The sequence below is a fragment of the Cydia fagiglandana genome, chromosome 15, assembly GCF_963556715.1.
Source record: "Cydia fagiglandana chromosome 15, ilCydFagi1.1, whole genome shotgun sequence".
In the NCBI taxonomy this organism is placed as follows: domain Eukaryota; kingdom Metazoa; phylum Arthropoda; class Insecta; order Lepidoptera; family Tortricidae; genus Cydia; species Cydia fagiglandana.
In genome coordinates, this window is record NC_085946.1 from 9,616,670 (window position 1) to 9,760,848 (window position 144,179).

A 144,179-nucleotide genomic window follows, 5' to 3' on the forward strand; every position below is an offset into this window, starting at 1 on the left:
GACATTGTTCATTCAATAGTTTTATTATGTTCACATAAAGTGAAAGGTGTTTTTCCGTGTCTTTTTGATTCATTTTTATCTCGAGTAACCAGTTCTGCAACATGGTTACAGTTGTTTAAGTACTTCTGTAATGAATAGTCAATAGTTAATTGTTTATGTATCATTAATTATTTATTTATTACGAGTACTTGTGTTCTTGGTATCATTGATGCGTAGTTTCTTAGATGTATCTCACTTACGTGAAACATCAAGATAATTGTCTTATTACACACATACGTCGTTAAATTCTTGTTTGATTTTGGTAAAATGGACAAAATCTTTTTCACTATAAACGGAGACAAAATAGCTGTATGTAAGTATTAAATATATATGCTTAAATAATAGAGATGGAGTGAGCAGTGCTTGCAAGTTTTAAGATTTTATCCGTTTAACATTATAGTTCTTCAAGTTGTGCTGAAATAAGGTACTTGCACCTAATAAGGCCCAGTTTTAAAGCTTGCTCAATTTCAAAATTTCATACTTTTATAAGTGTAAATGAGTTTAAATTTCTCGCCCATGTTTGGTTAGTACCATAGACAAAATTGCAAGTTCATATCAAAAATGAAAAAAATAATAAATTAAATTAAACGTGGGCCTTATTAGGCGCAAGTACCTTACACCTGATAATATATTTTTTGTTATTTGAAACAAAAAAGTATTTTTTTTATAGCCTGTATTGTGTCTCACTGCTGGGCAAAGACCTCTCCTGTCTTTCGCCACTTGTCACGGCTTTGTGCATGCTCCCACCAGTCTCCACAGAATATATTGTACACATAATTATATTTATACAGATGCATTGTACATTAAATAATTATCTTGTATATTGTAAAAAAAAACATTTTTACACTTATCTGATTTATTATATATATTTACTATAGATATTTAAATTAAAAAATAGTAATTTAATTTCAGCGGGTGCAGAAGTGACACAAGAGACATCACTGAATGATTACATCCGGAACTATCTGAACCTACATGGCACGAAGGCCATGTGTCATGAGGGTGGCTGCGGAGCCTGTGTTGTGTCCGTCTCGCAAACACACCCCACCACTGGGGAGAAACATGTGTTTGCAGTTAACTCGGTAAGTTTTGAATTTTGATTTTATTTAAATAAGCTCGCGTTTATTTATAAGGATTTGCAAAATAAAATGTTTGGGAGAAATAGTTGTAGACTATAATTCTCTGCATATCTTATTATAAATAGTAAATATAAAAAAAGAAATAAGCATAGTATGCTCAAGAAGGCTTGTGTTGTGGGTACTCAGACATTGATGTAATATAATATAAAAATACTTAAATAAATAGAACACCCATGACTCAGGACCAAATGTCTGTGCTCATCACACAAAAATTAATGTCTTTATCGTGACTCAAGCCCAGGACCATTGTTTTCATAGGCAGACAGGGTTGCTACCAACTAGACCAGACTGTCAAAAATTCAATTCGAAAGGGGTCAAGGTCTAATATCATGGACAAAGATCCAAAAATACACAACATTATTGTCTAATAAACTGATATGTAGTGTGTACATATTTTTGGCCCTTTATCAGTATTCATATTTTAGGCCTTGATTCAGATTGTACGAAGCAACCATTTGTAGCAGGTGATGTCTGTTACGTCAGTTCCAAATAATAACATAATGACCATAAATAAATACTTCAACCTTGAGGTTGTTATTCTAAGTGTAGTAGTTAATTTTGTAGGTATGTTTATTCTATTGTTCTACTTTACAACTACTTACATTTTACCTCTTGCAGTAGGTAGTTACATACATTACAATTGTCAATGGAAAGATTTAAGTAACTTTAGTATACCTAAACTCCGATTGACCCTCACCTAAAGCAAAAAGCATAAAAAAAAAAGTATACCTAAACTCAGTTATGCTCGGTCAATTTCAAGCCCAAAGAAAAGCTCAATCAATCGCCTTTGGTTTGAAATTCGAACGCATTATCCGAAAAAACCGGGCAAGTGCGAGTCGAACTCGCGCACGAAGGGTTCCGTACCATAAAGCAAAAAAAAAAGTACTGACCACGCCCGACGTTGCTTAACTTTGGTCAAAAATCACGTTTTCTGTATGGGAGCCCCACTTAAATCTTTATTTTTTTCTGTTTTTAGTATTTGTTGTTATAGCGGCAACAGAAATACATCATCTGTAAAAATTTCAACTGTCTAGCTATCACGGTTCGTGAGATTCAGCCTGGTGGCAGACAGACGGACAGACGGACGGACGGACGGACGGACAGCGAAGTCTTAGTAATAGGGTCCCGTTTTACCCTTTGGGTACGGAACCCTAAAAATACCAGCTTGTTACCAGTGATAACAAATGGGTGGTAAAAGGTAGGGATAACTTCATAAAATAACCAAATGTGATAAATATGTCTTTTTACTTTTCATGGTCGTAAAGTTGGTGTTTAACCCGTGGAGCGCCCTACCAAGACACGTGTGATGCTAACTCAAATTACGTCTATGTCTCGATATAAAATTTGTAATTTAACTTGTCTGTTGACGTAAATAAATGTATTTTCTTTCTTTCTTTCTTTCTTTCAAATTGGGTTATTGTGACTCAGTATCAGACGTGTGTTACTACAAATCAATATGGGTCAAATTGCTTTGCATCAATTTGTTGTATGGAGGGCGTTCGACGTGTTAAGTCACGTGTAAGCAGTATAAAGTTGTTTTTTGGACAAAGTAAAATCATCTATTACGACACTTATTGTCTTGGCAATAAAGTCCAAAACCTGCGCCATGTAAATTGCCACAGCTGCATCTAGCGGCCGGCGCGTACCCCCCTTGAATAATACTTACAGTAAAATAAAATAGCCATTTATTTCGACCTCATACTAATATACTGTATGACTAGTATGAGGTATACATACTAATATACAGTACATACCGTAGGTACCTCATCCTAACATACCTCATACTAATATATAGTAGATAAATAATACAGTAAAATATCTTTAAAAAATTGATATCCCCTAGTGCCTGGTCCACGTGTTATCCTGCCACGACTGGGACATTACCACAGTGGAGGGGGCAGGGAACCGGAAAGATGGCTACCATCCCATCCAGAAACGGCTCGCAGCGTTCAACGGCACGCAGTGCGGGTACTGCACGCCCGGATGGGTCATGAATATGTACAGGTAATAGACGCTTGCTGGATGGACTGGAAGTATCCTGCCTCGACAGGGACATCACCACAGTGGAGGGGGCAGGGAACCGGAAAGATGGCTACTATCCCATCCAGAAACGGCTCGCAGCGTTCAACGGCACGCAGTGCGGGTACTGCACGCCCGGATGGGTCATGAATATGTACAGGTAATAGACGCTTGCTGGATGGACTGGAAGTATGCTGCCACGACTGGGACATCACCACAGTGGAGGGGGCGGGGAACCGGAAAGATGGCTACCATCCCATCCAGAAACGGCTCGCAGCGTTCAACGGCACGCAGTGCGGGTACTGCACGCCCGGATGGGTCATGAATATGTACAGGTAATAGACGCTTGCTGGATGGACTGGAAGTATCCTGCCTCGACTGGGACATCACCACAGTGGAGGGGGCAGGGAACCGGAAAGATGGCTACTATCCCATCCAGAAACGGCTCGCAGCGTTCAACGGCACGCAGTGCGGGTACTGCATACACGGATGGGTCATGAATATGTACAGGTAATAGACGCTTGCTGGATGGACTGGAAGTATGCTGCCACGACTGGGACATCACCACAGTGGAGGGGGCGGGGAACCGGAAAGATGGCTACCATCCCATCCAGAAACGGCTGGCAGCGTTCAACGGCACGCAGTTTGGGTACTGCATACACGGATGGGTCATGAATATGTAAAGGTAATAGACGTTTGCTGGATGGACTGGAGTTCGTTTTTTTTTGTTCTGAGGGCCTACCGCGAACTACGTTCGACGTGTTACCTCCCTGTCACATTTACGTACGAATTTACAAGTGCGACAGAGAGGCAACACGTCGAACGTGGTTCACGGTAGGCCCTCTGCTTAGCGGTTGCAATACGACTTGTGTAGGCAAAATCTTTTAGAGCGTGGAGTACCGATGTTAACAGGTTGACACACCTTTCTGACTTGTGTATTCCTTTATTAATATTTGATCCTCATAAATAACCGGATATAACAACCTATAGAAAATAAATCCGAAGACATTGATCTATCCTATCCTGATCCTATCGTTTTGAGGTCCTTGACTTCGCATCGCTTCTAGCGCCGCGCCGCTTGAAATGAAAAGAAAAGATGTCCCCTTCCCCTTTGCTGAGGCTTACGATTCGGAGTGCGACTTATGCTACATTTAATCAATTGTTCTTTTCTTTTGTATCTTTTTACTGAGGTGTGCCAATAAAGAGTATTCTATCTATAGTTCGTTTTTTTTAGCATTAGAAATAAAGTAAACAATCTTGATGTGTCTTTTAATTGAAAACACATTTTAAAAATATGTAACATTTATGAATCTATTACGATCATTTATATTCTTCTGCTTTCATAAGTAATAGTTATTGACTTTAAAAAAGCATTTTTCAATTAAAAGAGACTTCAAGATCGCTTACCTTCTTCCAAGTTCTTTCTAATGCTAAAAAAACGAACTATATATATCTATGCTTGCGAAAAATCTTCCAAATAAATCTGTTTTAGCCTCTACGAGAGCTCGCATGAGCGACTGACCATGCAACAGGTGGAGACCTCTTTCGGAGGCAACATGTGTCGTTGTACAGGCTACCGGCCTATTCTCGACGCCTTCAAGAGCTTCGCTACTGACGCTGATGATAGGCTGAAGAAGAAAGTACAGGTGGGTGTTGTATACTGTATTTTTTTTTAGTTAAAAATACATATAAAATGTAGACAAAACGCAAAAGTTTTACTGTTAAAATAATATCGGACGTCATGTACAGTTAGCAAAACTACTATTACTGCTGATCGTACAAACAAATCTATAGTCGGGCCACGCTAAGTTTTCATGCCAAGTGCTACGTCAAGTATGGAGCTTATATTAGGGAATTATGTAAATGTACTGCATTTAATGCGATCTTACTGCCAAGTTTGTGCAAATTTAGCGTAGTCAGAGTCTTAACTCTATGAGTCTAAGGATCAGCATTTGTCAAAATTATAATATAATATAATTATTATAATAAAAGTAGGTACCTACTGTGTGGACCCGGGTATGTCCTTAAACCACGTCCAAGACCACCACCACGTGCAGGACGGGCAGCAGCGTCCCTCAAATCCGGTGTACTCGACTGCGATCGCCAACCCGCCTGCCAAGCGTGGCGATTATGGCATTCACCCCCCCCCCCCCCCACCCCCTCCAAGGGGGAGGCCTATGTTCAGCAGTGGACGTCGTATGGCTGAGATGATGATGATGATGACCTACTGTGGCGATCAAAATTAAGAAGCTCGTGCAGAGGGCGCCACTTACGAGTACTGTGTACAAGAGGCATTGAAGTATTATTTTTTATGTTTTTTTGGTCCTTAATGCAGTGGCGACCTCTGGAGCAAGAAATGTATCGTTTTTAATTTAAATCTATCGTTATATTTATATTATATCCTATTAAATTAAGTTGATTTCTTGTAACAGGACATGGAAGACCTAGATAAAATAAAATGCCTTAACAAGTGTGAGAAGAAATGTGACAGTGACGAAGATTGGTGCTTGATAGAGAGCAAACCCGAAGTATTATTACAAGTAGAGATGAAAGTGAATCGGTGGTACAAGGCGTATAATATCAAGGATGTGTTTAAGGTCTGTAGAACAAAAATATACCTATACCTATTTTAATGAAGCGCTGGTAGCCTAGCGGTAAGAGCGTCCGACTTTCAGGCCGGAGGTCGCGGGTTCAAACTCCGGCTCGTACCATTGAGTTTTTCGGAACTTATACTTATGTACGAAATATCAGTCGATGTTTACCAGTCGCTTTTCGGTGAAGGAAAATATCGTGAGGAAACCGGCCTAATCCCAATAAGGCCTAATTTCCCCTCTGGGTTGGAAGGTCAGATGGCTGTCGCTTTCGTAAAAACTTGTCTTGGGATTAGTTGTCAAGCGGACCCCAGGCTCCCAAGAGTCGTGGTAAAATGCCGGGATAACGCGAGTAAAGGCCTGTGCAGACCGGCTTGCGTGTGCGTGACGTGCACGTGCGCGTGCGTTAAAATGTTGGAGCCGCACACGCACACGTCACGCAAGCGGTGTGTCGTCTCTCATACGGATCTGTATACTACAACGCCGCACGTACACGTGCACGTCACGCACACGCAGCCGGTGTGCACAGGCCTTAAGAATAAGAAGTAGAAAGAAACATTACCTATTCATTAAACAATCTAGTTGAATCTAGTGATGGTTAGAAAACTAATGCTATCTTCTTTCTTTCTTGAACGTAATTTAGGATTCCCTATTAATGTTGGCGGACTTTAAATAACTGTCTGTATATTTTTAGGTGCTTAGTAGAGAAGGGACTGATAGTTACCGTCTCATAGCCGGAAACACAGGAAAAGGTAAGTAAATATGTAACATGGCAAACCATATTTCGTCGGGTGACAAGCAAAAGTCACTAAGTACATCAAAAAATTAAAGTAACAATGCACTTTATTATACTTTTTTTTTTTTTTTTTAAATCTGCGTATTTAGAAGGAGCCTTTATCTATGGGACATGTCGGCTCCGTTGGGCCTCTACATTACATTACTCTACATTACATTAGTGTTGCTAGATATCAAAGAAATGGTACACGAACTTCGCATGTTTAGATAGGGGTTCCGCCAATATCGACTGGAAAACCCCAACATCTGTTGCTGTATAGCCCCCAGCTTCAAATAATTGTGCCCTCTTGTCCCTCTTATTATACTTGTAACACGGTTGATTGTCCAATAATTTCAATGTGTTAGTTAGTGACTTTTGCTTGTCACCCGACGATTTGATAACAAATACGGTTTTTAATAAAACAGCTATTCGGATTTTCCTATTTACCTACATTTGTGATGTTTGCCCCACTAGTACCACATGCAAATAAATTGTATTCCTTGCAATAAACGATTGCACTTCTTTTGTAAAGGGCCCCACTGATTAACAGTCCGCCGGACGGTATCGGCCTGTCAGTTAGAACAAAATTTTGACAGTTCCGAACAACTGACAGGCCGATACCGTCCGGCGGACTGTTAATCAGTGGGTCCATTGATGTTTGTAAATTATTTATTTACCTATATAGGGTATGCACGGCAATATCTATATTAAATCACTTCACTTGATTTTCTTCTTACTTCCGCTGATACTTTTTCGCGATTTCGAGGTTGGTCACTTATTAAAAGTTTCTCAGTACAATCTCAAAACCTCCCTGGCAACGGGAATGCACTTATTTTTTAGTCATCCTATATACCTCTATGATTCCTATATCACGTGTTTTCGCGAGTTCTTCCAATCCGACCCCGGAAAAGCTGCAAGAAAGCCGAAAGTCCGGCACGTGATAGCGAGAGCAGTCAAGTTTTTGGGCTCGCGTTTGTATCTAAGGTCCAGTGTGATCCTCAAATCAATATCTTTGATTGACGACCGGTCTGGCCTAGTGAGTAGTGACCCTGCCTGTGAAGCCGATGGTCCTGGGTTCGAATCCCAGTAAGGGCATTTATTTGTGTGATGACACAGATATTTGTTCCTGAGTCATGGTTGTTTTCTATGCATTTAAGTGTTTTTATATTAAATATATCATTGTCTGAGTACCCACAACACAAGCTTCTTGAGCTTACTGTGGGACTTAGTCAATCTATGTAAGAATGTCCTATAATATTTATTTAAGTAAGTATGATGGAGCCATCATTTACTTTAATTTGACTAAATATCACACGCACCTATTTGAAATCGTTAATTTTTTTCTGTTTCTACAGGCGTGTATCCAATAACAGCAGACGCCCGCGACCTCATCGACATATCGTCTATCACCGCTCTAAAGGAGTCCTATAAAGACATGAACCTAGTACTAGGCGCCGGCATGCCGCTGACGGAAGTCATGGCCGCCTGCACACTTCGGTCCAATGAGAGCGACTTCCGGTATCTCAAGTACTTCTATGATCATCTGGATCTTGTAGCCCATGTACCTGTTAGAAATGTAAGTTCTTAATCTGTCTCTAAATATGTCCTGTAAATAAATTATGAACCTATAGGCTCGGGATGGTAAAATCTAGGTTTCTGTAGGTACTTATCAGGTACGAGGAAGGTACACTCAGTACCACTCTATCGCTCTCACCCTCATTATAAATAATAACAATAACAATATTTTTATTCACAAAAGTTTAACAGGCACGTTACAGTGAACCCCGCACTAGGCATGGCCTGTATCGCGGGGGTCTTGATCATCGCGAGATACCAATGATAAAAAACCGGGCAAGTGCGAGTCGGACTCGCGCACGAAGGGTTCCGTACCATAATGCAAAAAAAAAACAAAAAAAAAAGCAAAAAGAAAACGGTCACCCATCCAAGTACTGACCCCTCCCGACGTTGCTTAACTTTGGTCAAAAATCACGTTTGTTGTATGGGAGCCCCATTTAAATCTTTATTTTATTCTGTTTTTAGTATTTGTTGTTATAGCGGCAACAGAAATACATCATCTGTGAACATTTCAACTGTCTAGCTATCACGGTTCGTGAGATACAGCCTGGTGACAGACGGACGGACGGACGGACGGACAGCGAAGTCTTAGTAATAGGGTCCCGTTTTACCCTTTGGGTACGGAACCCTAAAAATTATAATTATATTAAACATAAGAATAGGAATTATATTAAACATAAAAATAGGAATTAGGAAAGAAAGAGGAGTGTGAACTTGTGTGATAAATTAGGTAGGTATAATAACTGGGTACTGAGCTTTGCTTGGAAAACAGAAAAAACTCAAAAACGCGCTTTCCCAGAGATAAGACCTAGCTAGATCGATAAGTTCGCCTTTGTACAGTCAACAACACTCCCAGCTGTACATCGGAGGACCTTATTACAAAAGGCATAAGGTCCACCGATGTACAGCTGGGAGTGTTGTTGACTGTACTACACATTTATGTTTTATCTGATGTAACCAATATTCCTTTCTTTTCGTACAATAAAGTGTTTCCTTACTTATTAAAAGCTAGGAGGCCGTTAATTGTTGTTGTTTTTTAAATTCGTCAGGCGGTTTTAAAAAATTGACGATATTTGCTAATTTCTAGATTGGCACTATTGGTGGCAACTTGGCATTGAAGGCGGCACATCACGCGTTCCCTTCAGATGTGTTCCTGCTTCTCGAGACCGTGGAGGCTAGCGTCACTATAAGTATGCCTTCTAGTAATCCTTAGTGCCGCCATACACGGACTGCTTTGAGCAGTCAGTGCCAACAGCTTCAAGCGGTCGCCCTTCGCACGATGTACAAAATCGTCATTCGCAATACGCGAACCGCTCAAGCAGTTGCAACTGCTTCGGGCGGTTGGCTGCGCGGTGAAATTTCATCATGCTGTCAAGCTGCAAAAGCAGTCCGTGTATGTTGATCACTGGGTTACTGCTCGAGTAATCCGTGTATGGCGGCTCTTAAACTGAAAGATTAACAAAAATATAAATATAAAAGTAAACTAAAATATCCACTAGCAAAAATTACTAAAAAAATAAAATAAACAAATATCAACCTTACTGTTTACCTGTTTTGATACTAGTATCTACGGTTTACCTACGAGTATGGCTTTGAACTTGGGGTAGTAATTAGTGACTTTTGGTTGCCACCCGATGATTTATACACCTATCTGAAGAGAATTACATGGCAGAGGATTTTTACTATACGCACTTACTAGGGGTAGGTACTAAAAGGGGTAGAAATGTTTAGTTTTTGAAATCTTAGTAAGAGATATAAATATTTAAGTATAGTAATTTGTATATTTACCTATTATGAGTTTCACACATTTTTCCCCAGTTAACAGCAAGTTAGAAAAAACCATTTATAAAATGCAAGATTTCCTTAACTTGGATCTGAATGACAAGATGATTTTGAATGTGAAACTGCCGCCGCTTTCAGAGAACAACCACATCAGAACTTATAAGGTAATTAATTAATTACATATGCTGACCTTTATGTATGTTATTCTGAATAAAAATGAAATTGGAGTAACAAAATCATCGTATAAATAATGTGGTTCATTCGGCACTTTTACGGCACAGAGACGCGAGATATTGGTGTAGCAAACCATATACCCTTATTCATAAACGCGCTACCACAGACAAAACATCCTCTAGACTGAGCATAGTCGCTCTACCCCCGCTGCCACGCATACGGTAATTTTACTCCATGTTCGAGTCGAACGTGCCTTTGTGTGACGTCCGTGAACTCGTTCGTCGTTTGAACGGACCAATCACGGCACGGGACTTCGCTCACCTCGTCCCGCGCACCCCCGCATTTTTGGCAGCATCGGTTGCATGAAATAATTGCTCTAAACTACGTCTAGAGGATTCCTAGTTTATGCGCGCTACAAACCTCAATTAGCTAATAATCGTTTGTCCTTATCTGTCAGACTTATGTATTTGTAAGAAAGGGAAACATAATTTAACTAAATGAGGGCCCGTAACCAGAGATGGGCAAAATGTAATCGACTAACGATTAACGATTAAGACTAAAATAATTAATTGCGACTGACGATTGAAAACGACGACTGATCAATCGTAGTTGTATAGAGTGCAACTAATTTAGTTGCAACTAAATTAGTTGCCGATTGATTACGGACAACTAATTTTTGTAATCGACTAATTAGTTAGACTATTTTTTTTCCGCGACTAATGTTAGAAGCAAATTAAATGGAAAACCTCGGTATGGCTATGTTGACAGCCAGCAGATTAGGACATCTTAACGCATGTATAAAAATGAAGCACATGTGTTACTTGCGATATTTTGACCATTTTTATGGAGTGTATCATTTCTCTTATCTAAGGGTAAATAAAAATTGGGTACTTTGTGCATTGACACTTAAAACACAATTTTATAAATAAAACTTTGTATTTTGTTGTTAATCAATGTCAATCGTAAAAATAATAATTAAAAAAAATCAAATCAAACGTTCTATATACGATAAAATGTTCATATCGTATGTTATATGTAATATAAAACATTAAAAAACACAGTTATAATAAATCAACTTTTGTATATGAAACATTCAAAGCAAAAAGTATCAAAAAATCAAAAAAGCTTATATAAAATCAAAATGTTTGTATATACATCATAACATTATGCATGCTCAGAAATTAAAATTTGCGAAGTATGTTTTGCATTTGTGACATTTACTCATTATTTAATCAGTGAGTAATATAAAAAAATGTTTATAATTAATAAAACAGACACATTTCCAATATTGTGATAGGTTTAAAAACAAGGACATATTCATTGGTAAATATTTTTTTACTATGTACTTTCTTTACCCATTATTTATAAAGTATAACATTCAATATCAATGGCTCTACATAACAACATAATCAAAATTCGCTAATAAATATAACAATATAAATGTACTTAAAAGTTAAAGTACTTACAACAAATACAACACGAGTAAAATAATCTATAGAATATTTTTACTTTTTTAAGTTCGTTTTCAATACTACTCTCTCTTCAAATAGATGATCTGAGAGCCTATTTGATTTAGGGAGATTCATCATTGCGGCATATGAAAAACTCTCTCAACAGATGCTTAAGATGGCAAGGGTAGTGACATAGTTTTAATATAGATTTAACCGTGAAATTTAGTCGATTGAAACTAAAACTAATTTAGTTGTTAGTTGTACATTCTCACAACTAATTTAATCGCAACTAAATTAATCGCGATTAAAAAATGACGATTGACATTTTTAATCGATTGATTAGTTAACTAAAAAATTAATCGATTAATGCCCATCTCTGCCCGTAACGTTATATGAATAAGGGGGTTAGATGATACATTCTTTAATCCCTGGATTACCAGGCAGTCAAAATTTTATACAGTGTGTAAAGATAATGTCGGGCTCTGGAGGGAAACTACCTTAAATCCTTAAGCTGGCTTATTTTACTTAAAGGAAACATTCCTTTAATTATAAAAAGAAACAAAACTGCATTGAAACATTTTTTTAAATTCGCTTGTCTCGACCGGGAATAGAACCGAGTAAAACTTCCAAAAAATAAACACTCGCTATTTTTTTCTACTAGTCGATACAGTTAATGTTAATGATAACATTTCTCCAAGAAACATTAGGTCTTACACTCGTCTGTCGTACAAAATATCCATATAATCGAATATTTAGTACTTAAGAATATTTTTAGACAAGCAAAATTTATGAAAAAAATAAAAGTCTTGGAATGCAGTTTTAATCTTTTTAAAAATAGAAGAATGTCTCCTTTAAGTAAAATGAGGCAACTTAAGGATTTAAGGTAGTTTCCCTCCAGGGCCCGACTTATTTTTCCACCCTGTATATCCTTCTCTATTACCATCAATGGAATTATCATCCCCTTACAGATAATGCCTCGCGCCCAAAACGCGCACGCCATCGTTAACGCCGGCTTCCTATTCAAACTAACCTCCAACGCCATCACCAAATGTAACCTGGTCTTTGGCAACATAGCCCCCGACTTCATAAGGGCGAGTAAGACGGAGAAGGCACTTATTGGGGTCAATTTGGAAGATGCTCTGAGGAAGGGAGTGCCGATGTTGGTTGAAGAGTTGGTACCAGTAGAGGATCCTCCTGAACCGTCGGCGGAATGTAGGAAGAGTATCGCCTTGGGACTGTTCTATCAGGTCGGTATGTAAATAGAATGCAAATGCAGCAAGATCTGTGGTCTTTGGCAACATAGCTCCTGACTTCATAAGGGCGAGTAAGACGGAGAAGGCACTTATCGGGGTCAATTTGGAAGATGCTCTGAGGAAGGGAGTGCCGATGTTGGTTGAAGAGTTGGTACCAGTAGAGGATCCTCCTGAACCGTCGGCGGAATGTAGGAAGAGTATCGCCTTGGGACTGTTCTATCAGGTCGGTATGTAAATAGAATGCAAATGCAGCAAGATCTGTGGTCTTTGGCAACATAGCTCCTGACTTCATAAGGGCGAGTAAGACGGAGAAGGCACTTATCGGGGTCAATTTGGAAGATGCTCTGAGGAAGGGAGTGCCGATGTTGGTTGAAGAGTTGGTACCAGTAGAGGATCCTCCTGAACCGTCGGCGGAATGTAGGAAGAGTATCGCCTTGGGACTATTCTATAAGGTTAGTATATTTAATGTAAGTATATATAATATAGACTTTTATTTTTTTCATAAATTTTGCTTGTCTAAAAATATTCTTAAGTACTAAATATTCGATTATATGGCGTTCTCACGTGCCCTCAATGTGCGCGGGGGTTCACCTCAAAGATCGGCTACGTCAGCCATATTCGGGCGCACGAGCGCCGAACTAACTAGGAGTCGTAGTGGTCGCCTTGGTCGAAACCGGCCGGAAGGATCATCATCATCATCATATAATGCTGATGCAGCAAGATCTGTGGTCTTTGGCAACATAGCCCCCGACTTCATAAGGGCTAGTAAGACGGAGAAGGCACTTATTGGGGTCAATTTAGAAGATGCTTTGAAGAAGGGAGTGCCGCTGTTGGTTGAGGAGTTGGTGCCCGTGGAAGATCCCCCAGAACCGTCGGTGGAATGTAGGAAGAGTATCGCCTTGGGACTGTTCTATAAGGTCGGTAATCGGTATGTTTAATGTAAATAATGCAAATGCAGCAAGATCTGTGGTCTTTGGCAACATATAGCTCCTGACTTCATAAGGGCTAGTAAGACGGAAAAGGCACTTATTGGGGTCAATTTAGAAGATGCTCTGATGAAGGGAGAGCCAATGTTGGTTGAAGAGTTGGTGCCGGTGGAAGATCCCCCTGAACCGTTGGCGGAATGTAGGAAGAGTATCGCCTTGGGACTGTTCTATAAGGTCAGTTGTAAAGTAAGGCCAACGAAACGAGAAAATTTATGTAAATAAAATTTTCAGGGATGCAAAACATATTTATTTATGGAAATTATTAATCGTCACTGATATTTAATACATCAAGTGTTAAACAGGAATGGGGAAGACAAAGTGGGGGCCCAAATGTTGATATCATCTGTATCTGTATTGATAGCTTTCTTTATCCCACGAAACACTCAACAATTTATATTTATACCACTAAATAGCCTTCGACACTGACGAAAGTATTCCGTACGAGAGATAAGGGTAGTGATAATTATCGCACGTCGTCTGTCTAAATTAAATGGCTGTCGAATTAGCTACCATAAAATGGGGTGAGTAGGGATTACGAAAGTAGTTGGGTTATGAATGGGGTGAGGAGGGATGGTAGGGAGGTGAGATGGTATTTTTAGACCAGAGTTATCACATTGTTACGTAAATACTTCATTCTCTTGACAAGTCAAGCTATTGTAATATTGTGCCAATTCTAGAAACTGTACCATCTCACTCAATTCCTTTCCCCCCTAACCCCGACTACGGGGTGAGCTGGGATTTCCTACTATTTAGTGTTTATCGTTTAATCTATGAAATAGATTATCATTGAAAAACTAAAGTTCATAGTACCGGGACACATTTAAAAATAAAATTTTATTGAAGTTTGAACTTCGGATTTGTCCCAACTCCCCCATTTTACGGTATTACCTACTTATGAAATAAAAATATTGTGTTTTATTATAAGTTACATTTTCGTTCTAGGCTCTCCTCTCAATAGCACCAGAAGCATCAGTGAACCCTCGATACGCCAGCGGCGGCCAACCTTTACCACGTCCAGTATCTCGTGGAACCCAGACCTTTGATACGGACAAGTCGCTCTGGCCACTCAACCAGCCCGTGCCCAAGCTGGAGGCCCTCGCACAGGTCTCACTCACACACTATATCTGTCTCTCTCCTCAATAGTACCAGCATCAGTGAACCCTCGATACGCCAGCGGTGGGAAACCTTTACCACGTCCAGTATCGCGCGGAACCCAGACCTTTGATACGGACAAGTCGCTCTGGCCATTCAACCAGCCCGTGCCCAAGCTGGAGGCCCTCGCACAGGTCTCACTCACACACTATATCTGTCTCTCTTCTCATTAGTACCAGGACCAGTAAACTTTCGATACGCCAGCGGTGGTAAATCTTTACCACGTCCAGTATCTCGCGGAACCCAGACCTTTGATACGGACAAGTCGCTCTGGCCACTTAACCAGCCCGTGCCCAAGCTGGAGGCCCTTTCACAGGTCTCACTCACACACTATATCTGTCTCTCTCCTCAATAGTACCAGGATCAGTGAACCCTCGAAATGCCAGCGGCGGCCAACCTTTACCACGACCGGTATCTCGCGGAACCCAGACCTTTGATACGGACAAGTCGCTCTGGCCACTCAACCAGCCTGTACCCAAGCTGGAGACCCTCGCACAGGTCTCACTCGCACAGTATACCTGTCTCTCTTCTCAATAGCACCAGACACACTATATCTGTCTCTCTTCTCAATAGTCCAGTATCTTGCGGAACCTGGATCTTTGGCACGGATTTTTTCACACTTACCTAATTTTTAGGGCTCCGTACCCAAAGGGTAAAAGCAGGACCCTATTACTAAGACTCCGCTGTCCGTCTGTCACCAGGCTGTTTACAGCAAACGTGACGTGCCGTTTTTTGCGTAATGGTACGGAACCCTTCGTGTGCGAGTCCGACTAAGTGCTCGCACTTAGTTGGTTTTTTTTTTTCAAATATGCATAGGAAAGTCGATTACTTTTCGACGTTAGAATTTTCCTAGCGAACATTTTGTATGGTGACCGTAACGAGACGTAGTTAACTGTTGCTTACGCTCCACAGTGTTCAGGGGAAGCGAAATACGCATGTGACGTGAACACATCCCCAAGAGAAGTGCATGTAGCTTTCGTCCTCTCCACTATCTGCGTGGGAGATATTGATAAAATCGACGCTAGCGAAGCCCTGGTAAGTAGTCAGTTGAGTCAGTTGCAGCAACAAGAATAGATAGTATAGAGGGGTCCTGTCATTGTAAATTTTGTAGTCACAGTAAATTTACTGCCATCTATCGATACACGACTAAAGCTCAAAATGAAAAAGTATAAAATTAAAAAAAAAGATGTATATTATACGGATAAATGATTTTATTATTTTTATATCATTTTGATCCATGTTCATTCACTGATATCTATGTGTTAAAATTGTTAAATATAAAACGGTGTCGTCACGCCATCTAGCCGAGCATAGGCTAAAGGTGTGTGCGGCATCTATCCGAGAATGACTTTTTCTTGATTTCCGAGGCACGTTTTTTCCTCAGACTTTATTCATCTTATACGAAGTTACATATGTCTTTGCTTGCAGTGGTTGCAGTGATAACTGGCCCCCTGCATATAAACTTGTTTGCAGGAGGGTGAACTATCTCTGCAGCTGACTGTACATAAATAAGAAATATGATATAATTCCTTGAATCTTTAGCCCCCTTTTACAATGCGCGTTAAGAAAGCGTTTGAATGACACAAATGGATACATGTGCATTCACACGACAGCGGTGGCGCTTTTTATCAAGCGTTGTTGGATTTTCGACTTTAAGCCTTGGCCGTTAAATCGAATTAAGAGTGCGGACAGATTCCAGCGCTTTTTTAACGCGCGTTGAAAAAGGTCTCATGCGAATGGGGGCTACAAGACAAGCCGTTTAGACCATAATTTATTGTCAATTCTTCCAGAACCTTTCAGGCGTCGTATCATTCTTCACCGCAAAAGACATCCCCGGAAAGAATTCCTTCACGCCATCCGACGTTCCGTGGCAAGAATCCGACGAGGAAATCCTGGCGAGTTCTAAAGTGTCCTACTACGGGCAGCCCATAGGCCTCATTGTGGCGGTCAGCCATAAGCTGGCTTTGAAAGCTGCGGATTTAGTTAGGGTTCAGTACAAAAATGAAAAGGCCCCGGTGCTTAGCATTGAAGACGCTTTGAAGGCTCAAGATAAGGATAGACGGGTAAGAACAATAGACAACTCTTAAGTTCCATTACGGGTCGAATCCTAAATTACTCTTTATTGCACACCTTATTACAGAAAACAATGCTAATAATACAGAAAGAAGAGGTTAAACAACAGGCGGTCTTATCGCTAAAAAGCGATTTCTTCCAGACCACCTTTAGGTAGCGTAAATTAATAAATTTATCCTACATCATCATCTTCCTTGCGTTGTCCCGGCATTTTGCCACGGCTTATGGGAGCCTGGGGTCCGCTTGGCAACTAATCCCGAGAATTGGCGTAGGTACTAGTTTTTACGAAAGCTACTGCCATCTGACCTTAGAACCCAGAGGGGAACTAGGGGTCTATATTGTTTCCCAAATAGTTTTAAGTCATAATGTATTGTTTGTCCGAATTTTCGTTAGTCATTATTGGTTTTTCTCAGAAACGCGTAACTTTTCAGGATTGCCATAAAACAAACCTAACCTAACCTTACCTATCTATAGAATAACCTTACGAAAATCCTGAAAAGTTAACGGTTTCAGTTTTATGATTAACGATAATATGACAAACAATACATTATGACTTAAAATTTTATGGGAAACAAAGGGACCCCGGGGAACTAGACCTTATTGGGATTAGTCCGGTTTCCTCACGATGTTTTCCTTCACCGGAAAGCGACATGGTAAATATCAAATGATATTTCGTACATAAGTTCCCAAAAACTCATTAGTACGAGCCGGGATTTGAACCCGCAACCTCCGGATTGAAAGTCGCACGCTCTTACCGCCAGGCTACCAGCGCATGTCGCATTGGTAAGAATCCTATATCATCATCTCAGCCATAAGACGTCCACTGCTGAACATAGGCCTTCCCCTTGGACCTCCATACGTGCCGGTTGGAAGCGACCCGCATCCAGCGTCCTCCGGCGACCTTAACAAGGTCGTCGGTCCATCTTGTGGGTGGACGTCCTACGCTGCGCTTGCTAGTCCGTGGTCTCCACTCGAGCACTTTTAGAATCCTATATATCATACAATTAATTTTTACTAAGTAGATACCACCGGCACCGCAATACTTTCTTTACAGGTCAGAGAAGACATATCAGTCAAACCGACCAACAAAGGAGTGGATACCACCCAAGTGATCAAAGGCAGCTTTTCCGTCCCGTCCCAGTACCACTACACTATGGAGACGCAGTGTTGCACCGTCACTAATACCGAAAGCGGCTTAGTGGTGCGATCGTCCACGCAATGGATGGATTTGGTTCAAGTTGCTGTCAGCCAGGCGCTTAACATGCAGGAAAACCAGTTAGTGCTCTTAAATAATAAATATAAACTCCGTTATGTAACATAACAGTCAGCAGCAAAAGTTGCTAAGCGAACGAGGTGTTCAAAATGATCTTGACGTGACATTATTAAGAGAATAGGGTATTTGACTACTAGTCAAATCAGTTTCCTTTTTCGAACTGTCAAAACGATTTGCTATGGAATTTATATGAAACACTAGCATGTGACGTCATGATCAAATTATCTACTCGTTATACGGGTTTTAAAATATAAATTGTGTCTAAAAATAACTGCTGTCGACGTTTCTCATTCGCGATAATTTATTTTAAATATAGTCAAATACCCGTATAAGAGTGTGTCAAGCTCAAGGTAATTTTGAATTGAACACCTCGTCCGCTTAGCAACTTTTGCTGCTGACTGTACAACTTAGCAAACCTCTGTTCTTTTCGTGATCAAAAGCAGCTTTTCCGTCCCATCCCAGTAGTTCGCTTGTCACAAACATTTTTTTTTACCGATGTACCTAAATATTGTGTACCTAAAGTTACATTTTTTATACAGGGTGGAAGTGCAAGTGTCCCGGGTGGGCGGAGCTTACGGAGGCAAAGCGTCTCGCTCGGCGATGTTCGCGTGCGCGTGCGCGGTAGTGGCTCGCTCGCTGAGCAGGACGGCGACACTCGTCGTCCCGCTCATCGATAACATGCAGATTGTGGGGAAGAGGCAGCCGTGTAGGACGGATTATGAGGTTAGTCGTGAGGTTAAATGTGATGTATTAAGCGTCAACTTAACAGTTAATCATCGGTCGTGTCGACGTTTAGAACACCTAACTTTGGTTCTATATATCATGTGTACACATCGGTAACTCGTGGCATTTAGGTAGCACTTAACACATTCAGTGCCCCCAACGCACATATGCATTCACCGTCATCAGTGTTGGGCAAAAAGTAATTGAATTACTAATTAACAATTGCAATTACAAAATGTAATTCCAACAAATAATTTCCATTACATGTGGAAAGTAATTAAAATTTTAATTACTAATTACAATTGCAAAATGTAATTAGTAATTCAATTATTAATTACATTTTGTAATTAAAATTTGTAATTTAAATACTTTTATGAATTACAATTACTTTTATAGAATGCAAGTTTTTGATCATCTTTATTTCCAAAATCAGATGAACATTTAGACATACCGTTATCAAACCCTAGCTGTGGGCTTCTCTGACATATTCGGAGTAGAGGCTGCAGTTATGCTGCGCGCTTGGGCTGGAGTACGCAGTAGGGAAGGCGGCGGATGAACTCTACTGAGATGAGTCAACGGCGGCACCCACGTCTTAAGAATAGAAGACGAAGGCCTTGGCGTCAGGTGACAACCGGCCGTAAAACTACAGTCAAAACTTTTTCTCCTTGTGCAATATGACAGTAAAACGAAATGAAAAAACGATAACGGCTAGGGCGTCCCCCGTAAGCGACGAAAAGAGCCTGGATGCGAATGCGAATAGAAGAAACCTGAGAAAATGCGAGTACAATGCTAGGGCGTTCCCCCAAAGCGACGATTCTGACAAGAACAAACATTTGCAAACTAAAAGTACTAATAAGCTACGACTAGGCACATGGAACCTCGGATCCATGACTGGACGCAGTGCCGAACTCAGTGACATACTTTACCATAGGAATATAAATATTTGCTGTATTCAGGAGACGAGATGGAAAGGGTCTAAATCCCGTGACATTGGCCATGGGTATCAACTCATCTACCACGGAGTAGACACTAAACGTAATGGAGTGGCAATAGCACTGGATAAGGTCCTTAAACAGAGAATTATAAATATCGAGAGGAAGAGCGATAGGTTAATCTCAGTAAAAATAGCACTAGAACCGCGGTCCTGAACATCATCTCAGCATATGCGCCGCAAGTAGGATGCTCTTCACTCGAAAAAGAAGTTTTCTGGGAGGACTTTGATGAATTGCTGCAAAACATACCATGCGAGGAACTCATCCACATAGGGGCAGATTTAAATGGGCACGTTGGGGCAAGCAAGGAGGCATATCCAGAGGTGCACGGAGGCTATGGATATGGCACACGAAACCAGGAGGGACTGGACATCTTAAATTTTGCTGTAAAATACAAGTTCAAAATAATCAACACATTTTTTCGAAAAAAGGAAGAACATACCATTACATACAAAAGCGCTAAATACAGTACACAAATAGACTACATTATCTCGACAGGCTCATTGGTGAAGAACTACAAGGACTGTAAAGTCATACCGGGAGAGGCCATAACATCACAGCATAGACTACTGTTGGCTACATTACAACTACCGAAGCCAATTAAAATGCACATTGATCGAACTGAGCTAATAAAATGGAAGGAACTTCACAGTAGTAAAGGCTCCCAACTCCTAGATACTATCAAAGCGTACCTAAACAAGGATGACATTAGTGACAAACCAGTGGACAAAATGTGGCTCGAATTCGAAAACTTTTGTCAAATCCAGGCAAGGGCAGTTTTGGGAGTCTCTAGAGGCGGAGTATCGACACCAAAAGACACCACCTGGTGGAACGATGATGTCAAACAAATAATATCAGCAAAACGCCAAGCATTTAAGACCTGGCAGAAATCTGGCCTTGAGGAAGACCGCGATAAATACAAATCAATGAAGGCAATAGTTAAGTCAGTTGTAGCGCAAGCAAGAGCACATTCCAGAAACAAATTTTATGAACAGTTAGAAAACGCACCATCCGAAAACGCAATATTTAAAATAGCCAAACAGAGGCACAAGGCAACACTCGACATAAAATCCAGTAAATATATCAGAGATGAGCAGGGTCGATTATTAACATCGGATAATGATATAAAAAGGAGGTGGAAATCGTATTTTGATAACCTGCTTAACGAAGAATTCCCTAGCGAGGATCTTCCAGAAATATCGGCTACGGAGGGGCCTATCCAACCGGTAAATCCGCAAGAAATAAAAAATGCGCTCCGTAAAATGGAGTTTCACAAAGCTATTGGCCCTGATAACATACCCGCTGATATCTGGAAGCTCCTGCAGGATGACGCATTGCCTTGGCTTACAGAACTATTTAATAAAATCCTTCTCGAAACCAAAATACCTAACTCATGGCGAAGAAGCTTCCTATGCCCGCTGTTCAAAAACAAGGGGGACGTAGCAGACTGCAACAACTACAGAGGAATCAAGCTAACGTCACACACTCTCAAACTCTGGGAGCGAATTATGGGAGCTCGTCTCAGTTTTTTAGCCAGTATCACTGAAAACCAGTTTGGTTTCACAGCTGGGAGGTCTACGACGGAAGCCATACAAACCATTAGAATCCTGATGGAGAAATGCCGGACTAACAGAGAGAACCTATACCTCACTTTCATAGACCTGGAAAAGGCATTTGACAGAGTCCCTCGGAAACTGGTGTGGCAAGCTATGCGAGCTCAAAACATACCTGAAACCTATGTCTCGCTAGTACGAGACATGTACCACAGCGTAACCACACAGATTAAGAGTCCAGCTGGTATAACCGACCCATTCCAGGTTAAAGTTGGCGTCCATCAGGGTTCGGCATTGAGTCCTCTGCTATTCAATTTGAGCATGGATTACATCACCAGAAGCCTTCAAGCACAAATACCTTGGTGTATGCTGTATGCGGACGATATCGTGCTTATAGCGAAAACGGCGGCTGAACTACAGAAAACCTTGGATATTTGGCTCAGGGAACTGGAGAGGCACGGGTTGCGAATCAGCCGTACAAAAACCGAATATATGGAGTGTGACCTGGGTGGAACAGAACAGCTTTGCTGCAACATAAACATTGAAAATACCGCAATACCCAGAGTCACTCGCTTCAAGTATCTCGGGTCGGTCCTGACAACGGATGCACGAGTCGATGAAGATGTAAGCCATAGGATCAACACAGCCTGGATGAAATGGCGATCATTATCTGGAGTACTTTGCGATACCAGAATGCCCATTAAAACAAAAGGCAAAATCTATAAGACTGCCGTAAGACCGGTCATGTTGTATGGTTCGGAGTGCTGGACTGCACTTAAGAAGCACGAACAACAAGTGCATACGGCAGAGATGAAGATGCTGAGATGGGCAGGTGGGGTAACACGCTTGGATAAAATCCGAAATGAATACGTCAGAGGATCCTTTAAGGTAGCCCCAATAATCGACAAGCTGAAAGAAGGGAGACTCCGCTGGTATGGCCACGTAATGAGAAGGGAGGAGAGCTACTCTGTAAAGACTGTGCTCAACATCAAAACACAGCCCAGGGGAAGAGGCAGGCCACCAGCCACGTGGTGGTCAACTGTCGAGAGGGATCTAAAGGCCCAAGACATTTCGCCAATGACAACCCGGGACAGAAGGTCCTGGCGCCGCTGCACAAGGAGGCCCGACCCCAGATGAACTGGGAATATGGGCAAGGACAAGAAGAGAGAGATGAACATTTAGAATGGTTTTAAATTTGACTGAGCAACATTGTCAATGTTAACTTTGGTTGATTTGGTTGGACTGTAGCAAAGGGAGGGCTAGGACTTAGAATTTTTGTCTGATTAAGTGGTGTCATTGTGATACTATTTTTAAATGATTGTAATGTGTAGATCACGTCAAAATAAGCATCTTTTACTGAAAAAACTTTTCTCTAAAATAAAAAATGGCTGAGTTAGACGCCTCCAAAGATTGATGTTTTTAAAGGGAGCTGGGACTTAGAAAAATTTCATCGCGAGTGGTGTCATTATGACTTATATTTTAAATGATTGTAACGTATAGAACACGTTAAAATAGGCTACTTTTACTTGAAAAACTTTTTACTTGAAAAAGTCCCAGCTCTCTTTAAAAACATCAATCTTTGGAGGCGTCTAACTCAGCCATTTTTTTATTTTAGAGAAAAGTTTTTACAGTAAAAGATGCTTATTTTGACGTGATCTACACATTACAATCATTTAAAAATAGTGTCATAATGACACCACTTTGTAAAAAAAAAATCTAAGTCCCAGCCCCCCCTTTGCTACAGTCCAACCCGAAAGGCACCTTAGGTCGGCGCTTACGTCATTATTAGTGGCGTCCCAATACTAATGCGGTGCTACGGGACGTAAGCGCCGACCGCCATATTCAACGTGGTGTGTCACATAGTACCCTGTAAAGGTATGATTCCCGGGATAAAAAATATGTTATAACGTTATCCAGCGTATAATGGAATTCATAAAAGTTTTTCTTTATAATTACTCCAAGTAAATTTGTTCATATTTGCATATTATTAAAAAGGTGAATGAAAAGTAATTGAGTAAGTTAATTACTAATTAATGTAATTACAATTGCAAATTACACAGATAATTTAATTACATGTAATTAAATTTTATGTAATTCAATTACATTGTAATTTAATTACATGTTATTAAATTAGTAATTAAATTACACGAGTAATTAATTATGCCCAACACTGACCGTCATACAAGTTTGTTCCTAGGCCACGCCCCCTGGCAGTGAATGCGTTAAAAGATTAGTTTAATTAATTCCTTTTTTTAGTGGTTTCTTTTTCTCGACTCGTATAGGAATTAGTGTTGTTTATAAATTTTTAACTTTGTTTCATATTATTAACTAATTAACCCAAATAATAATTAAGAATAAATCTTTAAGTGCTACCTAAATGCCACGAGTTACCGATGTGTAATCATGTGATAAAGCAAAGGGTCGGCAAATCGCAAGTCGTGGGCTTTGGACCTGTAATAGCGGATCTTAAAGACATCCAAATGATTAACACTTAGAGGATTTTGCCCAGACAAATAAAAAAAATCCTAAAACTGATGATAGTAGAATGAATGACTCTTTTCTTCAACAGTTTACCGACCCCTGTGATAAAGGCCCAAATAAAGCAGTTTTCCAAAGCTGTGTTAAAACGAGACGATGATTGGTTCTTACTCATCTTAACCGTAATACGTACTTGTCTTACAGATAGGCATAAACGACGAAGGCGTAATCCAGTACTTGAATATGAAGTATTACTCCGAATGCGGATACTCATTCAACGACAGTTCAGGCGGCGAGATAGTCGGCGTGCTGACCAACTTGTATGAGACCAGTCGCTGGGGCATCACCGGGCACAGCGTGCTGACCGACAAGCACTCCAACACCTGGTGTCGCGCGCCCGGTTAGTATACTATACCATAGTTTATAGATATAGTCGGCGTGCTGACCAACTTGTACGAGACCAGCCGCTGGGGCATCACCGGGCACAGCGTGCTGACCGACAAACACTCCAACACGTGGTGTCGCGCGCCCGGTTAGTATACTATACCATAGTTTATAGATATAGTCGGCGTGCTGACCAACTTGTACGAGACCAGCCGCTGGGGCATCACCGGGCACAGCGTGCTGACCGACAAGCACTCCAACACGTGGTGTCGCGCTCCCGGTTAGGATACTATACCATAGTTTATAGATATAGTCGGCGTGCTAACCAACTTGTTGAGACCAGCCGCTGGGGCATCACCGGGCACAGCGTGCTGACCGACAAACACTCCAACACGTGGTGTCGCGCGCCCGGTTAGTATACTATACCATAGTTTATAGATATAGTCGGCGTGCTGACCAACTTGTACGAGACCAGCCGCTGGGGCATCACCGGGCACAGCGTGCTGACCGACAAGCACTCCAACACGTGGTGTCGCGCTCCCGGTTAGGATACTATACCATAGTTTATAGATATAGTCGGCGTGCTAACCAACTTGTTGAGACCAGCCGCTGGGGCATCACCGGGCACAGCGTGCTGACCGACAAGCACTCCAACACGTGGTGTCGCGCTCCCGGTTAGGATACTATACCATAGTTTATAGATATAGTCGGCGTGCTAACCAACTTGTTGAGACCAGCCGCTGGGGCATCACCGGGCACAGCGTGCTGACCGACAAGCACTCCAACACGTGGTGTCGCGCTCCCGGTTAGGATACTATACCATAGTTTATAGATATAGTCGGCGTGCTAACCAACTTGTTGAGACCAGCCGCTGGGGCATCACCGGGCACAGCGTGCTGACCGACAAGCACTCCAACACGTGGTGTCGCGCTCCCGGTTAGGATACTATACCATAGTTTATAGATATAGTCGGCGTGCTAACCAACTTGTTGAGACCAGCCGCTGGGGCATCACCGGGCACAGCGTGCTGACCGACAAGCACTCCAACACCTGGTGTCGCGCGCCCGGTTAGGATACTGACAATGTGCAGTCAACTGTAAAAATATGGGTGCACAAGTCATGTCAAAAACATGTCCCATAGCTCTTATGTCAACGAATTAAGAACTATGGGACATATTTTTGAAGATGTTGGCTACACCCATATTTTTACAATTGACTGTACTACCTATATTATATAGACAAAAATACTATGACCTATAATGCAGTACAAATTGAAGGTAGTAGTCACAGAAGTAGATGGCGCTTCGGCTTCGCCATGCTTGTAATGGCGGACCGGGTCGTAACGAAAGTGCTTGTTGCTTGAATAAAGAATGTTTTGAATCTTGACTAGATTGTAACACACACAATATGTACATTTTCAACCAGTTTCTTTTCCAATATCATGTACTCGTATTGGTAATCATCTATGGAATGAGGCCTGTGCCTAGTTGTGTGACTTGTATCATCAATATCTCCCGGAAGGACTTAGGGTATTATAAATATAATTGAAGGGATGTTTACAAAAACAACATAACTGCTTAGAGCGGTTGACATTTTTTTAAGAACATTGTTAATCGTTTCAGGTGTCAACCAGTGTAGTCAGTTATGTTGTTTTTGTAAACATCCCTTCAATTTCATACACACTATATTACATTTGTCTTTAAACCATCTATAATTTAGCTTTAATTTTAACGCTTTATATCTTTCAGGGACAACCGAAGGCATAGCAATACTCGAGCACATAATGCACAGAATCGCGTTCGCCACGAAAAAGGACCCTACCGCCATAAAAATACAGCACTTATTGCCCAAACACGAATCCGTCAAAGACTTACTCCTGTCATTCAAAACCGACATTAAATACGATGAACGGAAAGCAGAAATAGATAAATTTAATGCTGAAAACGCTTGGAAAAAGCGAGCGTTAGATATATCTATCATGTCGTATCCTATTGGATATTCGTGGAACTTTCCCGTGACTATTTCGGTGTACCATGCGGATGGGACGGTGGTGATATCGCACGGTGGGATTGAGATGGGACAGGGGATCAACACTAAAGTGGCGCAAGTGTGCGCGTACACTTTGAAGGTGCCGCTTGATAAGGTTTGTAGTATGCTTCAATGTTCATGAATCCGTGTAACACACTACTATCTATATATAAATTGAAACACATATCAACTAAAGACCGGCCAAGTGCGAGTCAAACTCGCGATCCAAGGGTTCCGTATATTAAATCCGACTCACGCTTGCACATTTTTAGTAGGTTTTTCTTCTCATTTATAGGTAAAGAACTATTTTGTGTATTTCTTTCAAAATTTGAGATAGTACCTAGTTTCTATTTAGGCTATTTTCTTAAATAACTTCTAACCTATGTATTTTAAAATTCTCATTTACCTACCCCCCAAAAGTGGCCCCCATTTTTAAAATGCATTTGTTTAGTTACAAGTCCATCTTAGGGTCACTAATTTACATAATATGTGTACCAAATTTTAACTTAATTGGTCCAGTAGTTTCCGACAAAATAGGCTGTGACAGACACACAGACAGACGCACGAGTGGTGATCCTATAAGGTTTCCGTTTTTTCCTATTGAGGTACGGAACCTTAAAAAAGTATCTACCGTATGATGTAGACGATTAAGATATTATAAAAAATTTAATTCACCCAATAATCCTTTATTTTTTGTAGATATCAGTCCGTGGAAGCGACACTTTCTCCTCCCCCAACGCCATGGCCAGCAACGGCAGCATAACGAGCGAGTGCGTCGCCTTCGCTACAATAAAGGCTTGCAATGATCTGACGGCTCGGATGGAGCCCGCACGGGCAGAGCTAGCCGAGCCCACGTGGGAGGAAGTGGTCAAGCGAGCCTACAAGAAAGGTAAGAGACAGTGAGAGTGAGAGAGACAGTAGATGCTTGCAATGATCTGACGGCTCGGATGGAGCCCGCACGGGCAGGGCTAGCCGAGCCCACGTGGGAGGAAGTAGTCAAGCGAGCTTATAAGAAAGGTAAGGGACAGTGAGAGTGAGAGAGACAGTAAAAGCTTGCAATGATCTGACGGCTCGGATGGAGCCCGCAAGTGCAGAGCTAGCTGAGCCGACGTGGGAGGAGGTAGTCAAGCGAGCCTACAAGAAAGGTGAGAGACGGTGAGAGTGAGAGAGACAGTAGATACTTGCAATGATCTGACGGCTCGGATGGAGCCCGCAAGGGCAGAGCTAGCTGAGCCCACGTGGGAGGAAGTAGTCAAGCGAGCTTATAAGAAAGGTAGGGGACAGTGAAAGTGAGAGAGACAGTAAAAGCTTGCAATGATCTGACGGCTCGGATGGAGCCCGCAAGGGCAGAGCTAGCCGAGCCCACGTGGGAGGAAGTAGTCAAGCGAGCTTATAAGAAAGGTAAGGGACAGTGAGAGTGAGAGAGACAGTAAAAGCTTGCAATGATCTGACGGCTCGGATGGAGCCCGCAAGGGCAGAGCTAGCTGAGCCCACGTGGGAGGAAGTAGTCAAGCGAGCTTATAAGAAAGGTAAGGGACAGTGAGAGTGAGAGAGACAGTTAAATGCTTGCAATGATCTGACGGCTCGGATGGAGCCCGTACGGGCAGAGCTATCTGAGCCCACGTGGGAGGAAGTAGTCAAGCGAGCTTATAAGAAAGGTAAGGGACAGTGAGAGTGAGAGAGACAGTTAAATCCTTGCAATGATCTGACGGCACGGGCTTGGACCCGCGTGGGTGGAACTAGCGGAACCAACGTGGGAGGAGGTAGTCAAGCGAGCTTATAAGAAAGGTAAGGGACAGTGAGAGTGAGAGAGACAGTAAAAGCTTGCAATGATCTGACGGCTCGGATGGAGCCCGCAAGGACAGAGCTATCTGAGCCCACGCAGTGGCGTGCCTAGAGTTTCGGAGTAAGGCAAGCCGAAAGATATGTTTTCGTAATAAATGTCCAATCTCACTCTTTGGACTCTAATGAATTTGCTAGCGTATCGCGGCGAGCTATCATAGCGCACAGCACAGGGTATACTAGGTACCACCATAACTACTAGATAGAATTTTACAAACATATCAGAGGGCCTACCGCGTACACTGAAATTTGCAAATTGCATGCTTCTTTCTCTGTCACTCTAATTACGCCTTAATTGGAGTAAACCAACAATCCTTGTGTTTTGTAAACGGCCGTACAAAATTTTCTCTTAATGCGACTGACTTATCTGAGAATACACAAGTCGGGTGTTGGTTTTGGCGCGGAAATTATATATATCCCGTTTTTCTACAAAGTTTAAGGATTTTACCTTGCTTTCGTTGAGTAATACGTGGACGCATCTCATACCGTCACAAGGAACAACTTCATCCATTGTTAACACATAAACGTCACAACAAATGAACGAATCCACATTCACTACTTAATTCAAATTCACTTAAATAAACCCTGACCTTTCGTTACTTTCAACTCGACTAAATAATAATACACTTGAAGTAAACGCGTGCCCGTATGAACTTATGCAGCTAACTTCACACCAAAAGCTCGGCTTAAATCGCCTTATAAAATTGCTATACATACCAACAAATAGTTACATCGTTCTATGGCGTTTGTAGGCTTAGACGGCCTAGAGCGGGACGAAAAAGCAAGCTCGCACTCGTCGGCTTGCAACCGCAAGCCGACGAGTGCGAGCAGGATAGCTGAATTCTCAGCAGATATTCATCCTACGCCTGATTTCTTTCGCGCGGAGGAGGCGCCACGGCAAAATTTTGCAACACGCTGGCGCCGCGGTCCGCGCGCTGTGGCTTGAATTTAATAATACGGGTTCATTTGGCGCGCGGTTTAAAAATAATCTATATTGATTATTGATCTTATCACTACGTAATTTCGGTAAGGCAACTAAGGCAAGCCCGGCTTTTGGGCTTGTATGGAAGTACCGCCACTGAGCCCACGTGGGAGGAAGTAGTCAAGCGAGCTTATAAGAAAGGTGAGAGACAGTGAGAGTGAGAGAGACAGTAGATGCTTGCAATGATCTGACGGCTCGGATGGAGCCCGCAAGGGCAGAGCTAGCCGAGCCCACGTGGGAGAAAGTAGTCAAGCGAGCCTACAAGAAAGGTGAGGCATGACTAGTGAGAGTGAGAGAGACAGTAGATGCTTGCAATGATCTGACGAGTCGGATGGAGCGCGCAAGGGCAGAGCTATCTGAGCCCACGTGGGAGGAAGTAGTCAAGCGAGCTTATAAGAAAGGTAGGGAAAGGTAGTCAAGCGAGCCTACACGAATGTTGAGGCATGACTAGTGAGAGTGAGAGACAGTAGAACTTGCTGAGCCCACGTGGTAGGAAGTAGTCAAGCGAGCTTACAGGAAAGGTGAGATAGAACCTAACTGACTAGGGACCAGCAACCTTTCTCCAGCCCTTTAGCCATCACGTTCGCTCGGATGCAATTACTGTTCGTTCCCATAAATGTATCTAAGCATACCCACCAGTGAAATCTAGGCCAGTGGCAATGCATGTCTCTTCTCACCATTCTGCCCTGCGACAAATAAAGTGGTCTGTACATTGGATATGGATCGCCCGCCGTGTCATCAATAATTATTACCTCGATAATTAGTTATCGAGTTGTTTTAAGAGCGTAAAATTACTGTCATTATATAATGCAAAATTATACAAAGACAGTAATTTTACAAAATTATACAAATACATAACAAAAACTGTTTCAAACAAAAGTAGTTTCTAAAGATTTGAATATGTTTATTCCTCAGGTATAAGCCTCCAAGCGAGCGCCATGACGTCGGACAACGACGCGCTCGTCGGCTACAGCGTGTACGGCACGTGCGCTGTAGAGATAGAACTCGACGTGCTGACGGGAAATCACGTCATCGCACGGTCTGACTTGCTGGAGGATACGGGAGTTAGCATGAGCCCGGAGATTGACGTGGGACAGGTAAGCGACGGAACATCACGTCTGACGGGAAATGACGTCGTCGGGCGGAGTAACTTGCTGGAGGATACGGGAGTTAGCATGAGCCCGGAGATTGACGTGGGGCAGGTAAGGGACGGAAAATCACGTCTGACGGGAAATTGCGTTTTCGGGCGAAATGACTTGCTGGAGGATACGGGAGTTAGCATGAGCCCGGAGATTGACGTGGGACAGGTAAGGGACGGAAAATCACGCCTGACGGGAAATTACGTCGTCACGCAGATTGACTTGCTGGAGGGAGGATAAAGTCAAAGTCAAAGTCAAAAATACTTTATTCATGTAGGCCTAGTAACAAGCACTTATGAACGTTTTACATAATAATATATTATCTTAAGATACCTACGGGAGTTAGAATGATCGATGTGGGTTAGGTAAGAGAGGAAAGTGATGCCGATTTTATAAAGGATACATAGCCTAACTGCTGAATAACAAGTGTGTATTTAGTATATATTTGCTTGAGGATACAGGAGTTAACAAATAACCAAACAGTTGTACATTATTGTCCACAATCATTTTGTTCGTTGTGATTTTAAGAGATTTATTGCTTTCACAGATCGAAGGAGCCTTCATAATGGGCCTCGGGCTATGGACGAGTGAGCACCTAATATACGCGGCGTCGGGCCGACTGCTCACGGCGCGCACGTGGACGTACAAGCCTCCCGGCGCGCGCGACGTGCCCGCCGACTGCCGCGTCAGCTTCAAGAGGAACGCCGCCAACAACGCCGGCGTGCTGCGCTCTAAAGGTAAGTACATTACCGCGCGTGAACTTTACGGCTGTTATAGTCTGTCGATTTGTAACTGGCCCCGAACTGCTACCTAATCCTTTGTCTATTGTTAAGTAAAACTGCACATGCTACTTACCTGCAAAAAAGCGGCCAAGTCCACTTTGGAAGTGTCTCTCGCACAAATTATTCGGTTTAGAAAAAAAATGATATTAGAAACCTCAATATCATTTTTGAAAACCTATCTATAGACACACCACACGTATTTGATGAAAAAAAAAATTGAGTTTCAGTTCTAAGTATGGGGAACCCCCAAAATGTATTGGTTTTTTTTCTTCTTTTGTGTGAAATCTTAATGCGGTTTTCAGAATACATCTACTTACCAAGTTTCAACAGTATACTGTTGACTATAGTTCTCATAGTTTCGGAAAAAAGTGGCTGTGACATACGGACGGACAGACAGACATGACGAATCCATAAGGGTTCCATTTTTTGCCATTTGGCTACGGAACCCTAAAAATGACCGCTGGAGCAGAAAGGTTTATGAGTATCAACCGCGAATCGGAGGACGCGGCTAACGAAGGCCCAAACAAGATTGACCAATTAGGGCACCGTACGACCAGTCGATAAACGACCTAGAGGGAACCTTAGTTCAAGTGGACGACTTTGATGTCCAGTAATGAAAGTCTTTCCGCCTTTTTGATAAAGACTGTTAACTCCTTACTGCATGTTATAATAATATTTGTTTAAATTTGACCTTTAACATCTGTCAATAAGAGTTGAATATTCGTATGCGGTATTACGGTTAAAACTTTGAACCGTTGTTACAGCAACGGGCGAGCCAGCGCTGACGCTAGCCGTGGTCGTCACGCACGCCCTGCGCAGCGCCATTGCCGAGGCCAGGAAGGAGTACGGCTACGTTGACACCAAGTGGATCGATGTTGGTATGTTTCTGAACACCATTTATAATGCAAGAGTCACGTTATCGGAGTGAAAGGAATTTCAACCTTGTGTACATCTATTACATTTCATATTTAAAAAACAGCGCCTATGATCAACAATACCTACTTACATTGCAATGGAATGTAACTAAGCGTTTGGTAAGCCAAAGCTGAACTTACAGAAAGGTTATACCTCTGATTCTAGTAAGTCGCGTCCGAAATTTATCGGTTGGTTTTCAATCTTAAAAAAAATACAACGACGAGCTTTTGCAATCGGATATTTGTGACTGTCATCGTAGAAAATATTTGTTTACGTAAAAAACCGGACAAGTGCGAGTCGGACTCGCCCACCGAGGGTTCCGTACTTTTTAGTATTTGTTGTTATAGCGGCAACACTATCTACAACTATCACGGTTCATGAGATACTGCCTGGTGACAGACACACAGACAGACGGACAGAGGAGTCTTAGTAAAAGGGTCCCATTTTTCCCCTTTGGGTACGGAACCCTAAAAAGGAACAATATGACATATGAATTATATGATTTGCGCCAAGATTAATAGTAATTTGTTTTTTTTTTCAGATACGCCGTTTAGCGTGGAGAATATACTCAAGGCAATTTCTCCTAAACCTGAAATGTACAAGCTGAAATAATGGAATCTCACCTCGATACTTCCATAGACAAGACTCAAACATCACAGGGAGGAGAATTACAATAGCATACTTGTGTCGCTTAACTTCAAACTCGGGTAAATCCATACTTTTATAACTAAGACGGGACTTAATCGAGTAAATCTTACGTTTATTTATGTCCTGACGAGGTCGCATGGCGAGTATCGGGTAAATCTATTCGACAATCTCAGCTAATATCTACCCTATTACCTCTTAATACTAAAATAGCATAACCTGACATATGGATATACCAGAGTTAGAAGTTAAGCGACTCACTTATACACAGAGATGGGCATTAATCGATTAACTTTTTAATCGACTAATCAATCGATTAAAAAAGTTAATCGTCAAAATTAGTCGGCGATTAATTTAATCGCGATTAATTTAGTCGACCTAACATACGATTGAAATTGAATTAATCTTAATATTAATCGATTAAATTTCTCGATTAACTCTCGATTGAAAGTAGACAGGTGGTCATTTTTGTATGTAACTAAAAATCAAAACTTCTTGCGTACACATTAAAAACCATTCCAGTGTTATAAATGTGCTTCAATAATATAAGATGGTTACATTGGTTACTATAATAATGCGGATAACTTAGCGCGGCATCTCTATAGTTCGTTTTTTTAGCATTAGAAAGAACTTGCAAGAAGGTAAGCGATCTTGAAATGTCTTTTAATTGAAAAACGCTTTTTAAAAATCAGTAACTATTACTTACGAAAGCAGAAGAATATAGATGATCGTATTAGATTCATAATTGTTTCATATTTGCCGTAACTTATTTTTAAAATGTGTTTTTCAATTAAAAGACACATCAAGATTGTTTACCTAATTTCTAATGCTAAAAAAAACGAACTATAGGTAAGGGTTTAGGGCTTGTAGCGCAGGTATAAAAATTAGAAAGAGAACGACGTATGTGTATGAAAGAGCAAACACATTACTTACCTCTTATCAGTTGTTTTCTATAAGGTTTCAACTTGTCAATGCAGTAATTACTTACAATGTGATTTTGGGCACATTTTTCGGGGTTTGTAATAATTTTATATTTCAAGAATTTATCATAGGAATATCACAAATAGTATACCTTTCTGATGGCAGTAAGATTTTTCCTATATCTCTTACTAGTATGTAATTATATATTTACATAAAATATGATTTAGCCTATGCAACTTCCAACACTGATTTCGCAGTAAAAATCGATGCTATATTTTTTTTACCATTTTTCCTAGAATCAGGAAACAATTATGTGATACATATATTAATTTCCGGCAAAAAGACAAAATCATGCATTTAAGGGTTAAACACCTGGGTAAGTTGAGAAACTAATAACACGTGGCATATAATACAGTGACATAAAATATTAAGCATACGTACTCTTTGTCGGTTTGTTTTATTGTTTACACAGGACTAGAAATTGCAAAATAGATAACAATCCGTTTATCCATAATTTGCCATTGTTATACGACCTTAAGAACTGTCAACATAACCCGAGATAAGAACAACCTTTAACAAAAAAAATTGCCTACAGAGCTTAAAATGCCATTATTATATTTTCGTCAGCCGGTCTATATAATTCGCACAATAGTAAGTACCTTTCGAGAGCAAATGCACGTGTTTGTTTTAAAAAATGATAATTTTGCTTTAGGTATGCCTATAGCGATTTCAGTATTTTATTGATAACAAAATGGGACGAACTCTAAAACATCCCTTTTCAAACAAAAACAAAATTCGAAGACGGTCGAAATTAATAGTCTCCAAGTGAACACACATAAAAATTCGTCTGTTACTTATATTATTTATAAATGTTTCAGACGAATTAGGCACTTCGTTCTTTTTTTAAAGTCGGTTAAAAAGACCATATTTATTGCTAAAATTAATCGAGAGAAAATTAATCGAACTAATTAATCGATTAAAAAAATTAATCGCCGGTAATTAGTCGACGATTAATTTAATCGTGACAATATTAGTCGGAGCTTTTCGACTAAAATTAATTAATCGTCACTTTTAATCGTTGCTCGCGATTAAGTCGGTTAATTTTAATCGTTAATCGTCAGTCGATTACATTTTGCCCAACTCTGCTTATACATATGTACCTGCTTAAACTTAAACTACGGATAGCCTCTACATGTGATATGGTGCTATTATAATTGTAAGGAAAGAACCAGCGAAGTTAAAACAAGTATTACTAAGTATTGTGATAATAATAAGCTGAAAATGTTTCCTTTTAGTATAGACTTTTAGTTTTTAGTTTAGTATAAACACAAAAACATTAGAATTTATGAATGCATTAAGATTAAATGAATAACAGTTCATTAAATGCCTTATTATTTATTATTGTGATACATAAACAATTAAACAGATAAGTAAAAATAAAAGACGAATTGCAAAATACATTTTATTTATAAATATTTACAAACAATTATTTATTCCAATTAAGTTTGTAGAAAAACATAATCCTTTACTGAAACATTTAACAATATTAAGGGTCATGAGAAAAAGGGTTTCGTGAGGTTTAAAATTGTAAACCGTTAAACATCTCAGAGCTATTTATCTCGCAAGGGCCCCCTAATGTGCATTACAAATTTACAACGTATACTCCGTTTCAATCTAATGGGGTTGGCAACTGTCAAAGGTTTGCATAGATGGCGCCATCATAGATTGCCCCTTTTTCTATGAGATTTGGCTTAAAGGGCTGGCATCTAGAGTATTAAAAAACAAAATATTGACAATTATAGAGATTGACAGGGCAAGCTATGATGGCGCCATCTGCTAAAAACTTCGACCTGCCAACCCCATTGGAACCTTGCATAAACCAAAATAATCATTCCAAATTCCATACAATCAAAATTCATCCCAATTTACTATACAACAACGTTCAAATTAAAAATAGAAAAACTTTGTATTGCCGCCTTACGTTACATTAAAATACAACGTCCTTAGACTGCGACCAGGCTAAGTTTGCACTGATTTAGCAGTGACAACACCATAGCAACGCCATGTTACCTGTGTGTTATATTGACATGGCACTTGGCTTGAAAACTTAGCGTGGTATACTTTAGCTTGCAGAATCGCGGTTATGTCAAATATAAAGCATTCTAACTAGCGAGTGCGGAGAGGAATGAATGTTTTATGTCATACACAAACTCGATTATGTTACTGGTGTTTATTATAAAAGTCCGCTATATCTTTAGAGAAGGTATAATGTATCCATAGTTTTTTCCCGTAAGAGTTGATGGTAAGTACAAAGAAAACTAGAGTGTAACGCTGAAGTGGTAAATCAAACCTTAAAACTACAGTCTGTGGTCTCATATTCATTTTCCCTCTTATTTATCAAGCTAAAAATTATTGTTTAGTAAAATAGGTGTCTAAGGCGCACTTGCACCATTTTACTGATCCGGGGTTAACCGGTTAAACCTGACGTTACCATGGTTATCAGTACAATTTGACACTGAGTTAACGGTTTAACCGCTTAACCCCGGGTTAATGGGATGGTGCAAATGGACCTAAGGGTCGGTTGCACCAAACCGTTTGTCATCGTTAAAGCGTTCGCAAAATTTTATTGTATGTGAAGTTTCATACTACACTGTTGATTGACGTTAATCAGTCCGTTAAATGTGGTTGGTGCAACTTGCCCTTAGGCCTGAGTTACACTTGTAAGTTTTACTTACGTAAGTAGGGACACGGCTATACTACAGAATGAGAGATGAATATCGTTATCTCATTCTAACAAATAGCTTTGTCCCTACTTACGTAAGTAAAACTTACAAGTGTAACTCAGGCCTTATTCTGACAAACACAATGACAAAATGATTGATGAAAACAAACGAATATTAACGGATTTTAACAATTACTAAATTTGCCAGAACTATATGTTTAACGACGGCAGCAGTTCATATTATAAACGAGCCCAGGGGTCACCCACAAATTACGCAGGTCACTTAAGAAATGCTACATATTTAGAATACTGAAAAAAAAAACTTGTCTGTGTATATTGTGACTATATTATTTATGCAAGACACAAACGTTTACTATTAGTATCACGGCGCCCGCACCTTTCCATATTAGGTTCAAAGATAAATATGTCCGGCCCGAGTGCTCGTCATAGTCCTAGTACATTTCATTTTGGAATTGGCATGGCGAGCATAGGGTGAACTACCTACCCAATGGCCCTTTTGGCCCCGATTTGTTTTAGGAAAATCACCACTGCTGCCTTGAATTAAGGGCCATAATAGTATAATTAGTTTAGCTATCGAATCATCCAACAAAATTCCATATGGTAATATTTATGTATGGATTTTGACTTTAGAGCATCTATATACATGTTGCACTGACAGTGTCGCTAGTCGAGGGGCGGGGTCATTCCATCCCGGGGGGGAGCGGTTCCAGGGGATTTCCCAGCGGGTTTCCCAGTGGGTTTACTAGAGGGTTTACGAGAGGATTTCCTGGTGGAGGCACTGGCGGGTACTGTTGTTCCTGCAGGGAAAATTAAAACTTTAATTAAAAATAAACTAACGACGACGGGTCTTGGGATCTGTATTCTTCTCAACCTTAATTGTAATTCTCAAGTGTTTTGTTTTATAAGATAGATTATTTTCTTTCAATTAAAATTCAATACAAAATATCTGAATGTTTCATATTATTACGAAATAGGCAGCTTGGTTTTACTAATTCAGTAAGTACTTACTTCTACGCTGAAAAGTGAGTAAACAAGTTCTGTTATTATTATTTTCAATTTTAATATTGATTTCAATTTCTTCGCCATGATAGCAATTTTGTGTATAGTTTTCAATTCAATTTCTTTAATGTTAAAATGACACATGTCAAACAAAATCACAATAAAATAACATAATATACAACTAATACTAAACACTAAACTAAAAACACTAATAGTTTACTAAGTTCTCCCAGAAAGAATAGAGGTTAGTTGTGATTGCAGTTATCGTTCTACTTTGTTCCATCAAACTGTTGATAGGTGTGCCCAGGTTTAGATTTGACTCGGCTGGATTAGTCGATCTAATTGCGTCGTAGTGAATTTTGACACAATGCGCAAAGGTTATTGATATTAGGCCTGCAGACGTCAGGGCGGTCAAGGGATTAATAAAAAGGTAATTGTCTGTGCCTGTTTTACAGCATTTAGTAACTGGAGACGCTTTGTCTGTCATTTTCAGTACAAAACAGTGTGCCGATTTTTTCGGGGGAGGGGCACGTTAAATATATGTCAGATAAACGTCGGTCCATACAAAATTTTGTACATCTGTACAAGGTTTTCGGCAGAGGGGTAAGCTCTTAACATAGACTAGGAATCCTCTAGACCGAGTTTAGAGTAATTATTTCATGCAACCGATGATGCCAAAAATGCGGGGGTGCGCGGGACGAGGTGAGCGAAGTCCCGTGCCGTGATTGGTCCGTTCAAAGACACGGACGTCACACAAGACACTTTCGACTCGAACATGGAGTAAAATTACCGTATACGGGGCAGAGGGGGTAGCGCGGCTATGCTCAGTCTGAAGGATGTTTTGTCTGTGGCTCTTAAAGACGACTCCGGTTATTAAATGCCTATGCGGTTATTAGCAGAGCTCGGATAGGGTGAGCTATTTGCCTTATATATGACATAAGACATGTCAAATTATAAGGCAAATAGCTCACCCTATCCGAGCTCTGGTTATTAGGTACCTGTGGATCGAGGTTACTACTGGTTGTGGTACGCACCTGCAGCACGGCCCTCAGCGCCGGCACCTGCGCGGCGAGCGCGGCGGGCGGCGCGGGCAGCGCGCGCAGCACGGCGGCCGAGCCCGGCAGCGTGCGCTCGCAGCACTTCACCCAGCCCTCCCACGCTACCTTGTTGTTCCACACCTACAAGAAAAAAATACTATTAGATTGCTAGACAACATACTTAAGACACTTTAAACTCTCGCGTTTTGTACACATATTGAATTACACAAACGGGTCTACCGCGATATAATTTCATTGTTTTTACCTTTAATTCCGACGTTTCAGCTGAGTTGCACCAGCTGTGGTCACGGAAAGCAACCCGTTTGTGTAATTAAATAAACATACTTATGGCCAGTTGCACCAACCACAGTTGACGAACTGATCGACGTCAGTCACCAGTGAATAATGAAACTTTCCATACAAAAAAAATTTAGTGAACGCTTTAACGGTGACAAACAGTTTGGTGCAATTGACCCTTAAACTATTTGTTCTAAACTTCCAAAATGAATCCACTGTATTAGATGTTTGCTGTCAGTGAGTCCACGAAAAGTTGACTCGACAATGGCGAGTTGGGCGGCTCAAACCTATACATGAAACAAGTAATCTGTCCGATGAATGTATATAACGCATTCACTGCCAGGGGGTGTGGCCTAGGAACAAACTTGTATGACGGTGAACGCACATGTGCGTCGGGGGCAGTGAATGTGTTAAGGCGATATGATTCGACTCATCAACGAATCTGAGGGGGTGAGGTGCGCGGCAAACCGTGAAGCCCCGCCCGCGCGTCCCGAACCGCTCGACGAGCACGTGAGCGCGCGCTGTGCGCGGCGGCGATAGCAAACGGGTCACAGTATAAGGATCTTATGATGGCAGTATTTTAACCATACCGTGCAAGGGTCACGTTTTTATAGTTTTTATTGTATTTGTATATATTTTTTGCATTACGTGTTTCTGATCATTATATTTAGAATTATTATTTTTACAGAGCCATGTGTACTTATTATTTACTGATCGGTAACAACGTTTTAATTTAATGGCAGCGTAGTAGAATTAAAGTACCGAAAGGAAATAAACATTTTAAGGTGACGGTCAATTAAGGTAAGGTATTGTTCATATAAAGGTAAGGTATAGGTAGGTAGGTAGGTAAGGTAGGTAGGTAGGAAGGTAGATAGATAGGTAAGGTAGGTAGGTAGGTAGGTGGGTAGGTAGGTAGGTAGGTAGGTAGGTAGGTAGGTAGGTAGGTAGGTAGGTAGGTAGGTAGGTAGGTAGGTAGGTAGGTAGGTATGGTAGGTAGGTAGGTAGGTAGGTAGGTAGGTAGGTAGGTAGGTAGGTAGGTAGGTAGGTAGGTAGGTAGGTAGGTAGGTAGGTAGGTAGGTAAGGTAGGTAGGTAGGTAGAACCTTAATCAATCGGGGTGAGAGATTAGCATTTTACTCTTAAATACGACAACCTGATAAGAAAACGCAAACATAATCGAAGAGTTTGTATACTACATTGTAAAACACCGGTTGAGTAGAGAGTAATTTTTTTTTATATGACAAACGGTATTCGGTTTTTGAGTATCAAGGCATACCTAAATAAAGAACACTATTCAATAAATTTCAGCAAATCGCTTGAATACATCCCGAAAAACAATACCACAGATTATATAATAGTTCTTACGAACAGATACTTATCTCTCAAACAAAACGCAAATACCTACCGTTTTGATACCTACACAAAAATACAATGGAGTGACCTTCAATGCTCCGCTCCCCGCACCGCGCGCACCGGCACAACACTAGGGTTGCTGACGCTTAGAAATGATAAATAAATACCTACTTAAACAGCGGAGTGAAATAAAAGGAAAGCTAAATCTTAAATTATACCTAATATTCCAATTATGACGTGTTTGCGAAATAGTCATTTTAAAAGGTCATATGTCCCTGCAGTAAGCGCAGTGTTTACGCCGTTTTATAAACCGCGCAATAATCCCAGCAAGAATTAGTTTAATGTTACACATTAAAGAAAAATAATAGGAACCCCATGAATGAATACAGGTAATTAATTATAAGTTAACCAGAGCAAAAATGAGTAGGCACTTTCCGGTGTAAAGTTAACTTACTGTCGTTAAAATAAACATTTACCAAAATAAATTAAAAATTTGCTACCTATTTCAAATAGATAGATATCTAAAACTATACATTTGTCATACATAATAAACATTACATGTTTAATTAAAGAAAATCAATAGTAGGTAGGTACGTAGCTTGTAACTATCGTAAAAATTGACAGTGCGGCGGTGACGTGCGTACGTGAGCGCGTGTGGCAACCAACTGGCTTGCTTTTCTACCGTGAACGGGAGCAGATTCGTAGGTATAAATCCGAGCTCGGGCGGAGAGTTCCATAGGCCTGACAATACATTAAAGAAAAATAATAATAAAATCATAAGTCAAAAACTGTCACTAGTAGGATGTTGATACTCAGCAAAAATATCCTTCATTATAAGAGGTACTCACAAAAAAAAAAATTTAATTTTTTTTTTATCGGGTTTAGGGAAAACTCAGTTAAAGGTCAGATGGAGGAGCGGATGATGGAATTGAATTGATTGGCAGACCTAGACAAAGATAAGTCTGCAACGATTTTGATTTGGTCTAACTTTTAACTTTTTTCATATTATGAGAAAGCCACATAGTGCTTTCGGTGGGGGGTGTTTAGTATTAATCCTTAATACCTACTGCTATACTGATTTACTTGAGGTAGCGAGGCTACTGGCCGGCGACACACAAGCAATGGTCTAAAAAGTAAAACTAACGGTGTCAGTGTCACCGGTGTCAGTGCCACAGTTTTGACAGAATACCGCGTAGATTAGTATGGCAAGCTATGAGGGCACAAGAAATACCAGAATGCTACATCTGTCTGGTAAAAGATATGTACGACCGCATCAGTACACAAGTGAGAAGTATGGCTGGAGTTAGTAAGCCATTTGAGGTCAAAGTTGGAGTGCATCAAGGCTCGGCACTAAGTCCACTCCTATTCAACCTGTCAATGGACTACCTCACCAAGCACGTCCAATCAGCTCTCCCATGGTGTTTATTATATGCTGACGATATAGTTATAGCCGATAAATGCGGAAAGAACCTGCAGAACACCTTGCAGGACTGGAAACAAGCGCTAGAGAATAATGGCCTCCGCATTAGCAGAAACAAAACAGAGTACCTGCATTGCAAATTCCAAGATGGACCATCATCTGATATAGCCATTTCAATTGGCGGACAGCCATTACCGAAAGTACATCAATTTAAGTACCTGGGATCGATGCTAAGCTCTAATGCCAACATCGATGCGGACGCTACCCATAGAACAAATGCAGCCTGGCTAAAATGGAGAACCCTTACAGGTGTGTTGTGTGATGCCAAAATGCCGATTCGGCTGAAGGGCAAAGTCTACAAAACGGCAGTAAGACCAGCCATGATGTATGGTAGCGAGTGTTGGGCCGTCAAAAAGCAGCATGAACAAAAGATGCACACGACTGAAATGAGAATGCTAAGGTGGGCAGCCGGAGTAACAAGATTGGACAGAGTGCGGAATGAATATATCCGAGGTTCTTTTAAAGTTGCTCCCATAGTGGATAAGATGGTGGAAAGTCGTATGCGATGGTACGGCCATGTAATGCGACGGGACGAAAACAACGCTGTAAAGAAGGCCCTGGCTATCCCGGATAAAAAGAGAGGTAGAGGGCGACCGCCCGCCACGTGGTGGACAACCGTTGCTAACGATTTAGAACGAGCTCAACTGGACAAGCAGACAACCCAAGACCGACTGTCTTGGCGCCGTAAAACGAGGAGGGCCGACCCCAAATAAAGGGATAAGGCACGGCAGAAGAAGAAGAAGAACGGTGTCAGTGTCACCATAACATCGCGACAGAAAGGATATCTGAATTCGCAAAATATACCATAAAACAGTGCCTTGAAATAACGAGGAAGCCAGCAGCGAGCAATCCACCCGCCGAGGCCTCTGCCAGCTGCAGACCACAAAATCCCGGTAAGCCCTTCTACAATCTGGTAAAGCAGTATAGTGTAGCGAAGGAACTAACTTAAAAAACTACAGTCCACTGGCTTTACGCCACACGTACATACCGTAATGTAACAAATTATTTTCAATATTATGTTTTGTTTCTTCCAAATATCTATTAAATAATTAACTGATTGTTGTTGAAAACCTGTTCAAGGACGCTGAATTAATATCTACTATTCCACGTCCTTGAACAGGTTTAAAACATCAATCATTTTCTTTTTCTACCAGATATGGTTCAGTCAAATTAATTTCTTCTACCTTTCTTAGCTAAACTCTAGTTCTACCTAAATTAGCCAGACTCTAAAACCAGTACAGGCAGCAGCAGATATAGATAAGCAGAATAACATGTTCAAAATGATCGACACAGACCTTATTATCTTGACATTCCCGTGTCATCATTTTGATTACTAGGCCCCGTAGCTATTTCTGCTGCTGACTGTACAATCCAGTAAATTTTAGTGAAACTTTTATATTTTTATTCAGTCTAGCGTATGCTTTATGTTTATTTATTACTATCGACCCGCCCCGGCCTCGCGCGGGTTAACAAATCGCTTAATAATCCTATAAACTTTTGTATAGGATTTTGCTTTGTTCGTCATTCCCGCAGCTCGACTTTCGGCCTCGCCCAAAATTACTGGGGGTGGAGCATGCTTGGACATTCGAGATAAAGCTCCGGGCCTGACGACCCTCCGCGGGGTCGGCCTTCAGCCTCCTTCGGGCTCGCCTAACCTACTTGGAAATTTGAATTTGGCCTGTGTCCGCCGCCATTTTGGATTTTTCCAATTTTTTTTTTCACATAGTAATCTTGGGCCTCCAAGCTCGCCGCATGCCAAATCTCAGCGCACTCGGACCAACATGAAAAAAATTAAAAAAAAAAGTCGCCCTGTGTGAATTTTTTTTAAATGCAGTTTGTTTTGTCTTGGGGCCCTCTATGACATTTGGTCGAGCACCCCCCACCCATCTCGCACCGTTTAAAAGTTGCCATACAAAATTAAAATGACCATTATTTCCGCCATCTTGGATTTTTTCCAAAAAATTTTTTTCATAGGAATTTAGGGGCCTCTATCTTCCGCCATGCCAAATCTCAGCGCGCTCGGACCAACTTGAAAAAAAATAAAAAAAGTCGGCCATTTTGAAAAAAATTAAATGTATTTTGTTTTGTCTTGGGGCCCTCTATGACATTTGGTCGAGCACCCCCCACCCATCTCGCACCGTAATATGAATACTTTTTGAGATATTGGGGAAATTAAAGATCTCTACTTTTCCCCCTTTTTTTTGCTTATAACTTTTGATATTTTGTGTGTGCTACTACACGCTTCGAATACATTTTTCTAGGCATTATGACGAATCTAATGAGGTATCACACGTATTTTTAGGAGTATTATCTCTATTTTTCACCGTGTTCAGTTTCTCGAACAAGACTAATACAACCAAGCACAAGATGAACTGCCTGTAGGCACTTGGAACTCTCAATTATATTTAATTCATGTCGACCGTGGTCAAATATTAAAATTAGTGATATGTATTTAGTTCTTAAATAATTGTATTGCGATATGCCTATTATGGTATTTTTTTCAATTAATTCAATTTGACATTTTATATTTATATAAATTTATGATTATGATGATGAATTTGCACGTTTGACGGGCCTGGCACGTTGCATGCGATCCAAAGCCGGGCGCCTTCGGCATCCTCATACTAAAAGCGTAACACTATACATATATTGTAACATCCCCATACTGTGTCAATCCAAATAAATAATTTCTGATTTTCAAAGGAGTCAAAGAGCACGAAGGAATATAATCATTTTGCAGATCGGACGTAGGTATATCAGTAAAGGTGAAATACTGTAAATATATCATACTTACATACTCACAATTATATTATCTAGGAATATAATATTATTTACCTACATTGAAATTGGTTGCTGACCTAGTGAAAATACTGAAATATTTTAACTGTTGATGTAGTAAAGCTAGGCGCTTTCAACCACCTCGTAAAGTATTAGATGCTTCTGTTATCAGAAAGTGTGTTTTTATAGCACTTAGTGACTTTTTCTTACGTTTCATATGCTTTGTTTCCCATTGTTTGTAAATGGTAAAATCACGTGACCGCGCGGAACACACTGACACAGGTCCGTCCTCTACAAGCGCTGCCGCGCGACTGAAGAGGGCGTAAGTGCGTTCGCGAGTGATTGCGCTTGCGGATTTAGTAGGTATTGAAACATATAAATTATTTTAATGATGTTACCGAGACAAAGTGATCCAAAACGTCTAGATTATCTTATTACCTATACATTTGTGTAAAAAACAAGTCAAAAAAGTTTGTATTGTAGATATGGTTTGGATTTATTGTTAAAAAAAGGCGTAACTTTGGAATTTTTTTCTATCGAGCAAAGTTTATCTAATCATGTTTTTGAGATCCAAAACGTATCTGCCAGATCCTTAAGTATAAGATATATTTTTTTCACGATTTTAAAACATTGTTTCTTATATTTCTAATGGATTCAAAAAACTGGTTCGCTTAGCTCCTACGGAAAAAGCACGCCTTAAACAAAACGAAGGGTCGAAATAAGTTTTGATGACTTGCGGAAAAAACTGGGTGTCTCATTGACGCGTGACTCATGAATTCGAGCCAATCTTGCAGTCTAATGTAACTAGTTGCGACCAATCGCGCGCGTGATGCGAACTCATCAACCAATCGCGTTCTGACGTAAGACTGGCTATTGGCTCGAATTCGTATGTGGCACACCGCTGTCCTGGCTCCATTCTTAGGGGTCATCCATTAATTACGTCACACGTTTAGGGGGAGGGAGGGGGTCAAGAAAATGTGACATATTGTGACATGGGGGAGGGGGGAGACACAAACTTTGTGATGTCACTTTAACTTCATCAGTAACCGAAAATTGATTTAAATTATTTAGTTCGCTGTACATTTAAATAACAAGTTTTTAAAACGAAAATAGTTTTTAATCGTTTAATTTTCTTTCCTAAGCAGTTTTGGGTTATAAAATTACTAATATGTATATCGTCAAAAATATTTTGATAAAATATTAATAATACTTAGGTACTTACTTAATTCGATTTGGCGATTTCGTAGAAAAAATGTGACGTCACACTAGGAGGGGAGGGGTTCACCAAATGTGACCAAGTGTGACAAGGGGGGGGGGGGGGAGGGGTCAAAAAACCTAGAAATTGGTGTGACGTAATTAATGGATGACCCCTTATTGCCCGTAAGGCCCGTCCTTAAATATATCGCTGGCCCAATATTACAGGGTTCTATGTTTCCCTTTTATTGACCTGAAATTTGAACATTTTCATAGTGATATGTGAATGGGGTGTGTCTTCTGTTACCTCCTTCTCAATCAGCAGTTGCAGTATGTTGAGCACTAGCGGCTGCAGCGAAGGTTGCAGTGTAAGCGCCTGCAGCACTGTCCGCATGAGCAGCACCGGTATGTCGGGCTCTTCGATCAGCTGCTGCAGCACTATTGCTAGCACCTGCCCGTAAGGCCCGTCCTTAGATATATGTTAATAGGGTGTCTTTTGTTACCTCCTTCTCAATCAGCAGTTGCAGTATGTTGAGCACGAGCGGCTGCAGCGAAGGGTGCAGTGTGAGCGCCTGCAGCACTGTCCGCATGAGCAGCACCGGTATGTCGGGCTCTTCGATTAGTTGCTGTAGTACTATTGCTAGCACCTGAAACAATTTGAGATTATTATTTTTATACCACGTCGGGGGCAAACTAATCCTTGTTTTTATATCCGAGTTAGTATTAACATGACAGTGCAAATAATTCAATTACTGCGGTTTGTCGAACCGATCTGTCATATTAGTACAAAATTGGTACAAAAGTAATATATGTATATTGTATATGCCAATCTAACAGTTAGGGTCGGTTGCACCAAACTGAAAGAGTTCGCTAAATTTTTATGTATGGAAAGTTTCATAGTAAAGCGCCGGGGCGTGCCGGCTGACGTTGATCAGTCTGTCAAATGTGGTTGGTGCAACTGGCCCTTAGTCTTGACAGGGCATTAGCGAAGGTCTCCGTTTTAGCTTGGCCAAAAAAGTCTTCGTATATCCAGATGTTCTCCTCTCTACAGGCCGATTCTCGTAAAATTTTGTTAGCAGGTTCAGGTAGAATTGCAGGTTCATCAAAATAGTTTATTTTTGTCAATTCAGTTTTAGGAATGGCGGAGCCAAGTGGATTCGCGAGGTCTACAGCTCACAGAGCCACTATAGTACCTAGTATCTGGGATAAGAAATATATATTAAAAAACCGGGCAAGTGCGAGTCGGACTCGGGCACGAAGGGTTCCGTACCATAATGCAAAAAAAACAAAAAAAAAACGGTCACCCATCCAAGTACTGACCACTCCCGACGTTGCTTAACTTTGGTCAAAAATCACGTTTGTTGTATGGGAGCCCCATTTAAATCTTTATTTTATTCTGTTTTTAGTATTTGTTGTTATAGCGGCAACAGAAATATATCATCTGTGAAAATTTCAACTGTCTAGCTATCACGGTTCGTGAGATACAGCCTGGTGACAGACGGACGGACGGACGGACAGCGAAGTCTTAGTAATAGGGTCCCGTTTTGCCCTTTGGGTACGGAACCCTAAAAATGAGCTTAGCTACATGCATTGCGTGCGTGCGTGCGTTATGCTAGATGAGATGACATTACCTCCTGTGTGAACACTTGCTTCTCCGCGAAGCACAGCGCGGTGGCTTTGATGATGTACTTGAGGTCCACCACCCCGGGGTCGATCAGGTGTAGAGCTATCAGCAACTCCGCGGGTGAGACTGTAACAATACCTATTTCGTTAGTATTTTCCGTAAAATTCAACTTAATATTTCGTCGGGTGACAAGCAAAAGTCACTAAGTACTATCAAAAAATTAAAGTAACAATGCACTTTATTACACTTGTGAAACGGTTTATTGTCCAATAATTTCAATGATGTTAGTTAGTGACTTTTGCTTGGCACCCGACGATTTTTTTTATAGAATCTGCCGGTAGAGGAATATAATTTTTTTGTGTCTTCGTTCGGCTTGTAAAAAATATGTTTAGGGTAATATAACACAATACGACGTGTAGAGTACAGGTGATTAATCTGCAACCTGTATTCTTCCATTTTAGTGTATTTAACGCTAAGTTTAAACTCTTTCTGATTAATATGAAATCGCAGTAAAATATTATTTTATGAAAATTTCGCTGGTAAACCGTAACACTTTTACTTACAAATATAATAAGCTGAAAACAACAGTATTCAATATCAAACCGTGTATTTTTTAACAATTTTTAAATATTTAAAATATCTCAAATAAATATTTGTACTGTACTATGTATAGTCGGCTAGGGTCAAAAATATCGATGTGGCCTAAGTGTCACAAAATATGTAGGTGTCGCAAAACAGATCGTTAACTGACCGAGCGTTAGGTCTCCGTTTCAGCCTAGACAAAAATGCTTTCGTATGTCTGGATTTTGTGAGCACGTTCGATCATTAAATAGAATTTAATTGTTGATTCAGCTTTCGGATCTTTGTCAAAATGGCGGAGCCATACATTTATACAGTTTTAAGTTATGCTCGCGAGGTCTACAGCTCACAGAGTCAGTTTAAATAGCTCTCTTTTGACTGACATTAATACCTGGATTTACCCAGTAAAATAAAGAAACTCACATACATACAAACATGAACGCTGAAAACAATACACTCTTTTTGTTTGGGCAGTCGTGTAGTAAGATTCAATTACCTGGTAAAACTTCCTCGTTAGGGTTCTGCAGTCCCAGCAACTTGTTAAACACCTCTTTCACAACCATCGGATTCAGCTTTATTAACTTTGGCAACGCAGCTATAATCTATGGACAAACATAAAATATGTGTAGTGCATTGACATAGATATCTAGGGACTGGCTTTACGGGCAATAATAATGAGGCATGACAGGGGCCTACAGCGGTGTGAAACCGCTACAATGCGATTGGTTGATGAGTTTGCATCACGCGCGCGATTGGTTGACGAGTTCGAACTACGCGCGCTATTGGTCGCAACTAGTTGCGTTAGAATGCACAATTGGCTGGCATTCGTGAGTAACACCGCTGAACTAGTACCTTTTTTAGTGCCCCATTAGCCCGTCCTTAGATATTATTTGGTATGCTATTTGAAGTCTTTGGAGGAATGTGAAACTATGATTTGCTAGCAAAAAAGAAGTTGTGCTCCCAGCGTAATTTGCGAAAAACTAATAATTTCGGTCATTTTTCAGTTTTTTTAAATAACTACAAGGGAGTATGTCATATTAACTTGCTTTGAAATGTTTGCAAGTGCATTAAATTTGGAACAATTTAAGCCTACCTGCAGTGCCGTATGTCAATCAGTTCTTGAGATATGACGCTTCAAAATGTTTTTTTTTACTAATGACATTTTGAGTTTTGCTCATGTTTTTTTGTGTTGCTCATCCAACTATGGGCACACAGTTATGCCATATGTCATAAGATAAATTGTAATAAATAATGTTATAGCAAATTTAATTAACTTTCATTTAAGTGCAACAAAGGGTCAGTACGTAAGTCCTATAGTTCTCTTATTATCGTAAAAAAAATTGCTATAACGGGGAAGGCAACAATTGCCAGCTGTCTTTATTTTACATCGTGCGTTGTCGTCGTTTGTATTATCTCAAACCAAACTTCTCAGTAAATAAGAACAAAAAACTATACTCATTCTTATCTTTTAGGTGCTAGTAGGTAGGTAGGTAGTGGGTTTGGGTTCAGTGTAAGACAAAACTATGATCCTTTCTGTCTATGTTTGAAATGAGACAGTCGTTTGTAATTGTAGCCAACACTAACCTCCTTCTTGGAGAGCCCGTTGAGCACTGGTATGAGGAAACGCACGTCGGACACGCGCGTCGCGTACAGCGCGCGCACGCGCGATACCAGCTCCTGTGTGGGCGGGCCTGCGAATAAATACATCGTTATAGTATGAAATTATGAATCACCTGAGATGATTTTTTGGCCTCAAATCACAGACAAAACATCCTCCAGACTGAGCATAGTCGCGCTACCCCCTCTGCCACGGATACGGTAATTTTACTCCATGTTCGAATCGAAAGTGTTTTTGTGTGACGTCCGTGTCTTTGAACAGATCAATCACGGCACGGGACTTCGCTCACCTCGTCCCGCGAACCCCCGCATTTTTGGCATCGGTTGCATGAAATAATTGCTTTAATCTCGGTCTAGAGGATTCCTAGTCTATGCTCCAAATTTTAATAGCTCGTCTACACTATCGGCGATGATGACTGGCGGTTACGAATTACGATAGTGTAGAGGGCATATTCGGCAGTCTCTCATCTCCGCCAGTCATCGTCTATCATCGCCTGCGACTCGTGACTTGTCGGTTTTTTGGGCATCAAAGGGAATCGCCGGGTGGTTGCGTCGTACAGGCGATCATGTGGATGCTTACACGATGATCTTGGCGATGATAGATGATAATACTACGAACGATAATCGCGGATAATGTAGAGGAGGCATAAGCTGGTTAAAAGCCGGCGGCTCCAAGGAAAACGTCACGGCTGACGGCGGTGATGTGTATCGTATATTAGTGCAACATGTAGGCGGCGAACTTACATTTCTCAGTGAATATATGCAGCAGCCTGGTGAGCAGCGTGTCGGCGCCGCGCGGGCAGTCGTCGAGCAGCGCGAGGAAGGCGCGGCGGCGCGCGGAGGCGGCGGCGGCGCGCGCGGGCGCCTCTGCTGGGCGTGCTATAGGTCGTCAACTTACATTTCTCAGTGAATATATGCAGCAGCCTGGTGAGCAGCGTGTCGGCGCCGCGCGGGCAGTCGTCGAGCAGCGCGAGGAAGGCGCGGCGGCGCGCGGAGGCGGCGGCGGCGCGCGCGGGCGCCTCTGCTGGGCGTGCTATAGGTCGTCAACTTACATTTCTCAGTGAATATATGCAGCAGCCTGGTGAGCAGCGTGTCGGCGCCGCGCGGGCAGTCGTCGAGCAGCGCGAGGAAGGCGCGGCGGCGCGCGGAGGCGGCGGCGGCGCGCGCGGGCGCCTCTGCTGGGCGTGCTATAGGTCGTCAACTTACATTTCTCAGTGAATATATGCAGCAGCCTGGTGAGCAGCGTGTCGGCGCCGCGCGGGCAGTCGTCGAGCAGCGCGAGGAAGGCGCGGCGGCGCGCGGAGGCGGCGGCGGCGCGCGCGGGCGCCTCTGCTGGGCGTGCTATAGGTCGTCAACTTACATTTCTCAGTGAATATATGCAGCAGCCTGGTGAGCAGCGTGTCGGCGCCGCGCGGGCAGTCGTCGAGCAGCGCGAGGAAGGCGCGGCGGCGCGCGGAGGCGGCGGCGGCGCGCGCGGGCGCCTCTGCTGGGCGTGCTATAGGTCGTCAACTTACATTTCTCAGTGAATATATGCAGCAGCCTGGTGAGCAGCGTGTCGGCGCCGCGCGGGCAGTCGTCGAGCAGCGCGAGGAAGGCGCGGCGGCGCGCGGAGGCGGCGGCGGCGCGCGCGGGCGCCTCTGCTGGGCGTGCTATAGGTCGTCAACTTACATTTCTCAGTGAATATATGCAGCAGCCTGGTGAGCAGCGTGTCGGCGCCGCGCGGGCAGTCGTCGAGCAGCGCGAGGAAGGCGCGGCGGCGCGCGGAGGCGGCGGCGGCGCGCGCGGGCGCCTCTGCTGGGCGTGCTATAGGTCGTGAACTTACATTTCTCAGTGAATATATGCAGCAGCCTGGTGAGCAGCGTGTCGGCGCCGCGCGGGCAGTCGTCGAGCAGCGCGAGGAAGGCGCGGCGGCGCGCGGAGGCGGCGGCGGCGCGCGCGGGCGCCTCTGCTGGGCGTGCTATAGGTCGTCAACTTACATTTCTCAGTGAATATATGCAGCAGCCTGGTGAGCAGCGTGTCGGCGCCGCGCGGGCAGTCGTCGAGCAGCGCGAGGAAGGCGCGGCGGCGCGCGGAGGCGGCGGCGGCGCGCGCGGGCGCCTCTGCTGGGCGTGCTATAGGTCGTCAACTTACATTTCTCAGTGAATATATGCAGCAGCCTGGTGAGCAGCGTGTCGGCGCCGCGCGGGCAGTCGTCGAGCAGCGCGAGGAAGGCGCGGCGGCGCGCGGAGGCGGCGGCGGCGCGCGCGGGCGCCTCTGCTGGGCGTGCTATAGGTCGTCAACTTACATTTCTCAGTGAATATATGCAGCAGCCTGGTGAGCAGCGTGTCGGCGCCGCGCGGGCAGTCGTCGAGCAGCGCGAGGAAGGCGCGGCGGCGCGCGGAGGCGGCGGCGGCGCGCGCGGGCGCCTCTGCTGGGCGTGCTATAGGTCGTGAACTTACATTTCTCAGTGAATATATGCAGCAGCCTGGTGAGCAGCGTGTCGGCGCCGCGCGGGCAGTCGTCGAGCAGCGCGAGGAAGGCGCGGCGGCGCGCGGAGGCGGCGGCGGCGCGCGCGGGCGCCTCTGCTGGGCGTGCTATAGGTCGTCAACTTACATTTCTCAGTGAATATATGCAGCAGCCTGGTGAGCAGCGTGTCGGCGCCGCGCGGGCAGTCGTCGAGCAGCGCGAGGAAGGCGCGGCGGCGCGCGGAGGCGGCGGCGGCGCGCGCGGGCGCCTCTGCTGGGCGTGCTATAGGTCGTCAACTTACATTTCTCAGTGAATATATGCAGCAGCCTGGTGAGCAGCGTGTCGGCGCCGCGCGGGCAGTCGTCGAGCAGCGCGAGGAAGGCGCGGCGGCGCGCGGAGGCGGCGGCGGCGCGCGCGGGCGCCTCGGCGGCGCGCAGCACGGCGCGCTTGCCCTCCGCCGGCGCGCCGCCGTACACGCGCCCCACCTCGATCATCAGCTCTGCGGACCGAACACACAGTTAACACCGTGTGACGTTTATCTATGGATCGAGTATTCAATCAAATGGAACGGATGAGACGTCTCGCGATCACTGACAATTTGCGCTTTCGTAATTAAATTGTCTAACCTCTAGCCACCCATACGTCAAACCTTGCCAAGCAATAGCAGATTGTTAACCAAGGGTGGAAAGTAAACCATTTCACCCGAGATATTTTCGAGGGTGAGATGGTTACTTTTACCCGAGTTAAACACTCTACTTTTCATTTCGACTATGAGGAAAGTCAAACACGAGAAATGTAGGTTTATTATTAGTAAGTAACTTTCTTTATTAACAGACCACATAACTATAAGTCACTCGAATCACTTGAAAATGTAAACGGCGCCAATTTCAGTCATGCGGAAGCTTTTAACTGAATAATATGGCATAATAATATATGGCTGTTAGCCGTTGCTCGAAGTAAAAATTAAAAAAGAAAATACTTTCCACCCGGTTATCAGCCTATGAAAGGTGAACTTTCCGAACAGGAGAGATGAAAAATTAAATTTTATTTTGTCAACACGAAGTTCAAATTAGAATGGAACAGGAGACCTTTATATAGGTCTCTGGGCGGCTAAAGGTTAAATTGGATCTCGCACACCGAGAGCGGCGAGCACTATATACACGTGCAAAGTGCTGTTTCGCTCAATCGCACCTCCAAGCGACCCGCTCATCCGCACCGCAGGGTGATAACCACTTAATTTGGAAAGAAAGCTCACAACACAAGCTTTCTAAGTGACGACATCAATCGAGTTAAATTTTTTTCTCTAAAATGTCCGACAAAATAGACTTTCTTATTTACCTGCACCACATTTGATTCATCTGCTAACATCATATTAATATAAACATACTCTCAAACTTATCCACTTAAATATTACGTAATCAGCAAATACCTCCTTTCCCGCTTTCATACTAAAGTACTAATTCCGATCCCTGATCTACCCCATCAAACTTCAAAACTCAAGGTCACGCCTAATGCATAAAATTGCTCTTAACACTCACCCTCATTATCCATAAACAGCGCCATAGCCAAGTTAAGGCACATCTTGTACAGGTCGTCTGTCCACGTGGGTCGTACCCCGTGTCGGGCCTGATCGCCCGCGAACTCGCTAGGCGGGTGCGGCATCGCGATGAACCCGAGATACAGACGCGCGTGTTTTTCGACCACTTTTTTAACCGCTTCCGTGCTGCTGGAGTAGATTTTGAGGGTAGCATTGAGTGCTTGGTCACGGATTTCTTCGTTTTGACTCACTGGGAAAGACAGTGCAACTATTAGTAAGTCGCCGGTACAAAAAAATAAGGTTAACTGTATGGAGTGGCATAAGATAAGATCAGCTCAATGATACTCTAACATTTATCTGAAATTACTTAAGTATATATGTAAATCTTAGCAAAATTTAAATAAAAAAAAGCAGTGTATGTAATACTATTGATTGAAAACTACTACGTACTTTAAAAGTCAAATTAGTAGATGAAAACAAATGTATCGCTTAACTTTAAACTCGGGTAAATCCAATCGACCCTTTCAGCAAATATCTACCCTATTACCTTTTCTTAATGCCAAAATCGCATAATCTGACAGATGGATTTAACCAGAGTTTGAAGTTAAGCGACTCAAATACCTAACATTACTTACTGACATTACAGACGAGGGCAGCCACGTATTTATGCGCCCAGGGCGCCCTGTACAAACACAGCTCCTCCAAGATCTCCAGCGCCAGCACAGGCACGGTGTTCTCCGCCACCAGGTGCTTCAGGTAGTCCACCGACTCCTCGGTCACCAGCGGGGCCTCCAAGTATATCTTCCTCAGCAACATATCTTTCGCGCCTTCAACGACCGGCTCGACGCGCTCACAAACCTGCGTTATCAACGCACACAGCAACTGATTGTAATTCTGATCGTGTTTCTCGTGCATCTTCGGCTGTAATGTCACAGGGTGCCGGCTAAATCCCTGCATGAAGGCGTATTCCTCGTACAACCATGACAGAGCTAAGTCGATACGGTTGGATGGGTCTTCTAGAATGTAATTGAGCACTAGATCGCGTATTTCTGGAGTGTAGCTGGAAGCGAAGATTGTTATTAACTTTCCGCGTATAGTCGACGCTCCGCCTATCGCGGCTTCCTTCTCTGCGTTGAGGATCCTGGTGACCGCTTGTAGAATTAACCTCTCCTTAATTTCCTTTGGTATCGGCCGAGTGATCTCTTGCAGTTTAAGTAGCTTCACCTTCTGTTTTAGCTTAGGAACTGTGGGCGTCTGCGGAGGTATCGCCTTTTCTTTTTCCTTGTTCTTCCGTTCTTCTTCTTTGAGGAAATCTTGCCTAGTTTCTTCCATGATCTTCTCTGCTTCTCTGTCGGCGTTAGTAGACTGTTGTAGTTTGGCTACTGCTTGCTTGAGTGTGATCTTTTCTTCATCATCTCTTAATAAGGGGATTTTAATGGTTTCAGAGACAGGTGGTACGGGCGCCGGGACGGGGACGGGGACTGGGGCGGGTGCAGGTGCAGATTCGTCCTTGATCAGACTATGTATCATTTTAGCGAGAGATCTCTTCTGAACTTTGCTGCCTGCATTTGGTATGGGCTTGTACAAAGTTACAAAACTACTAGGCATTTCACTTGGTAGATTATTAAGTAGCGTAGCCGTCACAAGTTTGACTACATTATCTGCATTATCGAGCCCTTCAAATAACGTGTCTTCAGTAACGGTTGGTTGTTTAGATAAACTAGTTTGGCTGTCATCGTCATAATTGAATTCACTTCGGCTGTTACTGTCGCTGCCTTGACTGTTGCTCTGAGGCGAATCAATTCTTATTCTCTTGGTAGGGATGTCCGCGGTTTTAATTTCTCCCAATCGCTTGTTCCTTCTCTCTTTAGGAACCGCTTTGTTAATCTCTTGCTGGGTCATTCCGATGTCTATTAAAAGCTGGGTTAACTGAGGTAACATATCATTTGACGATGGATGTTTTATTAGATTAACTAGCAGCATCTTGAGATGTTTCCTAACAGAGTTGACTTGCGACTGCGACAGGGTCGGAGGCAGCGTCGTGTGCAGGTCACCGAGAGCTTGCACGACTCGCGGCATGTATTTTGGTCGGAACTTGGATATGAGACACAGAGTCGTCATGCAAGCCATTAGGTTGACGCTAGAGATGTGTTGGGAATTGTGGAACTTTAACAACAGTGTGAAGATATGTCTGAAATAGAAACATATGTATTACTTATATGAATAATGAATATGTACCATCTTGTTGTGTCAATACATCAAAATAAATCGAAACGTAAAAGTGGAATTGTCCGACCTTAATCACAGGCACAAAAGCATAACATAGGAATTTTAGGTACGTATATTAAAGTACAACACCATCTATAGTTTGTATCTTTAGGTATTTAAATAAAAGTGAACAAACAATTTTTACATTTTCGGGTAGTTATAATATTAATTGGTTAACCAAACAAATACAAAACAGGCCAGATCTGCTATTGAACGATATGACTTTAACATTTGAGGGTAGATTTTGTTTCATCATCTCAGCCATAAGACGTCCACTACTGAACATAGGCCTCCCCCTTATGGGGGGTGAATGCCATAATCGCCACGCTTGGCAGGCGGGTTGGCGATCGCAGTCGATTACACCGAATTTGAGGGACGCTGCTGCCCGTCCACCGGTGGTCTTGTACGTAGTTTAAGGACATACCCGGGTCCGGGTCGGGAGATTTTGTTTACTTTCATTTAAATACCTAAAGATTAAACATGTGTAAGTAATGTTCATAATATCACCAATGAAATATCTCTCGAGCGCGTGAATATGGCATAACGTATCACTCCAAAAAATCAACCATTACTTCAAACATCATTCATTACGCGAGCACGAACGAACGACTCGTAATAGACTCAATTGTGGAATCGAGTCTATTACGCGCGCTATGGACATAGACTGATGCGCCGATATGAATGGTCAGTTCAACTATATACACAGTGCGCATAATGTATAATGCCACTTGTGATATATTATATTATTATTATATGTAAATGCACAGGCAGCTTAAAGCTGATACGTGCACATCAATGTCCACTTGTGTTTTGTAGTCTACGAAAGTGTTCATCAAGTTTGTTTTTAAAAGATATATGGTTTGTTTTTAGGCGATAGACGCATGTTTGCTCGCCTACTAAAGATACAGAGTATATGTTAAAAGTACTCACTCTGACTCCTCTTCCAAAGCCCTCCTCTTGATAAAAGTCAGGCTGTCGGGCAGGCTGTCCAGACTGAACTCCCCTTCAGCAGGCTCTCCAGCCGTTTGCAGCAGAACCACCTCCTCCAGGAACTTGATGGAGTGGGTACGGATACCCTCGTTGTCACTGTCTATCATGTTTAGGACTAGGAGCTGGAGCAACAATACACAATATTACCTATTATTACCTATTTTATTTATAATTATGTAGGTACAAAGTATACATATAAATTCAAGTTCTCTTAGCACATTCAATGCCGAAAACCCGACTAGTGGGTATTTTATGATTTCGTTCCCAGGCTAAACGACCCGATAGTCGGGATCGTGGTACTGTGGCCTGGCGCGGACATCTTGTTTGGCTGGGTGGCAATGAATGTGTTAACAGACTCTCTTAATCTCATCATTATTACAGAAAGTGAAAATTTATTAGTGGCGGCGCATCCAAAATTTATATTCGTAGTCAAAGTTAATATTGCGTTCCTACCTTAACAAGGTTTAGGAAAAGTTCTTGGAAGTGTGAAAAATAGTGTCAGTGGCAATCGAGTTTTATGGGTGTTCCGCTATTCAAATCTATCCACAATTTTCAGTATATCCAACTTCCATATCATTACAGATCTTAATAAATAAATAAAAATTTTGATGAAAAGATAACCACAATGGCTATTTCTTGGTATAACTGCTACCCATACTACCAATGGACACTTTTATGGACGCGCCGCCACTGATACCTGTTGCCCTTATGAAAATGCCTCACCTTGAGAGCAGAAAGCTGTTCCCACACATGCTCCTTATCAGTATATGGCGCGTCACTCTCACAGAGCCACATCAAAGAGTTCCGGTACACAATACTGGCTGCCTGGATGGCTCGCTTCTGCACTGCAATTACTGTGTCTATGATTGATATTCGCAGCTTCCCTACTATGGTGGGGAGGTGTTCAGGTTGGATCTTGCTAGAAAAAAAAAATACTTTGTTGAGCTAGTCAGATTTTTTTTCTACTGAGTTGTTTAAATTTAAGATTCATATGGAATAGGCCAGGGAGTGTCACTCTCACAGAGCCACATCAAAAAGTTCCGGTACACAATACTGGCCGCCTGGATAGCTCGCTTCTGTACTGCGATTACTGTGTCAATGATTGATATTCGCAGCTTCCCTACTATGGTGGGGAGGTGTTCAGGTTGGATCTTGCTAGAAAAAAAAATACTTTGTTGAGCTAGCTAGTCAGATTTTTTTTTCTACGGAGTTGTTTAAATTTTAAGATTCATATGGAATAGTCTCACAACCGGTCTGGCCTGGTGGGTAGTGCCCCTGCCTGTGAAGCCAATGGTCCTGGGTTCGAATCCCAGTAAGGAATGCAATGTAGCCCGAGGCATTATACATAAACTCTGAACTACAATACAAGCAGATACTTACCTCATTTTTGCATCGTTATCTATCTGTCTATTCTATGAAATACTTTTAATTAACACGAAGAGCCTAATAGGGTATTTGACTCAGTCAGTTTGAGTCAATCAGTTTCTCTTTATTTTGCTACTATGGAATTTATATGAAAGTAGGGATTGCAATCCGGTCCGGCGGATCCGGTAATCCGGCCGGATCCGGCACTTATTAGAAGCTACCGGATCCGGTTAAAATCACCGGATCCGGACCGGATCCGGGAAAATAGAAAAAAAGACCGCACGCAGCACCCACTGCGCGTTTTAGGTGACATAAAGGCGACGGATAGAAGAAAGAAGTTAAACAGAATAAAGAACGAATGAAAAAATCTAAATTTAGTAAAATAAGAAGATATTTAATATGACGATGATTGAGAACAGAAGAGGATTTCCTCCTCTTTCATGTTGGTGGCATGACTCAGCACGATACGACGGTTACTTAAATAATTAGAAGTAAAAATTAAAGGATAGAGATGTCATGGAAGGCATTTGGAACGACCGGTCTGGCCTAGTGGGTAGTGACCCTGCCTATGAAGCCGATGGTCCTGGGTTTGAATACCGGTAAGGGCATTTATTTGTGTGATGAACACAGATATTTGTTCCTGAGTTATGGGTGTTTTTTATGTATATTTATAAGCATATATTTATCAATATACTATACGTATATATATCGTCGCCTAGTAGTACTACCTAAAGCTAGCTAGTACCCATATTACAAGCTTTACTTGGTTTGGGGCTACGAGTAGGTCGATCTGTATAAGATTGTCCCTAAATATTTATTCATGAATTATTTATGTATTTATTTGTGATTTAGGCTATAAAACTATTTTCACTGATAAAAAATGAAAGCAAGATAATATTGGAGCGCATTTCATACAATTTTGGTTAAAAGTAAAATAGCTTGTTACTAGAATGGATGTCAGCGTTACAAATACATAATTCCATCAAAGAACAGTTACGAAAACTTGTCCTTTCAAGGAGTTCCATTTGCCATCCCATAAATATCCCATTAACAGGAATCTAATAATTTTAGGCTGCTATTTAACTGATCACCAGATTTAATAAAATTTAATACCAAAAAAATCTATTTTACCACCCTAAAATAATGAATGATCACCAAAATTATAACACCATTTTAATGTGAAATGATTACCAATTTTATTACATTTTACTATCCTTTTAAAGGAAATGACACCAAACTAATCATTATTAACCCAAAAATAGTAAATGATTACCAAATTACAAACCCCATTTTAATGTGAAATGATAACCAAATTTTTACATCTTGCTATCCTATTAAAGAAAATGACAGCAAAATAATCATTGTAAACCCAAAAATAGTAAATGACCACCAAAATTTGAACTCCATTTTAATGTAAAATGATAACCAAATTTTTAAATCTTGCTATCCTATTAAAGCAAATGACTCCAAAATAATCACTGTAAACCCAAAAATAGTAAATGACCACCATAATTGTAACCACATTTTAATTAAAAATATTTAATATATCGTTATCCTATTAAATTAATTAATCCACTTCGTCACCTTTTTCTAGTAGCATTTTATTTCTGTAACATTCGCAGTTCTAACCTAACCTAACCCACTTTTCTAGTAGCATTTCGTTTCTGTAAGGGCCGCAGTTCAAAAAGAGGGGAAATGCGTTACGCATACCACCCGGACCGGGGACGGGCCGGGATGGTTATGTGGGACTCCCTGTTGTGGGCTAATGAGACCCCAGGTTTACCCACTAAAACCCCTCTGTTTGCCGCCTCAAGGCTATAAGGCGGGGCACGGGAAACGACCGAGACCATGCTTCCGAAACCCCGCCAGCGGCTGTCCGATCTTTGGACTCGACTTCGGAGGAAGTATTCCTCTGTCACTTTAAAAGTGCACCATTAAGTCGGCGTACTGGCCATCCCAGGGACCCTCGTGTAGGCGACAGGCGTCCCCGAGCCTGCCGCCCACGGGTACCCTTAAGGGGGAAGTCGACGGTCGTACGCCAAACGCCTCCGTCCTACGCGCTTGCGACGCATCGGTTGGGAGGCTGGATCTTCTTCCCTTTCTCTTTCCGCGGTCTCTTTCCTAGATATTACATCTTCGCAGAAAGAGACCACCGCTTTCCATGATCTCTCGCTGTCTGCCATAGTTTTCACCACGGCAGGCAGGGAGAGGTCGCGCCCTACTACAGCCACGAGTGTGGCCCGCTGTTCTGTCCAAGCTGGGCATACAGCCAGCGTATGTTGTGCCGTGTCTTCGGCAGCACCGCACTCGTGGCATATCGGCGTCGGTTCTCGGCCCAATCTGTTGCACAGATATCGTCCGAAACATCCGTGTCCTGAGAGGACCTGCGTCACTCGGAATGTTATAGGGCCATGGTCCCGGTCAAGCCATTGTTTTAGGACCGGACGTATTGCCTCTATAGTTAGGTGACCAGCAATCGGATGCGCCAGTCTCTCCTCCCAAATGTCCACCATTTCCAGCCGAATTGCTTCGCGCCGTCCATCAATTTCTCTTGGTGCTGGTGCCTCATCCCTCTCATGCATATCCTCGCGCCAGCGGTAAACAGCTGCGAGGGCTCTTGCATCGAGGTCCCAGGGCAAGGATCCCGCTAAAGCACACGCAGCATCCGTAGATATGGTACGGTATCCCCGGATTACCCGCAGCGCCATTGCTCTTTGCGCTTTTCTCAGCTGGGTAGCGTTTTGCCTTCCAATGGCGTCAGCCCAGACGGGTGCGCCATATAACGCCATGGAGCGAACGACTCCCGTGTACAAACGGCGGCATGAAGCCTTGGGCCCTCCCAAGTTCGGGAGTATACGCCCCAGGGCCGCCGCTGTACTGAGCAGTTTTGGAGCCAAGTGTTCGAAATGGGCCCGAAAGTTCCATTTGCTGTCAAGTATGACGCCCAGGTAGCGCAAGGTCGGCTTGACAGCAATCGGGACCCCGCCTACTATGATTTGGGCTCCTACCGGAGGACCTCTACGGTGGCCATAAAAACAAATGGCCTCGGATTTCTGTAGGCCGACTTCCAGGCCCAACCGCCTTATTCGGTTGACAACGTGGGCTACACCCGCAGTTGCCAGAATGGCCGCATCTCGGAAACTGGGCCCGCGGGCCGTCACCAACGTATCATCGGCATAACAAAATACGTCAACTCCAGGAAGGTTTGCCCCCCGCAGGACACAGTCGTAGCCGACATTCCAAAGTAGCGGGCCCAAAACCGATCCTTGAGGGACACCGCACTCCATCCTTTTCTGTCCCCAATTTCGCTGCCCAGGCCAGGTCACAAATCGCTCACTTAAATAGGCCCTGATGATATGGGCCAGGTGAGGAGGAGCCCTGTGGTAGCGCAAAGCTTCATTTACAGTTTCCCAGGGCATGGTGTTGAAGGCGTTGGCTATGTCTAAAGACACAGCCAAGACGACCTCGCCCCGAGAAATCGACTCCTGTGCAAGCCTTTTCACTTGCAGAATCGCGTCCACTGTAGAACGGCCGCTCCTGAAGCCGTATTGATTTTCGGCCAGGTCTGGACCAACCTCTCTTAGATGCTTGATGAGGCGGGATGCTATGATGCGCTCGAATAGCTTCCCCACCTCATCAAGCAAAACAATCGGCCGGTACGCTGAAGGCGAATCAGACGGACGACCCTCTTTCTTTAGCAGGACCAGTTTTCCCGATTTCCATGCTACTGGGAAGCGGCCCTGCTCCAGGCATGCCGTGAAGAGACGGATAAGACGCGGCTCCAGTTCTTTCAACGCGAGAGCCCAAGCGCGGCCAGGGACTCCATCTGGGCCGGGGGCAGTGTTCTTGGCTCGCATCTTAATCACTGCTACGCCAAACTCAACCGTTGTTACAGGTGGCACTTCAGCTTCCTCCACTTCGTCTGCTCGTAGTGGTGCCATTGCTGGCGGCCTGTTATTTCTTCCCCTAGGGAACAATGCCGAGACAACGTCGCTGACAAACTCTGGTTCTAGCGTTTGGGTGAGCGGGGGGCCCCAGGAGCGCAATTTGTTCCTTATGAGCTTGTATGGCCGGCCCCACGGGTCCACATTCAAGGTGTCCAGGAATGCTTCTCTCGCAGCGTCCATGGCATTTCCTATGGCGGCTCTTAGGGACTTCTTTGCCTCCTTATACAAGGCGTAAAGGTTCCTTTCTGCGTCTTCGTCTGTTCGTCGGCGCCTCTGCCTTGTGTACCGACGCCGCGCGGCTGTACAGTCCTTGCGCATTTGTGCAAGCTCTGCAGTCCACCAGTACACCTTTCGTTTTTGTGGTGGAGGCTTGGCTCTGGGCATCGCCGTATCGCATATTAGTGTCATGGCATCCCGGAACCAGGAAGCTTCCGTCTCCACCACTACTTCACCTTCCGGTGAAGGAAGCCACGCCTGCACAATAGCCGCCTCTAAAAGAAGGTCTCGATCCATTTTACCGAGAGAGAGCCCATCTTGGACCTCCGCCGCCAATCGGTAGCCTGCAATTTTGGCCAGTTTGAACTGATGGCGATGTGGAGACGTCGTAACGAATGTACAGGTGATCGGACAACGTCTCCACATCTTCCAGTACCCTCCAATCATGGACACAGCGTGCCAGGGCGGCATTAGTGAAAGACAGATCCACTATTGATCCGCCTTGTTGCCGCACGCACGTGTTAGCGACTCCCTGGTTGGCTAGAGTCAGCCCTGACGCAAGTGCCCACTCTCCAACGACCTCACCGCGCACGTCCGTCGCCGGCGAACCCCACGCAGTGGACTTCGCGTTAAAATCTCCAGCGACGACCACTGACCCCCGGCCATAAAGCTGGCTGACTCGGGCGCCTACCTCCGCCAGGAACCGTTCGAATTCAGCCAAACAGCGATTCGGAGAGAAGTAGATGCCGACAAAAGTGACACGTTCATAATTTGCCGACACATAACCTTTCCCCCGGACAACGTTTTCGAATGTGCCTCCTCTTGCCATCAATGCGACAACTCCGTCTATGTCAGACACCCAATCGCTTCGCGGTGGGACTGAGTACGGCTCAGCCACAACTGCCACATTAATACTCCACCGAGCCAGGGATTGTAAAAGCAGATCTTGAGCCCTGGCGCAGTGATTAAGGTTAGTTTGCAACACCTTAATTGTCATTAATTGTCGGTCGTTACAATGTCCATCTCAGCTTCTTCCACCGCACCGGTGGAAGGGATAACAGCCTGGGAGGGGGCCCGGGGGCCATCGCCAGCGCGTTTTGCAGTTCAAACCTAACCTAACCCACTTTTCTAGTAGCATTTCTTTTCTGCAAGGGTCGCAGTTCAAACCTAACCTAACCCACTTTTCTAGTAGCATTTCGTTTCTGTAAAGGTCACAGTTCAAACCTAACCTAACCCACTTTTCTAGTAACATTTCTTTTCTGTAAGGGTTGCAGTTCAAACCTAACCTAACCCACTTTTCTAGTAGCATTTCTTTTCTGCAAGGGTCGCAGTTCAAACCTAACCTAACCCACTTTTCTAGTAGCATTTCGTTTCTGTAAAGGTCGCAGTTCAAACCTAACCTAACCCACTTTTCTAGTAGCATTTCGTATCTGTATGGGTAGCAGTTGAAACTTAACCTAACCTACCTTTCTAGTATCATTTCGTTTCTGTAAGGGTCGCAGTGCTAACCTAACCTAACCCACTTAACTGATAGCAATTTAACTTACTTTTTTAGCAGCATAACGAAATGCTACTAGAAAAGTAGATTAGGATCAGGTATGCGGTGCGGGCTACGGGGGGTTGAGCGGGAGGGGCTAGTAATTTTGGCATCAGTTTACTTTATTTGGTAATATGTATACATTTTTTGGTAATCATAGTGGTTTATTTAGGTGAAAATATCGCATTAATTTGGTCTTCAAGATTTGGTGATCATTAATGATTTTTGGTGATCATTCAATATATTTGGTATTTGAATACAATTTGAAGTGCAGTCGTAATTAAAATGGTGGTACTTTTGTATTTTTAGGGCTTATTTTTTTGGTGTTCAGTATTTTTTTTTGGTAAGCATGATTTTTTTATTTAGGGTACCAAAGTATTTTTTGGTGGTCATTATATTTGTAGCCATAATTTTATTGTAAACGTAAGCAGAATGTGCATGATTGAATATAATAAAAATAATAAATGACTTCGATTTCAAATTTTTATTTTGAGATTGACTATGTGACACTTTTTAATACATAGTTTTATTGATTAAAAGTTATTTCTTATTAACTTCAAATTGTTCTTTTATGAATAAATTTGTAAAAATACCCTTTATTTCTCATATAACGCATAAAACTTGAAAAATATGTCATTTAATTAACTTTAATATCCTTATACCTAACCGGCTCCGGTCCGGCCGGATCCGGCCGGATTGAGCCCAAAATCCGGCCGGATCCGGCCGGATTGAAAATCAATCCGGTTTGCAATCCCTATATGAAAGGGAGGTATTCCATCTGTCCAATATCTTTGTCCTATTTGTATTGCTTTTCAAATTTTGCTTAATGAGAGAGTGAGACGCAATGACATTGAACAGGTGGAATACCACCCAAACACTAGCATGTGAGGTCACAAACAAATTACCTACCTACTCTTTATAGTTTTATACGGGTTTTAAATTAGAAATTGTCTAAAAATAACTGCTGTCTACGTTTCCCTATTAATCTTCTGGTACATTATTACATGCACGATGTAAAACAATTTATTTCACGGTCAAATACCCAATTGAATTGAGCTGATAAGAATGCTAGTCTCCCTCACCTTACTTCCTCTATGAAAGTTACAACTTGCTTTTTTACTTCAGTGTTTTTGTCATTGATGTAGCTTAGAATGTTTTCCATGTACACGGGAATCATTTCAGGTAGCTGGTGCACTAGAACCTCTATAATCTTCCTTAAGAGATCCGTTTTCTTCTTGCCATCTGACATGCCAGCATCGTTTATCCATTGTATAAGCTGAAAAAGGAACGGGGAATAATAAAACATGGTATATTAAACAATTTGTGTATTCGCAACAAACAATTCCACACAAAAACAATGGAATACAAGTGAAAAGTGAGAAGCGAGGTCTTGAACCGGTGAAAACGAACCTGGTTTTGTGCGGTTAATTTTGCGTTTTGATTAAATTTAGACATTTTGGCTGTGTTTGCGCCTTCTATGTTTAGGAAAACAATTTCATTGCATAAATGCAAGCATATTTTTGCAATAATTATACAATTTTAAGTACGAGGTACGCTAGCGGTGTAACAACGTTTCATTTATAACTTTACAATTAAGTGAAGAAACTTGGAGTGAGAAAAAGTACTGACGTTTCCCATAAGTTACTGTAAGAGAAAAAGAGATAAAACATATTAGTTGATCCACTTCTAATTTAGTCGGGTAATAAGATCATTTTTGACGTACAGTGTTGCAGTGTTGCTACTACAAAATTTTGCATGGGTGCGTTTAAGAAAACAAAATGCCGTATAAAGGCCAGTCCAGACAGGTCGATTCAATCAGAAAAGAAATTGGAATCAATCTCCAATTTTAGATTCATCATCATCATCATCATCTCAGCCTATATACGTCCCACTGCTGGGCACAGGCCTCCTCTCGAGCGCGAGAGGGCTTGGGCTATAGTCCCCACGCTAGCCCAATGCGGATTGGGGACTTCACATACACCTTTGAATTTCTTCGCAGATGTATGCAGGTTTCCTCACGATGTTTTCCTTCACCGAAAAGCGACTGGTAAATATCAAATGATATTTCGTACATAAGTTCCGAAAAACTCATTGGTACGAGCCGGGGTTTGAACCCGCGACCTCCGGATTGCAAGTCGCACGCTCTTACCGCTAGGCCACCAGCGCTCTCAATTTTAGATTGATGGTGATATTTACTCATTCTGACTACTTATCATTTTTGGAAAAGTATAGATTATTTCGTAATTGGAAAGTTCATAACGGTGGTAAAACGGTGGTGGTGGTGGTTTAAATATGCGAAAAATTGTCACAACCCTCATAGGTCTCCCCTACCTTATAAAAATAGATTACCCAGGAAAAAAATAAAAAAGAAGCACATAAAACAATTTATTTTATAATTGTATGTATGTATGTTTACCTGTACGTTAAAATTATGGTTTACTCTCTCAAGCCACCTTTGTCAGTAGAAAAGGGCGGCAAATTTTTAAAAATCTAAGCGCGAAGGATGGATTTCCCATACAAATTAGAAATTCCATTTTCTGTCTCATTGACAAAGTTGGCTTGCCAGACTTACTTATACGAGTAAGCTGCAGTACATGCAGGTACTTAAAGCAACCTGATAAATAAAGATGCTGACGTGCTGACAATCCCCCACAATCCACACGATAGTACCTACATATCTAAATTAAGGAATTTTATCTTAAAAAAACTGAAAAACTTTATCTTATCTTATCTAGGGTCACGGACTCACTGAATAAATTCAGTTCAGATGCTTATAAAGAACTCATAGCCATGGCACCTCGTTTTTTGTACAGAAAAACCAGATGAATAGAGAAAAACCCAGATGCCAGAAACAGTATCAGTACAAATCGTGTTTTATCTGTCAGAATTGCCCGCAATTGACGATTTTCGGTTTTGGCGGTAGGGCTACTGAATTGGAATAAACGCCTAAAGCTTAACGCAGATGGCGCTGCAATCTGCTGCTTTAAAATACATATTTTTAGATATACCAAATCCAAAGAAACGTAATACATACACTAAATTTCTGGTTCCAAGACAGTTGTGTGGGTTTTTAACCTCATACACTCCGTAATAGACTCTGGTAATAAATGCCCCCTCCACACTCGCGTTCACGGCTTCGCGCCGCAATTCGCGTTTGAGTGTGGAGCGGGCTTAATACCTATCAGACCATGCGGAATACGCCATAGAGTCGGCTGAAATACAATCTTTTCCCATGACTAACTCTAACTAACTTTAACTCCCATGAGCTACGCCATAAGCGGTGCTTGTTGAGTAGTCATGGTATGCATTTCATACACTTTCGGTCGGTTCTGTTCCACCATCTCAAGATACGCGCTTCGGACCACTAGGAGGAAGTAGAACACGATTACTGAAAACAAATACATATGTATATAAAATTAAAATGGTTTAACCCGATTAACATAAGTACGAGTATACATTTAATTTACCGGGTGTGGCCTGTTATACTAGCAAAAAATTTAACTGTAGGCTGTAGGTACTCCTCATACTTACTGACCAACATTTGTTCAGCAACTTTTAACTTGTGGTTTGATTTTTAATACACTTTATAGTTTATTCTAAGACGAAATGTATTGCGAATTTTGTTATTTTTAAGGCATGACAAGCAACGTCAATCAGAAATGATATGGCATGGCGATGGCGTCCATTGAAGATAATATTAATTTTGTATGAAAAATAGTAAGTCTAAATACTTCATAATTTTTCAAAGTTGTTGTACAAAAGTGTCACTGTTTGAGGAGTACAATTTATGTTTAAATTATTTGCTCGTGTTACAGGCCACACCCGGTATACACTCGGAGTAATTAACAATGGAGCCGCCATTAATAGGCGTTCCCCTCTGTCGAAAATAGGCGGCCAATGGTCAACCATATGTATGGACTGACGTTTATCTGACATGACGTACCTATACATTTGATGTGCCCCTCCCCCGCAAAAAACGGCAGACTATTTTGTACCGAAAATTTTAGACATGGCGTCTCCGTTGGTTATATCCTCTAAGGGTATACATATGAGATGATCATATATTATGTAAGTTCGAAAGTGGAAAGAGTCTGGGTTAAACTTCATTTGTTTTTCAATACCTACAACGCGAGTCTTTTGTCAGTCATGGATTTAGTCACAAATAGTTATTTGTACAACAAGAGATCAAAGTTTGATATTTCTTCGAGTGCTTATTTTGAGTCCCGTGCAAGCGAAAGATTCTATAATAGATAGATAGATTCTAAATCTAATTTAGAATCTTGAGCGTAGTAAGGGATTCAAAAGCGCACGAGATGTAAATAACTTTGATCTCGTGTAGTACACAAAAATTTTCACCCTAAGCAGTGAGAACATACCTAGAGGGACAGAGATAATAGAACCCAAGTATATCGAACTTGTATTAGACCCCGCATGTTGAAATGACATTTGACTATAAAGGTCACTTGAATGACATTTTGTCTCACTCAGTGAGCAAAATGCGATTTTGCTCACTCATTTTGTCTCACTCAGTGAGCAAAATCGCATTTTGCTCACTGTTTTTAAGAAGCAAAGTACCCTTGTTCGAGCTGCTGGGGTGAAAAAGTAATTTCAATCGTTTTGCATGTTTCAGAGTTGCACAGTTGAAGCGTGCCGGGCCCATAACCTGCTGAATGGAAAGACAAAAACTTGCTACGACAGAGGCAGCACATCATTGAAACCAACCATTTTATATTGTCGAATATATATACGATATATATCGAGTAATACGATGCCACGGTTGATGCTGTCTGAAGCTAAAATATCGATCGTTGTTCTATGAATAGGTACAATATACTGTTTTCTATTTTTTCGAGTTCCATGCGTGCATTGGTAGTGAATCGGTCGATTGGACTTGAGATAAAACTTTGCAATATATTGTTTTCTTACCACTAGAGAAGAGTAACGGTATCGCAGCGATGACGCCCATGAACACGACAGTTACGACAATGAGCGCGGCCACCACGGCCAACATGAATAATACTGTGTTCACGTAGTACGTCATCAGATGGGGCTTATTCTGAAAAAAAAAAAACAAATGAGTCTTCAAAAAACAAGTACACTGAACCTGAACAAGTCCTTGTTGATGTTGTTGCTCCGCAGTTTATTACACTTTCGTGCGAGAGGTGAGGTGAATTACATACTTTAAATACTACTAGTAGTAGTAGTAGCATCGCCCACACTGTTAACTTTATTACACAGGGCATAAGGTCCATCGATGGACAGTTAATAAGTATTGCAATTCACCTCATAGTACAAATACTAACTATGAGGTGAATTGCAAACCCGAGCGATTGTTCGCAGAAGAAACAGTTAGCTTGAGACACAGATTATATAATAGTTCTTACCTTGAGATACCTACGCTTGTCACGAATGTGTCACTTTGTTATATTCATAATACTGAGAGTACTGAGACCAGATCATAGGTCCACATGCCGAATCGAAGCGCCCGCTCGGCGGGTTCGGTAAATTATACTAACCCTATGCACGCCGACGATGACCAGTAAGCTGATGACGAAGTAATACAAGTACAAGACCAGGTAGATCCCACAGGTGATGTAGGCACCCAAGGCCTCTGCCGCCAGCTGTTCCGGGGGGTGCTGAGGGTTGGGATTGTGCTTCTCTGACTGTACAAACTTGGCGAGCATTGCGATGCTAGTGGCGACCGCGGCAATTGACATTAAGGAGTTGAACTGAAAAAATAAGAATAAGAACGACTGTTCTTAATACTCCAGTACTTAACAGTCCAGCCGACTAGCTGGACTGATAGTTGGCCCCCCTGCAAACGAAGTACGCGGCTCTGATTTCATAATGTCAGTTTACTCAAATTCCGGTTTCTGGGCTATAACCGCTGTTTACGCCAAGTGCAAGCACCTTTCACATGTGCCGTGTGCAATAATCGTAGGCCAATTTCCTAGAGGCTCAAGCGTAACTTAAATGGTATGTCACTACATTCATTATGGTAAAACTTCATATCGATGGATTCTATTTCCGGACCAGGACGATTCGGAGCGTTGTAGCGAACGCACGTAGGTTGCATTCCTGCCGGGTTTGAAGCTAGACTTGGCCGCAGCCATTGACCACGCCGCGTGTGTTTTCAGTATAGTTATTTTCTAAGAATAGTAGTTGTCGTGTCACGATTGTCACGCATCAGGCGTCAGTGTACGAACGAATAAGTGTAGATTAACGTAAAATATACGTGCATGTGAAACATTGAGTTTCTTTTCATCGCCACACCTACCCGAACCACCCAGGCCGGAGCGGCCAGGGTCCTCAGCGGCATCACAGCAGGCTTTGGAAGGCCTAGCTCCTACCGGACCACGCGAGGCGTCACACCGGAGCGGTGGAGGCGCTCCTCACCAGCAACGAGCACCAAAGGAAAGAGAAGTATCGGAACGCGACCACGGGAGTCCGGGCTAACCGCCTCGTGACGTAGACATTTTTGGTGTTCCCATCAGAGGGGAGGAATTACAGCACGATATTATTGAAAGCCATCGTCATCAACGCGAGCACCGCAGCGGTACATCGCATTGGTAGCGTAATCATCGCTTCAAGTACTCATCGTGTCAGCATTATTCATTTTTGCCGTTAAATTCAGTGGAAACGGAGCCCGGTGCGGTTGGGCATAGTGCGAAAAAATCAAATCAAATCGTAATAAAAGGGAAGGCGTCGGCCGCCATTTTCTTGCGTAGGCAACGGACGGGGACCGTACAGTGCGGAGTGCGGCCATCTTTAGCATAAGGACATTTCCGGTTCGCGGCAAACGTCAGTTTGGGACATTTAGGTTAGAATTATCTGTCAACGTCAAGTGTCGCCAATAGATTAATTAGGTTATCGTCAATATAAAATCCAACTTTAAGGTAAAGCCAAAGCCACCTAACTTGTAAACTGTTAGTCGAATAGTGTCACAAATTAGTGTCTTTCATTAATCGTAAAGTAAATTCACGTCATGTCGTTAAAGTCAATCAAGGTGCAGCTGCGCACCAAGTACCAAATGTTGACCGACTATGCTGGCACGGTCACATCACGACCTGACAGCATGGCCGCGTCGGTGGCGAAGCGGCACTTTGATCTTATTTATACTGAGTACGTCAAGGCCCACGAGTCACTGCTGGCCTACGAAGGTGAGCTCGAGGAGGAGGAACGACTTCAATACCAGGAGTGCTTCAGCGAGGTTAACCGGCTGCTGATCCAGCTAGACGAGGCGTCGGCTGGAGAGGCTGGCCAGTCACACACACCCCGTGGACAGGCAGGTAAAGTCAAATTGCCCTCTGTGCAGCTGCCCACCTTCAGTGGCAACCTGCCAGAGTGGCTCTCCTTCTATGATCTCTTTATGTCGTTAGTCAATAGTAGGGACATCTCCGACGCGGAGAAACATTACTATCTTCGGTCGTCGTTGCAAGGGGAGGCGCTGTCCATTATACAGCACCTTCCGATGGACGGACCCAACTACGCGGTAGCTTTACAGTTATTGCGGGCTCGGTATCAGAATAACAGGCTGCTGTTGGATACATTCATTAGCCGAATCATGAACCTGCCTTCAGTGGCGCACTGGAGTGCAGGGTCACGCTCAGCTTTCTATGACCCGCTCCGGGAGTCAGTCCAGGCGCTTGAGAAGCTCAAGCAGCCAATCACGGAGTGGTCATACTTATTGGTTTTTATAATTTTGCAGAAACTACCGAACAGAATCAAGACCTTATACGAGGAGAGGTACGGTGGCAATCCGGAGGTGTTGCCCACTCTCACGCAGCTACTGGCGCTGTTGGAGGAGCAGTGCCGGGTTCAGCAAGCGGTCTCGCCAGCAGCGGTGGAGCAACCAACTGCGCAGCGTGGTTCCGCACCTGCACGAGGAAGAGCGGGGCCGTCGGGTCAAGCTACCAGGAAACCGGGACCGCCAGCGAGGGTCTTCGCCATCGAACAAGAGACCAATCAGGTGAATTCACCCCCTGTTCTTTGCTCATACTGCTCGAGTGACCAGCACAGCTTGTACAAATGCCCGAAGTTCCTTAACCTGGCGATTTCGGAGCGGAAGACCTGGGCTAGGAAGTCAGGCGCATGCTTCAGATGCCTGCGCAGTCACTATGCACGCGAGTGCATGCAGCGCAACTGGTGCGCACAGTGTGAGTCGTCCGCACACAACTCACTGCTGTGCGATGGTGGTGCAGCGGGGAGAGCCCCACCCATGGCAGTTGAAGCAGCTGTCCATCGGGTAAGGGTCATGCCGCTTGCCACGCCAAGCACGTCGAGAGCAGTCACGCTGCCGGAGCGGTGGCCGTCTCCCCAGCGACGGACTACATCTCCGCCGAGGGCTGCGAAGCCGCAGTCTCCCAAGCCGTCAGTACCAGACCAACCCCAAAGGAGGGAGACAGGGTCACCTCATAGTGCGCTTCAGCCGGCTCAGCTGATTCCCACCGGTCATATACCGAGGGCTAAGGTAGGCGCGCGTGTTCAAGCGGCGCAGCAGTCATTCCACTCATTGCGCTTCGGGACTCGGAGCAGTCCTGAGCCTGAACAATGAGATCAGGCCACTGTTGGTGCACCGGAGGAAAGACTACGAATGGCGCCAATTCGTGTCTCTCCTACAGCTGTGATCATGGTCAGATCAGGCAATGGGTCTTATGTTAAAGCTAGGGCTTTGCTTGACTCGGGAGCGGGGTGCTCCGTAGTGAAGAAATCATTTGTAGAAAGATTCAAAGTACACCAACAGTTTACTGGGAATAATATTTTTGGAGTAGGTGACATAAAGGTAAATGTGCCAGGCACGATTGCTAAGCTTGTATTCAAACCACGCGGGAAAACAGTGCCTATCATCAGTGTAGTAGCTACAGTCATGTACAGGGTTACGGGAAACATACCTTATTATGATACTGAGATCAGGACTCATTTGGATTCATCAAAACTTGAATTAGCTGACCCTGCCTTGGATAAATCGCAGGATGTGGACATCATTCTAGGAACGGATGTGCTCAATTATATATACACTGGTTCAAAGATACTCACTAACATTCCAGGTGTTGAGGCGTACGGCACCTGCTTCGGTCACGTGCTGATGGGGGCAACTTGGAATTACCCATCATCATTAACAACACCGACCGCCGGGACATCAGTAGAGGACTACGGCATCCATGCTACTCGGCTCGAGGACGTCCTAGAAAGGTTTTGGAGAGTGGAGCAGCCCCCCGAGGAGCGGCCGCAACACCCAGAACACCTCGAATGTGAAAGGTTGTATACCTCCACTACTCAACGTTTAGATAATGGCCAATTCATGGTGCGGTTGCCGCTGCGGGCAGACCGACCCAAGCTGGGCGAGTCTAGGGCTCTAGCCATGCGTAGACTGATTTCGTTGGAGGCCAGGCTGGCCAAAAATCCAGTATTTGCTGAAAAATATAAGGAATTCATGAGGGACTATGAGGCACTTGGTCATATGTCCAAATCAGACTTTAATTTCGAGAGCGAACACTATGTAATACCCCACCACGGAATTTTCAAAAAGGGATCCGAAAAGATCCGCGTCGTATATAACGCTGCAGCTAACTCAAGCACCGGAGTATCGCTCAATCAATGCCTTCACTCAGGCAAACCGCTTCAAAATGATATCACTCAAATATTGTTAAATTTCAGACGTCATCAAGTTGTCTTCACGACCGACATCAGAATGATGTTCCGGCAAACGTGGATACACCCCAGCGATAGGCGCTATCAGCTGATTCTGTGGCGCGAGGATCCGTCGCAGGATGTACAGGTATATGAGTTAAATACCAATACATACGGACTACGCTCCAGTCCTTTCATCGCGATAAGGACCTTACTTCGATTAGCTGATGACTGGGAAGCCCAGCATCCAGACTCACCGGCTGCTCATATCATGCGCAGAGATGTATATGTTGACGACATCCTCACTGGGGCTGATTCACTCACCGAGGCCCAAGAACTCAAATCAGAACTCATAGAACTCATGCGGAGCGCTGGATATGAGTTACGCAAATGGTCGTCTAACCGCAGAGAATTATTACAGGATCTTCCGCAGGAGCATTGTGAGATGCCTCGTCAGTTTGACACTGACGACAAGAGTTTCATAAAGGTATTAGGGATACAGTGGAACCCCATGTCAGATTCCATGTCGTATCAACTCAACATACCGTTGGGCCAACCAACGACGAAACGTAGCATATTGAGTACCATAGCTAGACTGTATGACCCGTGTGGCTATTGCGCACCAATCATATTTAGATTCAAACTGTTTTTACAATCACTGTTCACAGATGGATTACAGTGGGATGAGCCACTGTCCCATACTCAAGACCTTCAATGGAATGAACTCATTCAAGATCTACATCACTTGAGTCAGCTACAGATTCCGCGGTGCGTCACTCTGCCCGGTGCGGTGTCACACTCCCTCCACGGCTTTGGAGATGCGTCGGAGCTCGGCTACGGAGCCTGCGTGTACCTCCGGACTGAGGACGCGTCAGGGAATGTACTAGTACGGTTAGTGATAGCTAAGACTCGCGTAGCGTCAAGGAGAGTCAAACAAACCATTCCGAAGAGCGAGTTAAATGCAGCTCACCTGGTTTATAAGTTATTAAACCACGTCGCAGCGGCATACGAGGAATCAGTTCAGATTGACAGCATAAATGCTTGGTCAGATTCCAGAATTGTGCTATGTTGGTTGAACACAAAGCCTCATGTGCTACAGACTTTTGAAGGTAACCGTGTTCAAGATATTCAACAGTCAACCCGACCTATGACATGGAGGTATGTCAGATCGGAGTCGAACCCTGCCGATGTCGCATCGCGGGGGGCTACGGCGAAGGACCTCATCGGGTTTCATCTTTGGTGGAACCCAGAATGGTTAATGACGAATGAGTCACAGTGGCCGACGATGCCGGTCACCATGTCACCAGATTTACCCGGATTCAAACAGTTACATCACATTACGCCGGCCGAGAAGTCATGGGAGGAGTTTCTGTTATCACGAGTCAGTTCGTTCAACAAGCTTATCAATGTGACGTCATACGTATTGCGATTTTGTAAGAACGTTCGTTTGCCGAAAGCGCAACGGAACGTTCGCCCTACGCTAACGATCGACGAAAATCGTGAGGCAATGAACCACTGGATTAAGTACGTTCAACTGGATGCTTACAGAGATGAAATCGTGTTATTGAAAGGAGGCAAGATTGTTTGCAAGTCACTTCAAAAACTCAGCGTTTTCGTAGATGAGAATCACTTCATTCGCGTCGGAGGGCGACTGCGGCATTCATGCTTACGTTACGATGCTAAGCACCCATACCTTCTACCTAAAGACCATAAATGGACTCAAATGTTGATGCAGCATTATCACCGTACCTATTGTCACGCTTCAACGAGCGCACTCATCAATATACTCCGACAACGTTACTGGATCCCGTCGGCGCGACGTGTGGTATCCCGCGTAATCAATAGCTGTATGTCGTGTTTCAGATTCAACGCTTCAACGCAGGCCCCGTTTATGGCAGATTTGCCAGCGGACCGAGTCACGGCGGCTCGTGCCTTTTCAGGAGTAGCAACCGATTTTGCCGGTCCCTACTGGGTCAAAAGTAGTCACCTCAGAAATGCTAAATCACTCAAAGCTTATCTGTGTGTTTTCGTATGTTTAGGAACGAAAGCCGTACATCTTGAACTCGTCTCGTCGCTGAGCACCGAGGCCTTCATTGCGGCGTTCACACGGTTTGTCAGTCGACGAGGGCTGCCCGCCTTAGTCAGGAGCGATCAAGGTACAAATTTCAAAGGTGCTAGCTCATACCTCAAGGAGGTTAGTCAGTTCTTACTTGACAACGAAATTGTCCTCCAGGAGGAATTTCGTCGCCAAGGTGTCCGCTGGGAGTTCAATCCTCCTGGTGCCCCTCACATGTCAGGCTTGGTAGAAGCCGCAGTCAAGAGTAGTAAGAACCTACTCAAGCGTGAGTTAGGGGACCGCATACTGACCTTCGAGGGTCTTTCAACCGTATTTACCAAAGTAGAATCGGTGCTTAACTCACGGCCTCTGGTTCCTTTATCCGAGGACCCATGTGACTTGGAAGTACTCACTCCGGGCCACTTTCTTATAGGGCAACCATTGCTATCGGTACCTGAGTACCCGTGGAAAGACACTAATGTAGCATGTTTATCACATTTCCAGTCTTTACAAAAGATTTCACAAAACTTTTGGGCTAAATGGCATATTACTTACCTTAATAATTTGCAAACCAGACTCAAATGGTACAATCATGTTCCTAACATGGCTTTAAATGATTTAGTATTAATCAAGGATGAAACTGCACCCCCTCTCCACTGGCGTAGAGGTAGAGTGATTCAATTATTTAAAGGTGCAGATGATATTGTACGATCAGTTAAATTAAAAACTCAGGGCGGCGACTTAATCCGGCCCGTTGTCAAATTGTGTAAATTACCAGTAGAGTGTACTTAACTGTATTAATTTATAAGTTATGTTTTGGTATTGTCACATGTTAACAACTTATGGTACCTACTGTTTAAATTGAATTTATTTATATCAAGATGACTCACTGATTTCTAATTGCAACTGTACTAGGTACTGTTTCTTTATAAGTATTTAGTTGGTTACTTGTTCTTTCATGTCACCACTTTGCTGTGGTCAATGTTTGATAGTGCTGTAAGTTAGACTAGCTAATCCATTGTGCTTCAAGGTATCAGCTCAACTCTGGCCTCCCCCCCGCAGGAATGTTTACGCCAAGTGCAAGCACCTTTCACATGTGCCGTGTGCAATAATCGTAGGCCAATTTCCTAGAGGCTCAAGCGTAACTTAAATGGTATGTCACTACATTCATTATGGTAAAACTTCATATCGATGGATTCTATTTCCGGACCAGGACGATTCGGAGCGTTGTAGCGAACGCACGTAGGTTGCATTCCTGCCGGGTTTGAAGCTAGACTTGGCCGCAGCCATTGACCACGCCGCGTGTGTTTTCAGTATAGTTATTTTCTAAGAATAGTAGTTGTCGTGTCACGATTGTCACGCATCAGGCGTCAGTGTACGAACGAATAAGTGTAGATTAACGTAAAATATACGTGCATGTGAAACATTGAGTTTCTTTTCATCGCCACACCTACCCGAACCACCCAGGCCGGAGCGGCCAGGGTCCTCAGCGGCATCACAGCAGGCTTTGGAAGGCCTAGCTCCTACCGGACCACGCGAGGCGTCACACCGGAGCGGTGGAGGCGCTCCTCACCAGCAACGAGCACCAAAGGAAAGAGAAGTATCGGAACGCGACCACGGGAGTCCGGGCTAACCGCCTCGTGACGTAGACAACCGCAAAAAACGAAGTTCGCAAATTGCGGGCATCTTTCACTGTCACTCTAATTACGCCTTCATTGGAGTAAAAGAGAAAGATCCCCGCAATTTGCGACTATCGGTTTTCGCGGTAGCCCCTCTGATCGAGATTAGTACTTAAGTTAGGGGGAGAAAATTATGTATTCGCTCTATCAGCTCTATGAGACATGATATTGATCCAATCTTAAAACGACGACAGGGGCTTTTATCAGATTTTGATAGAGGTATCTATGGGATGTGACAAAAAAGGCTTAAAAATAACTAAATAGTTAGAAAAGCGAAAAGGCTTAAAAATAAGTAAGGTAAACGTACTGGTGCTCGACGCGGTCCCAGTACATGTCATCTTGAAACTTAAGTCATTGTCAATAGAGGTGACAGCAAGGTGTCATCTATTGGGCATTAGCATGTCGAGCACTAGTACGTTTACCTTAAGTATAAGAGGGCTAGACGCATCAAAATATTACTGAGGAGTAAACAATGGCTTGAGGCTTGACTCTCACCATAGACAAATAGCCGATGAGTAGAGCACCGACTCTTAGACTAAAACAACAACAACATTTCTCCAACACAGGCAGAGTATAACCCATTTTGATCACACAAACACACAATCGACAAAGTTGAATATAAATAAGAGACTAGACCGAAAAATATTAGTTTTGCTCGTTTGTGAGGCGTGATTGCATCGCGTTCTTATGTTTGGCCGTTGCGGCAACTAGCTAAGCTTATCTCTTATCAGCGATAAAAATGGCGGGTGATAGTGACCGACCAATGATCTGACTAATTCGGTATCTCTTTTCTCATATAAATGAAGTGTAACCAAACCTAATCCTTGTGAGTTATCGAGTTAAATCGATAATAAACCAGTGACTAATGTCAAATCATATACCTAGAGTTGGCATAGGTAGTATTTGGCATTATATAAAAACAATTTTATCATTTCAAATACCTATGCTCAAATTTCTGTTTATACTTTTATTACGTGTTGTTGTACCTATCTGTAGCTTCTACCTACGGTTCTACACTCTTAGTTTACGTAATTAATGTAAGGTACCTGCACCAAAAAAGGCCTATCGTTATTTTTATTTTTCTTATGTTTGATAAGCACTAGCATGTCTATGAGACTAGCGAACAAGGACGCAACACATATACACTTATAAAAGTATGAAATGGTGGAAGTAGAAGAACCGAGTTTTCTTTGGTGTTGGTACAGTCGCCATCAGATACATGATATATCAGAGCGGCCAAGGTGCTCACAAATATGAGAACACGCCTCTATTGTCAGGGCGTTAGAGTGCGTGTTCAGATATTGACAATATCTGAACACGCACTCTGTGTTCTCATATTTGTGAGCACCTTGGCCGCTCTGATATATCTGATGGCGACTGTACCTCATTCATACCTTTATATACGAAGAAAGCATACTGGCAAAATATTGTGAAGTAACACCTCGTCCTGATTGCATGAAACTAAAAATAAGTTGGATTATCACTGCCCAATGATACCGCTTTATTGATAACCAATCAATTGCAATTATCTAACGTTGTTTGGCATATTAGTAGGTACTTGTAAAAGCTTTTAAAGCTTGATTGATCGCAGGGTAAGTTTACCTGTGAACGACGTATGCCTACTTTATTTACTTTATAAACGATGTGTTTAAAATATAGGAAAGTACCTAGAAAGCAAAATCCTCTATAACCGAGGGAGGTTGAAAATTCATTTAAAGCATCTATAGGGCATACCCATATAAATATTATAAGTAAGTACTACGTTACCCTTATAATATGCCTGTGTCGGTGACCGCCCCGCCTGTAGTATATGCCAATTTAAGACACCACATGACTTATTAAAGTCATAATGTCAGGTGGGTACCTACCTACTTGTCGCTACGCTAATATATAAAGTCTTCTAATTACTTAAATTGGTTACTTGAACTTATGTATAAGGGACATATGTCGGGTTGAAGAATTTTCACAATAAAGTCATTTTTCTGAAATTTCTGTACTTAAGTAATGTTAAGGGTCACCTTTGCCGCCGCCATACAATCGATGTTAGCATGTCGTTTTAAAATAAAAGCTTACTATTCTAATTTCTCACTTTCCCTCATTGTCTTATTTAGATAAAATCCCGTAGGTATATCCCCAGTTAAAATAATAATCATAATATAAAAGGTGTTACATTTCACCAAAAAAGAAAGAAAGTAATTTATAAAGTGGTGCCTAATAGGTACATATATACTTTAGTCCAGAAATTCAAATATTTTTTAATAATAATTTATGTAAGTCCCACTAATATGCATTTACCCTAAGATTGGTGCGATGAAAGAATTAGTAAGCAAACAATAGTATCAGAATCAGATTGTAGTGAAAGGGTGTAGCAGGATAAGCCTTCAAAAATTGCCCCCAAAGCTTTGAGTTCAAAACTACTACCAGTTGATGCCCCGTCAAATGAAAATAATCCACACCAATTTTTAACCCTCTACTGCCGCCTGGAACCCCGTGACATTCATTTAACCCTAAAAAGTTTTTATTTTTTTTCTCAAAAAGTATAAAACGGACAATTATGAAATTTTTCATAAATGTTGATGTCATCTATACAAACTATCAAAAAAAAAACTAACTCTCTACTTACTTATTTTCCTAGAAAAAAACCTAAATAAAAAAATAAAACACCCTGTATATCAGTTCAAGCTCGTCGTACTATCACCATTTTTGTACTAATTATTAACCAACTACCTATCTACATGAAAAAAAAAATGAAAAATGAAAATGAAAAAGATTTAATGAGGCAAAAAAACATTACATCATAACAAATTGACAGTGGTCCCCAAACTAGGCCGAGCCTGTATCTTGGGAACCATAGAGAGTTCCTAAGTATATAAATTTTTGATACACTTCTGTCTTATATTATGTCTATGGTTTATGAGTTTACCTAGTACTTAAGGAATTTTAATTGTAATACTAAATACAAACATCTTTAAAATTACTAAAAAAGGCATGCAGTAAGTATATAGTTAACTATATTTACAAAATAAAGATGGTGGTAGTGAAGGGTGTATTGTAGTATAATTGATTAAGTGTGTGGATGAGTGTGTGTGTTTGTGTATGTATGTTTGTATGTATGATCCTACTTGCTCGAGGAGAATAGGGTCTCTGTCTTACAGTATGACAAAGTCAACAGCCATTTCCCCAGGACCACCTTCAACTTGGGAAACACACTGTTTTGTATGTTTATGTGTTTGCATATGACATTATAGATAAAAGGGTGTATGCAGTAAGGAGCTCGCTTAGCAAAAGCTGAGCTGCTCTTTGGAAGGGGAACCCGGTAAATTCTTCTTTTTAATAATTCATCATGCAACGATGTTTTAAATATTAGTCCATGGGTGCGAGTAACCGCTTTCATTATGTACAGTTGCCTAACCGTTAGAAGTTTACTTTCTCTGTAAAGATTTTCAGTCGGGTATCGGAAAGGTTTCCTGAGCATGACTTTTATAACAGCCCTTTGGGCTCGCTCGAGGTCTAGCAGTGTTGTCTTACAGGCACTACCCCATACTGCAATACAGTATTGTATTACGGATTGACATAAGGCATAATACACCATTTGTATAATGTTTAATGGAGTGCAGTCGCGGAGGCGTTTAACAATAAAAATTATCTTTCTTACTCTCTTTGACAGGACTTGAATGTGATTTTTAAAGGACAGGTGTTGGTCGATGAGGAGACCCAAATACTTAACCGTTGAGCATCTAGTGATGCGGTTGCAGGAGCAAGGCGGGTGCGTGTTACCACAGTTATGAAGGGTTAAGTGTTTGGATGTCGGTGGAGTGGTTAAAATTGTTTTGCTAAAAGGGATGTAGTACGTTTTTTCTACATTTAGGGTAAGGAGGTTGCCATCAAGCCAAGAAACTATTTTTGCTAGTCCCTGATTGGCTGCTGAGAACGTTTCTTCCCAGGTCTTACCACAAAACGTTACCACAGTATCATCTGCATAACAAATCATGTTTGAGTTGGGGATATCTAGCTGTAAAAGGTCATTAATATATATTGTGAAAAGGGTTGGCCCGAGAATGCTCCCCTGCGGAACACCAAAGTTAACAGGAAGTTGACTGCTAAGGAATTCATCAATTTTTACCGATTGCCGCCTATTTGTTAAATAGCTTCCAAACCACTGCAAGGAGACACCTCTCACTCCTGCTGCCTCCAGTTTTTTTAAGAGTATGGGGATTGAGACGGTGTCGAACGCTTTAGCAAGGTCTAGAAATACTCCTATGCTTCTTTGGCCACTGTCTAGATGTTGTGAGATGATATTAGTGAGGAGGACTGCGGCGTCTTCAGTGGACCTGCCTGAACGGAATCCAAACTGATTATCCGATATAAACGAGTTTTTCTCCAGGAACTTAACAAGGCGTTTATTCACAATTTTTTCTAATAATAATAATAATAACCCCGCGGGGGCAGCTTGTGGCGAGCTGACGGTGAGTGGCGACACCGCGGACCCCTATTCCAGAGGGCCCTGTCATCTGGCCCTCGCCTCTGTGCTTGCCTTGATTGGCCGGCCAGAGTGGAGTCGCAAGAGCGGGACCTATGCTCCAGGTTGGAAGTGTAAAATGTCATAACGCCGGCGGCCCTTGAACGGATTACCGGGATCTGGCTACCGCAGACTCACCTCTCGACAACCTCACAGCCGCTCCAAAGTGTTGCCCTGTTGTCGCACTGTGCGTGCGGCCATTGCGGGGCCCACTCAATGAGTTGGCGAGTCACCACCTGTCTTATACAATTTTGAGACTGATTGTCACGGCAGGTGTCCGCTAGTCTCTCCCATAGCCCATTATCCAGTCCATCCAACTTTCAAATATATAGCCCATGACCTTAGTTCCCATCGCAGCACAAGAGTGCTGCACTGCAATAGTCTTTGCACCTGGCGGGGACCATCTCCGGATGTATCATATTGTGCGCTCGGGGATGGTATCCGCCATGTGTATCCCTTGCTTTTAGAGTAAACTGTCTTAAAGGGCCTCTGCGCTGTTGGCTTCGGCCCCACGCACGCCTCCCAAAGGTCCGGGACCCCATGGTCCCGAGATATGGAAAGGACAAACAAATAATAATAATAATAATAAATCATTTATTCCAGACAACATCGATCCATAGGTATACATTTAAGATAAAATTAAAATATATTTAAAAAATTAGGTATAGGTATAACATAAAGATTCTTGACTAGACATTACAATTAAATTAAACTTAGCATTTGATAATAAATAATAAAATTCATTGATTATTAAAAGATTAAAATGTAATACTATAAAAAACACTGTAAATATATGCGCAGTCCAATTTAATTAAAATGTCAAAACTTAAAACTAAAATCAATAAAAATAGGTATATAATTTATAGATCCATGACTAGACATTAAAAATAAATTAACCGAGCATTTGATAATTGATAAAAATAAAATAAAATTAAAAATAAAATTGATAAGCAATAATAAAATATAATAAAATAATAAAATTTATATCTGAGATTTCATTTAAATATTAAAATTATGCGCAGTCAATTTCAATTAAAATGTCATGACATAAAAAAAAAAAAAACTATTCTTAAGTTAGGATAAAGTGGGAACATGGAGACTATCCCAGTGCCTTGCTATAGGACAATCTAGCCTATTAGCCACCAGACTTAGGATGCTGTTGGAGCTCTCACGTACGCGGCGCATAAGGGAGGCGGTTCGTTTTCGTATTATGGCATGAAAACCATCTACTCGCGTATCCGCAAACATACCCGAAGCGCTACAGAACTTAGGAAGACCCAACAGCATCCTAAATATGTTATTATACTGAACGCGCAAGGCGCTGACTGCCCTCTGGGTATAGTTGACCCACAGGCTGCAAGTGTAAAAGGATTGGCAATATGCCTTAAACAGAGTTATCTTAACTTCCTTTGTACACCGAGCAAACCTGCGAACCACCATGTTACCCCGGACAGCCAACGCCCTGCGCTCCCTCTCAACGTCTAGATCATCCGAGAGGTATTCCGCGACCCAATGACCCAGGTACTTGAAATTCTTGGTCCTATTCAGAGGTATTCCGTACAGCGCGATTTCCGGTACCCTGTCCACCTTATGCTCACGCGGCTGGAAAACAACAACCTCACTTTTAGCCACATTGTACCTAAGTCCGTGAGTCACAGCATACTCCTCGCACTTACTCAAAAGTTTTCTGATTGCACATACAGAGGGCCCCAGCAGCACCATGTCATCCGCGTAACTAATATTGTTGACCATTTCCCCGGCAATCGCACATCCAACTCTGGTACTGCTGAGATCCTCTATGAGCGCATTGATGTACAAGTTGAAGAGACGCGGCGAGGTTAATAATTCTAATAGGTCTAATAATTTGGAGAAAACACTTAAAAGAGAAATAGGTCTATAATTAATTACAGCATTTTTATCTCCTTTTTTATAAATAGGTGAGACAACTGCCAGTTTCCAACAGTCAGGGAATTTTCCAGTCTCCAAACTGAGGTTAAATATGTGAGTTAGAGGCTCTATTATAACCTTTCCTACTGCTTTGATTAGCGACGGCCCGCAACCATCAAAACCTGGAGCACTTTCTGGCTTCAGTTTCTTAATTAGTTCTTCCACCTCATGTGCATCCGTTGGTTCCATGAAAAATGATTTTGAATTACTAGAATGTAGGTTAAATTTTTCAGCCAAAGAGTCCTGCGTTTCTGAAAGTCTTGATAGGATCTCATCGGCCAATTGCTTCCCCATTGTTGAGAAATGTAGGTTACACTTGTTTAGAGACTCTTGAATAGAGCAATCGGACTGTAGGAGTTGACTCGATTCAGAGCTTTTCTTAGTAACATCGTATAGTGACTTTAATGTTTTCCAAATTTTTTTACTGTTGCCTTTGCTCTCAATAAGTTGATTTCTATGGTATTCGGACTTAGCATCGTGCAGTATGTTGTCACACAAATTTCTGTAACGCGTGTAAGTTTTCTTTAAAACGAGATCATCGGGCGAGGCTCTAGCTAACAGGTGCAGCTTATCCCGGTGTTTTATGCATTTTATGAGACCGGGAGTTATCCACGGTTTCAGGTTGAATTTTGAACGACTAAGTTTGATCTTTGCTGTATGTTTTTGTATGGCTGATGCTATAATGTCATGAAAGTTATTAGTAGATATATTTAAGTCAGAAGTACAAGTGACCGACGACCAGTCTGCTCCCCCAAGTTCAAGTGCTACTTTGGTAAAGTCTGTTTTAAGGACCTTTCTGTTTTTATTAGTGCTTTTGATTTTGGGAACGGCTATGCCAACCATAGCTATGTCGTGATCGCTGACTGAACACTTGCACACCGCTCCAAAAGAGACAGAGTTTGATTTGACAAAAATATGATCTATGCAAGACTCTAACCGAGTTGGCTTTGTGATAGCAGGAATGAAGCCATGTCCGGACATCAAGCACATGTACTCTGTTAGATAGGTACTGTTTCGGCTACCCATCAAGTCAAGGTTAATATCGCCAGCGACTACTGTTTCTTTTGATGTGACTTCGTTTAGCGTTGAGTCTAAAGAGTTTAAGAAGTTATCAAGGTTAGTCACCGATGGCGAGCGGTATATCCCTATAACAGTCAACTCTTTGTTTATTTTTATTACAAGACAGTTAGCGTCATTAAAAGTGGGTTCGACAGATGAGGCTCTAAGGGACTTTTTAGTGTAGGCCACCACACCACTGCTTTTGTTTATAAATTTTGATGTGTAAAAAGAGTCGTAGCCTGGTAACTGGTCAATTACTGAACCATCGGAAAGCCAGCACTCTGTTAGAATAATTACATCATAATCAATATGTGTGCGTGATAGAGTCACTACAAAGGAGTCAAAATTTCGTTGTAAACTTCTGATATTTAATGTTAGTAATTTGAACTTAAGGTCAGGGGTCAATATGTCTTTGCAGAGTTCTAAGGATTCCAGTGCATGGCATTCAAAGGCTATGCTACTATCTAGATCGTCACCTATTTCGCGAGCTATTGTGCTTACTTGAAGAATATAAATTAAAATATTGGTTTTCAGAACGTAGCCTAGAATGCACTAAACGCGCCGGAAGCCAGATACGACGGGCTAAGTAGTAGGGATCACAAAGCGAATGGTAAATATGTGTGGTTGTTTGTGTGAAATGTGTGTGTGAATGTATATACAACAGAAAAGCGCTATAATATTCTAACTCTAACAGTAGTCTACAATAAGAATGAGTATGTAAAGAACTTAAACTATTAGTTAAGAATACTCTCGGTGTTGTCCAGGGATTGGCCGGAACAGACTGTTTCTGTGTTGTTATCTTCCACAGAGGTAGCGACGAGTTCCCGACTAGAGCAATCCTCTCCATCTCCGAAGCACCTCCTGAGATCATCGTGATTTCGTATGGTGATAGCCGGGCTACCTTCACGCTTTCGGACAAGAATAGTTCCATTGTGTGTCCAACAGTACTTGTAACCAGCGTTGTTTTTGCGCAGTCTGGCCTCACGAAATAACATTCGGTTTTCTCTCGTTAGTCGTTCATTAAAGAAGAGCTTAGAAGTGTGCCCCGCAATTTCAATATCAGTTGTTGTGAGATTTCGCCGAGTTTTAGCTGCTTTCATAAACTCGTTGCGCGTCTTCTGGCGTACAAACTTTACAACTAAGGCTCGCGGCTTCGAGGCTTTGTGGCCGACCGTGCTGGCATGTTGGCGCGGGCCGACGCGGGCTGCAAAGTCTATGTCTTCATCTTTGAGGCTTATGCCAATTTTAGCGGCAGTTGTTAGGACTATATGGTGCGTGCTTTCGTTTGCCATTTCGTTCAAACCGTGGATTTCAATCTGGTTACACAGCGCAGTCTGCGCCTGGGCGTTCAGCGCATCCTCTAACTGGCTGACTTGCTGCCGGAGGAGCTCTTTCTCCAGCTCCCGGTCCTCCAAGTCTTTTATCCTAGCGTTTGCTTCGTTTAACTGGACCTCTAGGTTATCAATACGTGAGCAGCATGCCGAGAACGAATCTGAGAGTTTTCTTAGATTTAACTTAACTTCGCTCATATCGCCACGCAGCAAACGAATTTCGTTGGTAAGCGCGCTTATTGGATCCATCTCAGAACTGTCAACCTGCGGCGAGGACGAGATTCGAGCTGGGTCGGTAACGGGGGCAAGAGCTGGGATCTGAATCGATACCTGAGCTGTAGTCAGAGCCGGCGCCGGGGTCGGAACCGGGGCCGGAGCCGGTGCTAGTGCTGGGGCCGGAGTTTGGGCCGGAGCTGGAGTCGGGGCCGGGGCCGGAGCTTGGGCCGGGGCCGGAGCCGGAGCTTGGGCCGGAGCCGGAGCCGGGGTCGGGGCTGGAGCCGGAGCCGAGGCCGCGACTGTAGTCTGTAGCGCAGGCTTGCGCTGTCGTTTTGTGACATTAGCATCATCGACGGCGGATGTCAGTCTAACCGGCGTGTTTGTGTTCCCTTTTTTAGGTTCTTTGCTCTTACATGCCGGGCAGGTCCAAGTTTGTTTTGTTTTCTCAGTCACTTTCTTGAAGTCAGGTATATTTATGCAGTCCGGATGATATTTGTCGCTGCATTTCGAGCATACAAAGTATTGTGAATCGCTGATAAGTTTTGGGCAGGCCGCACATCTGTTTGTCATTTTGATTGTAATTGTTTTTTTAATGAAGAACGGAAAGCAAAACAAGTTGGCCGTCAATAGCGTTTAGCAGCGCGTCGTTTGCTGGAAGGTCGTAAGCGCCGTGCAAACCCTGTCGCTTACGGTTTTACGTCGCGACACTTTTAACTGATTGAGTTGACGGTGACTTTAAATTCACTGCAAAGTGTTATTTGTTGTTTTATGATTATTATAGCACTTTAAAACTGTAACCAGGAATAAGATTACATAACTAGGACACTTCACTATTTAATGTTCAAAAAAGTTACTAGAAGCAAGTAGTTTATTCACTTCTTTTGATTTAATTATTACGGAGCACAAAGAATAGAACGTGTACATCACGGCGGTACAATCCCCCCTCTGTCACATAATATATAAGTTTCATGTAAATAACAAAGGTGGAACAGTGTGAAAATATAAGTATTGTTCAGTACGTACCATGTATGTAACACGCTTACCAAACGTTGACGACACTAGTAAAAGATATCGGCCCGCCAACCGGGAAGCCATCCGTAATCATTTTTTTTTTGTTAATTTGAAATGGAGGACAAATGAAACTCATTAATACTTATTCGAACAAGTGTTTCTGTTTATTTTACTTTATTGTTTTGTAAAAAGGTACTACGTAATTGAGTTACTTAGCATTTTATGTAAGTTCTTGAGTCCTGCAAGCGAAATAAATTAAAAAAAATGTCCCTCGGCCGTGATGCTGGCCGTGTTCGATTTTCAAATATTTTTTTCGTAATTCGGTCTTTGGCGTGAAGCATTGCTGCTGTTTTAAAAGAAAAAAATGTCTACAAACTGCGATTTAAACTTAAAGAAAAGAAAATTAATTGCTAATATTTTCAAAAAACGAGTTAAGTCCTTATATGAGCTGGCATTTCAAGTTGTTATTACGCCACTACAAGAAAAAGCAAGAACTTATTTAGAGAATGAATGGAGACTGTCCTTGGACGAGCGAGTGGGTACCGATGAATTTATTTAATATATCTTATTAACTGTAGAGTATAGTATGTTATTAGTTAGATCCTTCATGCGGCTACGCTCCTGTGGCAAGAGTATTTTGGATATATATTCGGAACTGTTTATTTTTCCGAGATAAGTTGATACAAGCTATTCCTATGCGTATATGACATGACATGACGCTAATTCAGTGGCGTGTTAATTTCACTCGTATGTAGATATATTTATTTGTTTAAAGTTTAAACCAATGTTACGGTTTTATTAGCATGTTACAAAGGAAAACTATATATTGATGATTTTCTGATATTTAATTAATAATGTCGATTATGTTTACGGGTTACAATCATACTTGTAATATAAGATTGATAAAACATAGTCAATAGGAAGCTTGTATATTTTCATTTACAATTTATTTCGTATTTGTTATACAGATAAAAAGTATTCAGCGATCATTTTCAAGAAATTGGATCGGAATGCTGATTCCAAGAACAATAGAAAATCAGTTATTTTTGAATTGTCTTCCATGTGAGGATATTTCGCCGTGGCTTGAGGATGAAGGCATCATAACAAGCGATTTCTGTGGCAACTGTGGATATCGTAAACAAATCACGTGTTTCAACTTACGCCGCCAATTTACTTACGCCGATTTATATTGTCCTCGATGTTATCATACATTGTATTCAATAGAAAATAACGAATATTGATATCCATGTCCGAGTTCATTAGATAGTTTGTGTAACTACTTTAGATAATTGATTACGATGATAATTAATGATAACAAATAAGATAGGCGTGTAGATGTTGCATTTGTAATCACTTTTATTTATAAGTAAGCACTTGTAGGTACAGGTACGAGTATGTCTTTAAAGTGTGTAAAATGTGAGAGATTCATTCGAAAAGTTAAAGGACAATTTAAAACTCTGACTGAAAATGATGACCTAGTGTATATATCTGCTACTTTTGAGATAACTGTTGAAGAGGGTGATGTGCTATGCAACTATTGTCGTTTACAAATATACAAAAGGAAGTCACAGTCTATTGAAAATCCGGACATAGATACTAGTAATGACGACGTGGATGCGACTTTCATGCTATGCACATCTACATGCCCGAAAGCTGAAGAATATGTAGAACTTCCTTTTCAACGCCTTATTGCAACACATAAATACTGCTGTATATGTGGCTCTAGCAAAAATCTAACAGTTGTACCATTTGAGGCAAGATTACAGTGCTATTCAGTAAAACGTATTTATGTACCCTTAAATAATAGATGTTGCAAGAGCCACTTAATGAAGAAAAAGTTTTTCGAAAATGATATATCGCACCTTAGGCCGTATTCCAACTACAGCTCAGTACCTTTGTCAGACATTAGTCATATTTTTAATTTGAGTCATGGCTGCACACCATTTAATGCATTATCAAATCATTGCATTACAGACCAACAACTGATAGCCTTTACAGGATTGACATGGCCTGATATTTACGAATTAGATGAGATATTAGGCTTACGAAAGTCTATTAATAGAACATCAATACAGGCTATAATAGTATTTTTAATGAAACTTAGGACGGGAAATAGTGACGAACTATTGGCCTCCATTCTTGGATTAGAGTATCATCAATTAGTCTCTGAGTATGTGACTTCAGTTAAAACAGCCTTTGAAAAAAAAGTTCTTCCATCATATTTCGGAATATATTCAACCACCAGAGAAATAATACAGTCTCGAACTAGTGAGGTAGCAAAAAAAATACTTGATGCTAGTAATGAGCAGCTTATTATTATATGTGATGGCACGTACATTAGACATCAGAAAAGTTCTAATAATATATATCAGAAAAAATCTTATTCCGGACAAAAAAAAACTCCTCTGTGTAAACCCTTTACAATATGCACAACTGATGGGTATGTGATAGATATGGTTGGACCATTCAACGCTAACTTGAACGATGCATCGATAATGAAAAAAATAATGTCTGATAAAAACGGTTTATCCAAGCTATTGAAACCCGGTGATATAGTAGTAGTTGACCGCGGTTTCCGAGATATAGTAAATGATTTGGAGGGTAAGGGACTGAACGTGTTAATGCCTGCCTTAAAAGGAAACAGAGCACAGCTTGACACTACTGAAGCTAACAAATCGCGGGTTGTAACTAAAGTAAGTAAGATGGGTAGTGGAATCTGTTCACGGGATAATAAAACAAAAATATCGTTTACTCGATCATAAAGTCGACAGTAAAATATTACCAAATATCGGCTCATTATGTAGAATTGCTTGTTTTTTAAATAATAAATACGGAAGGAGATTGCTTAGTGACACAAATAACACTGATGCAATAATAACACATTTAAAAACTAAATCTGACATGACAGTTAATAACATGGCACAGTTAGTTGAGGAAAATGGATGGATAAGAAAGAAAACTATCTTTAAAAACATATCAAGCAATGACCTATTGGACTTTCCAGAGCTGACACAGGATGATTTGCATATATTCTTCGGAGGTTCATATCAATTAAAACAATCAATATGCTACTTAGCGGAACTACAGAATCCGGACGGGTCAATTAACATAGAGTATTTAAAGGAAAATGAAATTCTAAGAATTCATATCAAATCGCGACATATAAATAAAAAGACTTATCATATTTTCATTCGTTACATTCCCAATCAAAACAATTACGCAAGCATCACCGACCATTACTGCACTTGCCCGAATGGAAACCGAACTGCAGGCTGTTGCTCACATATTGCTGCAGTGATTTACTATCTAACGAATGCTAGATATATATCTAGAATTATAAAGCCAGCAGAAATTCTCACAAATATATTTGATTGTTTTGTAGATAATCTGACTGTAATAAATGAAAACAGCGATGAAGACTAAATACAGGCTGTATTTTATGTTAGTAGTTAGCATCTTATAGTTAGTTTGTTGTCATGGAGTAACACTTATGTTACGTTACTAAAAATATATAAATAAAAATACTTGCACGAATAAGTATTAATGAGTTTCATTCATCCTCCTTTGCAAATTAAAAAAATCAATAACGAATGGCGTCCCGTTAGGCGGGCCGATATTTTTTTTTAAATATCGTCATCGTAAGTTAGGTAAGCGTGTTACATGCCTACATGCGTACCATGTAGGCATGAACAATACTTATATTTTCACACTGTTCCACCTTTGTTATTTACATGAAACTTATATATTATGTAGATAGGTAGTTGGTTAATAATTAGTACAAAAATGGTGATAGTACGACGAGCTTGAACTGATATACAGGGTGTTTTATTTTTTTATTTAGGTTTTTTTCTAGGAAAATAAGTAAGTAGAGAGTTAGTTTTTTTTTTGATAGTTTGTATAGATGACATCAACATTTATGAAAAATTTCATAATTGTCCGTTTTATACTTTTTGAGAAAAAAAATAAAAACTTTTTAGGGTTAAATGAATGTCACGGGGTTCCAGGCGGCAGTAGAGGGTTAAAAATTGGTGTGGATTATTTTCATTTGACGGGGCATCAACTGGTAGTAGTTTTGAACTCAAAGCTTTGGGGGCAATTTTTGAAGGCTTATCCTGCTACACCCTTTGTGCGCTTGAAGCAGATTTTGTGACAGAAGTTTGGAAAAAAATGGGAATTCTAAACAAATTGCCTGTGTTTCAGAAGTGTTGTTTTTGCATTCCTCTCAGGATCGGAGTGGCTATTGTTGGCTATTGGTCGATCGTAAGTTTAGTGCTAATTTATTTGTATGTATAATGTATATTATTAAATTGTTTTAAAATAATAAACAAGTACGATTATGACCGTGTCTGTTCCTTATATCCAATTTGTTTACTCTGAAATCAAGCAATGTTACTATCCGGTATCCGGCCGGATAGAAAAATAAGGACCGGATAGTCCGGATACCGGATAGTAACCGGATATCCGGTGCATCTCTAGTATTATCCCATAAGTACTTGGGCAATACAAAGTATAACTACTTAGATATTTATTACCTACTTCTAAAGGGACAGCAACATTTTAAAATAGATCTAGATTTACAGCGACTGCAATTTTGATGATTTTCAAAATAAACCGATTTACAAAGGCGAAAGTGATCTAGGGATCATTCTGGAAATATACTCGTAAGTAGGTAATCGTTTTCTCGGGTTTTCTTATATGCACTATATTATGTAAGGTAGAAGTACTAGTGCTCGACGCTGCACTAGTATTCGACATGGGTACTTTATGTCAAAGTAGTAATATAGGTTAAAATTGAACGGCGAAGATTTTTCTGTATTCAAATTTAATCCTTATCACTTTGACATAAAGTGCCCATCGAATACTAGTGCAGCGTCGAGCACTAGTACTTCTACCTTACCTAATGAACGCCAACATTTTACCACGAGCAAAATTTAAGTACCTATTTGGAATTATTAAAAAATTAAGAACTGTTATTAGGGCGAATACCTACCACCACTTTTATTGGTTTAATTTTTTTCAGTTCGTATTTCTGATGACTATATGCTATAACATCAACATCATGGCTAGCATGGCTATAGAAAGCAGTCCTAACATCATCGTTGCTCGGACCTACATGGTTATTACTCTAAACATCATCATTAACGTGGTTTACGTCGTGTTAAGTGTCATGTTATTGATTGGTGCTCATAAGGTAAATACTATACCGGTAAGTTTATAACTTTTAAGCAGAGGGGCTACCGCGAGAACCGAAATTGCGGGGATCTTTCTCTTTCACTCCAATGAAGGCACGAATTATAGTGACAGTGAAAAATGCCCGCAATTTGCGAACTTCGATTTTCGCGGTTATCGCCCAGAACAGCAGTATCACCTCCGCGTGTTACCGCCGATACCCGATGTATCTTTCTAAAATCCGAAGTTCATTCTGAGAGTTAACGGACTGTAATATTATTCCATTATTATAGGGGTACAGATAAGATTTTTAAGCCCCATCTTAGCATGTCGCTTTCCCGGTCTTCAGGAGACCTGTTTAGGTAATTAAGAGTAGGTATTTGGGAAGACCTGAACACTCTAAAGCAGAGACGCTTTCCATATAGATTTTCGTACATTGACCCGCCTCTTGCTATTTCTGTTGCACGCGTATAATTATTCACTAAGTATTTGCTGTCCCGCCCATGATGCCGGTTGTAAATGTCACTCTGCGAGCTTGACCCCCGCCGTCATCGATCCAACGACATTTCAAAGTCAGAAACCATTTTTGTTATCAACTAGATTCTCATGACTTATTGAAGTGAAGGAAGCCAATTCTCAATACATGACCTACCTAATAATGTTGATGTTTTCAGAGGAAGCCAGACTACCTGCGCCACTTCTTCGTGTGGAGCCTGGTGATGATCAAGGTGCACGTCATCTGTCTGGTCTTCGGCTTCATCTACCAGCGCCATTGGCTGCAGTCCATCTATCTGCACCTCTAGCACATCTTGCATCCGCGACTTAGACCGCGACTCGAGTCGCCATTCCCGCGGCTGTCAAATCTGTCGATTTCCGTAGCATAACTTGTACCCGCGACTGCAACAGCCGCGTAGAAAACTCAAAGTCGCGGCGCGACTCGTCAGTGTTACCCGGCGAAATCAAAGTCTAAACAAATCGATATTTGCAAGTGGCAACACTGAATCGGAAACCAGGGATGCGCTAAATCATTCGTTCTTTGGTGGTAAAAAATCTAGTTTTTTGTCGATGGTTAAGTTTTTCCTGTCAAAGTCAAGGAACTTTCAAATTTTGTCAACATTTAATTACGGGAAAAAATATGAAAAAATGTAAGTAATAGAGCCTTATATACTTAATATTCCTTAAAATATATATTGTTTAAAAATTTCTGTTTAATAAACCTTTTAAATAAAATATTTTTGTAAGTAACTATAATAATTGAATTGCTATTATTGGTTTTGTTCTCATATTCCTGTTGTAAATAGTGTTTTTTTTTTTCAGAATAAGTTCAGCATTATCCTAGACACGATTGATATCCCAGCACCCAAAGGAAAATATTATTAACAGGAACGTGCCAACGGGACCCGAAGTGGAGATTCAGGAAAAGAAACACACTAGGCAAGCTTGTAGGTTTCAAACGCGGAGCTGTCCCCTTTTCTAAATTAACTAAGATGTGAGAAGCGCTTTAGCTTTAAGAACACCACCAAGGAAGTGAACTATTAATAATAACCCTAATGGTTATGGAGTACCTATCTAAGCTGCCACAGTAACTCTCAAATAAGTTTCATATAGTTTTTCTTGTGCCAATAATGGATGGCATGTGTGTGTAATGTGTACCTAACTGTTTATGATTTGACAAATTGATATGAAAAGCTTATTTTATAGTCCTCGATGAAGTCATGACCATATTTTATTGTCTTGTTTACAAACCAATTTTCTTTCCAGGGTGATATTTAATTGTCCTACGCCGCATGTCGAAGAAAAAGGAAGAGAGAAAATACTTTTCAAGGGTAATAAATAAGATTCTTACAATTTCTCTATAGTGGTTCTAGATGTTAATATATATTAGGTTTAATAATAAGAAATATATAAGGCAAAGCAATATACTATTAATTTAAATATTGTTTTTTTTCTCCTGTATTTTTACCTGAAAAGAAACAAAAATAAAGTAGGTAGGTAAGTACTTAGAACTCCTAGAAGCCATTATTAATTAGCTCCCCAAGGCCCACTTCATACCTAATGTTGACAGCAACGTATCATAGCATGATCGTATCAGGCCCTGTCAAACATGAAGTGAAACATCTAGAACACGGGTATGATCTAGAGGAGTTTCAATATGGTAGACCATATGATAACCGTACCTATGCTACCTACGCAGACTGACATGAGCGTAACGACTCCTTCAAAATATTATTGGTCGGCTCGGTCCAGTCACGTCACGGTATGGTGTTGGCAGGGGACGGAATGGTTTAGTGGGTGTTGACTGATAATATTTCATACAAAGCATGATTTTGAGCCGGACATGATCCTGTTATAGCCACGTATTACATCATTTTGTTACAGTACGATGCAGCGGGCACAGGCCACATGTAGGTATGTTTTGTTGAAGTCGAGGAAGGTTCCAAACGGTACCTAAATAGTAAGAGATTGTTGAAATTAGACATCTAACCGTGATCCTAAATATTACTACTAAGACTATGGCTTACTTAATAAGTTGGATAGTTTGTTTTGAACATTTGTATCTACCCACCTCATCGGCTTCATTTATGTACAAGCAAGCGGGCTCCGTTGTTAGGTTGATGAAAGTTTTGTGTAAGGAAGTCTTAGGATTACTTTTACAAACTTACGAACCTGAATTGAAATTTAAAAATCCTACATATGTACCTAATTACTTAATTGAGTACCTACAAGCTAGCTGTTTGAAATTAAAGTTGTAAACATGATGGGTGTGTTGTGGTACTTGTAGGTATCACCGTGCATAATCGATATAAGAGTGCGTAAAGCGCATTTAGTGATTGTTCCATACTTCCTTATTCCTCAGGGCAATAAGTAATTATACAAATTATATTATTACGTAATATATGAAAGTTGTTTTTAAGTTATAATTATCATGAGTTTAGTTAAAAAAGTACAAGCAAACCACCCGCGAGAGCGATTCGCGTTATAAAGTCGCGTAGACTTGGACTCGCGGATTGACATAAAGACGCGAGAATATTTTGTCTCAAAATAGGCAGTTGTGCTACGGATTTTAGTTCAAAGTCGCGATCGTTGTCATTTTCTGACAGTGACATCTGATCGCGAGTTTGTCGCGGCTCTCGCGCGTGAGTTGTGCTGCCAACACGCGACAAGCCGCCAAGTCGCGCCGATCTGTCACTTCTCACGCCTGTCGCGGCCAGTTGTGCTAGAGGTGCTGCTGTGGATAGGTAAAAAACTAAATTATATATATAAAGCTCATTTATTTACATACAAGATATATACAGAGGTACTACTAAAAGAAATTAATAAGTAGCTTAAGTCTAAAATAAAATAGGCCCTTGAGGAAGTCTAAAATAGGCCCTTGAGGCATTGTACCAAGGATGCTGGCGGCATTTCTTCGCTGTATCGCAATGCTGATACGCTGTGCGTGGTATTGCCAGCTCTTCGGTCACCCGTTACGTCAACCAACTACATATATATTCCAATTATATATTAATTGCTAACAAAACAGGAAAAAAACTTAGTTTTGTAGGTAAGGTGTATTCGGGTAATTCTGAAAGTCGATAGCTGTCGGATAATCCCGGGGGTAATAAAGGGAGAGTCCTATCATGATGAAATTTTGGTTGATTTTCGGAATTATCCGACCTACGAAATTACCTGAATACACTCTACAACCATTTTTTAGGGTTCCGTACCCAAAGGGTAAAACGGGACCCTATTACTAATTAAACATTAGTATGTAAACAAAATATAATCAGTTGTAGATCTATCTAATAAATATTTCCCTAGCAGGGAATGTCACGCCTACATATCATACTCGTACCTCGTACTCGTATTGTACTATCGTCCATACTGTTAACCAACCTTATTACAAATACTTAAGGTCTACCGATGGTCATTTAAGTATTTCTGTTAGTACGGTCGAGGAAAATGATTCTTTAGCAGTTTAAGGTTCACTTTACATTGGACAGCTCTTAGCATAAGTGTGTAGAACCAAATATACTTGAACCTCAAATTGCTAAATAGTCAATCTCCTCGACCGTAGGTACAGTCATCAGCAATAGTATCTTACACAACTAGGGCCGCAAAAATATGTGACACGTTCTTATTTGGAGCGCAATAAGAGCGCGTCATATATTTTTGCGGCCCTAGTTGTGTAAGATACTATTGCTGATGACTGTACCTACACTACAGTCATAGAGTGATGGACGAGTTTGGTTCCCTATGCCCATTCCACACTGCCCTTACCCCCACTAACGAAATGTAACTATTTTTATCAAACGCACCTAATCGTTTATAAATGGATGTACATTAGCTATAGTTTCCAAATTAGTTTGTGTTTAGAATCTTTCGAGTGCAGTTCTGTCGGTTTTTGCCATTCCGGAAAACAAAATATTCTAAAAGTAGAGATTGTATGTAGTAGGTATAGCTCAAGAAAAGAAATAGTTTTTTTAACTGTTATGGATTATGAGCCTCGTCTTTTGAAATAGTACTTGAAGTAGCCATCATACCTCCTAATCAAACCGGGGTCCCTCTAACGTCTTCTAACTCTATAATGCAGTCCTTGCAATACTTAGCCGCTACTAAAATTATTAAGACATTAGTAGGGGCAGGAGTTCCCAGGCATCTGCTTATACTCCAGAAGACCACGGAAGCAATACTTGGACTCCAATCAAACTTTCCCACAACTATTAGAAGCGGTCTCATTAAACATCTCCTCGAATATTTAAGAAAGTTGGAAGAGAAATACCATCTTCTCGACGACTGTGTGTGCGTGGAGGTTCGCCATGAGAATTGTCCGACGAAACCAGGTGTGCTGGGGGAGCTGTGGGTGTTGCCATACTTTGAAGAGTGGATTTGTGAGAAGTGGGATTGTCAGATGCCTTATTATGTGATCGTTCCGAATGCTGGCGACTGTTTTTAGGTGAGTTTAATGTGGTAATAGATCAGTGGCGTAGCGTGAAATAATTTAGCCGTGGGCGACGCCGCATCTGCGAGGCCCTTTCCTTTCATTATTCCCGAAGGTGCTTCGCGTGAGGCTCCTTTTGCGGCGCGAGGCCGCACATTGGTTCAAGAGCGGAATAAAGTCCAAATTTAACAGGTCAGCTTTAAGGATGGCTCACGTTAGACCGGGCCGTGTCCGGGCCAGAGCTTCCGGCGCTTGCTTTTCTATGACATGACAGACGATCACGTGACTTTTTCCATAGAAAACGATGTGCCGGCAGCTCCGGCCCGGACACGGCCAGGTCTAACGTGAGTCTTCCTTTAGTCATTCGTATGTCTTAAATCTAAAAGTAGAATACTTGTGTAGCTCTATAGTGAAAAAAAAAGATTTTCATTTTGGTGTATTATTTATTATAGTAAATTAAATGTTCCGTCAAAAAACTATATTTCTGACCAGCGCTAAAGTATACAAAATATTTATTTTAGTTACAGGAGCATAATTATACTAAACTATTTATATGTTATATAATATTAGTGACTTTGTGGTTTAATTTGAGTATGGCTTGGGCGAAAACAACATAGTCATTATTTTGCCAATTTTCATTATTCAAAAGAGTAGGTATTACTTCCAAGCGCAATCGAACGCCCCATCAAAAAATAGCACAAATGATACCTTAAGTATCTGAGATAATTACTTAATTGATTTCAACTGCCGGGGCCTTACCTGCAAACATTTTAAAATGACGATATAACTAATGAACGTACTTAATTGAAGGAATCACCTTAATGAGGTTAACATCTTAATGAGGGTGATAAATAAATAAATATCTTGGTTTTGGGTCTAAAATGCATATATTACTTTCTTCTTCTTCATTTACGCTCGAGTTCAGGAGAAAGACGTTGATCCATCCGTTAGTGGTTCGGCGGTGTGAGAGCGGGTAAGGCTGGCGGTGCCGGCTCGGAGCGCTCGGGACGGCTCGGGGCAGAGGGGCTACCGCGAAAACCGAAATTCGCAAATTGCGGGGATCTTTCCCTTTTACTCCAATGAAGGCGTAATAAGACTGACAGAGAAAAATGCCCGCAATTTGCGAATTTCGATTTTCGCGGTTATAGCCCAGGCTGTAGCGCCGTGTCGCCGCTGTTAGCGCGCAGCGTGGCGCGTACTCGCCACATTGACAACGCGCCGACACTTGAAATCTCAATGAAATCAAATTGACTTCGCGCTCAGCTCCTGTTTCGTCTTAATGACATGGTCCAGCACCTCCCGGAGGTCAACGTATTCGCTGAAGTATAGGGACGTTTGTGAGGCTTACACATGTTTTATAATCCCACATCCCACCTATTCTTAAAAACAATTAATTCCGCGCGGGCCTTACAACCCGAACCACTGTGGGCTGTGGGCGAGGGCCCACTACGCCCACGCCTATTTACGGCACTGTAATGGATTGAGCTCTAGGCGATATATTATTTAGGTCCAATTGTTTACGGTGTTAATTACTTTGTACTTAAATCATCTGACGAGTTCCGAGTTTCTATGTCGGCTTAAACAAAATAACAGTACCTATACTTCCGAGTAGCAATGCACCGAGGAGAAGTTTCTTAAGTTGCGAAGCTTCTATGAAGAATATTCTCTGGAACTTAAATTTAATAAACAATCTAATCGTGTCAAGACCGACGTAGACACATGCCGTTTTAAATATTTTGCCTGCCCGCTTTACTGTTATGTGGCGTGTAATATTATACATTACACAAAACGTTAAAGTTCTCATATGAACATTCTCACAGAGAACTTTCTAAGTTTCTTTCATGTAATTTCTCTGAAATTTCCGAGAACATTTCTGCAATTTCTGCAATTTGTACATTGCTACTTCCGAGTATATTTAAAATAAACCAGTGTTATTGTTTGTTTCAGCAACTAACGTGTACTCGCTTCTGATAGTGCGGAGCTCGTACCTGGCGATGGAGGAGAAAGAACGAGGCCCGCGGCCTCGCGAGCCTGACGACGAGGTCTGCTGGGACACCATGCAGCTGGCTCATGTCGTGTGACGTCACATTAACGCTAGGGCCATGGCCTGGAGCGGCGGGCTGCGCGTGGCCTATTTAGGGCGGAATACTATTATGGGCCTAGGGCGCAATACTAGTTTTTTTAATACCACATTGGTGGCAAACAAGCATACGGCCCGCCTGATGGTAAGCAGTCACCCTGGACACCTGCAACTCCAGACTCTCCAGAGGTATTGCATGCGCGTTGCCGACCTTTTAAAAAATTATTAAATGATGTATTTTAAAGTGACGTCAAATAAGTTATTGGTTATTAGGAGGGCTGCAAGGTGTGCTAAAAGCTCCTCAGGCGAGGGCCTAGCCAAGATGCCAATCGTTTGCGCTACGAGTTACGACAACTTAACGATTTCTTATCACTCTTACATATTACATACATACATATTATTCTTACATATTAAGTGCGATAGAGAGACAGAAAGCGTTATGTTGTCTTAGCGCAAACGATTGGCATTTCGGCTAGGCACCTTGTTCTCCATTCTGCAGTAAAACATTAATAGGTACGAGTATTCCATTGAAATAAGGGCTCATTTAGACGATGCGAGAACTCGCATGCGAGTTTCATTACATTGCTGGTTTTGATCGGTCGGTTGAATTGCACGTAACCAACAGTCCACAATGTAGCTAAAATCGCATGCGAGTTCGCGCGCAGTCTAAATGAGCCTTAAGGATCGTGCTACGACTACGATCTACTCGTACTTAGGCTGCTATAAATATTGTATATAATGTATAATTGTACAGTTCGGCTAATTTTCAAGAAGAGTCAATCACACCGGAAGCCACTAGTTTCAGCCAGCTGTATTATGTTTTGTGACATTAATATTGCCGCAATCTTACCTCGAATCAGAGCAGCTACCGCGAAAACCGAAATTCGCAAATTGCGGGGATCTTTCTCTTTTACTCCAACGAAGGCGTAATTAGAGTGACAGAGAAAAATCCCCGCAAATTGCGAACTTCGATTTTCGCGGTTATAGCCCAGCAGCGTGCTGTAGCTATTAGTTAAGTTTGTTTTAATATTGGGCGGGTTTTTAGTATCCCAATTGGAGGAGTTCAATAAGACTGTAGATTATTCTGTATTGGTGATTTTCGGTGTAAAATAAATAATGTCAAAAGTTAGTTTAGGATTAGGATAACGTTTAATGTACATATAAAGATAGTACCCAAAAATTACCATAAGTATAAAATATAAGGATATACATACTTATACATTTTTGTTATCTGTGTTTTTCTTTAACCTGCGTTTCCGTTCATAGACAAAATACAATTTCAGGATTTAGGTCAGAGGGTGACAACTTTGGGCATTAGCACGTTGAGCACTGATGGGCCATTAGGCCATTAGGGTTGATAAAGTCAAATAAAAGTATAGGTACCTTCAAAATACTCTTCAAAAACTCCGCCAACGTAAGTAGAAACGTTTTTAGGTTATAGCTACGTCACCTACTGTCACCAGTAAAATATGGGTACCTGGTTGGGGTTAAACGCTATGACACATTGGACAAAGTCGCTCACGAGATAACATCGTTATTTACATAAAAATCCGTTTCGTTGTCGTTTCCAACTACGATAATTTCGCAAATGGGATAAACAAAACATGTTTACACAAATACAACTGATATTCCCCGCCCAGAAAGCAGTCCCTGATAACTCAGTAATGTGTAACTTAAAGTAAAATGTATGAATTAACTAATAGAGATCAGTTTGGGTCGCGTTCATAAGTTTATCACCATTGTGTTCATGAGATAAAGCTTTAGCAGGGACCAGTATCTTAATAGAGACTGTTAATCTTCGTACGAAACGGTGTTCCTTATCATTGTGATAGATGGCGCCACATTAAGCCCTCTAAATTAGAGCATTTATAAAAAAGTAAAAAAAAAGTTGTAGGTAATGAAATTGACGAAGATGCCGCGACGACTTTGACGCCATCCTAAACAACTGGCCGGAAGAAGCACAAAATCAGGAATTATGGAGAACTCGAAGAGAGGCCTTTCCCCAGTAGTGGGGCACAAAAAGAGGCAAAAAAAATTAAATTGACTAATAAGTAAAATATTTTGGAGTCGCGGTCTTACTCGTATTTACCTACTGCATGCATCCGAATAGGTATGTCGATGCCAGTAGAAGGCGTTGGTGGGGCAGGCCCAGACGGAGATGGCGGAATGACCTGGACACGCTCCTTAACAACTGGGTTGAGGAAGTACTGGAGTCGTGAAATCAATTTACCCAGCAGTGGGACAATAAAAAAATTTAAAATGTCTGTAACTTTAATAGCTACAAGAAAATGGCGCTCTTGTCGGTGGTTCCTTTTTGTGGCGAATGGAACAATGCCAGCGCGTACGAAAATTAAGATGTGAGATCAATTCTTCTGTAATTTAATAGAGGTAAGTGGATGGGGTTATACCTAAGTTTGAGAAACACTACCGTTTTCCATAGCAAGTGCAGTTTTCTCCCAGTTGCAGGCACAATCTCAGAATCTCACGCACGAAACGTCAAAGTTAATTTTCAATATAATTTGATGAAAATTTAATTTATTTAATATGACACGTTACAGGATTTTACAGATGTGGTAATAAAAATTGTCAGATACGATGATTAGGTTTCAAGATATTTTCAAATCAATAAACCGTGTGTTTTGCATCCTATCATTATTTTTATTCGTCTCTACTTTAGATATATAAAGGCTGGTGTCTACGGAAGTGTGCAATCTGCAGCCAGCGTCCGAGCACATTAGATAAGTGCCCATTGACAGTCGCCTCCATCCGCACGTCGCGTTCGGACCGTTCTGTGATCTGTATATTTATACTTAGTATACTCTGTATACTTACACGATGTATTGTGACTTCCCTGAGTTGGGCCGGTGCTGCTTCTGCATGCCACTGAGGAGGGGGGTGTTGACGTTTGGATACCTCAATTTTGTGAGTACCTTTTATGTATTGTTAATATTTTTATATCATATCATATAGGTAGGTATGTAAACTATTCTTAAGCCATTGGTAAGCGTCTGAATAAGCATCAGAAATTTGCTATTTTTAGGGTCAGGCTCTACTCGGTTAGAGCTCTACTTCTCTTAGTGGAGCTCTACCATTTTCCTCGGATTTTAGAGCCTGAACCTAAGAAAAACTTTTTCGAAATTTAACCCTTTAGGGGTGAAAAGGGGGATGAAAGTTTTTAACGACTTAAAGAATGCCACAGATGATGTATTTAGGCATTTTTATAGGTACTGTGAAAGTGGGTCCAACCCCGAAATCGCGATCAAAAGATCCTGTTGTAGAAATATTATTATGTAGGCTTCTACAAGTAATGTGGGTGTTACTAGTAACTAACGTCAAGTAAAGAACACTAAAATATTAGTCAGAGGTCAAACCATTTCGTCAAATATAACAAAGTGTCGGATGAACTTGCAATTTACAAGTATTGTAGCAAATTTGAGCAAAATTGGTAAGTACAGTGAATAATTCAAGGTCCAACTGGACATTATGATGAACAGTGCCAACATCCCGTCTGTTTATCACGTTATCAGCGGAAACTGCATTGAACTTGCTCGTTTACAAACACGACTGGGTAGATTAGCGAGTCTGTGGTTAATATAGGTAGTGATACTAGTGATTTATTGTGGACACAGAGACAGTAAATTCTGTTTAATTATAGTTATAAATAACTGATGTTGGCCCACACCACATCTTACTGAAACCATTTAACCTTTGGTATACATACATTAGCACTGATTAGTGGTCAGTTCTTCAACAAGCATGCTAACATTAATTTTAGATATGTTTTGAACAGCCAAAATTTTACAGCAGCATACGAAAGGTTAAAAATCTTTTGAAGGAGTTACTGACTTCAACAATTTGAGTAATTTCCTCATCTCAATCATTTGAAACGTGAAAACCATACGTTTAGGTATTTAAAAAAAATTATAAGCAGAAACGTTTGACAATGTTTTAAAGTTGAAAAAATCATTGCCTCGGGCGAGAGTCGAAGTCGCTACGCCCGCTGTTCTACCAACTGAGGTTCGAATAGCAATAAATATCTGCCACCGAAATCAACCAATCTTCTATACATATAATAAAGCTGTAGAGGGTAGAAAGTCTGTACATGGAAGATATTTGAAAAACAGTTGACTGGGGATACTTAGAATCGATAACAGAACACGTTCCAACAGTTTTTAGAATTTTTGTCTGTTTGTCTGTTTGTCTGTTTATCTGTTTATCTGTTTGTCTGTTTATTTGAACGCGCATCACGTGAAAACGGCTGAACGGATTTTGACGCAAACTTTACTAATCTGTCGAGAAAATCTCCGGCCAGGTTATAGGCTATAAAAATTCAACCCTTAAAAGGGGGGGTAGCCACAACACTCGCTTGATTTAAGTTTGCCCCTGAATCTTATGGCGCTACTTAGGAAGGAGGGGCAAACTTTTTTCAAATATGTGCTACCACTATTGAGTACCCTGGTAAACTAATAACAGATGGCGCTGAATTTAATACGTACTGACATGAATAGCCACCGAGGAAGGTTTATGCCAAATTAGATTTAGATGAGGGGGTACGGACATCAACAAATTAAATTGAATAATTATGTCGATTTAATAATATAGGTACAACAAAATTAAACGACAGTAAATTAATTACCCCTCATTGTACAGTGACATCTTTTGCACGACTACCCAAAAAAGAGAGAGAGAGAGAGAGTGTATTGTGTTTTCAGCGTTCGTGTTTGTATGTAGGTATATATTTATTTATCTGGGTTTCACTCTCTCTCACTCTTTTGCGGTTCGACGTTAGGTCTTATGCGAGGCCTTCTGCCTTACGGCAAAGTTGATCTTCTGCCTTAATTACACTTGGGCGTGGATCCAAGCTTTCCTCTTTCGCAGCTGGGCCTACTTACTGCCTTGCTCACACTTCGCCAATTCAATTCTCTTGGTCAATTCCAAGCTCTGCTTTCTTGCATCTTTTATGCATGAAAACAACCTCGCTGAAACCCTTAAATATCGAGCCCTATGCGAAGCTAGGCTGATAGAAAACTGTCCCATCCCTTCTTTGTATGAAATGCTGGATTCGCGCCTGGTTGGGACTAAAAGTAAAATTGCGTTTTTTATATCGAAAAATTTTCGCGCTCGCTTCGCTCGCGTTTTTAATTACTTTCTAAGGTATGATACAGGTGGCATTCGGGTGGCGACTACAGCAGCATTACTCTGTTGCAACGTTACTGTCAATTTTCGTCATAACATGATGTGACCGAGTTCCATACTAAAAGTAAAAATGTACAACTGTCTATCATATTGCGTTTTTATATCGAAAAATTTTCGCGCTCGCTTCGCTCGCGTTTTCAATCACTTACTAAAATATGATAAAGGTGACGTTCGGGTGGCGACTGCAGCAGCATTACTCTGTTACAACGTTACTGCTGCAGCACTGTCAATTTTCGTGATAAAATGATGTGACTGATTTCCATACTAAAAGTAAAAATGTACAACCGTCTATCAAATTGCTTTTTTATATCCAAAAAATTTCGCGCTCGCTTCGCTCGCGTTTTCAATTACATTCTGACCTAAGATATCATAAAGGTGACATTCGGGTGGCGACTGCAGCAGCATTAGGTACTCTGTTGCAACATAACTGCTGCGGCACTGTCAATTTTCGAGATAAAATTATGTAACTGATTTCCATTCTCAGCTGTAATGCGGCAATGAACTTCACTCAATTTACCAAAAAAAAAATGTAATCTTAATGACCCTAGGGAGAGGGGGCACCATGGTCTAGAAATGCTTAGGGCATCAAAATATCTTAATCCGGCACTGCTTCGGACTTAACCCGACGTACGTACTGTACGCGTTCCAAAGCCTTCGGCGCCCTCATACTAAAAGAATCTGGCGTAGCCCGACAACGTGGCGCGCTGCACGCGGTCCAAAGCCAGGCGACTTCGACTTTGTCATACTAAAAGAGACGTACGTGACACGCTGTATGGTTACCAAAGCCGGCGCCCTCATACTCAAAGAGTCGGGCGTAGACCGACGTACGTGACACACTGTGCGTGTTCTAAAGCCGGGCGCCTTCGGCGCCCTCATACTCAAAGCGTCGGAAGTAGACCGACGTACGTGACACGCTGTATGCGTTCCAAAGAACCATGGTCTAGAAATGCTTAGGGCATCAAAATATCTTAATCCGGCACTGCTCCGGACTTAACCCGACGTACGTGTCGCGCTGTACGCGTTACCAAGCCGGGCGCCTTCGGCTCCCTCATACTAAAAAAATCTGGCGTAGCCCGACAACGTGGCGCGCTGCACGCGGTCCAAAGCCAGGCGACTTCGACTTTGTCGTACTAAAAGAGACGTACGTGACACGCTGTATGGTTACCAAAGCCGGGCGCCTTCGGCGCCCTCATACTAAAAGTCAGGCGTAGACAGACGTACGTGACACGCTGTACGCATTCCAAAAACGGACGCCTCCGGCCCCCTCATACTCAGAGCGTCGGGCGTAACGTACACGTTTCAAAGCTGGGCGTCTTCGGCGCCCTCATACTAAAAGAGTCGGGCGTAGACCAACGTACGTGACACGCTGTACGCTTGCCAAAGTTGGGCGCCGAAGGCACCCTCATACTCAAAGCGTCGGGCTACGTAGCACGCTGTACGCGTTCCAAAGCCGGGCGCCTTTGGCGCCCTCATACTAAAAATGTCGGGCGTAGCCCGACGAACGCTTTCCAAAGCCGGGCGCCTCCCTCATACTCAAAGCGTCGGGCGTAACCCGACGTACGTGACACGCTGTACGCTTGCCAAAGTTGGGAGCCGAAGGCACCCTCATACTCAAAGCATCGGGCTAAGCGCGACGCACGTGGCGCGCTGAATGCGGTCCAAAGCTAGGCGACTTCGACTTTCTCATACTAAAAGAGTCGGGCGTAGTCGGACTACTACAAATCGCGCTCTAAAACGTATGAAACAATAAGATAGAATTATTTTAAGAAATTATCATGCAGGAAATTATAAATGTTATAATTTTTTCAATAAAAAAATACAGCGTAATGTAATTTACTATTTTTTATATATTTAGCAGCTTACTGACACAAACCGAATTCCACGCGGGCGGAGCCGCGGGCACAGCTAGTAACTTATAAAGACCAATGATGACATCTAACTGATCGGATGATGGAGACCGAAGGTGGCTATATGCACTAGTTTATAAGTGATTGATAAAACAACAAACCTCGTTAAATTTTGGCTGTTAGATTCGCCTCGATTAGTAAGTAAGTAGGTATACTTTAAGATGACTTAAAATAAAAGTACTGTGTGCGACAAAAACTTGTATCAAAAACATTTTTTGTAGAAAAAAAAACTTACCCTCTTTTTTTCTTCAGTTTTTCTCGGTGTTCATGCTCGGAGTATACAGCTACTACATCAACGCTGCCTCCGGGAACCTACACCTCATCTACCACGGCTCGTTGTCAATGATCCCTGCCGAGGCATGCCTCTTCATCTACTGCCTCGAAATCGTCTTCAACCTGATTCTGCTGTATGGCACTCATTTGGTAAGATCCCGTCTTAAAAATAAAGAAATATGGCAATATTCAGCATTCAGGATTAGTAGTAACTTTGCCCATTACCTAGAGGTTGCTTTACGCTGCTATAATAGAAGACCAAGGTTATGGTATGTATAATATGAACCTACATGCATTCTAATATAGTTTAAAGAGATTACCGATCTAAAAATCTGCTATAGTCGTCCAATAAAAAGGGTTTTTCACATATCAAAATTGCATTTGTTTTCGTGAACCCAGTTCCCTTTATAATTCGTCCAACTGCGTCCAACAGATCAGCATTTTAGCTCAAAATGTAGACTAGATGGCGTAATCGAACCGTTATAACTAAGTTAATTTTAAGACCGACACATTGTACTTTTATTTACACTATTTACCCGGATTTTTTATTTACAGTTACACTATACTAATAGCACGGAGTATGACTAATAGCGTTTAGATGATTTTCCTTGAACAATTAAGATGTTTGTATGTTTACTTACTCGTACCAAGATAACAATAGCGTGAAATATTTTATAATTGATTATTTATTGAACTCGATTGCCTAATAGCTCGAGTTGAAAGCAGGTCGGGAAAACATTTTGCAAAATTCTATTCTAATGCCTTCCATTGCCCTTTTTCAAATATTTTAATAAGAGCATAATTCAAACAAGTAGTTTAATTCAAACAACTCAATGTCTTGCTATTAAAAAAAATATCGAAGACTGAATTACCAAAAAAAAACTTTTACAAGGTACCTATCTATCCAACCTAATCTGAAAATAAGTATGAGTTTTAAATAATTGTATAGTCAAAATAATGTTAAGTATTTTTTCCAGAAAAAGCTTCTGTTCGTGAAGATATTCTACTACTTCGCCATCGTTTCGACGGTGGCATCGGTGCTGATCCAGCTGTTGGACGCGTCGGAGATGTGGATGCGGCTGGCCATCGAGACCATCTCGCTCACGTTCGCGGGCTTGTGTGAGTTATCAGTTATAACGTACCTACTTCGACATTGTGACTGTGCCGTCGGTGCTGATCTAGCTGCTGGACGCGTCGGAGATGTGGATGCGGCTGGCTATCGAGACCATCTCGCCCACGTTCGTGGGCTTGTGTGAGTTATCAGTTATATAAGGTACCTACTTCGACATCGTGACTGTGGCGTCGGTGCTGATCCAGTTGCTGGACGCGTCGGAGATGTGGATGCGGCTGGCCATCGAGACCATCTCGCTCACGTTCGCGGGCTTGTGTGAGTTATCAGTTGTAAGGTACCTACTTCGACATCGTGTCGACGGTGGCGTCGGTGCTGATCCAGCTGCTGGACGCGTCGGAGATGTGGATGCGGCTGGCCATCGAGACCATCTCGCTCACGTTCGCGGGCTTGTGTGAGTTATCAGTTATAAGGTACCTACTTCGACATCGTGACTGTGCCGTCGGTGCTGATCTAGCTGCTGGACGCGTCGGAGATGTGGATGCGTCTGGCTATCGAGACCATCTCGCCCACGTTCGCGGGCTTGTGTGAGTTATCAGTTATAAGGTACCTACTTCGACATCGTGACTGTGCCGTCGGTGCTGATCTAGCTGCTGGACGCGTCGGAGATGTGGATGCGGCTGGCTATCGAGACCATCTCGCCCACGTTCGTGGGCTTGTGTGAGTTATCAGTTATATAAGGTACCTACTTCGACATCGTGACTGTGGCGTCGGTGCTGATCCAGTTGCTGGACGCGTCGGAGATGTGGATGCGGCTGGCCATCGAGACCATCTCGCTCACGTTCGCGGGCTTGTGTGAGTTATCAGTTGTAAGGTACCTACTTCGACATCGTGTCGACGGTGGCGTCGGTGCTGATCCAGCTGCTGGACGCGTCGGAGATGTGGATGCGGCTGGCCATCGAGACCATCTCGCTCACGTTCGCGGGCTTGTGTGAGTTATCAGTTATAAGGCACCTGTTTGACATCGTGACGGTGGCGTCGGTGCTGACCCAGTTGCTGGACGCGTCAGAGATGTGGATGCGGCTGGCCATCGAGACCATCTCGCTGACGTTCGCAGGCTTGTGTGAGTTGTGATTCAAAATATGTAATAAGCTTTCCCTTGCAGTATGTACAATAATAAATATCCGAACAATTTCAATTGTAGTTTTTAGATGGATCTCGTAAAAAATACAATTTTCATTCAAAAAATACTTATACGTAATGTAATGATGAGATTAGGTAGGTAGTGGTTTGTTTTTCTTAATAATTAATTAAATGAGATATTTTTATTTCGACTTCATTAATGTTTGTGACAAGTAAAAATAAGCATCATAATGTAGTTATATGATGTAAAATAAATAATTATTTTAGTAAGTACAGAATTTTACATTATAAATGTACCTAAGTCCTGGACGCCCACTTTGCGAGTGATATGTAGCAATAAATAGCCGCATGACACGACATTGTGCGGCCACTAGAGTTGAGGTCATCTCTGATAAAAAACCGTAAGCGGAATAGTGTTCAAAAGGTTATATCAATCTATGCTGTCAATATTTTGTATTTGTTTCATATACAACCCCAAATATCGGTGCTGGTGAAAATACAGCGTCAATTTCTCCAAAATCGCAACAACCTTAGTCAATTCTCACTTCAATCCCCTTTCTGAGGGCCTAATACCCCCAAAATCGGATATATAATTTTCGTTACCTTACTTACCTAACACTCATGCATATTCGAGTGATAGAGAGGTAGATAACTAAATTTCGATTTTCGGTTTCCGCTGTAGACCCTCTGATCAGATCTCACAACACTACAATAGCACAAGCTTATCGGCCTCGAAACAAAATATCCTTCATCTTACAGATAGGTTGAACTCCAATATCTGACTTCGAATAATTGTTCCAGGTCTCCAGTTATACCTCATCATCTTAGTTCGGAGTCTGATCAAAAAGCTGATGGTAGACGGAGACCATGTCTTCGAGAATCAGCTTCACCAGATAGTCACTGGAGAGCGAAAGTTCAACAATGCCAGCAACGGCATTTATGATGCCAACACCGTCGTTCCGAATAATCCGACTGATGTTTAATCTGGGGTCACAAAATAGAATGTAAGAACTTGGCTGTGTTTATGTGAGTGTTGATTATTACAGTGTTAACTGTCAAAATGAATGGGATAACAAGGTGAAATGAAAACATTATTGTGTCTTCTGTATAAGTAAGTATTTATTTTTAAGGCCTCCGAATGTTATAAACAACTCTTTAGTAACATTTGGAAACCTTTGAATATTCTAATTTTACCAAAAGTAATATAATAACTTTCGGTTGAGTGTTTGTTTGCTTTTTTTCTTCTAATTAAGCCATTTTTGACGTAAATTAAAGCACAGCGGCAGCGAGATTTTCTGCCATTTTAGCTAAATAAAACCTCAACATTAGATTTTACGATTTTGTATTTGTCATGTCATTCTATTCTATTCAATAATATAAGTACAAGCGCATTAATTTAGCATTAAACAATGTGCACTAAAAATGTCAAAATCATGAAAATTATTATACCTATTATAAATAGGCATAGGTAAATATTGTTGTAAATATTGTAAAGCTTCAAATGACATTTTAAGATGTAAGTTTAAACCAAAGAGTTAATAATAATTTTTAAATATTTTTTTACGATTATTTCTGTCAAAATGCTCTACATAGTATGGTAAACTATTTATTTTATATCATAGCATGTTTTGCTTGATATGTAAATTAATTAAAAAATACGAGGCTTGTTACTTACTACAAGGCGACTTTTAATTGTTATTAAATTCTATATATTTTCTTTTATTATGTAGAATTCTCAATAATTATTCGGAAACGCTAGGATGTCACTAATATGTAGTACTTTATTTACTATTTATTGTGATGGAGATGTATTTTCTATTAAAAAGAAGATTATAATAACCGAGAGACTTACACGACAATAAAATGAGAAAAATTACCTATTCTTTTTTTTTATATGTTTAGTACCCTCTTCTAAGTTCTTTGTTTATTTTATACACATTATGTACCTTCTACTTCGTTATATTTTAGAATCGCCTAAAGTAATATTGATAAAAATAATCAAAGCAATAATAATGCTTCATTTTCAGTTTAGGCTTCTGTCAGGTGATCTAAATTATCGGTTTAATATTTAACGAACGATGTATGTATATAGTTGTAGAAATATAATTTGCACCGATCTCTTTAAAAAAGAATTACTGAGACTGACTGAAGTAGCATGAAAAATAAGAACCTTTCCGAGAAAATACGATGAGAAAGAATTATTCACTACATCTGAATATTGTACATATATGTACTAAAATAATCCTATTCTAATTACTACATATGGTCACAGATTTATTAAATTAATACTTTTCCAGTTTATTTTTAATATTTTGGGCTTTCCCTCCCAACAGTTTTGGTCAAATCTTTGTACTTAGGCCACTTAGGGTATACTGAAAATTCCTGGACTGGCCACTTAGAAAAAATAAGTCGTCTCATATATCAAAATCCAGAAATTTTCAGTATGGCCCACGTATGAGCGTATATTAATCTTTATATGTTTTGTAAAGTACAGTCGCCATCAGATATATATCGGAGCGGCTAAGGTGTTCACAATATCTGAACAAGCACTCTAACGCCTTGATAATAGAGGCGTGCTCAGATATTTGTGAGCACCGCCACCGTGGCCGCTCCAATATATATCTGATGGCAACTGTACAATAGAGTTTTCGGTTCACAAGGTCAGACCCTGCTATCCCGTAAATAGTGTCATTACTTCAAGTGGCCTGCATTGTTAACTTGTCTGTCCTCTCTCGGGAATACAGACGTGCCAGTGCCTACACAAACGTGAGACCACGATCTTCAGAGAATACTGATAAAAAGCCACAATTTATAATTCTTTAATTACATGTCTATGCCCAGTAATAAAAATAAAAATTGTAATTGTGAAACAATATGTACGTGGAAATTCCAAAGTTTGAAAGATGTTGTTGTTGTGTGCCTCTGCGTTGTGGGATTATAATTTTAGGATATTTAAGTTTGGTAAGTGTTTAACTGCTTCTTACATCTATATTCATGAAAATAATTGTATCAGACAATATGCTTATCTATAATTCTATGTACCTAAACAAAAATATTGAATGTTTTGTAAGTTTTGTGGTATTTAAATTCATTCTGGGTATATTTGATAGAACTTAGCTAAATATACAAACGTAAAGAGTAAATTGTATTTGGTAATTTACTCCCAACGATTGTATTGATAACTATTGCCGTGTTGATTTGTTGAATGCGGTCTATGTTTCAGGGTTTCGCTCTATTTGTCCTCAGCGTGGACGTATATTTCAGCGAAGGCTTTGATCTGTCAAAGCACACGTACGGCGTCTACCGGGGCACCGATTTCTTCGCCGAACGATGGCTCTTCTTTGTCATGTACTGTGTGGAGATCGCCTTTATCGTGGTTTTGCTGACTGGAGTTCATACGGTAATACTCGTATATCTATGTTCCGGTGTTTTTGTTCTAAAGGTGTGTCCAGATCTGGTGAACTTACAGCTTTCGCTTTTCGTAACTACGTAAAGCTTGCAACTAGTCTAGTGAGCCTTTTGTAAACAAACGCATTCACCAGATCAAACCTACTAAGTCATCCTAGACCCGACAAAGTTTCGAGTATACATCCGACAGACTAGCTAGGGACGTGAAACGCGAGAGAGAGGTTAGGGTTAATCGTACCATAGTAAAAGTCTAAGAAAAAAACGTGCCTCCGAAAATAATAAAAATTAAACAACAATTGAAAAAATTAAAGGTCCCCCAAGTCTGTGCCCTGCGGAAGGGTGCCCATGTAGATATTTTGGAATATTCTAAAGCGTGAATTAAACTTAAGTTTTTTTTTCATTGGCAGAGAAACTCTCGGCTAATGCTGGTGTACTACTACTATGGGATCACAACAACCCTGGCGTCGTTGGTTACATTTATTTTTCTGAACGTCCAGGAGCTCCATACCCGCATACCCCTGTACTTAATAGACATCTCCATTATCTTCAGTGCTATCGGTAAGAATACATACAGGAGTTGTGGTTTGAACTGTAGATCAATACTAAAAAAAATGGTCAAAACAAATATCAAACATTTTCACAAAAAATCACGAGAATCGGCTGAAAAATGCGACCGTTTGAATTCGTGTATTTCATTCAATAATATCTCCACTACTACGCATTTAAATTCTACTAAGTAATAGAATTAAAAACGAGTGGTTAATACCACTAGATGCGCAATTTTTATCGCTCGTATTTAAAAAACTAGCATTTTGCCATTTTTCACCGATTTTCGAGTGACGAAATCGAGCGATTTCCCTTCAATACGAATATTATCTCCACTACTAGGCATTTAAATTCTACTAATAATAGAATTGAAAACGAGTGGTCAATACCACTTGGTTCCCAATTTCTCTCTCTCGAATTTTAAAAATAAGCATTCGCCGTTTTTTACAGAATTTCGAGTGACGAAATCGAGCGCTCGAAATTTAAAAATCGGCCCCCTGTAGAGAACAAATGAACAGTCGGAAATAAGAGAGCATCTTTGATTAAGCTGAGACGCTACAAAATTAATATTAAATTGTCTCTTTTGTAATACAATAGCAAAAAGCTTTCAAAATCCTCCTGGTTCTCGTGTAAGCAGTTCTAACAAATATGTTCACTTTTTCAGTGACCCAGTCGTACCTGCTTTTACTAATTCGCAGCGAGCTAGAAAAACCGCGTGAGTCCCTTCGGTTCGTCAACCACCTCGCTGAGGTCTGCGTGCAGCAACCGGCAACCAATGGCCTGAATCTTTTATAACTTTGCGTATGCATTGCTTTATAAACTGTAAGTTTATTTTTAGGCACTTTATACAATTATAAATTATTAAAAAATAATAAATTATGAATTATTATTAAATTTTATTATTTTGTGTATTTGAAAATTATTTTGTTTTTAGGGTTCCGTACCCAAAGGGTAAAACGGGACCCTATTACTAAGACTTCGCTGTCCGTCCGTCCGTCCGTCCGTCTGTCCGTCTGTCTGTCACCAGGCTGTATCTCACGAACCGTGATAGCTAGACAGTTGAAATTTTCACAGATGATGTATTTCTGTTGCCGCTATAACAACAAATACTGAAAACAGAATAAAATAAAGATTTAAATGGGGCTCCCATACAACAAACGTGATTTTTGACCAAAGTTAAGCAACGTCGGGAGGGGTCAGTACTTGGATGGGTGACCGTTTTTTATTTTGCTTTTCTTTTTGTTTTTTTTTTTGCATTATGGTACGGAACCCTTCGTGCGCGAGTCCGACTCGCACTTGCCCGGTTTTTTTTTTCTTAATTGCTCTTTAAATATTGAAGAAAGAGAGCAGGAAAATACTGCATACATACCCTTACCCTTTAAATATACGAGTATGCACTTCGTTAACTCCTTTTTATCGCTACGTAGCTAAATATGGCGATTACTGACAAGTCTTCCTTCTTTTCGTGACCCCAGTTTGGAACAATGTTCGTCAACCACCTAACTACAATCAACAACCTTAGTTTTTTTTTATAAATAACCACGTCAATTACCTACGAGAAGATTGAACGTGACGAAAACCCCGCGCTGCTCTTCGTTAACCACGTATCTACGTACAACAATCAACAGTTCTTTATGAACAACTACATCAACTAGGTAAGCAAGGCCTGAAGATTGGCAAAAACCCCGCGAGTTGCCTTAGTTTAATTTAACCACTTAGATCTAAGTACCATGACGCTCCGCGATTGATGCGTCATTTAGGGTCCCAGATAAATTGGTTGTTCAATACTTTACGCTATAGAATTTCCAATTTAGCAAGAACCCTAAATGGCATAGCAATCCCGTGTGGTGAGGTGACTACATAACCCATGTACAAAATGTACATTGACAAGAATAAGTATAGTTTTACCCCTTTTGGTGTAGAAGCACTCGGCCCGTGGGGTCCCGGTGCTCTAAAATCTTTCGGCGCATTAGCAAAGAGGCTGGTGGATGTAACTAGGGACCGTAGAGCTGGCAGCTTCCTCGTACAACGCATAAGCATTGCAATTCAGCGTGGTAATGCTGCCAGCGTCTACGGTACCTTGCCGAGGGGCGATTTTTTATTGTAGTTTAGGTTTTATTTTTATTAATTTAGTATAATTTTAGTTTATAAGTTTTTATACAACATAAATAAAGAGACGTATTCAGATGTAATTACTTCCAAAATATTTAAATTCGGCAGCCCTTCTCAATTAACAACTACGTCAACCGTCATGGGAATATGACAGAACCGTATATAAGTCGCTGCGCTACTTCAACCACCCAAAGCCTACACTTGTAAAATATGATATCTAAATAAATTATAGGTACCTATTAGGTATATTTTCCTTCCTTTGTGTGCATTTGCAGGATTTGGCGCTTTAAGCAGTCCAATTTTATCGTCGCGTCAGTAAATAAGATAATTAGGTACTAAGTACTAACAAGCCAGTTGTCATAATATCTTCCTTTATGACCTCAGTTCACAGAAAGCAGCGAGTAAACAAGTTGTGCAATATACTCTGGATATTCCTTTTTATATCTGTAGAAATTAATCGGCGAAAATAATGAGAATGAGATATCTTATAATTTTATTAAAGTAAAAACAAAAATGCGTTTAGAAATACCAACTTTTACAAGATGTTGTTGCTGATTCCCATTACGTTGCGGAATCATCATTCTGAGATACTTGAGCTTGGTAGTACGTCAATATTTTTATATATTTTTTTTTACCTCGTTTAACTCAAATAGCTGTTAAATAACGTTTAACTTAACAGAAATATTATAAAGACAATAGAAGAGGAGTACTAATTGGACATCTGTTACGACACGGCCTGTTCCTGAAGAACATCATAGAAGGAAAAATAGAGGGAGAAGATGAGACCGACCGAGAATAAATTATTTCAACCAAATAAAAGAAAAGGTTCAGGTCGTGTCTTACCAGAAGGTTAAGGAGTTGGCAGAGAACCGCACGAGTTGGAGATTGCTCCACCGACAAGAGCGCAGCTCTTAAATATATTATAAAGAAAAAGAGAGCTATTAAATAAGTAAATAATAAATAAGTACCGTTGACATTACGATAGTATGAAATATTAAAATAATGACAGACAGTTGCAATGTTTATTATTCTTAATTGTTTGCTTCTCATTTAAATAGTGTATGTGTTCTTTATCTTTTCAAGTTTTTGCAGTTTTTGCAATTTTGGTGGAATCGCACATGCCACATGATACATTGACCTTATTCAGAGGTGCAAGTTTCTCTGTTCAAAAATGGTTATCAATTTTCTTGTATTATATTGAAATTGTATTTGTATTAATACCGCTGGCTGGCTCATACGGTTCGTCTATTGAATTATTATAATAAATAACTACCTAAGTATATACAGGGTGATTTTGATATGTATGACCAAAGTAAAGGGCGAATATGTACCTAGACCCTGAAACCCCGAAATCGCGAAGTAAATCAGCGTTTATAACCATGTACATATAGTATGTTTTATAACCGTAAAGTACAATAGAGTTTTCGGTTCACAAGGTCAGACCCTGTTACCCGGTAAATAGTGTCATTACTTCAAGTGGCCTGCATTGTTAACTTGTCTGTCCTCTCTCGGGAATACAGACGTGCCAGTGCCTACACAAACGTCAGACCACGATCTTCAGGGAATACGGAGAATACTGATAAAAGCTGCTATTTATAGTTCTTTAATTACATGTCTATGCCCAGTAATAAAAATAAAAATTGTAATTGTGAAACAATATGTACGTGGAAATTCCAAAGTTTGAAAGATGTTGTTGTTGTGTGCCTCTGCGTTGTGGGATTATAATTTTAGGATATTTAAGTTTGGTAAGTGTTTAACTGCTTCTTACATCTATATTCATGAAAATAATTGTATCAGACAATATGCTTATCTATAATTCTATGTACCTAAACAAAAATATTGAATGTTTTGTAAGTTTTGTGGTATTTAAATTCATTCTTGGGTACCTATATTTGATATAACTTAGCTAAATATACAAACGTAAAGAGTTAATTGTATTAGGTAATTTACTCCCAACGATTGTATTGATAACTATTGCCGTGTTGATTTGTTGAATGCGGTCTATGTTTCAGGGTTTCGCTCTATTTGTCCTCAGCGTGGACGTATATTTCAGCGAAGGCTTCGATCTGTCAACGCACACGTACGGCGTCTACCGAGGCACCGATTTCTTCGCCGAACGATGGCTCTTCTTCGTCATGTACTGTGTGGAGATCGCCTTTATCGTGGTTTTGCTGATTGGGGTTCATACGGTAATACTCGTAAATCTATGTTCCGGCGTTTTTGTTCTAAAGGTGTGTCCAGATCTGGCGAACTTACAGCTTTCTCTTTTCGTAACTAGGTACGTAAAGTTTGCAACTAGTCTAGTGAGCCTTTTGTAAACAAACGTATACGCAGCGCGTAAAGCGCGTTCACCAGATCAAACGCACTTAGTCATCCTAGACCCGACAAAGTTCATACTAGACTAGCTAGGGACGTGAAACGCGAGAGAGAGGTTAGGGTTAATCGTACCATAGTTAAAGTCTAAGAAAAAAACGTGCCTCCGAAAATAATAAAAATTAAACAACAATAGAAAAAATGAAAGGTCCCCCAAGTCTGTGCCCTGCGGAAGGGTGCCATGTATTTTGGAATATTCTAAAGCGTGAATTAAACTTAAGTTTTTTTTTTCATTGGCAGAGAAACTCTCGGCTAATGCTGGTGTACTACTACTATGGGATCACAACAACCCTGGCGTCGTTGGTTACATTTATTTTTCTGAACGTCCAGGAGCTCCATACCCGCATACCACTGTACTTAATAGACATCTCCATTATCTTCAGTGCTATCGGTAAGAATACATACAAGAGTTGTGGTCTGAACTGTAGATCAATACTAAAAAAAAAGGTCAAAAACAAATAAGTATCAAACATTTTCACAAAAAATCACGGGAATCGGCTGAAAAATGCGACCGTTTGAATTCGTGTATTTCATTCAATAATATCTCCACTACTACGCATTTAAATTCTACTAATAGAATTAAAAACAAGTGGTTAATACCACTAGATTCCAAATTTTTATCGCTCGTATTTAAAAAACTAGCATTTTGCCATTTTTCACCGATTTTCGAGTGACGAAATCGAGCGATTTCGTGTGGCCCCCTTCAATACGAATATTATCTCCACTACTAGGCATTTAAATTCTACTAATTATAGAATTGAAAACGAGTGGTGAATACCACTTGGTTCCCAATTTCTCTCACTCGAATTTTAAAAATAAGCATTTCGCCGTTTTTTACAGAATTTAGAGTGACGAAATCGAGCGCTCGGAGAACAATCGAACAGTCGGAAATATGAAAGCATTTTTGATTAAGCTGAGATGCTACAAAATTAATATTAAATTGTCTCTTTTGTAATACAATAGCAAAAAGCTTTCAAAATCCTCCTGGTTCTCGTGTAAGCAGTTCTAACAAATATGTTCACTTTTTCAGTGACCCAGTCGTACCTGCTTTTACTAATTCGCAGCGAGCTAGAAAAACCGCGTGAGTCCCTTCGGTTCGTCAACCACCTCGCTGAGGTCTGCGTGCAGCAACCGGCAACCAATGGCCTGAATCTTTTATAACTTTGCGTATGCATTGCTTTATAAACTGTAAGTTTATTTTTAGGCACTTTATACAATTATAAATTATTAAAAAATAATAAATTATGAATTATTATTAAATTTTATTATTTTGTGTATTTGAAAAATATTTTGTTTTATTCTTAATTTCTCTTTTAAACATTGAAGAAAGAGAGCAGGAAAATACTGCATACTTACCCTTACCCTTTAAATACACTTCGTTAACTCCTTTTTATCGCTACGTAGCTAAATATGGCGATTACCTGACAAGTCTTCCTTCTTTTCGTGACCCCAGTTTGGAACAATGTTCGTTAACCACCTAACTACAATCAACAACCTTAGTTTTTTTTATAAATAACCACGTCAATTACCTACGAGAAGATTGAACGTGACAAAAACCCCGCGCTGCTCTTCGTTAACCACGTATCTACGTACAACAATCAACAGTTCTTTATGAACAACTACATCAACTAGGTAAGCAAGGCCTGAAGATTGGCAAAAACCCCGCGAGTTGCCTTAGTTTAATTTAACCACTTAGATCTACGTACCATGACGCTCCGCGATTGTTGCGTCATTTAGGGTCCCAGATAAATTGGTTGTTGAATACTTTTAGTCATGGTGGTAGATCGGGCTGGCAAGCTGACAGGTTCCCATGAAATCCAGGGTATTGATAGGGTAAATAGCTTTACTTATCTGGGATCTCAGATAAACAATGATGGAAGCTGCGTTCCCGAGATCAAGCGCCGAATCGCAATGGCTAAAGACGCCATGACGCGCCTTCAGGTTATCTGGAAAAACCGTAGTATAAGCTTTCATACGAAAACCCGCCTGGTCAGAGCCTTGGTCTTTCCCATCTTCATGTACGGAGTAGAGACATGGACAATACTGGCAAGAGAGAGACAAAGAATCGACGCATTCGAAATGTGGTGCTGGAGGCGAATGCTTAGGATACCGTGGACGGCCAAGCGCACAAATGCGTCTATTCTTTCCCAACTGGGCATCAAAACACGTTTGTCCACCATCTGCCGACATCGGTTGCTGGCATACTTTGGCCATGTAATGCGAAGAGGTGCTGAGAGTCTCGAGAAACTGGTCGTGATTGGTGGAGTGGAAGGCAAGAGAGGTCGCGGTCGCTCGCCAACCAGGTGGACAGACCAAGTTAGAGAAGCCACTTCCTCGAGCAAGTTCCATCAAGCAGTGAGGGCAACAATGGATCGAGACCGATGGAGACAGCTGATCAAGGATGTGAAACATAGTGATCACGATCCTCAGGAATGAGGGAACGACTGAAGAGAGAGAGAATACTTTACGCTATAGAATTTCCAATTTAGCAAGAACCCTAAATGGCATAACAATCCCGTGTGGTGAGGTGACTACATAACCCATGTACAAAATGTACATTAACAAGAATATAGTTTTACCCCTTTTGGTGTAGAAGCACTCGGCCCGTGGGGTCCCGGTGCTCTAAAATCTTTCGGCGCATTAGCAAAGAGGCTGGTGGATGTAACTAGGGACCGTAGGGCTGGCAGCTTCCTCGTACAACGCATAAGCATTGCAATTCAGCGAGGTAATGCTGCCAGCGTCTACGGTACCTTGCCGAGGGGCGATTTTTTATTGTAGTTTAGGTTTTATTTTTATTAATTTAGTATAATTTTAGTTTATAAGTTTTTATACAACATAAATAAAGAGACGTATTCAGATGTAATTACTTCCAAAATATTTAAATTCGGCAGCCCTTCTCAATTAACAACTACGTCAACCGTCATGGGAATATGACAGAACCGTAAGTCGCTGCGCTACATCAACCACCCAAAGCCTACACTTATAAAATATGATATCAAAATAAATTATACCTAGTAAGTATATTTTCCTTCCTTTGTGTGCAATTGCAGGAATTGGCGCTTTAAGCAGTCCAATTTTATCGTCGCGAGAGTAAATAAGATAATTAGGTCCTAAGTTTTATATTAAAGGAAAAAATGGAAAAATTACGCTTCCGGCAGGACTTGAACCCGCAACCTCCGCAATCCGTGCGTTAGCTCTACAAACAAACATAACAAAAATATTGAATGTTTTAAAATTGGATTACGGAGGTTGCGGGTTCAAGTCCTGCCGGAAGCGTAATTTTTCATTTTTTCCTTTTATATAAAATTTTGAATATCGCTCGCAGACGTATCTGCATGTTTAAAAATTGATTTAGGTACTAAGTAGTAAGTACCTACTAACAAGCCAGTTGTCATATCTTCCTTTATGACCTCCGTTCACAGAAAGCAGCGAGTAAACAAGTTGTGCAATATACTCTGGATATTCCTTTTTTATATCTGTAAAAATTAATCGGCGAAAATAATGAGAATGAGATATCTTATAATTTTATTAAAGTAAAAACAAAAATGCGTTTAGAAATACCAACTTTTACAAGATGTTGTTGCTGATTCCCTTTACGTTGCGGAATCATCATTCTGAGATACTTGAGCTTGGTAGTACGTCAATATTTTTATAATTTTTTTTTTAACTCGTTTAACTCAAATAGCTGTTAAATAACGTTTAACTTAAAAGAAATATATATAAAGACAATAGAAGAGGAGTACTAATTGGACATCTGTTACGACACGGCCTGTTCCTGAAGAACATCATAGAAGGAAAAATAGAGGGAAAGAGAAGATGAGACCGACCGAGAATAAATTATTTCAACCAAATAAAAGAAAAGGTTCAGGTCGTGTCATGTCATACCACAAGGTTAAGGAGTTGGCAGAGAACCGCACGAGTTGGAGATTGCTCCACCGATAAGAGCGCAGCTCTTAAATATATTATAAAGAAGAAGAGAGCTGTTAAATAAGTAAATATTAAATAAGTACCGTTGACATTACGATAGTATGAAATATTAAAATAATGACAGACAGTTGCAATGTTTATTATTCTTAATTGTTTGCTTGCTCATTTAAATAGTGTATGTGTTCTTTATCTTTTCAAGTTTTTGCAGTTTTTGCAATTTTGGTGGAATCACAGATGACGCATGATACATTGACCTTATTCAGAGGTGCAAGTTTCTCTGTTCAAAAATGGTTATCAATTTTCTTGTATTGTATTGAAATTGTATTTGTATTAATACCGCTGGCTGGCTCATACGGTTCGTTTATTGAATTATTATAATAAATAACTACCTAAGTATATACAGGGTGATTTTGATATGCATGACCAAAGTAAAGGGCGAATATGTACCTAGAGCCTGAAACCCCGAAATCGCGAAGTAAATCAGCGTTTACAACCGTACCATTGTAAAGTACAATAGAGTTTTCGGTTCACAAGGTCAGACCCTGTTACCCGGTAAATAGTGTCATTACTTCAAGTGGCCTGCATTGTTAACTTGTGTTGTCCTCTCGGGAATACAGACGTGCCAGTGCCTACACAAACGTCAGACTACGATCTTCAGAGAATACGGAGAATACTGATAAAAAGCTAGTATTTATAGTTCTTTAATTACATGTCTATGCCCAGTGATAAAAATAAAAATTGTAATTGTGAAACAATATGTACGTGGAAATTCCAAAGTTTGAAAGATGTTGTTGTTGTGTGCCTCTGCGTTGTGGGATTATAATTTTAGGATATTTAAGTTTGGTAAGTGTTTAACTGCTTCTTACATCTATATTCATGAAAATAATTGTATCAGACAATATGCTTATCTATAATTCTATGTACCTAAACAAAAATATTGAATGTTTTGTAAGTTTTGTGGTATTTAATTTCATTATTGGGTATATTTGATAGAACTTAGCTAAATATACAAACGTAAAGAGTTAATTGTATTAGGTAATTTACTCCCAACGATTGTGTGAACGGGTGTCATTCTGAATCCCTAACAACGTTTGTCCTAAAGTCACATGCTCTAACGATCAATTGTCATAACGATTATTTTCCATAATGTAAGGTTCTGAAAAATGGTTACGTTTTAGAACTTGCTGCCACAAAAGTAGGTTAGGTTAGGGTTAGAACTGCGACCCTTGCAAAAAATAAAATATGCTTAATAACATTAGGATAATTAATCAATAATTAGGGTAACAAAATTAGGGATTTTAGTGTTAGGACAACTGATCATTATGACAAACAATATTAGGGAATGCAAAGATAGGAGAAAAGACTTTAGGGATTCAGATATGGATCCATTGTAACTATGGTCGTGTTGATTTGTTGAATGCGATCTATGTTTCAGGGTTTCGCTCTATTTGCCCTCAGCATGGACGTACATTTCAGCCAAGGCTTCGATCTGTCGACGCACACTTTCGGCGTCTACCGAGGCAGCGCTTTCTTCGCCGAACGATGGCTCTTCTTCGTCATGTACTGTGTGGAGATCGCTTTTATCGTAGTCTTGCTGATTGGGGTTCATATGGTAATACTCTTACGTTTATCTATGTTCCGGTGTTTTTGTTCTAAAGGTGTGTCTAGATCTGGCGAATGTACCTACCTAATGTATCGAAAGATGGCAGGTATTTCACTGTGACTACAAAATTTACTTTGACAATACACCTCTATACTAAATTGTCTTTGATCGTACCGTAAATGAGAGCTGAATACGCCGCGTTAATATTTTGGAATATTCTAAAGCATGAATCAAACTTAAGTTTTTTTTTTAATTTGCAGAGAAACTCTCGGCTAATGCTGGTGTACTACTACTATGGGATCACAACGACCCTGGCGTCGTTGGCTACATTTATGTTTGTGAACGTCCAAGAGTTCCATGCTCACTTACCGCTGTACTTAATAGACATCACCATTATCTTCAGTGCTATCGGTAAGAATATATACAGGAGTTGTGGTCTGAGCTGTAGAACTCACAAGGCCTCCATAGCTCAAATATTTTGAAAAAACAAAAAAAAAAAACAAATATGGTCAAAAACATAGGTATCTAACATTTTCACAAAATTTCACGAGAATCGGCTGAAAAATGCAACCAGGGAAGCGATTTTTTGAACTTCGTGTAGCTCCCTTGAGTATTTTATTTCCACTATCTAGGTACTAGGCATTTAAATTCTACTAACTAATAGAATTGAAACGAGTGGTCAATACCACTCGGTTCCCAATTTCTCTCGCTCTAATTTTAAAATCAAGCATTTCGCCGTTTTAGACAGATTTTCGAGTGACGAAATCGAGCGCTCGAAATTCTAAAATCGGCCCCTGTAGGTAGAGGAGAACAAATGAATCCATCGAAAATACGAAAGCATTTTTGATTAAGCTGAGATGCTACAAAAATAATGATAGGATTTCATTCTTTATGTTATATGTAATAGCAAAAGGCTTTCAACCTCCTAGTTCTCGTGTAAGCAATTTTAACAAATATGTTCACTTTTTCAGTGACCCAGTCGTACCTGCTTTTACTAATTCGCAGCGAGCTAGAAAAACCGCGTGAGTCCCTTCGGTTCGTCAACCACCTCGCTGAGGTCTGCGTGCAGCAACCGGCAACCAACGGCCTGAATCCTTTATAACTTTACGTATGCTGTATATCCGCTTTATAGACTGTATGTTCATTTTTACGCACTTTATACAAATATTTGCAAAAAAAAATTGTTTTATTCTTAATTGGTTTTTTAAATATTGAAGTAAGAGAGAGCAGGAAAATATGTACTACTCTACTCGTACATTAATGAGTCATCTCTAACGTGTCAATCTAAGAGCGCGGTGCGCGTTCCAGGAATCGAGGGTAAATCTATATCCTCATGACCTTTATATAAGTATACGAGTATGCAGTTCGCAAAGTCAATTTTATCGCTACATCGGAAAATATGCCGATTACTTACAAGTGGCCAGTATCCACCCTTCCTTTCGTGACCTCAGTTTGGAACAATGTTCGTCAACCACCTAACTGAAATTTTCGTTACAACCTATCTACAATCAACAACCTTAGGTTTTTATGAATAACCGCGGAATTACATACCTACGATACGAGAAGCTTGAACATGACGAAAACCTTCGTCAACCAGCTATCTACGTAAAATAACCTTAGTTTTTCATGAACAACTATATCAACTAGGTAGTTAAGCCCATGTACGATTAACAACTACGTCAACAGTTATGGGAATTTAATAATAGCGCTACATCAACCACCCAAAGCCTACTCTTGTAAATATGATATCAAAATAAATGTTTGTTAATTACATACAATATATATACAGTGGTACTACTAAAAGAAATAAATTATACCTAGAAGGTATATTTTTCTGCTTTTGTGTGCAATTGCCGGAATCAGCTCTTTAAGAAGTCCAATTTTATCATCGCGTCAGTAAATAAGATAATTCGCTAATAACAAGCCAGTTGTCATATCTTCCTCAATGACCTCAGTTCACAGAAAGCAGCGAATAAACAAGCTGTGCATATACACTCTGGATATTCCTTTTTTATATTATATTTGTAGAAATTAATCGGGGAAAATAATGAGAAAAATCTTATAATTTTATGCAAATAAGGAAATATTGTATTGTCAAGTTATTTTTAAATATAATATAACAAAAATGCGTATTGAAATACCAACTTGTACAAGATGTTGTTGCTGTTTCCCTTTGCGTCGCGGAATCATTATTCTGGGATACTTGAGCTTGGTACGTCAATAATTTTATATTTTAAGTATTATCAGACTTAAAGGACTCCAGTTCCCACATGTAAACACTAGAGGCTCGGACATTGCTCGGATAGCACTAGTGTTAATGTAATAAACTAGTGTCGGGTGGCCCTGACGCCCCGGCCCCGGAACGGCCCGGTCACGGTGGCGCTCTTGACAGCTCCTGTATCGGCTCGCTCCGGCCCGCCCCGGTCCGGCCACGGCCCGGTCTAGCCTGAGTCATCCTTTACTCGTTTGACTCAAATAGCTGTTAATTATGTAAATATTTAACCTTTTAACCGCCAGCAATTTTTGATCGAGCGTGCTCGTGTCGCCACCGACAGTAATTGTACCACGCAGAGTAAGGTTGGCATAGTTGCGGGAGTTATAAATGTGCTGTAAAAACCAAATCAGATCTATGCCTTATTTATCAGACTGTGGCGAAATGAGTTGGATATGTAATGTCTTATATATCAGACTGTGGCGGTTAAAGGGTTAAATAAGCACCGTTGACATTACGATTGTATGAAATATTAAAATAATGATAGACAGTTGAAATGTTTTTTATTCTTAATTGTTTGGTTGCTCATTTAAATACTGTGTGTTTTCTTTATATTTTCAGGTTTTTGCAGTTTTTGTAATTTGGGTGGAATCACAGACGACACATGATACATTGGTCTTATACAAAGGTGGAAGTTTCCTTGTTCAAAAATGGTTGACAATTTTCTTGTATTGTATTGAAATTGTATTTGTATTAATACTGCTGGCTGGAGCTCATACGGTTCGTCTATTGAATTACTATATACTAAATACTTAACTACTTAAGTATGTACAGGATGGTTTTGTTATGTATGACCAAAGTAAAAGGCGAATATGTAAGTAGAGCCTGAAATTCTGAAATCGCGAAAAAAATCATGTTTTCATGGAAACCATTAATATATGACTCGTCAAAAGCAGCTGTGATTTCTATTTTCGGGATTAGCCTAATTGGTAGTTAATGTGGTTTAGTATGGCCTATCAATTCAAATTGCAAACACACTCGGTTACATGTTATAAAATAACCTTGCGTATTAACAGGCGTATTAGGGAAACGAGATAATTGCAAGATTAGAGACGAACTAGAAATTTTTGGGATCTACATTAGATATTGACTAGATGTGACTTGGATATCTAAGTCATAACTTGTGGAAATCGTTCAAGAGGGCGTCCAGAATCGCGGAAACGTCAAATTTGACATATCTACCTTACAAATATCTTTAAATTATCCATATCGTAGCTTCTTGATGTCTAATAGATATCTAATTCATTTTCCGCATCGAGCCGTTAGTCTATGCGGGATTTCATCCTGCATCCTTCGGCTTCACCAACGCGTTTTGTCTCATTTTAGGGGAGACCTAACCTACTTCGTGTGTAATATTTCTACGGTATAACGACCACTGCGGCTGCGCTGGCCGTCTATCTGATCACTATGCCGAGGAGGAATCAACCCTTCTACAGCTACTACGTTATTGACATATGCACTATGTTTGCTGGGCTCGGTAAGAATAGGCATGAATTTATACATACATAATTCGTGTTTAATCGTATTTCGTAGGTATTATTCAATCGGGTATTTGACTGTATTTAAAATAAATTATTTTACATCATGCAAGAAATAAAGCACCAGGAGATTAATAGAGAAACGCGAAGTATTTATTTTTAGACACAATTTATATTGTAATACCCGTATACATTTATAAAGAGTAGGTAATTTGATTCCGACGTCGAATGGTAGTGTTTCATATAAATTCGACGGCATTTGACTACCTACTAGTTAAATCACTTTCTTTTTAGAACTGTCAAAACGATTTTGCTACTATGGAATTTACAGTGAAACCTGGTTAATTGGCACCTGGATAAATGGAAAACCTCAATAATTGCAACCAAAAGTCCGGTCCCGGTCCCTAGAGACCAAAAGGCCTCTATAATTGAAATTTTGGAACCTCTATAATTGCAATCTAGATTTTTGTGCTTTTCGTAATTTTGCCTCTGTAATTGACCACATCGCAACTTAAGACCTCTATAATTGACACTGTGCTAAAAAAATCCGTTATTTTTGCTCTTGTTTTTACCTCTATTATTGAAACGAGTCTTACTTCTTACCTCTGTAATTGAAATAATGTAGTTGTAGACAGCATAAACAATATTTGAATAGCAATGATCATTTTATTTATATCTCCATCCAGAATTCAATTTATTTATTGGGTATCTATAAACAGCCTGTAGTAGGTGAAATAGTTTTGATCAATAAAAAACAAAGTATGTTTTTTTTACATTCTAATAAAACTTTCTTCTACAATTCAAGGGATTTTTTTAAACCCAAATGATAAGAAAAGAAAGTGGTAATTAATGTAGTGTAAAAGTGCAAGTATAGACAGAAGCAATATATAGACCAGAAACACAAAACATAAGCGTGTAAATCTACTTTAAATGTTTATTTGCACCTCCATAAAAGAAATCTGTCAGAACGCAACCTCTATTAATGAAAACCTCTATAATTGACACAACGCTTTTATGAACCTCGTTAATTGGCACGACCTGCTTAAATGAAAAACCTGGTTAATTGACAAAAACTGGCCGGTCCCTTGAGATTGCAATTATCCAGGTTCCACTGTATATAAAACCCTAGCATGTGACGTCACAATCAAATTACCTACTCCTTATAGTTTTATACGGGTTTTAAAATAGAAATAGTGACTAAAAATAACTCCTGTCTACGTTGCTCTATTAATCTTCTGGTGGTTCAGGCATGGTGTAAAATAATTTATTTTAAATGCAGTCAAATACCCTATGCTTCCTCAAATGAAGGTCGGTAAGCAACTAATTTACATATTATTTGTCCAGTGACACAAGTATACCTACTTCTCCTGATACGCAGCGAGCTACAGAAACTCCGCGGCGCCCATCGCGTTAACCACCTAACTGAAGTTTGACGGCAACTTGCTGCACGGCTCGATTCGGAAAATGAATTAGATTTCTACTAGACTTCAACAAGTTACGATACGGATAATTTAAAGATATTTGTAAGATAGATATGTCAAATTTGACGTTTCCGCGATTCTGGAGGTCCTCTTGAACGATTTCGGCAAGTTATGACTTATTGTTAGATATCCAAGTCACATCTAGTCGATATCTAATGTAGATCTAGTTGATCTCTAAATCGTCTCAAGATCTTGTGATTATCTCGAAATCCGAACAGGCCTGTTATTTCGGCATCTACAATATCACCATTACACGACCTTCACGCTAATAGTTTAAGAAATTATTAAGTATTTATTTTGGCTTGCAAATTTGGTAGGATAAAATTAAATGGTGTTTTATGGCATTGTTGCTGTGTTTTATTTGTTTAATAATTTATATGGTTTGTACGGTATGGTTTATAGAGTTAAGCCACGAAAAGGATGCAGCGATTTTAATAGCCCTCGCAGTGCCAGTGTTATTTATACGTCATAAGAGTTTCATAGAAGTTTAACGTTTAAAATAATACTTGCACTGCGTGCGCTATCAAATCCGCTGCAGACTTTTCTTGGTCTGACTCTAGTGTACTGTGTACACTTAAGTATCTAGTTACTAACACTAATGGTTAGTTTTAGGCAAACGATGGACAGCGATGGACCTTTTGTTCGAGTCGTTGGTATATCATATTATGAGTCCATGCAAGGTAAAACCCTGGTAATAAGTATCCTGGAAACTGCACACACACAAGTAAAAAAAAATTGAGATAAGGTTATTATACTCTGGCACACCCAATTTGTTGGTAGGTCTCTCATAGAAAAAAAAGTCCTGCTGGAAGCGTAAATTTATCAATATTTTCCTTTAATAAAATAATAAAAGTCTCTAGAAAATTTGAATTTTGCGCCTATTTCTACTGATAGTGTGCGTATGCCAGATTTTACATTCAATAAGGAGATTAATGATGATCTCGTTTTCTATGCAAAAAAAATGTCTTAGGAAACTTGCTCAAACTTTTTAGTTCTATGCTACATTATTTACTCATAAGACAGACATGAATTTCAGAAGAAAAGTGCACTGATATACATATAGGCACGTCGTTCGCGCCGCGTTCAGTACATTCGTGTATCTGACATTGGACACTAGTGATGGCTTGCATAGAGTTTACCGTCAACGGGCGGAAATGTTCAGGTAAATCCTTATGTTACTTAGTTATTTTTAATTTAATCAAGCGGAACAATAATTTTCTTTTTCTCCTTACCGTTGTACCGAATGAATTATGTTATGAATTATATAGTCGGGTGCTAAATCCCAAAATTTTGATACAGCTACATAATGATTTATTACATAGGTAGTAAGTTTGTAATCGATTGAAATTTGGTACAGTCAAGAAGTCAAGTGTAAAAATATGGGTGCACACATCAATCACATCATACTCAAAAATATGTCCCATAGCAGCGAATAAAGAACTATGGGACATATTTTTAAGTTATATGCAACCATATTTTTACATTTTACTGTAGGTATACATATGTAAGTCGGTGATCCAAGAGCGACGTGTAACGTAAACAAATACATTTTAAACATGGGGACCATGGGGTAAATTATAAAATAAAAAAGCGGACTACATTTTTTGATAAAAGGGCTTCTCGTGAATTTGTTTTTTTTTTTATTTATTATATAATAATATTGACGAGGTATTCCTTTATTTTTAAACTTATACTTATAAACTGAGTAGCGGTTCACAAAATACATCTTCTGGAAATTTCATTAGCTTGTAGTTTTCTTACACCTATGTACCTAACTTATTTCGTGTGTATAATTCGTGTTTGTGTAAAACACATTTAGACATATTTTACCTACCTATACCTACCTATAGTTCGTTTTTTTAGCATTAGAAAGAACTTGCAAGAAGGTAAGCGATCTTACATGTCTTTTAATTGAAAAACGCTTTTTAAAAATCAAAAACTATTACTTATGAAAGCAGAAGAATATAAATGATCGTATTAGATTCATAATTGTTACATATTTGCCGTAACTTATTTTTTTAAATGTGTTTTTCAATTAAAATACACATCAAGATTGTTTACCTTATTTCTAATGCTAAAAAAACGAACTATAAATTAGTACCTACTTAAATTACCAATAAGAGTTATTTCAATGTACATAGTTGTAGTGTATAATTTATTTTGTTTAACATTAGGTATTGCAGGCTTCTGCTGGATTCTAAAACTTTACAATTGAAACAAAACACGATCAAATAATCGAAACAATAATTTCTACGGTTACTATCAAGCCGCTAAGACATATGCATAAAGTATAATAGCCTTCACAAACCCATCATCATTCAGTGCCATTGGATCATTATTTCCATCGTCATGGTAAACAACATGCAGAATTACTTTTATAACATAAATAGCCTTAGATTTCTTAGTTTAGTTGTAATAGTCACGATACTCCCCCTATTCAGAAAGTTTGTATAGAACAACATACTGTAAAATAGGATGAGTAGGGTCAAAACTGAAATTCAAACCTCGATAACATTTTATTTTTACATATGAAAACTGAATGGTGTATATAATAAGTGTTCCGGACGTTTGTATTTTAGTTTTTATTTTATTTTGGGTTAATCCTTTTCATAACTTTGACGATAAAGAGGAAAACCCACCTCACCCCGTAGTGCCTCGTATTTGGGGTGAGAGGGGTTTTCATACAAAGGTGATTTTGGAAGATTGTTGGATCGTTTTTTTTTATAATGCGTATTACTATAGCTCCATTTTAAATTGGAATACATTATTTTTGTAGCAGTAGCCTTAAAATCCCTTCTCACCTCCCTCTCAAACCTTCTCTCCCCATTCATAATCCACCTCTCCCCGCGAAACCTACTCACCCCGTTTTACGGTATGTCACAAGATTCTATGGCGTGTGATGTGAGAACAATATATTATTGTCGAAATTGAATGGTCCTGATATGCGGACGAAAAGGTTTTACTTGACAATACAACTATAGTTCTAAAATTAGCAATTTATTTACACTCGTACAAAAGATTTTGAATAATGACTCGTTTAAGCGCAGGGCCGTATTAAGTAACTTTGACTAATTGGTAGAGTTACAGCAAGAAAAGTCTGCAGCGATTTAGCGATAGCCCACGCAGCGCAAGTGTTATTTATAGGTATGTAATAATTTCATACACGTTTGACATTTAAAATGACGCACAGGCATCAAAATCGCTGCAGACTTTCTTGGTCTATCTCTATATACCCGGTGGAGGGATAGCGATATAGAGAAAACGAACCATTAAAATCTAAAAACTAAATAAATATGTAGGTACCTACTAACTGCAGTCAATGTCAAAAAATTAAAAATGAGAGTAGCCCGATTTTTTTTCGCATTCGAAGTATTAGGCCCACTTGCACCATTCCGCTAACCCGGGATTAATCAGTTAAACCGTTAACTTAATGTCAAATTGTACTGGTAACCATGGTAACGCCAGGTTTAACCGGTTAACCCCGGGTTAGTGAAATGGTGCAAGTGGGCCTTAGCTAGTTAAACTTGCATACAATTTGCGCCTTAGCCTACTTGCATCTCCAAGACGTGTGCAACTGTGCATGCCTATAGCTTGTACACTTACTTTGCTATTAACTTGTATGCATGTTTCCAGAATGCAACAAAACGTATTCCCATCTTTAGGACATTAAGCGCCACTTGCACCATCCCACTAACCCAGGGTTGACCAGTTAAACCGTTAACCTAGTGTCAAATTGTACTGGTAACCATGGTAACTCACGGGCTTAAACGGTTAACCCCCGGGTTAATGAATGGTGCACGTGGCCCTAAGTTATATACTATTTTACCGATTAGGGGCATTCCACGAGACTGTCGCTTACATAACGCTTTTGCCTTGTATAGCAGCTACCTCAATACGTGAATCTCGAGAATATACTGCCAATTTGTTAGCCAAGTCATAAAATATTACCTGACCCAATATCGCTCACTCAGCATTTCCATAAGTATTAGAAGAATTGTGTTATGTAAGCGACAGTCTCGTGGAATGCCCATTTACCGCAGTGGACGGGTCAACGCCGCGCGACACGTCTTTGAACGCGTACCTGCGCTACACCCTAGCGCTGCCGGGCACCAAGGCTATGTGCCATGAAGGTGGTTGCGGCGCCTGCATTGTGTCCGTGCGCGCGCGTCGAGCCTCCGGCGCTACAGAGACCTTCTCCGTCAATTCCGTATGTACCACCATTGCGCCATTTAGGGCCCTAACTAAATTGGTTGATCTATAGTTACGATATGGAATGTCCAATTTAGTTAGAACCTTCAATGGCTCAACAGTCACAGACCACACACTACGATACTCATACGATACTGAACGTACCTACCTGGGGGCATAGCCAAGATGACAATAGTCTGCAGAGAAACGAAACGTGATTGTCTGTCTATCACTCTTCCATATGTTCCATAAGGGTGATTAACCGTCATGTATGCAAAACTCACGCGATGTTTGACTTCCACCTAGCAATGTACAAATTGCAGAACATTCCCAAAAAGCGGAAACGTTCTCGAGAATGTTCTCAGAACATTCCTGCAACATGGAAATTATTGTTTAAACAAGAGAATATACTTGAAATAAAGTTTAAATAGGCATAACTTAAAACTAAATGTTATTATGCATATATTATTGTCTATTACAGTTAGCTATTTTGTTGATGTGATAAATTTACCAATAAGTTGCTTAAATTCTCACTTTATATTAGAGAACATTTCGACTTTCGACAAATTTTTCCAAAGATTTTTTTTAGTTTCATTAGAATCTAGAGGCCTCTATCTCCCGCCATGCCAAATCTCAGCGCACTCGGACCAACTTGGAAAAATTAAAAAAAAAAGTCGGCCATTTTGTTTTTTTTAATGCAGTTTGTTTTGTCTCGGGGCCCTCTATGACATTTGGTCGAGCACCCCCCACCTATCACGCACCGTTTAAAAGTTGCCATACAAAATAAAAGTGGCCAGTTTTCCCGCAATTGTAGCATATTTCCAAAAAAAATTTTTTCATAGGTATCTAGGGGACTCCGAGATTCCGTGACCAAAATTTCAGCACGCTAAGACAAAATTCAAAAAGTTTTAATAAAAAGTCGGCCATATTGAAAAAAAATGGCGGCGTCAAAAACTGCCAGGGTCCCTCTATGACATTTGGTCGAGCACCCCCCACCTAAGTCTGACCGTTTGGCCGGGCCGTCATACATTTTTCTGACCGGAAGCGGACGACCAAAAGTCGGAATTTTCTGGGGGTAAGGACTACACCTAAACTATCGTGAATATTCATGGTATAAACTACGATAAATAAATAAATTCTCGTTCTCGAGAACATTCTCAGAAGTTACCGAGAATTTCTCATGTGGAAAGTTTCGCAACTTTGGAAAGTTCTCGTGCGTGCATTGCTACTTCCACCACGTTTTGACTTTTACTAAACACGCACATCGAATACAAATAGCATAACAAAGCTACAAAATAATGAAGTAGATTTGGCGAGAAAAAGGACAGAAAAAGGATAAAGGTTAAGTTGGGTGCTCTTGAAGAGGTCATGGTAATGTTTCTGGGCAGTTCCTATATCTAGAAACGGCAATGTGGTGCTAGCTCTTTGGTGTTCCTGCTTGCTGTATTAGTCTAAAGAATCTGTTTCAGTGCTTGGTGCTGGTGTTTTCCTGCCATGGCTGGGACATCACCACGATCGAAGGCGTGGGCAACCGGCTGACCGGTTACAGTGATGTGCAGAAACGCATCGCCGCTTTCAAGGGCAGCCAGTGCGGCTACTGTACACCGGGATGGGTCATGCATATGACTAGGTATTCCATTAGTTTGTGATTCATTCATTTAACATTCAAATGCAACAAAAACAATGGAGCTTTTTTACAGAATTTACCTCAGGAAGGTGTCTTGCTTCAGTACCTTCAGTGCTTTGGTACTTCTGTACGAAAAGTCGCAACGCAAGATTTCTAAATTCTATTGTTAAGTACTTCAATGTCGACGCCAGTGGCGTAGCTAGGTGTGGGCGAAGTGGGCCATCGCCTGCGGCCTCGCGCCCCAAGGGGGTCCTCGCGCGAGGCCCCTTCAAGCACAGTGAAAGAAAAAATTCGTTCACGCTACGCCACTGGTCAACGCCTTACAATTTTGAATGAGTCACTAAATGATATCCTTTTTCCTGATAGGTAATGTGCCTAGTAGCAGTAGTAGGCTGATGATGATGATGTTTCCAGCTTGCAGGATAAGCACCTGACGATGACAGAACTAGAGCGGTCGTTCGGCTCCAACACCTGTCGCTGCACCGGCTTCCGGCCCATTCTTGATGCTATGAAGTCCTTCGCCGTCGACGCCAGCGCGGATCTCTGCCAGAAGGTTTGTGCTGATAATGTTCTAGTTTGCAGGACAAACCTTACGGTGGCAGAGTTAAAGCTCGCGGTTTATGAGCCATCCTGGGCGCCCTGAATTACTTGAAAAAAAATAGAGAAGACTTTTTTAGAAAGTAGGATGTGAGTCACTCAACTCTTGAGTAGGTCTATGATAGTCTTGGCTAATTAAGATGTGCAGTTGCTCGATAATACCAAATTATGGTTCACTAATAAATACTTCGTCGTTCATGCCTCGTATTGCAGGTAACGCTTTTATCCTTCCATAGGTGAGCGACATTGAAGACATCAAGATTTGCAGCAAGACGAACTCCATCTGTGAGCGCCGATGTTCCGACTACAGCGAAGACAGTGACTGGAGCGTGATAAGCGACCACCAGCAGTTGGAAAAGAAAAAAGACGATAAAATGATCTCTATCAATTTTGGAAAGCAGAAGTTTTTCAAAATTTATGACGTGGACGACGTTTTTGATTTGCTGGACAAGTATGGCGTGGACTCGTATATGTTCGTGGATGGTAACACTGGAAAAGGCTAGTAGAGCAATATTTCAGTCGCAAATTTATATTTCCGGGGTTTACATAAGCACATATGAGATATGTATATACCTAAGCAGATGGTTATAAATTTCAGGAATAAAATTGGCTATGGTCCTAATGTAGTCATGACAAAATTTAAACAGTTTCATATCATTACTTGAGTTGAACTAACGTAGGTACTACGTATCTATAACAATTGCAGTTAACCTGAATACATAATAATTGTATTCAAATATATGGTTGCTTTAGGATTTAAATACTTATGCACCCGTGTTAAACGTTGTTTCTATTTCTGTCCCTATTGAATAAGTTTCATGTACCTAAAAATACTTTTCTCCTCAGGAACGGTAGAGACATTCGAATATCCTCGAATCTTGATAGATATTAGTGGAGTAAAGAGTCTGAAAAAGTATGAATTTGATCAAAATTTGATACTTGGCGCTAACATGGCACTGGAAGATTGCATAACATTATTCAAGGAAACCGCTAAGTCCCAAAGTGAATTTTCGTATTTGGCTGAATTTGTGAAACATTTTGAGCTCATTGCACACATTCCGGTTCGAAAGGTAAGTCTATTGAATAGGTAAGGTAAATGTCCTAGTGCTCGACGTATTAATGCCCAACCCCCCCCTTCAACAACCCTTCTTTCTACTGACAATGACTTATGTTTAAAGATGGCATTGTACTGGGACAGCGACGAGCAATCGTACGTCTACTATCTTTACTTTTTCTCGACTGTGCTTCTTTAAATAGTCGTAGGTACATCGACAAGCATAAAGCAAGCTTGTCATGTAACAATAAGGTTCAAAGTTTTTAACATACGGTAAACTACTAGGATCGTGTCGAAAGCCGGTGTTGCTCGAAGACAAGGATACTCATGGGGGAGAAAACAAAAGACAACCATACCGACGTTACCGATTTATAATGATTGTTCTTGCAGATTGGTTCCTTGGCTGGTAATTTGATGTTAAAGCATGTAAACCCATCCTACCAATCTGACGTGTTCTTGCTTTTGGAGACGGTTGGAGCTGTGGTGGTCATCCGTAAGTAAACCGAGTGTAAGGTCCAAAATACTACGGTACATTGTTAAGACTTCTTGTAAAGGCAAGAATTCGCATGAGAGTTTCTTTGACAATGCTGAATACTGAGGATACAAATACTGCAATGTATGCTGCGAGACTGCTTTGCGCTGCCTCGGTCACGTATTGGAGTGGCGTGCGGATCGGCATCAGTGTGATAAGCCAAAACTTGAAATTCATGTTTTAGCTTCGTTAAATAACAATTTAAGTACTTTAAGTTTCTTTTATTTTTCATAGGTAAATATTCATGGTGGCTTATCATTGATACTAAAGTTTTCTGATACTAAGTATTGTATCCACAGAACAAAGTAACGGGAAGAAGAAAACTCTTTCTTTGTTAGATTTCTTGAAGTATGACACGAGAGGAATGCTCATGGTAGCCATCGAGCTACCTCCACTGAGTAGCAAACATGTGTTTAGAAGCTATAAGGTAATAATAGCAAAAAATAATTATAGAGTTAGACCAAAACAAGTCTGCAACGATTTTGATAGCACACGCTGCACACGTAGTTATACATCATAATTTCATAGAATTTTGCATTTAAAATAACACTTGCACTAATAACGTGTTGATCGCTTCCGACTGTACGCGGATGAAGATTAACATCATCCTAATATCCTACCTAATATCATTACCCCATCAATCACACCAAGTAGGTACCTTACCTAGACAAAAACTTTATGCCTGGAACGACATATATTTTCAGATAATGCCTCGAAACCAAAACGCCTTAGCCATCGTCAATGCAGCCTTCCTGTTCAAAATAAACCCCAAAACGAAGATTATCGAAGACGCCGACATCTGCTACGGAAACATCTCTCCCACGTTCGTACACGCCAAAGGCACTGAGGCGTTCTTAAAGGGGAAAATGGTGTTCAACAATGTGACATTGCAGGACGCTATCAAAATTTTGAACAAAGAAATCGTGCCTAAATATGATCCGGCACAGCCTTCCAGTGACTTTAGAAAGAAACTGGCTCTTGGTTTGTTTTACAAGGTTAGAATAATAGTGGAGGAACGCATACTCTTTTCATGAATTTTTATACAGGAAGAAGTAACAATACTGTTTGTTGCTGTTGTTTTACCAAAACTTATACGAGTTGCGTTAAATTCAAATTTGCAGTAATGACGTGCGAACTGTTACAATTATTTGTTTTTAACCGACTTCCATTTCATAGAAGGAGGAGGTTCTGTATTCGGTTGTGGCTATTTTTTTTTTTCTATGTACGTTCACCGATTACTCCGACATCCGTGGTCCGATTTGAGTAATTCTTTTTTTGTTTGAAAGGAGCTACCTCCGAGTTGGTCCCATTTTAATTTGGTTCTGTTCTGATGATGGAATCCATGAGGAATTGAGGGAACTCCTCAATTTTTAAAGGCACATGCATGGTGATTTGGGTGTTTTCTTAAGCAACTCGAGCATTTTCTCCCGAAAACCACCACTTTGATGAAGTAAACCTGATGATGATGATTGTTTTGATGATAATGATGATTACTCCGGCATCTGTGATCCGATTTGAGTAATTCTTTTTTTGTTTGGAAGGAGTTACCTCCAAGGTGTTTCCAAATTATTTTTGGTTCTGGTCTGATGATGGAATCCATGAGGAATTGAGGGAACTCCTCAGTTTTTAAAGGCACGTGTAAAGTGATTTCGGTGTTTTCTAAAGTAACTCGAGCATTTGCTTCCGAAAACCGCCAATTTGATGTAGTGCAAGTGTAGCCCTACCACGAGTTTGATATTGACATATTCGCTAAGTTAGCGACGCTAACGTCTTTGTAACTTACTTTTTATGCATCTCGCTCGCACTAATATGCCAGTACGAGATGCAAAGAAAGTAAGTTACACACACGCTAGCCAATAAATCAATGTCAAACTCTTGGTAAGCTGGTAAGGCTACTGATCGGGGGTTAGGGTTAGGAGTTAAGGGGTCGGGGATTAAGGGGTCGGGGAATGGCGGTTGAAGGGCTGCTGGTTCAGGGTCGAGGGGTTCATGGATCAGGGGTTGATGCGCTGTGAGGTAGAGTGATCGGGGGGTTGAGGGATTGGGTCAGTGACGGGGCGGAGGATGGATTTAGTGTAGTGACAGGAATTATAATTTCCCAGACGGACTCGAGAAAATTCCTGATTACATATTTATTAAAGTAGGTACCCGCATTTAATTTTAATCATGATGTTGTTTTTAATTCATGCGTCCTGCTCTTAACAATGCATTAAAACTAAAAATTGAAAAATAAAAACTTTTTACAAAAAAAAAGAAAACCGACTTCAAAAAGGATGAAATAAAATATTATCCTTTTTAAGTCTATGCGTTACCAACTGATATGTTTGAAGTCGGTGCCAAGCCAAGTAGTAACAATACCCGTCAAAAATAATCAGCTTTATGACTATAAATCCCATTAGAACTGTACTAATAACTATTATAAATGTGTAAGTAATTCTGTCTGCCTCTTTGTCGACTTTTCATGGCTAAACAACTGAACCGCTTTAGGTGAAATTTGGCAAGAACGTAAATTCCTTGAATTGTTTTATATTTTGAAATGTAGTCCTCTGAATAAGGAACGGGAAATAACTCAGTCCCAATCCCACGCTTGCGTGCCGACAAACATGGTACGGACTGTGCCAAGAAGGTTTGATCGTGTGTTCTGAGGTGTGTTCTTAGTACAGTCGACGTCAAAGATATATTTACACTTTTGCACCTTACTCCTTTGTAATAAGACGAAAAGTGTACCTAAACATATTTTTAACGTCGACTGTGCCTACAGAAAGTACGTTCATTGTCGTCGTGTAAGGCAATCCAACGTACATCCTTATCGAATCGCACCAAAATCATGGTATGCTTCAAAAGTTGGCTTGGCACCGACTTCAAACATATCAGTTGGTAACGCATAGACTTAAAAAGGATAATATTTTATTTCATCCTTTTTGAAGTCGGTTTTCTTTTTTTTTGTAAAAAGTTTTTATTAGAATATTTTGTGAATAATACAAGCATTACAATATACACAGGTGTTACACTGCAGTTACACTTGATACTACTTAGTACAAGTATATACCTATTTATGTTCTACATTTCCTGCAGTCTATTTTGGGAATTCATAAATTTGAACTAATGAAAAAATAAGACGTCCGTCCTTCTTTCCTCTTCCTAACTGACTTCCTTTTAATTAGTAGGGAAGATTGACTACACTGCCTGATAATATTGTGACGAAGCCTCTGAGTCTAATCTGTATTTGCTTCCATCTGGCATTACACTATTATGCCATTTTAGGTAGGTATTATACTTAAACTATGGATTTCTTTTTTATGTAGTTCAGTGGTGGGCAAAGTACGGCCCGCGGGCCAGATCCGGCCCGCGAAAGGATTTTATCCGGCTCGCCGCTGGTCCTTTGAAAAAATGTGTATATGGCCAGCGATATACACATTTGCATAAATGCATTTGCTGTAAATCTGGCCCTCTGAAATTCCTTTAAGTTTTGGTCCCTCATGAAGAAAATTTGCCCACCACTGATGTAGTTAGTATATAGTTTGTACTGTGCGAAGCGTATATAGGGAACTATTTGTTATATTTACACAAGGTTCAATTGCGCCTGGCCTGTGCTATAGATTTTTTCCTATACCTTCGCTTCTTCAGGTGATACTGAATATCTGCCCGCCCAACGCGCTCAACCCACGCTACCGCTCGGGCGCCGCCCTCGTCCAACGGCCTCTGTCTCACGGCAGCCAGGAGTTCCAGACTGACTCCTCGCTATACCCGCTGAATCAGGTAGGTGTCAGACCTCTGCATTAATGGTTAGTCAGCGTTAGCGTCCGTTGACGCGCGATTACTTTAATACATTAAGGGAGTATTCAAGCTCATTATCTGATTGAAGTTTTACCCCTAGTTTTACACCCTATGCATATGCATCTTGCTCCTATTAATAAATTACATAATTCTACAAATACTGAAATATTTTTACTACTGTGGATGTAACTTGCAATGCTTAAATTTTATCAATTTCCAGCCCGTGCCTAAACTCGAGGCCGCCATCCAGGCGGCGGGCGAGGCCAAATACGCCAACGACATACCTCCGATGCCGAGGGAGGTGTTCGGGGCATTTGTGCAATCTACTGTACATTCGGGAGAACTCGCTGGGATTGATAGTAGAGATGTGTTGGTAAGCCAAATACTCTAAATAGGTAATAGGTAGATTTAATTCGCAAAATTGTTATTGCTTGTGAATGACATTGTATAATTATCTACTATGTAAAATTAAAATTTATGGTATAGGAACGTACCTATGCAATTTTGTTCTCATATCAATTAGGTTTGATACCTACTTTATTTCAGGATATAGAAGGGGTTATAGCAGTCTACACCGCCAAAGACATCCCCGGCGTAAATTCATTCAGCGTGCCAGGATTCCAACTGCAAACCGAAGAAGAAGAAATAATTGTCAGCAAAAATATTCTGTATTATGGTCAACCCGTGGCCATCGCCATTGCCACTACAGAAGCCTTAGCTGTTAAGGTCGCGAAGAAAGTAAAAGTGACTTACAAAAATGTTCCTTCGTCAGCTCCCGTGCTCACTATAGATCAAGCGAAGAAAGACAGTAAGAGATATGTTGCGAGTGACACAGCTATTAAGCCAAAAGGGAAGGGGAATGATGTAAAGAAGGTCATAAAGGGCGTGTATGAGATTGAGGGGCAGTACCACTACTACATGGAGCCGGTGACGTGCGTGGTGGTCCCCGTGGACCAGGGGCTGGATGTGTATGACTCGACGCAGTGGATGGATCTCACGCAGAGGGCTATTTCGCGATGTTTGAATATGAATGAGAGCGAGTAAGTAGGAATATTGACCACCCCTCAAAAGTCAGATAATTTGTAAGCATATCGTAAACTTACGAACTGAAATAGATAAAGATGTCATATACCAAAGAAAAAGTGACAAAAGCTTCCAGTGCCTGGTGTATTTTTTTATTTTACCTAACTACAAATTGTGAAAGTTTCAGATCTTGGTGTGTTATTGTTTCTTATTTGTCCAGTGTCCACCTGAAAGTCCGCCGTATCGGCGGTGGCTTCGGCGGCAAGATCAGCCGCAACGTACGCACGTCAACGGCTTGTGCTCTGGCCGCCAAGCTCCTCAACACGCCGTGCCGGTTCGTGGTGCCGCTGCAGACCAATCTGGCCACAGCCGGCGGCCGGCTGCCTTGCCAGTGCGAATATGAGGTGAGGAGACTTCTAGGACAGCTTTGCAGAACGTCGTTAAGTGTTGTTATCAACTCGCCGTGTCGGATCATGGAGTCGCTACATGCCAACGCCACGCGCCAACTCAGCCGCCAACGGAGGCCACATTTGTAATCACCCTAAAACAATGATGGGCTGGAAGCTGAAAGTAACTTGACAGGCCTATAAAAAAAATTTTTTTCATTCGCAGACACTTTTTCAGCCATTGACAACAAATCCTAAAATATTAGGTTACGAATTTGTAAAGAATATTAAATTAATAATGTATCCATTTTAGGTGGGCGTGGATGATAACGGCAAGATCCAGTACTTGAACGCAACAATCGTCGAGGACAACGGCTGTTCCAACAACGAGAACGTCCTGGCTTACGTTAGTTCGGGTTTTACTAACTGCTATGTCGCCGACTACTTTGACGTTAAAATGGCCACTGTTACAACGGATACTCCGTCTAATACTTTTGCGAGGGCACCAGGTAAGAGCTTCATAGGTAGGTATATATAATTATGTGTTGAATACAGTTCAATATTCTAGGATAAATTCTATCGTCATATTCTAATGCAACAGGGACTTCCGAGGGCATGGCCTGCGTCGAGCACATAATGGAGCACATCGCCTTTGCCGTCCAGAAGGATCCGACCGACGTACGCATCGCCAACATGCGTACCGACGATAACGACCTCCCCACGCTCATCGAGACGTGGAAGAAAGAAACTGACTACGAGAAACGCCTTCAGAGCATCCACGAGTTCAACAAAGCTAATCGCTGGATGAAAAAAGCCATCAAAGTGAACGTAATGAGCTTCCCAGTAGAATATTACGGGAATTATTCTGCCATGGTATCCATCTATCGAGGGGACGGCACGGTAACTGTGACGACGGGAGGTGTCGAGATGGGCCAAGGCGTCAACACCAAAGTTGCCCAGATTGTCGCTTACAAACTAGGAATACCACTGGAAATGGTTACCGTCCTCCCGAATTATTCCTTCACGGCTGCGAATAACGTATTTTCTGGTTCTAGCATTGTCAGCGAGTGCGTTTGTTATTCCGCTATCAAATCATGCGATAGTCTGAACGAGAGATTGCTGCCACTTCGGCACAAAATGTCAAATCCGTCTTGGAGTGCGTTGATCAGGCAAGCTGGGGATGATCAGATCGATTTGACTGCGAACTACATGATGACTGACAAGGAAAGCGACTTGACTTCATACAGCGCGTTTGCTGTGGCCATTTTGGAAGTTCAGCTAGACGTCCTGACCGCGAGATATGAGATCTTGCGCTGCGATATACTGGAGGATGTTGGTTTGAGCGTCAATCCTACTATTGATATTTCACAGGTAAGGGAGATTTATTTTACAGGGAGCTATAGTTTATGTGTTAGTGGTCTTAGTTATTTTATAAGTTACGTCGCTAATATTCTGCCATTCCAGGTGGAAGGCGCCTACGTACAAGGTCTGGGGTACTTCACCACGGAGAAGCTAGTGCGTGATCCACAGACCGGGCGTCTGCTCAGCAACCGCTCGCTCACCTACCACGTACCCCTGGCCCTGGATATACCCGCAGACTTTAGGGTTAAGCTGAGATTCAATTCCAAGAACACAACCGGTGTTTTGGGTTCTAAAGGTACATTGCGCTTGAAGAATCACCCGATGAAGGTATCACTTAATTGCGTCGACTCTCGACATTTCTGCCCTGTGCTCCCAAATCGGGATGTTTTTTTAGCGAAATAAGCAATGTCCCACATTTTTGTCGATTTGAGACTGCTGCGATGCTGATATTAAAATTAGGAGTTTAACCATTAGAAGTTTAGGAGTGTATGGGGAAAGATCTGCCTATATATTAGGCATAGGTACTTACGTATTGTCACACGCGTTAAATTGTTAAAAACACATCGTACGGCACGGTGCGGGAGTAAAGGATGACTCACGCTAGACCGGGACGTGCCCGGACCGAGTCGTCCGACATGTCATTTTCTAAGAAAGCTGATTGGTGATCAAGTTCCATAGAAAACGAAGCTCCGGAAGCTCCGGCCCGGTCTAACGTGAGTTATTATTATATGGTGTGACGTGATTAAAACCCATTACAATTTATTTTAGATCAGATTGATTACCGTAGGTTTCTCGTATTCCAGCGGTGGGGGAAATGGGTATCTGCACGGCGCACGGCATCACGCACGCACTGCGGCGGTGCATTCACGAGTCCAGAGCAGACTCGCGTTACGATACCATGAACTGGATCAACATTGGTAAAACGAAAACATAAATTATCATCGTACAATGCTTAAGAGCCCTTCAACGTGCACACTAGCGCCACTACTAAATTATTCGTGATTATTTAAATTTCACGAAAGATATTTAAAAAAGGAGGCCGCTACGGACTGTATTGTGTAAATACACAATACAGTCAATACATCAAACTAGTTTTTATGTTGCTGGATTTGTCAATCTATGCGTCAAAAGTAAAAACGACCGTTTTTGTTTTGAGTTCCTAGATCAACGAATCCAGCAACATAAAAACTAGTTTGATGTATTCAAAAGGTACTTAAATACACAATACAGTCCGTAGCGGCCCCCATTTTTAAATACCTGTCGTTAAATTTAAATAATCACGATTATTTAGCAGTGGCGCTAGTGTGCACGTTGAAGGGCTCTTAAATTAACGGTCCCTGACACGGCTTTTCCAGTTGCATGCTTTTAGTAGCTCTGGCTAGCCTTTACCTTTATAGGCAATAGAGTTTACTGAAATATAATTATCAAGTGTGTGAAAGCGACACTTTTCATTCCAAGACAGTTACCTAAAGTTAGACCAAGTAAAGTCTGCAACGATTTTGATTATCATCAAAATAACACACTGCGTATGCCAGTGGAAGTGTTATATTTTTATAA

The 144,179-nt window shown here is 41.1% G+C and overlaps 8 protein-coding genes and 1 long non-coding RNA gene across 9 annotated transcripts in view; 7 read left to right on the forward strand and 2 right to left on the reverse strand.

Annotated features, from left to right (window-relative positions):
- The first annotated feature begins 291 nt into the window (after positions 1 to 291).
- Positions 292 to 32,960, forward strand: LOC134671332 (uncharacterized). Its single transcript, XM_063529159.1, has 22 exons — positions 292 to 352; positions 952 to 1,121; positions 3,022 to 3,182; positions 4,690 to 4,843; positions 5,630 to 5,794; positions 6,483 to 6,540; positions 7,919 to 8,139; positions 9,226 to 9,328; positions 9,957 to 10,084; positions 12,514 to 12,792; positions 14,727 to 14,888; positions 15,849 to 15,971; positions 16,727 to 16,999; positions 18,064 to 18,284; positions 18,822 to 19,005; positions 24,233 to 24,428; positions 26,161 to 26,555; positions 27,140 to 27,329; positions 30,180 to 30,361; positions 30,951 to 31,140; positions 31,950 to 32,063; positions 32,642 to 32,960. The coding sequence occupies exons 1-22, from the start codon at positions 307 to 309 to the stop codon at positions 32,710 to 32,712; spliced, it is 3,786 nt and encodes a 1,261-aa protein (XP_063385229.1). The 5' UTR covers positions 292 to 306; the 3' UTR covers positions 32,713 to 32,960.
- Positions 32,961 to 35,114: 2,154 nt separating this feature from the next.
- LOC134671334 (symplekin) lies at positions 35,115 to 65,267 on the reverse strand. Its single transcript, XM_063529161.1, has 13 exons — positions 65,081 to 65,267; positions 64,753 to 64,946; positions 57,329 to 57,524; positions 56,546 to 56,727; positions 53,983 to 55,538; positions 53,349 to 53,597; positions 52,112 to 52,309; positions 49,333 to 49,439; positions 48,245 to 48,350; positions 47,177 to 47,295; positions 46,049 to 46,192; positions 38,443 to 38,586; positions 35,115 to 37,206 (listed from the first exon to the last, which is right to left on the reverse strand). The coding sequence occupies exons 1-13, from the start codon at positions 65,123 to 65,125 to the stop codon at positions 37,090 to 37,092; spliced, it is 3,357 nt and encodes a 1,118-aa protein (XP_063385231.1). The 5' UTR covers positions 65,126 to 65,267; the 3' UTR covers positions 35,115 to 37,089.
- A 1,440-nt stretch (positions 65,268 to 66,707) lies between these two features.
- Positions 66,708 to 77,881, reverse strand: LOC134671090 (uncharacterized). The gene is made up of 4 exons (XM_063528873.1): positions 77,531 to 77,881; positions 69,187 to 69,399; positions 68,597 to 68,726; positions 66,708 to 67,058 (listed from the first exon to the last, which is right to left on the reverse strand). Exons 1-4 carry the CDS (start codon positions 77,615 to 77,617, stop codon positions 66,937 to 66,939), a joined length of 552 nt encoding a protein of 183 aa, XP_063384943.1. The 5' UTR covers positions 77,618 to 77,881; the 3' UTR covers positions 66,708 to 66,936.
- On the forward strand, positions 72,264 to 74,071 carry LOC134671297 (uncharacterized). The gene is made up of 2 exons (XM_063529109.1): positions 72,264 to 73,448; positions 73,969 to 74,071. The coding sequence occupies exons 1-2, from the start codon at positions 72,264 to 72,266 to the stop codon at positions 74,047 to 74,049; spliced, it is 1,266 nt and encodes a 421-aa protein (XP_063385179.1). The 3' UTR covers positions 74,050 to 74,071.
- A 24,108-nt stretch (positions 77,882 to 101,989) lies between the features above and the next one.
- Positions 101,990 to 110,752, forward strand: LOC134671338 (uncharacterized). Its single transcript, XM_063529164.1, has 4 exons — positions 101,990 to 102,210; positions 106,644 to 106,814; positions 107,642 to 107,783; positions 109,678 to 110,752. The coding sequence occupies exons 1-4, from the start codon at positions 102,124 to 102,126 to the stop codon at positions 109,857 to 109,859; spliced, it is 582 nt and encodes a 193-aa protein (XP_063385234.1). The 5' UTR covers positions 101,990 to 102,123; the 3' UTR covers positions 109,860 to 110,752.
- Positions 110,753 to 111,624: 872 nt separating this feature from the next.
- LOC134671091 (uncharacterized) lies at positions 111,625 to 113,640 on the forward strand. The gene is made up of 4 exons (XM_063528874.1): positions 111,625 to 111,837; positions 112,100 to 112,276; positions 112,692 to 112,842; positions 113,495 to 113,640. The coding sequence occupies exons 1-4, from the start codon at positions 111,751 to 111,753 to the stop codon at positions 113,623 to 113,625; spliced, it is 546 nt and encodes a 181-aa protein (XP_063384944.1). The 5' UTR covers positions 111,625 to 111,750; the 3' UTR covers positions 113,626 to 113,640.
- A 2,808-nt stretch (positions 113,641 to 116,448) lies between these two features.
- LOC134671585 (uncharacterized) lies at positions 116,449 to 124,007 on the forward strand. The gene is made up of 7 exons (XM_063529444.1): positions 116,449 to 116,687; positions 116,955 to 117,131; positions 117,556 to 117,706; positions 118,346 to 118,467; positions 122,678 to 122,854; positions 123,106 to 123,256; positions 123,817 to 124,007. Exons 1-7 carry the CDS (start codon positions 116,601 to 116,603, stop codon positions 123,945 to 123,947), a joined length of 996 nt encoding a protein of 331 aa, XP_063385514.1. The 5' UTR covers positions 116,449 to 116,600; the 3' UTR covers positions 123,948 to 124,007.
- Positions 124,008 to 124,815: 808 nt separating this feature from the next.
- LOC134671092 (uncharacterized) lies at positions 124,816 to 128,143 on the forward strand. Its single transcript, XR_010099173.1, has 4 exons — positions 124,816 to 125,057; positions 125,679 to 125,837; positions 126,444 to 126,594; positions 127,940 to 128,143. It is a non-coding gene; the product is annotated as an uncharacterized LOC134671092 (long non-coding RNA).
- Positions 128,144 to 129,155: 1,012 nt separating this feature from the next.
- LOC134671339 (uncharacterized) overlaps positions 129,156 to 144,179 on the forward strand; it is a 16,671-nt gene continuing 1,647 nt past the window's right edge. Inside the window, exons 1-17 of the mRNA XM_063529165.1 lie at positions 129,156 to 129,238; positions 132,117 to 132,283; positions 133,734 to 133,894; positions 134,306 to 134,444; positions 134,725 to 134,986; positions 135,335 to 135,558; positions 135,933 to 136,035; positions 136,374 to 136,501; positions 136,779 to 137,069; positions 139,702 to 139,833; positions 140,072 to 140,224; positions 140,398 to 140,891; positions 141,095 to 141,278; positions 141,574 to 141,769; positions 141,862 to 142,631; positions 142,725 to 142,917; positions 143,426 to 143,539. Coding sequence (XP_063385235.1) covers positions 129,196 to 129,238; positions 132,117 to 132,283; positions 133,734 to 133,894; positions 134,306 to 134,444; positions 134,725 to 134,986; positions 135,335 to 135,558; positions 135,933 to 136,035; positions 136,374 to 136,501; positions 136,779 to 137,069; positions 139,702 to 139,833; positions 140,072 to 140,224; positions 140,398 to 140,891; positions 141,095 to 141,278; positions 141,574 to 141,769; positions 141,862 to 142,631; positions 142,725 to 142,917; positions 143,426 to 143,539 — 3,754 coding nt within the window. The 5' untranslated portion in view covers positions 129,156 to 129,195. The remainder of the gene's footprint in view (positions 129,239 to 132,116; positions 132,284 to 133,733; positions 133,895 to 134,305; positions 134,445 to 134,724; positions 134,987 to 135,334; positions 135,559 to 135,932; positions 136,036 to 136,373; positions 136,502 to 136,778; positions 137,070 to 139,701; positions 139,834 to 140,071; positions 140,225 to 140,397; positions 140,892 to 141,094; positions 141,279 to 141,573; positions 141,770 to 141,861; positions 142,632 to 142,724; positions 142,918 to 143,425; positions 143,540 to 144,179) is intronic.

Coding starts and splice junctions, on each gene's coding strand:
- LOC134671332 (XM_063529159.1), top strand. CDS start 307: ATGGACAAAATCTTTTTCACTATAAACGGAGACAAAATAGCTGTAT. Junction 6,541..7,918: donor AGCCGGAAACACAGGAAAAG/GTAAGTAAATAT, acceptor CTGTTTCTACAG/GCGTGTATCCAATAACAGCA. Junction 31,141..31,949: donor CGGCGTGCTGCGCTCTAAAG/GTAAGTACATTA, acceptor CCGTTGTTACAG/CAACGGGCGAGCCAGCGCTG.
- LOC134671334 (XM_063529161.1), bottom strand. CDS start 65,125: ATGTCTAAATTTAATCAAAACGCAAAATTAACCGCACAAAACCAG. Junction 56,728..57,328: donor AACAGCTTTCTGCTCTCAAG/GTGAGGCATTTT, acceptor TTGTTGCTCCAG/CTCCTAGTCCTAAACATGAT. Junction 49,440..52,111: donor GCATATATTCACTGAGAAAT/GTAAGTTGACGA, acceptor ATTTATTCGCAG/GCCCGCCCACACAGGAGCTG.
- LOC134671297 (XM_063529109.1), top strand. CDS start 72,264: ATGGCGCCAATTCGTGTCTCTCCTACAGCTGTGATCATGGTCAGATCA. Junction 73,449..73,968: donor ATCCGTCGCAGGATGTACAG/GTATATGAGTTA, acceptor CACTGTTCACAG/ATGGATTACAGTGGGATGAG.
- LOC134671090 (XM_063528873.1), bottom strand. CDS start 77,617: ATGGGTTATACTCTGCCTGTGTTGGAGAAATGTTGTTGTTGTTTTAGT. Junction 69,400..77,530: donor TCATCGGCTATTTGTCTATG/GTGAGAGTCAAG, acceptor TTATTTTTTCAG/TTCAACTCCTTAATGTCAAT. Junction 68,727..69,186: donor TCATCGTCGGCGTGCATAGG/GTTAGTATAATT, acceptor TTTTTTTTTCAG/AATAAGCCCCATCTGATGAC.
- LOC134671338 (XM_063529164.1), top strand. CDS start 102,124: ATGTATTGTGACTTCCCTGAGTTGGGCCGGTGCTGCTTCTGCATGCCA. Junction 102,211..106,643: donor CGTTTGGATACCTCAATTTT/GTGAGTACCTTT, acceptor TTTTTTCTTCAG/TTTTTCTCGGTGTTCATGCT. Junction 106,815..107,641: donor TGCTGTATGGCACTCATTTG/GTAAGATCCCGT, acceptor TATTTTTTCCAG/AAAAAGCTTCTGTTCGTGAA.
- LOC134671091 (XM_063528874.1), top strand. CDS start 111,751: ATGTACGTGGAAATTCCAAAGTTTGAAAGATGTTGTTGTTGTGTGCCT. Junction 112,277..112,691: donor TGCTGACTGGAGTTCATACG/GTAATACTCGTA, acceptor TTTCATTGGCAG/AGAAACTCTCGGCTAATGCT. Junction 112,843..113,494: donor CATTATCTTCAGTGCTATCG/GTAAGAATACAT, acceptor TCACTTTTTCAG/TGACCCAGTCGTACCTGCTT.
- LOC134671585 (XM_063529444.1), top strand. CDS start 116,601: ATGTACGTGGAAATTCCAAAGTTTGAAAGATGTTGTTGTTGTGTGCCT. Junction 117,132..117,555: donor TGCTGATTGGGGTTCATACG/GTAATACTCGTA, acceptor TTTCATTGGCAG/AGAAACTCTCGGCTAATGCT. Junction 123,257..123,816: donor CATTATCTTCAGTGCTATCG/GTAAGAATATAT, acceptor TCACTTTTTCAG/TGACCCAGTCGTACCTGCTT.